This window comes from Mustela erminea, chromosome 14 (genome assembly GCF_009829155.1).
Source record: "Mustela erminea isolate mMusErm1 chromosome 14, mMusErm1.Pri, whole genome shotgun sequence".
In the NCBI taxonomy this organism is placed as follows: domain Eukaryota; kingdom Metazoa; phylum Chordata; class Mammalia; order Carnivora; family Mustelidae; genus Mustela; species Mustela erminea.
Genome location: NC_045627.1, coordinates 8,667,438 through 8,811,616, shown reverse-complemented (window position 1 = coordinate 8,811,616; position 144,179 = coordinate 8,667,438). Strand labels below are relative to the sequence as shown.

Below are 144,179 nucleotides of genomic sequence, written 5' to 3'. Positions count from 1 at the left end.
AACTCTTCAAGATGCCACAATGAAAGTCTGATTCTGATTTCTGCCACCCCTTCACTGCTCATGTAAGACTTAAGACTTCTCAATGGTTTGGACTGTTCTTACAAGAAAGTCAGACCTCTATAAAGTGTCCTCTAGAGCACTAAATGGCCTGGTCTCCACTGCCTTCTGCAGGCTAACACCCACCACCCTCCACCTCATTCTCTTGGACCGGCCCCACAGCCTTCTTTCAAAGCATCACATTGTGTCTGCAACACCGTTCTATGTGGTAAGAATCCTTCCCCCTCCTCTTGTCACCGCATTGCACATAACACTCTGTCCTCTGCGACTAGGTCAGACGCTGTCTTAGAGCTCCATGTACCTCTCCTTTGTGGAATTTATCACAGCTACAAATGTGTACTTATACTTACTGTCATGACTGTTTGATTAATGCTGATCTCTCCCACTAGCCTGTATGTTCCAGAGGGAGAGGCTATCTCTGTTTTTACTCAAGTGCTTGGCACCAAATAGCTGTTTAATAGGTGTTCGTTGAATGAATGAATGAAATGACATGCTCATTTCAATCTCCACATCTTTAAAGATTGTTCCCATTCCTGAAGATACTTCACCCATGCCCCACCCCATGTCCTGCCATGAACAGAAATCTAAATTTTCATCCATGCCCACCTCAAAAACCATTATTTAAGTCAACAAACAGTCATGAGCGAATTCTTATGTTCCAGGTCCTGGGTTATAAAGACATGAACTACACGGTTACATAAGATCCTCTCAACTCCCCTAGGAACACCTGGTCTACCCAGAAGGATACACCAGCAACTGCCATATTATGTGGAAGGAACACCAATATAGATAGGGCTGAAATCTATGGATGCCTCGTAGAGAAACAGGTTAACAGCATCTGGATATTCAATGCAGCTTCACAACGGAAGAGGCATTTGGCCTGAAGTTTTAAAGCTTTCTTCTTAAATGTTTTTCCATTTCTTAGAGGAGGAAAAAAAATCACAATAATATATGTGACTTTTAAACCTACTCTTCATTGGGCTTCTACACAGTACCAGTCATTCTGATCGAACCTTTTTATAAATTCTTCAATTTAATCCTACTTCATAAACTTTTCTGACTCTACACTTTTGTAACACAGTTTTATGATAACATCTCACTCAAGTATATACTGCTTAACTGTTAAATAATTTCACTGAGGGTCTTGGATTCCCAAGTACTGCTCCGATACTGCTATGATCCGAGATTGTCTTTCGTCTTCACTCCCCTCTCTATCCTCCTCCACGATGCTGCCCCCACACAGGCTAAGTGGTTAGTGCATACTTTTGGAGAAACGGAATCCAGGTGGTCTTTGAGCATACGTGGTAAGGAGCTTCTATTCCAGTCAAAATGTTCCATAAACAAGTTATCATCACCACGAGAGTTTTAACTTCTTGATTGCATAAGATTTTCTTTTAAATGCAAAAATATGAGGATCAACATCGCACACCTGCTGTACATGTATTTTTTTTTGACACATGTCCTAAAAAGATGAAGAAACACTGAGGAAGAAATAAGGTGGAATTTCAATCAATTTCCCAAGATTTCTGCAGGTATAGGTGTCCTGCAGGTGAGTCTAACACACTTTGGCCCATTTTACCCTGGCTCCAGACCTTCAAGATGGACAGGCTACCTCTGTTTCACAGCTAAGAAGACCAAGGACCAAACAAAATTTAGGCGACTGTGTGGAAATCAAACTGGTGGGGCACGCACAACTTCTGATCTTGAGAGCCATTCTCTTAGTTGCAAAACTCCCATAATGCCTTATTTTATGTGGTCACTGCCTTCATGTGTTACATGGTCTATATTCTTGTCAAAGGATTTCATCAACAACTTGTCATTACAAAACCTTTGCCTTCTCAATGCTGAGACTGTCTTCTGCTTTTTATTTATTTATTTATTTATTTGTTTGTTTGTTTATTTTTAGATTGTCCTTTAAAAATAAGTATGTGAAGCTTGGCATAACACAATTGTAATCCACACTCTTCCAATGATGGTTCTGAAGAAGCAAAGGAACACAGCAAACAGCAGCAATGATGAAATAAAGCAAAAGATGATTTACTGACTTCGCACAGTGCAAAGTCACTTTCTCAGGGTTTGGAGGGTCTAGAAGAATGAAGTTACTGAACACGGTAAAAAGTCTCAAACTTCAGTGGAAGTCCACTATAGGAAAAATGCAGTCTCTGTCCAAATTCTGAAATCCCAAAGCTTCCTTATGGACCTAGAGATGGTCCCTTATTTTTGCATCAAAGGAAAACATTTTGTAAAATATAAAAGAAAGGTAAACTCCCTCCTTTTGACCATGATTGGTAAGCAGCTTCTGGCTTTATTTATACCGTCTTGGCTAAGGTGTCACTGTACCTTCATCTCCCTGAATGTTATCTGTGTTATAATTTAACAATGGAGACAAGTTAGCTACAGAAGATAATTACATCTATGTGCCTTACAATTATTTATTATGCGCGTTCCACAGTGGAATATAAATTATAATGTTCATTCTTCACAAGATAAAAAAAAAAATTAAGCGCATTCGTTAGTCCAATAAAAAATCTGGCGTCAGTATGGTGTGGTGTGGCAACGAAAACCAGAGACTGAAAAACTAGCCTAATATAGAGAAATGGACAGAGGAAGACCACATTAGAGGTGACGCATTCCACAGGATAAATTTCACACGGATGATTGGAATTTCTCAATAAAAGGGTAAGAGAACTTCATATTTCCTGAACTATGTTTTGGAGGTCAAATCAAGAATGACCAGTTTATATATTTGGAGAGCAAAGAAATTCTCTTTATAAAGAGCAAGTCGTACATACGTGAATATATGGGAAAACAATACATAAATGGGATTTTTTTAAATTTGCTGAGCATCTTAAAGGGGAGTTTTGGATTTAACAAATACTTAAATGATAGATATTAATGAGCAAAACAGTAAGCTTATCTAATTAAATGCAGGTTGATAACACCTCAAGTCACTTTAATAAACATTCAGTACCCCCCAAATAAAAGGCTAAAAACAAGGTGGCATTTTATATAAAGAAATCAGAAAATAAGATGGGCATATGAGAATACTAATTGTCACTAATGGCACAATGTTTCCAAGAATTCTTCTTTTTTTCTTTCCTTTTTTTAAATTAACTAGGCTCCAGACCCAACATGGGGCTCGAACTCATGACCCAGCGATCAAGAGGCACATGCCCTGCTGACTGAGCCAGCCAGGCACCAAGGAGGAATTCTTCTTAACAAGCATTCTAAACATATAGCACAGTTTTGCTCTTTTATGATAACGAAACATACAGGATGTGTTATAGATACTTAATAAACATTTGTTGAATTATTATAGAAAGCTGGTGCATCTTTAAAAAAATCAATGAATTGGAATGCATTCTTATTCATTTCCTTTGAAAAGATCCAACTCTACCTAGCATATTTTACAGAGGTTTTATGCACTCTCTATTGACTCTTTTGCCATTTTCCCCATTAAAAACATGAATTCTTTTTAAAAAGCAGAAAAGCTTGTCATAAATTAAAGTTATTAAATGGCCACCAGACCTATAGGTCAACTAGGAGAAGTGAAAACAATCTACACGACAGAGCTCTGGTGCTTCAATGTTTTAACATCACAGGAGGCTTATAAAACAGTCATTTTTTTCTTTCTTAAAAAGTAATTTTCTTACATTTAAACTTTGACCATTTGCATGAAACTTACTAACTAAATAAAATAACTGGGAAAGCTAACAGAGTCGTCCCAGGAGATTTATACTGAAATCAATACCTATTTACCAGTCTCAAAAGATAGAGAGTGTTTTTAATAATTTTACTCAGAGCGAGGAAAAAACCTCATTAAGATTTCTTATTATGAAACTCATTTTTAGACTAAAATTTAAATGTTCCTTAATTAAAGTTTGTTGATGCTATTAAATTTACAAAAACTTAATAAATATCCAGCTCCATTGGCTTTCAACTCTGCTATAAATCAGAATCCCCTGTGAAACTTTAAGTATTCATGGAATCAAAATCTCCCAGGTAGATTCAGAACACCCCTACTTCTTTAAAGCTTCACAAGACCTTTAGGAACCCCAGTTAGGATTCTGATCCTATCCTTTGGCATGTGTCTCCTGATACCCAAGTGTATTCCTGATGGTGTCTACTCTACAAGGTGTAGGGAAAGCAAGGATGTTGGAAATATTATATCCCCATTAAGGAGGGGAAGCACTTAGTTACAATAAAGTGAGGTAAGTGTTAGACAGAGGTAAACACGCAGAGTGCTCTGGAGCAATGATGAAGAACCCCTGAACCAAGAGGCTATGTGAGAGCTCTCACGTCTCCAAAAATGAGAAGCCTTCATACTCCCTTATTTTGCCTACCAACCTTGCTCCTCAAGAAGCCTGAGCCAGCAAAGGAATGATTCACTCTTACCCCATGTTAGAATGTCGACCATTGGGTGGCATATACAGTCTAATTACTAAATCGAGTCTGGGGTATGACAGGAGGACCAGAAAGTCACAGGGCTGTTAACTTCCATACAGGGGCAGGGGATGCTCAGCCACACTGAGATGACAGGAAGAGGCAGTGGGAGAAAGACACAAATTCAGCTGCTTTACACTCAGCCCATACGAGCTGAACTTGTTCAAGGTCCCCTCGATCAAGTGCTGTACAGCAACACCATGACGAATGACGTAATCTAGAGTGAAAGGCTGAAGTTATCTTATTTCTGATCTTTTAATACAATAAATTGCTCCCCATTTGCATTCTGATGGTTATATGTGAACATTGTTAACATTTCCTTTTATTAAATTCTGGAATTTAATAAAAGGACTCCTCACATCCAAAAGCTTTCATCATATATGATCTGGTCCTTTTAACTATCGTCCTTCAAACATCCTTCAAGCAGAGAGATAAAACTTAACAGTCTTATAAAATTTTTCCCTTGTGATTTCCTAACATTAGATCCTAAATCCAATTGTACATGTTGTTATAACTTAAAGAACAATCCAAATGTCAAGGCACATTATATCTCCACATGGTCAAAGATACAAAAAGCATAATACTCCCATTCTAACTCTTCCAAAAAAAGTTAATCCATATGGAAAGGTTGGGTGGGAGCTCACAGGACTAAAATTTGTTTGACTCTAGTAAGTACTTACAAGAACTCTCTTGAGAGCTCGATATCTAAAGTCAGACCAAGTCAAATCCACAAATTCATTGAGGCAAGACAATGGATTAAAGAAAGAAAGAACAGATGTATGTGCCTTCAAAACCATGACGAGTCAGAGAGATGTATACCATATAGAGATCAGCAGTAATCAGGACCCTTAGACTAGAATATGGCTGTGTCTTGTCTTTCCCTTCCTCCCTTCCTGCTTTTATCCTAAGCTTCAGACAAAATGGGCCATGCAACCAGCCTCCACCCCAAATGTGGCTACCACACATCCCAGCATATGCTCTATAAACATCATTTCTGCTTCAGAAATCCTATAGATCCTTCAAGGTCTATTTCAAAGACATGTTCATGCTGAGCCCACACTGGATGTGTTCTTTCCCTCCAATGAGCTCCCATCTCATTAAAGAACAAAGTCACCAACCACATCCCATGAAATAGCAGTGAGGAAACCAACCATCAAATGACTGATTATCACGGATGTTACCTTCCCTCTCAAGCACTATACTTTGTCTTACTTCAATGCCAATATCAGCATAATTTCTCCCTAAGAGACATCCAGAGGAGGAGGAAAAATACATAGGAACTTCAGCTCCTTCATCAAAAGCAAATGGATTTTTGAAATATGTTATTTCTTTAAAAATATTTTATTTATTTATTTGACAGAGAACACAAGTAGGCAGAGAGGCAGGCAGAGAGAGAGAGAGAGAAGCAGGCTCTGCACTGAGCAGAGAGCCCGATGTGGGGCTTGATCCCAGGACCCTGGGATCACGACCTGAGCCAAAGGCAGAGGCTTTACCCCACTGAGCAACCCAGGCGCCCCTGAAATAAGTTATTTTTAATAATTAAAATCTTTCAAGGTTTTCAATAAACGAAAAACATAACCATTAAAAGAAAACCACATACACAAACATCGGGGCACCTGGGTGACTCAGTTAAGTGTCTGCCTTCAGCTCGGGTCACCATCCCAGGGTTCTGGGATCCAGCCTGGTTTCAGCAAGGAGTCCGCTTCTCCCTCCCACTCTGTTCCTTCCCACCCTCACCTCCCACCCCACGCTTGGTGCGCTCTCTCTCTCTCTCTCTCATGCTCTTTCTTTCTCAAACAAATAAAATCCTAAAAAACCTACAAATGTCTCCCTAATGCACGAATTAATGGACTCAAAATCACAAATGCTTCTAAGACGCAGGTTAAAATTCAAGTAACAGAACACTGGCATGTACTAGTATGGCCCCCACACAAATATTTGATATAAACATCACGAGATGTCTGCCCACTAGCTAGACCTGATCCACAAACATCTTTCATTGGCTCATGAAAAATTTTTAATAAAAAAATATATAAAGCCACATCTAAACATCAGTAAGAGTAATGTTAAGAAACTTCAAGCATCTCTTACACATGTAACAGATCTGGCAACAGTAGGTAAACATCGTCTTGTTGCAAAGACAGGTTCAGAGCCAGCAGTGTGTGGTCTGCAGAGGGGAGCGAGACATCTATTTGTCCAGAGTAGATTCCCTTCCGGGGGGGGGGTACGTTTGCAAATGCACTTGACCCACTACCTCCCTGACGTAAGCAATCAGAGTTTAGCACCACTGGTTCAATGCCTAAATGTCCATATGCTTCAGGAAACGTTTATGAAAACATTTTGTTAAAAGAGCAGGCGTTATAGTCTAAAAAATCTGCTACTTAGTCTGCTTTATTTATTAAGATGTACTAGCATCCTATCTTATATAAATTTTGAACTGAGAAGCAAATGTTTGATGATGGTAAATAAAAAAATGTCGAAAAAGAAAAACAAATCTGTTACAACTGGCTATCTGCTCTCAAATAGTTACAACAAAATTCATGACACAATTGTTTATTTTCTTCATTGCATTCATCTGTCTAGGGGTGAAAACTTGTGCTATTTCTTCAGATGGTCTTTAGTCGAAAGGGACATCTATAGAACTCAAAATTAGTATGTCCTGTCGACGTCAAAATATTAGGAATATCTAAAATAGCTGCCTTTAAGCTTAAAGAACTATGCATATATATGTGTAAAATTATGAAAAAGCAAAAAATAATTAAAACTTAATTTTATATTTCATATATTAGTTTAAAACATAATTTATGAGTATCAAGGATAATAGCCATACCACCATGAGATTTTTTTTTTAATTTATTTGACAGACAGAGATCACAAGTAGGCAGAGAGGCAGGCAGAGAGAGAGGAAGAAGCAGGCTCCCCACTGAGCAGAGAGCCTGATGCAGGGCTCAATCCCAGGACCCTGAGATCATGACCTGAGCCGAAGGCAGAGGCTTTAACCCACTGAGCCACCCAGGCACCCTACCACCATGAGCTTTTAATTTATTGTTCATTAAAAAGTTAACCTTTCATCAGCTTCTATAGCAATATTTTGAAAAACTGAGTTTGGAGCAGTCTTCTTTCTCTTTTCTTCAAAGAACCAAATGGAACAAACTTAAAGTTTACCCAGAAGCGCAGACCACTTGTTCTAAAATATACTAGACTAAATTCTTTATTCTATCATGAAGTCTATGAATTTCACATCTTAAAATTTTCTCCATTCACACATTTTTTCTTTTGAAAACAGCATGTGTGAGCAACACATATTCACAGCTGAAATTGTTTTCTTTGCATCTTAGAAAGATGATGAAAAGTTCACATACATCTTCTTTCCCCAAATTCAGAAACAGATGGTTGGGTGATTGCAAAATCACCTAGTCAGTCTGTTATTAGGCAGCCTCTGGTACCATAGGATTCTGTTCTCACAGATCTTTTTTTCATCCTACAAATGAACCCCCGAATTCCCATAAAATATAATAATGTTATAAGCTTATTCCCTTGTGCTTGCTCTTGCTCCATGAATTGCAAAACAATTTCAGCAACCACTTTCTTTCCTAATGGTTTCTCCCTCCTCCTTCTACATCAGCAGTGGTGTGACCCAGCCCCTCCTGTTCCCCAACTACACATCCTCCTATCTGATGAGAGAGTTAAAGCAGCTGATTAAATAGCAGTAAGCTGGGCTGCCAAAGCATATCCCTGGGAGAGGATGAAGAGTATATATAAACCCTTCCAGAAGGTCTCCTCACCTACCAACCTACAATGAGTCTGAAAGGTAAGGGCATAGTCCTTGTTAGATCTTACACTTCTTTATTTCAAACTCCCCCCACCACCACTGTCTTGACGTACAAACTAGAAATCCCTGAAATCATCTTCTGAAAAAAAGGAAAATATTAATTGGCAGCAAAAAGAACACATAGTTCACAACTGCTTCTGATGCCTCATAGTCATTAGTACAGATGGATGTATTTTATTAGAAAGAAGATACAAATACAATTCATTCTAGTTCCCATTCCTGACCATTTATTAAAACAATAAGATTCAAAGAAAGTGAATGAAATGCCCATCAGAGGTTCTACTCCCCACCCCAGACAACAACAATATTCTTCTACAGAGAACATTTCTATTTTGTGGAAGGGGAAATTCCTTTCCTTTCCTACACATGTCAGTGGTTATGTCCTACCCTGACAGCATATCGTCACTTGTTTGAACTTAAACTTCAGGGGAAAATGAGTGACAGGAACAGATAAATCTTAGTCTAAACTAAAACTTAGTCAGAACTAAACTATCATGTAACAAAAACCAACCTATGATCGGTGAAGACATAAAATCATATGAAGGATGATTTTATTTCCTCAAGGTGGGTAATCAGAGAGGATGCCTGCTCTGTAGTATGGTTTTAAGGATAAATGAGGTATTACAAAAGAAATACTTAACACTGTTCTAACACAGTACAAGCACATGCATTTTTTGGTAAACATTAATATAAATAAATATATATATATATATATATATATATATATATATATATATACACACATACATACATACATACATACATATTATTGCCAGTGAGTCATTCTGTAGTGGAAGGGTCATTCCTATATCTACTGACATTTCTACTACTAGCCCTTTGTTCCACAAAGGCAGAAGCTCCCAAGAAACTGATCATAAAATAAAATTTTCTATTCAATTCTACCCTATAGTCATATACAGCCTATTCAATTTCTACTCTATATATTGAAATAAGCCTCCTTGTTCTCAGCTGAACTGAATTTAAGAAAATACATGAAATTAGGCCTGCTATTTATGCTTGCCCATTTTCCTAAAAAATATGCTATGTGATCTAAATGAATTTGTCCTGTTCCAGGTTTTTTTTCCTACCTGCTTTGGAGCAAACTATAAGGTTGAGGCTGAGGTTTGCTGAATGTCCCATAACAGGGGCAACTTGGAAAGTGTATCCAAATAACATCAAACTATTGTAACAGTTGCCATTGGTAGATGCAACCCACGTGAATATGAAAAACTGCTTAGGTTTGTTACAATCTAAGTGAGGAAAGGGATGAATACCTTTTAAAAAAAAGTAAGCCACTTGTGTGACTCATTGTGGAATTCTTCTTTCGATGTATGTCGAAGACAAGGACTCAGCTGTCACCACAGCAAGTGTGCTCGATACAGAATTACTTGTGAGTCGCAAAGAAGCCAAGGATTAGATGGAACAAAGAGCAGAGCAGTGCTGAGGCAGGCTGGGCCCCAACACTCACTCAGACACATTTGGCTTGTCAGCTGCAGACACACACCTGTTTGCCAACGACTCACCCAACGACCCCAGGAAGTTTCACAAAGGACAAGGTCTTAGGCAAGTCTGAAACTCAAATTCCCTTTGTCAAGAACCCTCATTTCTTTTCAACAAACACTTCCCGGCCTTGGGTTTATATAATTCCGATATCGTTAATGTGATTTTAAAACCACCAAAGCAAATGTTTGCAATGGAAATCATCACGACAGAAAACAAGCTGGTGTTTACTTTTTAAAAGAAGCATGTGTGTGTCTGTGTGTATGTGTATGTGTGTGGGGGGGTACCCTCCACACCCCGAAAGCACCCTACCTGCAAAGCAACTTCTAAATCCACTTGATTTGGAGTCTCTCCATTGAACAAATTAATTAAACAGCCTGTACGAGTGAGTTCTCTATTTGACACGGCCATTTGTGCTTTTAGGTTGTACTGTTTCGTTCATCCTAATGTTAAAGCATGTGGACTGAAGTTCACAAAAATGTAGGAAACTATAAGAAGACAACACCATTTGATTTAAATTCAGATTATGGTTCAGTTCTAACCTTTACAGAAAATGGGCCTTTCTTAGGAAAGCCAGAGAACAGGGAGGTAAGACCAGCAATGGCCAACCAGCAACCCTCAGCCAGACTGAAAAGAAGCACCTCTCTCTCCTCCAGAGAGAATCTGGTCTGATTTACCCTTGGAAGACGTCTACAGGGTGACAGATCCTTAATAACTGTAATAATTATGATTATACAAGCACTCCGCAAGGCCCTTAACCTATTCCCCTGTCATCTCCTACTCTAATCATATCATCTCATAGAAACTAGGCGATGAGACAGGTATGATGATACTAGAAAAGTAACAATAAAACAATATATATAACAGCAAAAATAGCAGTTATTGTCTTTTGGGGGGTAATGACGTGAAAAGTCCACTAAATACTTACACATACAGTCATTCAATCTTCTTGATAACCAGAAGAAACGAGTACAGTAATTATCCTTCTCATGCTACAGCTGATAAAATGGTGGCATTCCGAGGACAAGGGACAGTGCAGGAAGGAGGACAGAGAGGGAATCCCGAAGAGTGCGGGTAAGTGGTAGGTCTAGAGAGCAACGGGTTCTGGAAGACTCCTGAGAAGATGGAAGAGGACAGGAAGGTACAACGGGGAGGGGAGGGGAGGGGAGGGGAGGGGGGGAGGGGAGGGGAGGGGGGAGGGGGAGGGGAGGGAAGGGGAGGGGGGGAGGGGAGGGAAGGGGAGAAAGGAAGGAAAGGGAAAGAAGGGAAAAGAAAGGAAAGGAGAACATGAGACAAGTATTAATTCTGAGAAAACAAAAGAAAATACAAAAATATTGTCATTCACTAAATGGTTTAGTCGTGAGTAAAATTTACAGTCAAAACACGTTAATATCGAGTACTAATAGGACCAAAATTTTAATGTGATTGTCTTGGGTGTATAAGGAAGGAGATTTTCTATAGTGGAAAGTAGATTCTAAAAGCCCAAAAGCAAGACACAGAAGTCTAAGCATGGTGTTTAGAAATAAATTGGAAGTAAATAACAGGGGGGGAGAAAAAACTGGCGTAAAGAGTGGAAAATGCTTGCCTCTCAAGAGTGGGACGCTGGGAGGCACAGGGTGCTGACGACTGCTCTGATTTAATCACAGTCTTGGGAGCCATGTGATTCTCTAAAGGACTGATGTATTACAAAAACTTCAAAACTCTTTGATGACACAGGAATGCAACAACTGTGTAAATCGTATAAAAAAACAAAACAGCGGCTCTATCTAGGCTGTCCTTTATCTCTACTGTACTTTGGTGTTGAGAACAGGCAGATTTGCCAGTCAGAACAAAGCCAGTTTAAGGACACCCACAGCCACGAGGCTGACAAACAAGACAGCAAGAAGCTGGAAGATCAAAGAAATTGTACTTGGATTTTCTTATTTTGCCTCAGAAAAACATATTGGACTTCTTGACTGCTTAGAAACCCAGTATTAAGGGGCAAGAGTGTGGGAGACGTTTTACTGGAAATCCTTCTTGACAGAAAGCAGATGAGACTAGTCTAGAGTAGAACCAGTCCTGGAGAATCAGAAGATTCCAACCAAGAGATCGTGGAGGAGGGATGCTGACTGCTTACACGAAGGAATCACATCAATGGTACTGAACTTTTGGGCAACGACAAAGGGGACTTAAGGCACAGTGAAGTGTGAGGGGACACAGAATCAATTCCACCTTCTAGAGACTGTCCTGGTAAATGATGAAGGTACACACTCTATGTGGGTGAGATTACCCCCTAGGGGGTAAAAATGGGTTCTTACAGGGCAAATAAAAGTCATGGAGATTGCATTGATTTCCAACTCGCCAAATGGCCACATTTTAAAAACAAATTAACAGCAAGTATATGCTATTAAATTTTCATGGATTAGATAGGATATTAGGACCAAAACAAACAAGCAAAAACCAAAAAACAAACACTGAAACGGCTCCTTAGGAGGGTGATAATGAGGAAAATCCAGATGAGAAACACTGAATTCAAAGAAAATTAACAGAAAAAGAAAGGCTGGAGAACTTTGGAATGGAAATTGGTGAAAATTGGGAAGGACCTTATAATTCTGGGAGCACAAGAGAATTTTGCGGTTAAAAAAACATAGACTAGGTTAATATCAGCCACCTAATAACACACACCAAAACAGTCTTTAAAGTATTAGAGCGGGGTGCCTGGGTGGCTCAGATGGTTAATCGGCTGCCTTCAGCCTAGGTCATGATCCCAGGGTCCTAGGATCGGGTCCTATTTCAGGCTACCTGATCAGTGGGGAGCCTGCTTCTCCCTCTGCCCCGCCTCTTTTTCTCATGAATAAATAAAATCTCCAAAAATAAATAAATGAATAAACAAATAAATAAATAAAATTAAACGTGAGAGCCGTAAATAACCTCAAGTCAGAACTACTCTAGTACCTAGACCAATAAGCCTGTTTTAACAAAAGATATTCTTTTGTTCTCCGTGAACTTCTTAATACCAATCCCATGCATCTCACTGCCTTTTAGAGATCAGTAAGTCAAGCTCGTGACAACTTAAAAATCTACCGGACAATGACTTCGATGTGATCCCAGTAAAATATCTTCCTAACATTCCAAACACCTGCTTCGAAGCCACACTTGTACAAACACTGTTTCCCACTTGGATTCAGAAGCTAGACAAAGTCTTTCTTCTACATGTCTGGTTTCAAGACCTGAGAAATGGGAAAAATTCAGGCCCCACCGAGTTCTTGGCACCGCTGAGACAGCTCCTACACTAGAATGTGTGCATGCATTTGGATCTGCAGTATCCAGAGAAACAGCGTCTCTAGCAAATGCCTTCTATCCAAACATCATCAGAGCAAAATGTACAGTATTAGGAACGTTGGTCTTCCCCTGACTATGCCCATGGGTCAGCACCCTTCAAACCAGATTACTTACTATAATATTTGTTAAAGCTACTTCTCAATAGAAGAAAAATTAGTTGATCCACTTAAGCCTCAAGCTCCACGAGGGCGAGACCCTGTCTTCTTTCTCTGACACTCTTTCCCCAGCCTGGATCAGCGCCGTGGCACGAGCGACTGCTGAAAACTAACTGAGGGATGAAAAAAATAGAATACATTCTCTTCAAGTATGTTTAGCAATGTTTTGAGACCTAGATTTTGTTGTGAGAAACCTAATAAAGTATAATACTTAATATATTTTCAAGAGCCTCCAAATAACCAAATCATTGGAAATCATATTAGCCAAGTAATGTAGAAAATTAAGGATCTTGTGACATTTCAAGAGCATCCCAGGCCAACATACACTTGATCATCTGTCACATTTTTGTATTGTGGACACATAATAGGTACTCACTCTCGATTCTTAGTGTAATGTACAAATTCAGAAAACTCCATTTTCATCATCCCCTTCCATTTTATAACCTAAGAAACTTCCTGACTTCCTTTTAAATGCATATGCTCATTTATCATTAAGTAAATGAGCATTTATGAAAACAGGATTTTTAAAAATTAGAAGGTAGCAAGTTACTTCCCTCACGGAGTTGTAATAGGAAAATAGAGGGAATATAGCATTACTGGAAAAGAGGCTAGGCAGACTCAAAGTAAATGTGAGTGAATGTGCTAGTTTGTTTCATTGTTTTTTCCAGTCTGGAATCCTGTAGTTCACTGTAAGTGATGCTACCAGTGATAATTTTAATATGAGTGTACAAAAGAGAAGGTCATGGTCCAAAGAACAACATGTGGTGGGTTTGTCGGGTTTTGCTTCTGTAACAAGAAACACAAAAGCGGCACTGAATTCATTTATTCAGTTAGTGTTTGTTGTGAGCCTACTGTGGGCCAGGTAGTGTTCTAGGAACCAGAGATTTAAAGATTAAAAAGAAAAAAAAAGATCTGGGCCACCTGGGTGCCTCAGTCAGTTAAGCATCTGCCTTCAGCCCAGGTCATGATCCTGGAATCCTGGGATCAAACCCCACGTCAAGCACCCTGCTCAGCAGGGAGTCTGCTTCTCCCTCTCCCTCTGCCCCTTCTCCCACTCATGCTCCCTTTCTTACTCACTCTGTCTCTCAAATAAATAAATAAAATCTTTTAAAAAAGGATCGACTTCTTGGTTTCAGAGAGCTCATGCTGCAGTGATTATAAGCCGACAATAAGTGAAAAGGTAATACACAAGATGTCAGGTGGTGATAAATGCTATGAAGAGAAAGACGGCAGATTGAGAGGGTGAATAATGGAAGAGAGTGCATGACATTTCAGATGAGGGTGTCAAGGCATGCCTGGTCAGGTGACCCGGGAGGAAGACCTAAAGTAAGTGAAGAAGCAAGCTGTACTGATTTCTAGGGAGTGTTCGAGACAGAAGAGTTCATGCAAAGACTCCAAGGTGGAATGTTCCTGTATAGACAAAAAACAGCAGAGTCTCCCCATGTCAGGTAAGTTTTGCCTGCCCAGCTTGCTTTGCATCTCCAGCTCTTTAAATCTTACTGGTCCTTTAAAGTATCTCTCCAGTGAAATGCCTGCAACTAAGAAGTTCCTGGAATCCCTCCAAAAAGATCTGGCTTCTCTACCCTTTGAATCCCAAGAACAACTTGGCTCCAATAACTCTATTTTACAAATTAACATTTTTGTACATTATAAACACTGTCTAGGGGCAAGACTTGCAACAATTTATATAGGCCCTTCTGGACCTAGCTGCCCTAAAACAAACATGTCCAAGCTGCTTAGAAAGTCGAAGACAGCATCTATAGTTGGTGTGAGATTTCTCAATTCTGAAGAGTCGGTGAGTACTCCTTCTTTACAGGTTGGTCTGGTTTGGACCTGGAAAACACACAAGATGCCACCCTCAGTCTTCTAAAAGACATGCTGAATTTCAGGCTCTGCCTGATTACTTCTGTGCTGAAAAGAGGATAGATAGGTGGGATCTTCATTAGCAGGATCTGAGCCAGCTTTCCACTCTGTAATGGTAATGTTAAACTTGGTTTACACATAAGAGTTGCCCAATATAACTTATGTTCATGTTTCATTTTCTTTGGATTCCTGCAACCAATAGTAGATGAAATGAAGTACAGGCTGGGTTTCTAGCATCTTTGTTTTTTCTGTCACCACAAAAACAAAAACAAAAACAAAACAAAACAAAAAACTTTGTTTTTCACACAAATAGTAGCACTTTCCCTAGATCCACCACGTGTGTTCATCGTGTGTTCATCTAGATCTCAACTCGCGAAGTTTATTTTAACTTCTTTTTAAAATTTATATAAAGAGAACACTGGTCAAAGTATGGCAGAGAATTTCTATTCTAGCTCTTATCATATCTCATATCTTATAATGTAGATATTATAAGGTATTATAAATAAGATACTGTAAGGCAATATCTTACATCATAACGTCAGCAATATATGTGACTTTCAAAAAGGGTCCCCAAAACAGGTTTTCCTATGTTTAAAAGGAAACAGAGCAGGGAGTCACATTAAAAACTAAATGCCAGGGCACCTGGGTGGCTCAGTGGGTTAAAGCCTCTGCCTTCGGCTCAGGTCACGATCTCAGGGTCCTAGGATCGAGCCCCACATCGGACTCTCTGCTCAGCAGAAATCCTGCTTCTCCCTCTCTCTCTGCTGCCTCTCTGCCTACTTGTGATCTCTCTCTGTCAAATAAATATCTTAAAAAAAAAAAAAAAACCAAAACTAAATGCCAAAACAAAAAACAAAAGACAAACTAAATGCCAGGGAGAAAAGAATGGTCATATTTAAAGCATGAAATCTATGGAATATAACAGCAACCCCTACCTCTCACTCATGTGGAACTAACAACCTTTTCTCATGACCAGTGGCTCATTTTGAACCTCATTTTAATTTTTCAAGGTTTGACCCATTCACTGGACACACAAATGCAGATGTCTGCCATCTAGTGGCCACAATCAGTATCAGCAGACTAATTTTTCTAGAAAACACTCAATATTTTTTTGAGAACAATTCAATCTTAGCCCTAAGTTTAAAAGGTAAGTGTCTGTTCTTGACACTAATTTAAGGGAGGCCTCATTAGAACCCCTTGGGATGGGGAATCTGGGTGGCTCAGTGGGTTAAGCCTCTGCCTTCGGCTCAGGTCATGATCTCAGGGTCCTGGGATTGAGCCCTGCATCTGGCTCTCTGCTCAGTGGGGAGCTTGCTTCCCACCCCCACTCTCTGCCCGCCTCTGTGCCTACTTGTGATCTTAGTCAAATAAATAAAATCTTACCAAAAAAACAAACAAAACAAAAAACAAAAAACAAAAAACAAAAACCCCTTGGAACTAGAGATCTTATGGATTTTCACAAAGATAGAAGTTCCATGAAGGCAGTATCTTGCCCTGTTTACTCATCCCTTTATCTCTAGCACCTAGAACAGTGCCTGAAACAATTAAGGCACTTAATAAATTTAATGAACTAGTGAATGACCAGCGAAGGAACTGGAGACAGACCAGACTGTGGGCTGCCTACCATAAAAATTTCTACAATTCTAAAGAACAGCACAGTTGATAATTTTATTTAATTCTCTTAAAAATTAATACTTTGAAATTGCAAAATGCTATCAATTGTATTATACATGCTTTTTAAAACTTACTTATTTCTAGATCTATATAGAATGTCTTCTAATAAATGAACAGAATGATTCTATGCCTATTTTTATGAATATCCATAACTGTATTATTAGGCACACATGCAGCAGTTCTAGACTACTTTGTCTCACTTTCTTGACATTGTGTTCTTCATATCAATAATATATGTGATATACTTGCTCAGAAAGGTAGTCCTTAAATATAGCAATACAAACATGCACAAAATATGGTCTGCTTATTATAGCTCCAATAATACAATATAGTCAAGAAACAAAAAAATTGTTGAGGACTGCTTATATTTGAGATAAGAACTTCAATTTTTTTTTCTTAAAGATTTTATTTATTTATTTGACAGATAGAGATCACAAGTAGACAGAAAGGCAGGCAGAGAGAGAGAGAGGAGGAAGCAGGCTCCCTGCTGAGCAGAGAGCCTAATGTGGGGCTCGATCCCAGGACCCTGGTATCATGACCTGAGCCAAAGTCAGAGACTTAACCCACTGAGCCACCCAGACACCCCAAGAACTTCTATTTTAATACCACCTATGAACACATATCCACATTTTTAAAAAACCACAACATATATTTAGATACAATGGAGTATATTTGATGAAAAGAGTTCCATCTTATTTCTACACCTGAGATCTCAGTCCTTGCTCGATTGTGTTTAAATTCCAGTGGAAAAGAGCACTCCACCCTTCCTCAAAGCCTGAGAAACACCCTAAATTGAATATGACTCATCTTACCAGGGTGAACAGCCTAAGATAATGTACCCTTTGCCAAACCAGCTACTCAGAATCTACTCAGGAAAAAAACAAAACAAAACAAAACAAACAACAACAGTAAATGTATCTCTCTCTCTCTCTCACTGTTAATCTTCAACTAGTGGGTCTTAAAATTTAGCAAGCAGAAATAACATTCGAGGTATTTATTTAAAATGCAGACTGACAGAACCTGACCCTATTCTGATTCAGCTGGTCTGGTTTTAATCCCCAAGGCTGCATTTTTAACAACCACCCCAGACGATTCTGGTGCACTGGATCTCAGGCTTTACGTGGCATTAGACACATCACTACTTAAAAAAATTTTTTTTTCTCTACCAATCATCTTTTATTGGGTATTAATTCCTTTTTTTTTAAAGATCCTATTTATTTATTTGAGGGAAGGGGGAGCACTGAGCTGTGTGACCTGGTGGGGGGAGGGGCTGGGGGACAAGCAGGTATTGGATCCCAGAACCCCAAGATTATGACCTGAACTGAAGGCAGATGCTCAACCAACTTAGCCACCCAGGTGTCCTGAAACATCACCATTTCTAAACCTTTCTGGCATTTACAAGAATCCTTCAGGATGATCAACCAGTAATGACTACTTCAAAAATATAATTAGTTGGTGAGAGGAGCCATATGTGGAGATTGTTACCTGATAGGACTGTGCCTCTTAAAATGTTAGGGTCACCAGTGTAACCATTATATCTACACAGACAACCCTCCAGGCAAGTGAAACTCTGAGCCTGACCTGGGATAATTATGTTCTGTAGGATACTCAACACGAACTGCTTTACTGTTTATTAATATAGAAAGCATTTTGTCATTTATCAAGATACACTGAAACCTGCCACACCTCGTATTTAATTTTCCTCTCCAAAAGGAGTAGTAAGAGAATTCACTCAACAACAAATACATAATGAAAGTCTATTATGTGCCAAGTCCTATTTTTGGCCCATGGGATCTATCAGTGAAAAAAAACAGAACATCAAACTCTCTGCCCATACAGGGGCAGATTTCATGAGCTTCTCATTCAGATTTTACACCATGATGTCCTAGGTCTAGAAAAATAAGTAATGGTGGCTCCTGATGAGACACTGAAAATCTAAAGGAAAAACCTGCTATTGACATAATTTGGTTCCAGTGCAAACAAGTCCAGCAAAATGTTAGAGCAGACACGGGAACAGTACAGTCGAGGGGTGTGAGGATTGAAAAGGTGAATTTTCTCTGGGAAGGTGGGCCCACAGCCCACTCACAGTCAGAGCAGGGCTGCCGCTCAGGAAGCATGGGTGTCTGGATGGACCCCTGGAGGCAGCCAGAGCCAGGCCCATGCAAGGACCCTCCAGCCGGCTGTCGGGGCCACAGTGCCACAGCAGAGGGAGACAAGCAAGACGGAACTGAAATTTGGGTCAAGTGAAACTGGAAATGACTGTGACCTCCTTACAGAACAGGGAAAGGGAAAAGCAGACAAAGCGGGAAGACAAGTTCAAGGCCACGGGGGACTGTGCGAGGGGGAGGCTGGAAACGCCTGCCTCAAGGAAGAGGCCATGGCAAGAGGAGGGAAGGAATGAATGGGACAGCTCAGGAAAATCCATCAGGATGAAGAGACTGGGCCAGAACAGTGAGGGCATGGAGGAAATACAAATTCAGAAGGTTCGAACCTGAAATCCCAGGGTGGTTGTGATGCAATCAATTAATACAGGAAGACAGGAGGCATAGCATATTTTGAGGACAGGTGAAGGGTTTCAATGTCCAAACAGAACATTAGAGGGGCCCAGGTGATATTCTCTGTGGAAATGTCCAACAGAGTGCCAGAAACAATGTCCCACACTCAAAGGAAGAGAATTGGGTCTGCCGTCACCAAAGCCCCAAGTACAGTTGAGATCTCCAGCTGGAGAAGGCAGACAGAGAGCAGGCAAGATGACTGCCTGGATGAACACAGAAACCCAGACGTGGAGTCCGAAGACCCAGGCTTACTAAGTTTGGGTGAATCACTTAATGTCCTGGGACCTTGGTTTCCTCAAATATAAGACATAAAATGTAGAAATGAATTTCATACAACTTCACTAACTCAGACCACAGCAGTCTCATTCATCTCCAAGAGTTGGCCACTTCTTGCCTGCCATGGGTCCTTCCAGGTTTTTTCTTCACGAGACATAACCACCTTCATGGACAACTGGAGGCTCCCCCAACAGACTCCACCCTCCCACTACCTAGGCAAATGAGCTTCTGCAATTATACCACAAAACTGATTTTTCAAAAATTGAGAAATATGGTAGCAGTGGCAAACAGTCATCTTTATTAAGAGTTGTCTCTCCAGGGGTACCTTGATGGCTCAGTAGGTTAAACCTCTGCCTTTGGCTCAAGTCATGATCTCAAGGTCCTGGAATCAAACCTCGCATCAGACTCTCTGCTCAGTGGGGAGCCTGCTTCCCCCTCTCACTCTGCCTGCATCTCTGCCTGCTTGTGATCTTTGTCTGTCAAATAAATGAATAACATCTTTAAAAAAAAAAAGAGAGAGAGAGAGAGAGAGTTTTCTCTCCAAAATTCTGTTTCTAGACAAATTTTGATTTTGACTTCTACAGAATTTTCTTCTGAACAAATGCCTTTTAGTGTGCATTCACTTATTGACATTCTAAGACATAGTACATACGACCTTTAGTTTTTCCTTGGTACTTCTCCCTAAGTTGCAGTTTTGTTAAATATACAAAATGATTTTGTTAGATCTTTGTTAAAGATTTTCTGGTTCTTTTTCCTCTAAGTTTAGATTCACTCATGAAACAAAAACTAATATATGTATATATACATGTATGTTAGATAAATAAATATCGTCCACATTGAGAATTCAAAATGAATCATCCACTCTTTACAGATCTAAATTATGTAAAAGTTTGAATTTCAACATAAAATTCAGCTATGTGAAAGTACAAGTCATCAAACATGATGACTGTAATCTAGCATTAAATACGAGTGACCATTATATTTCCACCAGTCCACCAGCCAACATTAGCCTGAAGGTATGAGAGTAGTTTGTGCCTACTGGGGAGTATTATGCCTTACTCTTACAAATCCTAGGTGTCTAATCTTGGGGGCAGAGAAAGTGCTGAATAAAAACATGCTGATCAGAATTTCAAAGCAAATGTATTTCTATACTGCTGGGCCATCTGAAGTGGATTGATTTTTATGCAATGAAATCAGTAGACTTCATGGACTTTGCTGCAGATTTAAAAAAAAATAATAAGGAGGTCGATTTACAGTTAAAGTTAGGTCACAAATCGATTATTATCTCAGTTTTGTATAAACTAGATGTGAGGGTGTATATAGAAAAATATGAGAGGGCTGGTGTGCCTGGCCGGCTCAGTCAGGAGAGCTTGTGACTCTTGATCTTGGGGTCATGAGTGCAAGCCCCACATTGGGTGTACAGCTTACTTTAAAAGAGTATCAGAAATCATGCATCAAATTGTTAACTATAGTTTTCTTATGGGGGCACTGGGTCATGACACACTTTTACTTTCAACATCATATATATTGTTGTAATGTTTGATTTTTAGTACAATCTCTATTTTACCTTCATAATGAGAAAACATCCAATATACTATATTTACATATTTTATATGTAATTGAGCATACTGAGCATTTACAGGAAGACTCTATATAGGGTCCTTTAGGGCAAACAAGGACAAATGAGACATGGCATTTTCAAGGACTTTGCACTCCAGTGTTTGAAATAATTTACACACACAAATGAGTAAATGTGGCCAGTGATGAAACTGAAAATCCCATAAAGTACTAAAAGATGAATTCATAGTAAGAAATGTCAGTTCAAGAATTCCTTGACAAATTGCTAAAATCTGGGCCCATGAGGATGTGGAAGAAAGGGCATTCTATGCAGCATAAGAACACATGAAAGTCATGAAAATGGCAGAGCATATACAGAACAGCAAGTGCTAAGGGTAAAGTGAAAGGCGACCTTGAGACTTGGAATTGAATTTAAAATGTAAATCCAAGCTACAGAACAAGTCAAATGCCAGCTGAATGCGGATGTAATAGATTTAATTGTCATTCAGTAATAATAGAAGGGGATGTCAAAGAAGTTTTTTGAGGATAGGAGGGAAAAAATAATCAGATTCTGTATTCAATAACAGTGATCTGCAGCAAATGGATTAGTAGAAGAGGGCACAGTCAGTGAAATCATCTGGAAAGCTCAGAGACTGTGTGAGAAAGGTGTACAGAAGGCAGGACTCGGGTCAGCTTCTCCATCACCTGCGCTTGTTAGAGATGTAGATTCTCGGGATCCAGTCCAGACCTCCTGATTCAACGTCTGCCTTTTACCAAGATCTCTATGTGATCTGAATGTACACTAAAGCTGGAAAAGCAATAAATCAAGGTGCTGGTAATAGGAAAAGAAAAGAAGCCAAGAGGTTTGAGCTATTACTTGGTTGAATTATTACAATTTGGCATCTGCCTAAATGTGGGAGGCCATGGAAGAGAATAAATCAAGATTACTCAGAAATGTTGAGCTGTAGGATGGTCGGTCATGCTATTCATAGAAATAGGAAACCCCAGGAGAGCAGGATGAGGAAGAAACAGACGAAGGCTCTGTGGTCCAGCCAGCTCATAGAAATGCTCCCTCCAGGAGCCAAGCCAGGCCTGGAGATCATGAAATGAGTGTGATCCACAGGGAGGACTCTTGGAAGCCATAAAAATAAACACAGTTACAAAAGGAGGAGGGGGTGAGAAAGGTGTGGGGGTCAACGGAGGAGAAATTCTTAGCCTTGAGCTGCTCAGGAGATGTGGTGGGGGGAAGCTGGGAGGAGGCAGAGGAGCCACGGGGAAGAGAGCCAGGAAGCATGCTGCTTTGAAAAATAAAGGGAGGGGTAAGGTTAGAGACTAAAGGGGACACCTGAGGAAGGACCACTCGTTTTGTGACTCAGAGGTCACAGGTGACATGGCAGAATGGTTTTTGTGAACCTGGTGAGGATGAAAGCCAGAGATCCAATGGTTAGGGTCTAAGGGTAGTGAAACTGTGTGTGTGTGCATGTGCGTGTGCATGACATATGGAGGTGGTGGGGGAGGTGGGCGGTGGGGGCAGGGAGGGCGTGGGAGGGGTGGGTTGGATCTTAGGCACTGTGTGCAAATGAATAGATTAAGAACAAAGGTGAAAATTTCAAAGGGGCATAAAAGACCAGGTTTCATTATCTTTAAGCTGTTGAACTTTAAGGATTTTCTTCTGGAAGAAAGATCAGAAGTATTTTCTTCATAATTCTCAGAATGATTAGGAGGGCAAACAAGCACAGTAGGAATTAGATTTTTGGCTCAAAATAAAGAGGATCTGCTCCTCACTGCTCTCTGAAAAGGGAATAGGCCGCCTTGTGAAGGTTAATTTCTCAAAGCCTCCAGACTACACGATGCTATAGGGGATCACAAAGTAGAATGTTGTTCATCAATGACATCTGCAGCTGGCTAACTGATGGCTTCTCAAACTACAAGTCCATATCCTAATTCCCCAAACTGGTAAATATTACCTTATATGGTAAAAGATGTGACAGTTAAGGCTTTTGGAAGGAGGAGCTTATCAGGGATTTTCTGGGTGGGTCCTAAAGACAATCACATGTATCCTTATAAGATGGGCGGGCACACAGAGAAAGAGACACACGGACAGAAAAAGAGGAGGCAATGTGACCACAGAGGCAGAGACTAGAGGCAGGCACAAGTGCAGGAATGTAGACAGCCATGGGAAGCTACAGGTGACAAGGAAGGATTTGCCCCAAGAGTCTTTGGAGGCATTGCGCACCTGCCCCCACCTTGATTTCAGACTTCTTATCTCCAGAATTATGAGAGAATATATTTCTTCTGTTTTAGGCCATGGGACATCAAAACAGCTCTTGACATCACCTTCCAACTCTTAGATTTCTGGAGCTGCTCTCAACTCAAGCAGATCGTAGGCTCCTGGTAGGCACAGTCTTGGTTCACTCTCGTGTGAATCCAAAAAAGGATGTCCGTGGCGCCTGACACATCAAGAAACAGTGAACAACGTCTGGGAGAGTTATCACAGAAATGTACACTTACGTGTGTAAGTGAAAAGGAGAGATGGAAACACACAGAGAGTCAATAGATAAATGTTAGGTCGACAGGTGGGCACATGGCCAGACAGACGTATTCTACTTAGGTAAGTACATTAAAATTTACTTATACTCTCATGAAGTTAATTTCATAAATACTACCTGGGCTATCCTTTATTGTCACATTTACTCATAAAGATGGTACAACCAGAATTCGGAGGAAGGACACATGGCTTGTAGTAACTTAAATGTTCAGTTTCTCACAATTAAACGAATTAAAGGTTTTAAAATGATTTATCCCAAGAAAAGCGAAAGGATAGTTGTACTCAAGGGAAGTTGGAAAAGTTTGGCTGGGGATTTGGGGGTAAGGAAGGAAGAAAGGAGGGCTCCCTATGAAGGACTACCATGGCAATTCTAGTTTTCCCCCATGTCTCCCTTCCCACAAGGTGATGTACTTGGAATGTGTTATTACCACGTGAGGACTCACAGGCAAACAAGGAGGAGAATCTCCTCATCCATTCTATAGATGAGAACTTCTTTTCAATGCAGGCAATTTGAGGGATCGCCACATGAGAGAAATTGTGCTTTCAGACTATTCTGAAGTTAAAAAAAAAAAAAAAGAAGAAGAAGAAAATCACCCAAAACTCGCTGTGTTCATTAACACCTCTCAATGAATAGACAAAGATACAGATAGATAGCTATATAGACGCACAGAACCCAGTAATATTCTAAATTTGTGTGGGTTCTTGGAATCTGTCAACTACAACTGGCTAGTTGAAACTCCTAATGGTTGTGGGTAAGAAGTTGTTCTTAGTTGAGTAGTAACTGCGTTTCTCTCCAGGCTGTGTCCCATGGGCAATTCCAGTGAGAAACCTCCTCCAAAGTGATAAGTTTAAAAAAAAAAAATGGACAAAGGCTGTCAATGGATCCCTTCTCCTAAAGCTCACTGGCAGGATATTCTGGGAATCCAGTTCTGGGGCCATAGCTACATGTCATAAATTAGAAGGCTTTAGCAGAAGAACACCTCACAACCATAAATGCATGTTCTGCAGTAGACATCAGGTAGCCCCATCCTCTCTGAAACAGGCTGGTAACATTTTACTTTGGCTTAATCTTACCTGAATTTTATCTGAACAGCAGTCGTTGGAGGATATCCTGCCTGACCCAGGATGTCTATTCTAGCACTACTTCCTGCAGTAGAGGTGACTGAAGGTAGAATATGTCATGGCTCAGCTGGTGTGCCAGATTTCAAGGGAACACTGGGGACAGGAAATAAGCTAGGGCTAGGCTAGAACAAAGGACCTAATGAAGAATTAATTCTGTAGTGGATAGTCGGCAACTCAAATTACAGTGGCCAGGAGGAGTGTGGAGAACTGAGATTTGATCCTGCCAACAATGACACACACAAGGAGATTTTATTTGTCAAGTGGAACTTGGCAGCACAGGTCTCCAGGCAAAAATTATACACTGTCAGGAGGGTGGCTATACCTTAGGCCTGGGGGGTTGTCCATGTTGGGGTTGCATCAGAGACTGAGAAGAGAAAGTATGCAGTCGTGCTCCTGGAGAGAAGTTCTTGGTGAGGGTGAGGCTCACGGGCAAGGTCATTGCTAAAGTCCTTCCAGGCAAAACTTTAGTACTAAATATGCAATAAAAGAAGTCTAGCCTAGGAGATGGCAAATAGGACAAGAGTTAAGAGAAACTGAGGCAATGGGTCATGGCAAACACTAGAGCTCACTAGGGTTAGGGCAGGTGCACCGACCTCACACTCCCTTCCATGGAGTTCACTGGTGGAAGACTCTGGAAGCCCAGCTTCCCAGTCTCTCGCAGCACAGGGCTGGGGCAGGCCAGAGTGCAAAGACCCCATGCATCTGCCCGCTACTGCTTGTCAAATTTTATTTTCCCACTTTTCCCCACCATTGTTTTTCCTCAAAGTGTTCATATTCTAGCTGGCTTCAGGATGAGCAGTCGGTGAGAAGAAGATGGCAGGAGCTCAAATTGGCTTGCCGTCACCACCAGTGGGTCCCACGTTTGTGTCAATGTGGGGAGCTGCGGCCTCGGCAGAGAAAAGTCTAAGAAGGGGCATGCCAGCCAGAGTACTTGGCCCTCAGGAATGGATGAGAAGGAAGTTTCAACAGGTGGGACAGCAGACCTGCCAGACTGCAAGGGAGAGCCTGCCAGAGGCTGGGGAGTCTACCAGCTGCCAAAACGTGTGGACAAAAAGGAACACAAGGCAGCCAACTACCGAGCCAGAGGGACACCTCCACTCTGGTTCTCTGTGCTCCACGTCAAATCATATTAAGGGTCTAAATCGTGCACCATATTTAATAGCGTTTTTGAGATAGTTCAAAAGTCACGTTCACATGCATCATGGCTTTGGACCCTCAAAAGCACTCTGCAATGTGCACAGGGAAGAAATGCTGGGAGAGGAAACATCACTTTCCTATAAGGCCCATTGTGAGTCAATATTTTCAAAAGTTTCATGGCAACAAAACTGTCTTTATTTCCTTGTTTGAAGGAAATGCTAGTGCAGATTTAGGCTGTCCAGGATATGCACTTTTTAGGGACTGGAGAAGTCTAAGGGAGCCCTCCGGATGCAAATGGAGGGTTACAATTGAATGGGGGTGTCTCTGGCTCCTGTACAGACTTTCTGTGGAGTGCTGGTAGAGGGAGAAGGGCCAAGAGTACTGATTTAGGATTCAGAGAGACTACTTTTGATCAATCTGAACAAGGACCACTTCCTTAATGGAAAAGATAAAGTCCATCAGACACGAGAAATTAACTTCCAACCTGACAGGCTTCATCTCTTGTCAAATTTATTAGATGATCTCTTCAGCTTTCTCCCCTAAAATCAAAACTTTCCACTGAGGCTGTAATTCTATCCCAAAGTTCTATTAAGACTGATAACTAGGGGGGGCGCCTGGGTGGCTCAGTGGGTTAAAGCCTCTGCCTTCGGCTCAGGTCATGACCCCAGGGTCCTGGGATCGAGCCCTGCATCAGGCTCTCTGCTCAGCAGGGAGCCTGCTTCCTCCCCTCCTCTCTCTACCTGCCTCTCTGCCTACTTGTGATCTCTGTCAAAATAAAATCTTTAAAAAAAAAAAAAAAGACTGATAACTAGGATAGGGATTCCACTGCACTAAATGAGGTGGATAGGTAAAAAGACCTATGGCATATTTCATGGCCATCACACACATCACATTCCAGGATTAAGCATAAGGCACAATTTATTAGCCAGTTAACTTTTTAAAATAACCATGGTTAGAGGCATTTGACTGATTTTTTTTTTTTTAAATTGGAGTCATGTATGTCTTTTTAAGAGTCTCCTGCAAGAAAACCATATTTTAAATTAACAAATGTGTTGTATAAAAGAAAACATTTCTGGTTATTCACTGAATACTTCAGAACCACAAGGTAAAGCTTATGCTACGGGTCACAATATATTATGACATAAAATTAAGTTCCACAAGTGAAGGACAGGTGCAACTTTCTGCATGCCCATCAGAGGCTCCATGTTCATACGACTCACAATTCATTCATCTCATATCTGAAGTCCCACTACATCACAGCTGTTCTCAATATAAACTTCCCTTCATTGCAAAGAAGACCCAGTTTCCTAGTAGTTGCACTGATGATGCCCAGGCCATTAAGGATTAGGCAGGTAATTCTTTCAATGTTAACAACTTTGTTAGGCAAGAACAGAATGTTGGCTCGGGAAGTAATGGAAGAAATCTTAGGTAAAAATATGAACAAAATTATTAGTTTATAATTTGCAATTACACAAGGAAATTTTGCTTTTTGTTACTTCATTTACTTTTCTTTCTATTAAATTTACTGGTGTGGATTCGAGAAATGCCAATTTTGTGAATTTTATGTTTTTTTTTTCCAGGTTCATTTTCAACAGGTTGCCTGTAATTAAAAGCTAAAATGCTGTTAAAAGAAAGTTCATACTTGTACACACCATAGCTTAAACAACACATTTTCTTTCAGTGAGAAAGTAAATCATTTGTCTTTATAAGGAAAAGAAAATGCGTGCATCCTCAAGAACTCCAGTATTCCTAAGTCATCTTCAGAAATAACTAGTACTTTTGAAGTGATATTTTCCCAAAAAAGAAAAATAATGTGCATTCTTATAATTCTCTAAAGTTTCCTAAAAAAAAAAAAAAGTTTAAATGTAGGTTTAATGCAGAACTACTCTTACAACACTGTTTTTTTCTATATGTTGACCAATTCCACACACATTTCCCCTTTTCCCAAATTAAACTTTTGTCTTACAATAATTTTCCATGCAAAAGATATCCATTGTCAAAGACTTTTTCAAAACCTTTTAATCTCTTTTTCTTTTAAAAATACATCTATTTTAAAAAAATATTTGCTGTGATTTAAATAAATGGCATTTTAATACGACTATTTTCATATTAAACTCAATCTTCTAGCACCTCCCCAGTTTATAAAAACAGTCTAAATCAGACCTGCAACTTAATTAACTTTAAGTTAGTCATTTAAGATAAAGTTATATTTCCATATGGAAACCCATTTTAAAATAACATGCTTTCTAACTCAACAATAGCTAATTATACATTAAGCTAATTAAGACAAACCATGTAAACAAAATCTCAAGATAGGCTATTCAGTGATAGGAGTGTATGATTGAAACCACAATTCTGTGTCATGTTGAATGCACATTGGAGAGGCAGGCATGTTCAATGTGTTCTTCGCAATACCAGCTTCCATAACAAGAGGGTGCAACCAACGCCATATCTATCCCACCACATTTGGAACAGAAAGACCTCAATTTTTTTAAGTTAATACATGACTACTACAGTCTTGTCTATATGCACATATTTGTTCTAGGTTCAGCTCTCCCCTTTCTTAAGTATATATTCTTAGGCAGGGTCTCTTTCAAATAAATACAGGAGCATTGTTTTAAACACAGGAAATAGTGATGAATGTTTCATGCAATTTAATGATCTCACAATATGAAATTACTTGGGACTACATCATCAACAAATACACTTAAAAAAAAAAAGATTATTTTTCACGTAGTAACCCGGAAAGACCTAAAATGGGGGATTAGGCTGTTCTGTTGTAACTCAGAGGTCAAGAGAGAAATGAAAGGTCTGTGCAAGGCATACAGTGACATAACCAGAGTCCTTAACAACATAAACGCTCGGATAAAATCCATTTACCTCCTAAGAAGTGCCATCCTTTTTACATCGCAACACAGCCGGAAGAAAGCATATCCTTACAGCCATCAGGCAGGTTCAAACAACACTTGCAGACCAACGAATGTTTGTATTAACATTCGTTGTAATCTGTCCATGCGGATGCAATTCCCAAACCCCTGCTTCCTCTACCACTTCCAACCTGCGTGCGAGGAGAGTTGCACACACGCACACCCAACAGGATCACAATTCCAACACGCACAGCGCGAAGAAGACAAGTGAATTTTGCTACTCAACTGCCCCCGCCCCTCACATCATTTAAAAACACGCAGAAATCAACCCAGCTGTCAGGAGTCTGTTCTGGAAGAGGGATCCAGAGAAGAGATCCGGTGCGGTCCAACGATCCCCGCTCCGCGAGTGTAGACTCTCTCCGGATCAGAGAAGATGCGCACCCAGGCTATCCACCTTGGCCCAGGTGTTACACTACGTGTCAAATTTACCTCTTCGCCCCCTGAAACGCAATCCGAACAAGTCACCCCATTTCGAGGTTGGCGGGTGCCGGCCTTAGCCTTCTTAAAAGCGGTAGGAAATCGTACGGGGGAAGCCACACACGCACATCGCACACGCGCGCGCATACAAGCACACACCAAGCCGAGTAGTTCCTCTGGTCCGGACACTCCGTGCCTCAGGTCCGGCATTCCGGAGACAGAATCCAAGCTGAGGAGAGCCGGGTGGGGCGTCCCCCGCTCCCTCCCGGCCGCCGCTCCTGTTACTGCCGTCCTTTTCCAGACCCTTGCTGTGACCCCGCATTCCCCACCCTCGGTCCCAGGCTCCAAGTCTGCACACGATCGCGCTCTGCGTTCAAGTCCCCCCCCCCCAAAAAATCGACAGACCAGCTCTCCCGACCCTCTCCAGTACCCTCTGTGCATTCCCCGAAGCAAAGACATTTCCTACCCGGGCCGAAAACTTTTTCCTCCCTTCGCAGCGCGATGAGGCAAGAAACCAGGTCAGCCGCCGCCACCACCCGCTTTGCCCAGCGCCCGGGTGGCAAGCGCCGTCTTTACCTGGCCGCTGCGCTCCAGGTGACTGTCCCACGGGCGGTCGCCCGCGCCTCCCCGACACGCGGGAGGCGCCCCGTCCGCTGTCCCTTGGTCGCCTGCTGCTCGGAGCTCACGGAGAGAGTGTCCTAGGACCACACGCCCATGCCCGGAGCCGCCCTTCGGTTCATCGCGCGTCTTTGCAGAAGCGAGGCTGCCGCCGGCGAACTCACAAGGAGCGTGGGGATCCGGATGGCACCGACTTGCCCCGCGGTGTGCGCTCCCGGGTCCGAGAGCGCTCCGCCCGCGGGCAGCTGCGGCCGCGTCACATGCCGCCTCCAGGCAGCGGCCGGGCCCCTGCCCAAGCGGCAGCGCTCTTGGCTCGGCACGGCACCCCGCGCCTCAGGCTCCCTGCACGCACCGGCCTTCACTGTTCTCGTCTTTTTCCCCCCCGCCCCGTCTCTCTCCCTCCTCACTTTCTTCCCCCTTCTTCTCTCCTTCTCCTCCTTTATCCTGTATTCTCTTTTTCTGAAAGCAGACACCAGGCGCTCCAAGTGGGAGGAGGGTCTTTCCCTCCTCAGGAACTCTTCCTCTGCCTGGTGGTGGCGATCGTGGCTACCGCTCGCCGCTCCTCCTCTCCTTCCTCCCGCGCTCCTCCTCCTCCTAGGACTGTGAGCACGGGTGTAATGCTCAAGCTGCCTGCTGGAGACCCAAACCTGCCGGCTTCTGAGCATGCCCAGTTGCCTGCTGGCGCCCTGCTCGGCTCCCGCGTGCGGGCTCGGCCGGCATTCTGCGCCTGGGGTGGGGGTGGAGGGAGTCGAAGGAACCTGGCTGCGGGAGAGGCCCGAGGCCTCCTGGATGCCTCGCTGAGGACCCACTTGCCCCCAGCTTGCGTGGTCCTGGCACTTCAAGGACAGATTTCTGTTGGTCAGTTAGTTTTGCTGTCCAAACTGCTTTGCTTGGACTCCTTAGAAGGATTGAAAGAAAGTGAATTCTTGGACACAACTTATGGCTGCAAGAACCCCGGCTCAGTTACAATAAATGACACCGTTGAGAATCTTTCCTTAGTGAGCAGCCTGATGCCTTTTTTTTTTCTCCTTTTCTTAATTTCTTCTTTCTTTCTTTCTTTCTTTCTTTTTCTTTTTTTTTTTTTTTTTCTTGAGAGTCTCTTCATGAAGAACAATGTTAATAGAGAGAAGACGACCTGGCTTTTCCTCCTTCAGAAGTTGACACCTCAGGAGTGAAAGAAAAACATGCATTTAAAAAGACGCACTCGTGTGTGTGTGTGTGTGTGTGTGTGCGCGCGCACAAACACTTTTTTTTTTTTAATCATAAGATAAAAGATACGATCTTCCTAGTCGGGCTTTTAAATTTTATATTTAACTCAAGAGGAATGAGAAGCTACAAAGAGAAAGAGGGAAAGAAAAACGGAGATGAAAGAGGTAGGCAGGGAAAAGTAATGTCTTACTATACTCTTTCAGCAAACCAAATAAGGATAAGGTGGAAAGATGACAGAGTAGCAGAGACACCAACAAGGCTGCTGCACAGCACTCTGAAGGTTTTTTAAAGATCATGTAAGGAACATTTACAGGAGAACCCCATAAGGAAGGACAGACAATAATGGTAACTCTTGCAGGGGGGGGGGGGAGAAAAGAAAAAAAAAAGAAGTAAGAGCATAGTATGAAATGAAAGTTTTAATAAAAAGGAAAGAGGCAAAATGATTTCATTAATCTATTTAGAGCAAGAAAATAAACAGGAAAAGAGCTCTTCTTTGGGAAAATAAGTCATGTTAAGAGAGAAATAGAAGTATACAATTTCCATTCTGAGTCTACATATTCTCTTCTAGGTAGAACAGTCTTTAGAAGAAAAGACACTAGACATTGCTTAGAGAAAATAAAGGTCACAATAGGAAAAATCTGGTGAGAAACCACGTGGCTACTTAAATCCAAATATCCAAGCTCAGGTGAATTACATGCTAATATAGTAGTAGCCATTTGTTTGGATATCTCTCAGATGGAAATGTAATAGTTGTCTTTATATATTTCCCTAATCTTCAAAGCAAACATTCAAAGAAGTATTTTACCCCCATTTAATAAAGGAGGACAGAAATTTAAAGGACTAGGTAAATCACTCATTGCATAGCTAGTATATTTTGCATCACATAGAGTTGCTATTTGCCAGTGGGAATGGGAGTACCTTTGATAATATTTGGTAAATCCATAAGCAGCATACAGGGGGCTTGAAGAATGGGCATATAGAAATATTCCAGTTTTTATTTTAAGGTAGATTCTCTTATCTATATGGTGATGAAGTGTCATATGGATTACTGGCAATATTCTAGAGAAGATCATGAAATGAATCATTTGCCAGTAATCTGAAAATAAAACAACTACAATTTAATGACAATATTTCACCAGACTTGCTTCATTTTACTTTCTTCATTAAACTCATACATGTAGCATTTCCCAATTTCATCTAACTTTCCCATTATTTTTATGGGCAAGGTAAATGTAAATTGCATATCAGCATTGAACAAACTGAAACTAACAGTTTGGACAGAGCTTCCCCAAGTGTCTTGATAAGTATGTTCATTCTGGATCAGAATAGTGTTTAATTTTGAGCTTGGTACCCTAATATATATATATATATATATATATATATATATATATATGGAAAATATAAAAGGGATACTTATTAGATCTGAGAATGAATCAAATCAGGGGCAGTGATAATTTATGATGCTAAGAGTCAAACCCAAAGAGTTCTTTATTTTATTTTTAAAGATTTTATTTATTTATTTGACAGATCACAAGTAGGCAGAGAGGCAGGCAGAGAGAGAGGAGGAAGCCGACTCCCTGCTGAGCAGAGATCCTGATGCTGGGCTCCATACCAGGACCCTGGGATCATGACCTGAGCCAAAGGCAGAGGCTTTCACCCACTGAGCCACCCAGGTGCCCCAAGAGTTCTTTATTTTAGATGTTGATCCTAAAAAGAAGAAGATAAACTAGAGATAAAAACATTTTGAAATCTTACTTTTTAGGTTTAAGAAAAAAAAGAAAAAGCAACATGGGCTGACTCAGTAGGTAGTGGATGAGACTCTTGATCTCAGGGTTGTGATTTCGAGTGCCACTTGGGTCTGGAGCCTGCTTAAAAATAAACAAACACACACATAGGATAAGCATAAGATTTATTCATGTATTCAATTATTAAGTAAGACTGGGGAGGGGGCTGGGTGGCTCAGTTGATTAAGGGTGTACCTTGGGCTCAGGTCATGATCTAGCCCCATGTCTGGCTCCCTGCTCAGCTTGGAGCCTGCTTCTCCCTCTCCCCACTCATTTTCTCTCTTCCAAATAAATAAAGTCTTAAAAAAAATCAATAAAACTTTGGTTATGGACAAGATAGCACACTTACCTTTCTACCATAAAGTAACTACAAAATATGGACAGACTATATAAAACGACATGTTCAGCTATTAACAGCAATCAACACAGGGCTGCACAGTCCAAGAGGAGGCTCTGGAGGAGTCATTCCCACAGATTATTTCCTCTGGGCCTTCTCCCCCACCCCACCCCCTACGATAAGGGCCACGTTGTCCGGTTCAAGATGACAACATACGGAGAGCTAAGCTAAGCTCCTGCAGAACCACCGAATTCAGTTATATATGCAACCATTTCCTCCCAGAAAAACCTTAAAACTGGCGGAGCTGCCCCTTCGCGTCAGCAAACCGGAGAGAAACCACGCGGTCACAGGTAAGAAAAGTCACAGTCTCACCTTAAGGGCCAGCCCTTGCACAGACCCAGAAGGGGGAGGTCATTCAAAACTTGAAGCTTCTCCCTGAGGCACTAAGGGTTCCTGTTTCTCTTGGACTACCCCAAGTTTAAGACCAGCACCTGAAGGACGAGGCCCCAAAACCCGTGACTTTGCAGACCAGTGGGGCTCCCAGGCAGGGGCCACAGGACGCTGTTGCAGACTGAGAAACTGCTCCGAAAGCCACCACATGCAGGAGCGCCCAGCCAGGGCCCAGCACAGAAGCTGCCCTTTTTCAAAGCGCCCAGACTTCTTGAGAAAGGGGCTCATTTGGTAATTTAGAGGCGAGCATTGGCCTGAGGGGCAGCGGGTGCTGGGAGACTCACCAAGACCGAGCTCACAGGAGTCACCTTTCCTGCTCACATCTTCCCTGCTTCCCTAAAGCCTCGCGCTTTTTTGGCGTGCCTTTTTTCTGTGTTGTTTTTCTTTTCTTTTCTTTTTTTCTTTACTTTTTTCATTTTACTTCTTTTCTTATTTTTTTCTTTTCCTTTTTTTTCCTTTTTTCTTTCTTCTTTCTTTTTTTTTTTATTTATTTTTTTTTTAGGAGGCACCATCTTTGTTTACACTCCCTTTCCAGCTGGTTCCGGTCAGTGGGAAGCTCGTGGGGCTCTTGCTCTCACACACTCCAGAGCACCAGCCTCATTTGAAAGAAAGTGTTTCCACCTGTCCCATACCCCAGTTTTTCTGTCTGGTGCCCCGGGGTTTTTGCCCATTTCGGCAAGCAGTATGACGACAGTGCACAGTGATGATTTCTGCCTACAAATAATAGTATTCTGGTGATGGGATAGTTGTGCTTAAGTAAACCAACAGGAAACAAATTTATGCTCCCATAGCTGGAGCCAATTTAAAGATGTAGTTTTAAGCGAATCAAGTATGGTTGGACCATGAGGACACTATATTTGTGATGGAATTCTGTGAAGGCCTCTATATAAACTTTTAAGATTCTGGCAGGTGGGTACAGAGATCTGGCTTGTGGCCAAGACAAGCCTCATAGGTAATTCCCCTTGCTCATTAAACCTACCACCTACCAATCTGGAGTCCTTTGTCTCTCTTCGGACTCTCCTTGTCCTCTGTGTATTGAGGCCATTTCAGAATTTCACCTGGGGACTCCCAAGTTTGTCCATCAACATCAGACCCTTGGCTCAGAATGAATGTCTCGAAAAGAAATGAATTCTGTCAGGCCCACCCAAATGTGCCTTTTTCTTCTCAAGATCTTTGTCCCTGAATCTAGATTGCACTGAGAGCTGTTTAATGTCTTTAATTATTATTTTTGAATCTATAATTTTTAGTTGTTCTCTGTGGAAGAGTTGTCTTGATTATTATGGATGTCAATAACGGAGAGTTGCATTTGGAGGCTACGTGTTAAACAAGTCTAAGGACATTTTAAATGAGTTATAATTGCAAAGGGAAGGCTGGAAATGGAGTTGTGTCAGTACTCGTCAGGGACAGTGTGTGTCTGACTCTCTAGTGGTCAGGTCAATTTTTTGACTCTTACCTGAACTTGTTATCCTCTTCCTATATGGGTACTTTTAGGATTAAATGTTATATATATGAAATAAAACCTCAAATTAACCTCAACATTAGACAAGATGGAGGCTTCTTTAGCTCAACCTAAAAATAATCTCAAACTATGGTAACACCGCAGCCCCCAGGGGAGGCATGTTCCTTTTAGCTTTTTGCTTCACCAGAAATTTGTAGAGATTTTCAAGCTCTCTTCATGGTCTGTGGTAGCTGCTGGGGTTCCTATAATAATGTCTGTGCTGAAAGCAAGTATAAGGAGGGCTTGGTAAGAAGGGAGGATGAAAGGGATAATCTCTAGCCTGGGAGAGCCCACTCTATGGTCAAAAAAGGATCCGTCTACCCTGTTATATCTCATTGGCAACTCCATTTGCAAAAGAGGCTTTGAAATGTGTTCCTTGGTCAGTATATAATTGTGGAGATTTGTAAATAAGAAAGACAGGGAAAGTGGATATCAGAAAAAAATGTTAACAATCTCTACTACATTTTCCCTTGGCTCTTAAGATTAATGTATAACATATTTTGAAGCCTTACCTCTTTCTAGCCATGACAGAGTCTCCAACTCAGATAATTTTATGCACCTTTTTATAATTCTACTCTAATCTACATCACTGCCTGTATCACTGTCTTCATAAAATATATTAATCTGTATAGCTGATTACATTGTTATTTATACCTATCTATACAATCCTAAACAAACCTGATCTAAGACTGAATTCAATTTAGCTGAGAACAAATGGAAATAAAGACACTACAGGCATTTACCTCTTCTAAACTGTAGGTTCCTTATGAGTAGAAAGTAAGTTTTATTAGTTTACATACTCTCAAAATTTGGTCAAAATTTAACAATAAAATAGGAAAACAGTGGAAGTAGTCAAAATGGATAAATGAGAACACAAGTTACTTGATAAAGGGCTGTCAGAAGCTATAGAGCAATCCCTGATACTGGCAACCTGCCTTATTTTATTTATTTTTTAATGTTTAATTTTTTAAAGTTTTTATTTTAATTCCAGTTAGTTAACATACAGTGTTACGTAAGTTTCAGGTGTATTAGCAAGCTGACTTAAAACCTAATTAGTTCATTGTTTTTTAGCTCCATCTTTGTACCTTTTGCAAAAGACTGGGTATGCTTTTAACAAGTGTATCTTTTAGTAAGTTTATATGGCTCCATATAGTTGTTTTGCTTTTTATGAGTGCCAGAATTAAACTTCCTTCAAACCAAAGATAACGCAAAGTACACAGACCCATGAAGTCAATTTCTTATCTCTAGACTCTCAGAGCTCAGGGAGGGCATTCAGCTTCAGGATTCTCAAATACTATTGGCATTAGAACTCACCCCACATCATTCCTTCACCTTAACTCAAGTTCTTTAACTTCCTTTAAGTTTGGTTGTATCTTTAAGTTGTTACTAAGTCCATTTAGATATTATGTCTTCACCAACATTTCAACTACATGACAATTTTCATTTGTCAGTCTTTTTTTCCTCCCCTCTACCAACTCCAAAACTCTATAGACGGCATAGTCTTCTGATATATAAGTCAGCAAATAAGTAAATAAGTAATGATTTCAGTAATTTAGAATGATCTGTTCTAAATCTTAGCAGGCAAGCAGCAGTTATCCAGAAAAATAGAATAAGAAAGAGAATTTGAGGCAGGAAGGATAATGGTAATAATAAAATGGTAGCCCACACTCTCCCTATTTCTAGGCTATTCCACCTACACTTCCACATCATGCGCTCCCCCAACAAAATCTTCTTTCTCTTATTTTAAAGAGAAAGGGGGAAAGAGGAGATGTGTCTGTGCTGCTTATGCGATACACTGGTCTTATTCACCTGCATTTAGTCCGGCCAGACCCGGGCCTCTCCCAGGCTGGAGGTGTACGCAGTGTTAGGGAGTCGGCAAGCGTTTAAGCCTCCCTGGGCATGAGAAGCCTCATCCCGGAACAAGGGAGGAAATGGGTGTGAATCACTACACACTGGGTCACCTCAAGACGTGGCTAGAGAAGCAGCGTGTTGGTTCTGTGTAACGGTTGATAACAGTATACAAGGCAGCTGTTATCTGCTTGATAATATGAAGTAGCTTTGCCAGAATATTCTGTACTTACCAAACCAAGTTTTGGATATTTCCAGTATTTGGACAGTTTCCCTTTGGCGATGAGAAAGTATTTTAGCACCCAAACACACACGTTTGTGTACAAAGGCTTGCAGAACTTCAGCTAGTTCCTTCAAACGCTTGTTAACCAAAATACATAAATAAGTGAGATGCTCCAGTGAGAACATCACCAGGAAGACCTCCAGGCTGTCTTGGACAGCTCTGGGTGGGACCCGCCTTCTCCCCTTAGATTGCTCACATCAGCAGCCACGGTGCACTTGACCCACAATCCTTCCTCAACAAGTGTCGTCCTGTGAATTCAGCATCGATAATCCTAGCACAATACTCTTGGGAGCACTTGTGTTGTGTTTAGGCTCTTAATCTAAACAGGGTTCAACTGTAAACTGTCACATACGAGCAGGTACACATATCCCCTGGCAAGAGCCCCACATCAAGTCTTTCCACAGAGAGCCATCAGATTCACACGCCACCTTCTGGAGTGGCCTCAGCGAGTGGCAGGAGAGCTTTGCAGTCCTAAAGGAAGGTCAGCCACTTCCTGGGGGTGACTTAACTATTTTGGTGAACCACGTGCCTCATAGACAAATAAGAATGAAACATTCTGCTTAGTGAAATAAACTGTTGAGAACTTTAACCTAGAATTCAATAGTAAGTGGTCAAACAGACTTTGTTTTTCACTGAAATGTTTTAATATATGTCCAGGGCTTAGTACAGAGCCTGACACAGAACAATGTGCGACAGAAGCATCACGTCTATTGTTATTTTACTCCTCTTCTTCTTGAACAATGAACTCACTTTGCTCTGGCTTTCAGGATGCCCAAAGCCCAACACAGTGCAATAATAAGTGATCCAAAGAGAATATAGATCGGACACTTCCTACGTGACAGACATTGTGCAAATCACCACATGCTTTATCTCATTGAATCCTTAAAATAATCACATTTTATGAGAAATGGAGACACGGAGAGTTAAGTAATGTGTCCAGAGATCAGGCCGATGCATGAGGGAGGAGTGGGGAGAGATTCTCACCCAGATCATCTCGAGCCCTCCCACTCTGAGTCGCACTGTGATGTTTCTCTAACTCTCCACCGGTCTATCCAGATGCCGCATACAACTAGCCTGTTCCAACTGGCTAAAATGTGTTATCTGCCTCCTTAAAGTAGAGTTAATGTGCATTAAAAATTAGATGAGATTCCATTTGTCACCTAAAAGATGAGCAAAATATAAATGATTGGAGGCAGGCAGTGTGGACAGGTGTGAAGGACAGAATTTCGTGGTCGTGGCTACAGTGTAAATTGGTCGACAATGTGACAGGTGATTTAGCAGCATCTGTCAGAATCATGCACAAATTCCCAGATCCCAGGAGCTGATGCATGTATGTGAGGTACTTATGTATTGTGGGTGTGTGTTTACCTACACATAAAATACCTAAGTGGTTGGACATACACAACATGCACATATAATTTTATATACACTTACATACATATATACACTTATATATATTTACTTCAGCACTATTTGAAAATAGCAAAAAAAAATAGTCTAAATATTCTAACATATTGTTCTGTTACAGAAAAGAACACCTGTATAATCCAGAGATGAAATTCCCCACAAGGCACCGATTTCCAATTATGGGTGATGGATGGGGTTTTCTTCCTTACTTCTTTTCACTCCTGAGGGTTTTGTTGGGGCAGTCAACTTGCCGTTACCTCTAGCTCACTCCCACCGAGGACTGTCTGTATTTGGGAAATGCTACATGCTGTTGGGGTACTGGATTGCATTGAGGGTTTCTTCCCAGATGCAAATGCAGGGTATCTATCTATCTCTGCCTCCACCTGCTTACCAGGTTCCCACAGTCCCTACAGGGTGTCTGCCCATCTTCCCCGTCACACCTACAGCCACACGGATAGAGGAGAACAGACCCGTCTGAAACCAGACACCTCAGCTTGAAGTCCTGTCCTTGAGTTTAACAGCCACTTCCTCCTGGGGAGGCGAGGTGTCCTCCCCAGCATGTGCCCACGAGTATTACCTTTCTCCTTCCTATGACCACCCTTAGTCCTGCATTTCTCTCTGATCTGCCCCTTAGCCCTGCTGATCTACACACTTCTGGACAGCTTTCTCTCCCCAGTGTCTTTCACTCCAAAGCTACAAAGCTTCCTAGACATAGTGGCTAAGTTTCTTGTCCATGCTTGGTTTGGACTGCGACCCATACTACATTCTTCCCTCCCTCCCTCCTGCTCCCTGCTCCGGCCCCTGGGGTGTGCTCTGAATCTCACATGACCTCCCACAGCACCTTTTAAAATTCTTTTTTTGTTTTAAATTTTAAATTTTTTAAAAAGATTTTATTTATTTATTTGACAGAGAGAGATCATAAGTAGGGAGAGAGGCAGGCAGAGAGAGAGGGGGAAGCAGGCTCCCTGCCAAGCAGGGTGCCTGATGTGGGGTTCGATCCCAGGACCCTGAGATCATGACCTGAGCCACAGGCAGAGGCTTAACCCACTGAGCCACCCAGGTGCCCTAAAATTCTTAAAACACCTTCTAAGTCTCTGCCATCCTGTCCTGTGATGCTGATCATGTTCTGCTGACTAACTTTCACAGCTCCTGCCTTGCCGATTTTCTTATAAATAACTGTAATGGCCAGTAATCCCAGTGCTTTATGTTTGTGTTGATGATACATCTCCTTTCCTCTTTGTTCTTCTTGTCAATGTCAGACAGTGGGTGTCTGCTCTGTGTCTTTCCTTCAGCCATCCTTTTGGAAATGCCCTGTCCTCCACAGTAAGTATTTCTGGAAGGGCATCCAGTACACGGTCCCTGACGCCTCTGCCTCAGCAGTGGGCCTGAAGAACATGCCAGCAGGAGCGGTAAGTTAAGGAGGGGAGCTGATACAGATTTGGGAAAGAGAGAGGGGAACTCTATGTTCTTGGGATTTTTAGGCACTGGTAACCCACTTATGTGCTCGTGGAAAATCTGAGAAGCAAGCAAATGTAGAGGAGAGAGACGGCAGGCAATGTGGAGCGTGGAGACAGCATGACCATGATGTCTTCTCAAAAAACCTGGACCTAGCAACTCCTGAAGTCGAGTTCCCCCTTGACTTTGCAGGTTGTGGGAGCCAACCATTTCCTCTGTTGCCTTCACTGCTGAGGCAGGTTATTGCCATCTGCCGCCCAAACGGTCCCAACTAACATAACCGCCACCCTCAACGTCAGCGCCTCTCACAGAACCACTGGTAACTTTAGGTCATTCGCACCGGTGCCACTGAATTCGGGAAGTCGGGACTCTCCCCTCCACAGACTTACCCCATAGATGAGATATGGCATCTGAATATAATAGTTTTTTTAAAGCACCACGTATTTTAGGCAATGTCAAATTGTTCCATGCAAATTACACACAACATGTCAAATCACATTATGTGTGTAAGAATTCAAGAGCCAAATAATTTGCTCAGCTGACCAATGTCAGTGGAGATTGTAAGTAGGGATTTTAGAAACATGCCTTAGAGCAATTCTTTTCTTTTGGTTCATTTCATGCTGTGATTCTGTAGAACACCACAAATTATGCAATATTCCATTCCAATTATCCCTTGTGAGAACACAGAATATAAAAGAAACCAGAGTTGAGTCCTACCCATGGGTGGGACCAGCTCTCTGTATTGGGTTCATTAGATACCCGCTCCGGGGCTCCTGGAAACTAGCGGCTTCTTGGCTAATCACTAGAAACTCTGTGAATCACACACTGTTAGGCAGGTGATCTTTGACCTAAATTCTTTGGCATGTCTACCAGTGGCCATTGTTCTCTTTATAATTCAAAACCAATTCAATATCAAATACCCCATAAAATTTCAGATAGGTGCTTTTTCTTATTTTAAAAATATTCCCGTTTCCTCCATCATACCACAGATATAGACTGTGAAATGAGCAGGATTTTTCCTGTTGCAAAAGGACCCTTCAAGGAGAGTGACCTGTCATCCCCCCATATGGTATAACATCCAAAGGACAATAATTAATAAGTTAATAGTTAATGATCATTTATTCACTCCAGATAACTATAACTGTCTCCTGATACCTTCATATGTGTGAAAGCAAAAAGGAGGATGTGAATCTGGCAGGTGAACATGTCATTGAAGAAAAAGCCTTCTGAGTAGGAAGTGGAAATTATGGGCAAAAGCACATTATTAAAACCTGTTATGACTTATAGCTACAAGGGGAGAAATGTCTAGGAAATCACGGGCACTCCTGTGATGCTATAAGACAATGAGATGCATGGAAATCACTTCTGTTAATAAATACGAGGCTATGGGTACCTGGGCGGCTCAGTCATTAGGCGCCTGCCTTTGGCTTAGGTCATGGTCTCAGGGTCCTGGGATCCAGTACCGCATCAGGCTCTTCACTCAGCAGGGAGTCTGCCTCTCCTTCTCTCCCTCCTCCTGCTTGTGTTCCCTCTCCCACTGTCTTTCTGTCAAATAATAAAATCTTTAAAAAAAAATGAAGCCGGTATTTTCATTAATAACTTTTTATTGGAAAGCAATGAAAGGTAGTTAAGAACCATGGTCTCAGAGCCTGTTTGTTTTGGGTCTGAGTTTGGGGTTGGCTGAGAAGGAGGGAAAATTTGGCCAAAGGCCTAACTTTCTGAGACCACACTTCTTACTCCATAAAAATGGATTACCTATATGGAACCACAAAGGACCCCGAAGAACCAAAACCATCAAGAAAGAAGAACAAAGCTAGAGAAAACACAATCCCTGATTTAAGTTTTTTTTTTTTTTTTTTTTTTTTTTTTTTTAAAGATTTATTTATTTATTTGACAGAGAGAGATTACAAGTAGGCAGAGAGGCAGGCAGAGAGAGAGAGGAGGAAGCAGGCTCCCTGCTGAGCAGAGAGCCCGATGTGGGACTCGATCCCAGGACCCTGAGATCATGACCTGAGCTGAAGGCAGCGGCTTAACCCACTGAGCCACCCAGGCGCCCCCTGATTTAAGTTTTTTAAAGTTGTTTTTTTTTTTAAGATTTTATTTATTTATTTGATAGAGATCACAAGTAAGCAGAGAGACAGGCAGAGAGAGAGGGAAGCAGGCTCCCCGCTGAGCAGAGAGCCCAATGCGGGGCTCGATCTCAGCACCCTGAGATCATGACCTGAGCCGAACGCAGAGGCTTAACTCACTGAGCCACCGGGGCGCCCCACAATCCCTGATTTAAAAAAAAAAAAGATCACAAAGCCATGGTAATTAAGAGTATGAAACCGGCCTAAAGAGACACACAGACCGGTGTCATCAGAAAGAGGGCTTACAAACATCCGTGTATATACGGTCAATTGATCTTTGACAGGGGAAGCCAAGAACACAACAAGAAAAGGACAGTCTCTTCCACAAAGGACCCTGGGAAGACCGGACAGCCGCAGGCGAAGGAACGAAACTGGACCCCAGTCTTATACCATACACAAAAGTCAACACAAAACCAACACAAATGGACACAAGACTTGCACATAAGACCTGCGACTATAAAGCTCTCCTGAGGAAACACGGAGGAGGAGCTTCATGAAAGTCCTTGGCCATGCTTCCACAGAACTGAAATGAGCATCTTCGAGTGCTCTCAGCCCTCCCCTGTCCATTGTAGCACTCTCAGACAGTAGCCGAGACAGAGAAACAAACTAGACATCGACGGACGGTCGAACAGGTGAAGGAAATGCAGTGCGTGCACACGTGGACTACTTCTCAGCCTTCGAAAAGGAAATGTGACAATATGGGGGAAGCCAAGGACGAGGTGTTTCGTGAGATAAACCAGTCCCATAAGGGCAAATACCGCATGAGTCACCTATGTGGGGCGTCGGAAACAGCAGAACGCAGAGAAGCGGAGAGTGGATGGGCCTAGCCAGGTGTGGGGGCAGCGAAGGACAAGAAACCCCGTACTCGGGATACACGTGATGCCAGGTGAGTCCGGGCCGCACACGCCAGCGCTGTCTGCAGCTAACAGACCTGCAGTGTGTGGTGAAATTCTTTTCAGGAGGTAGGTCTCATGTTAAATGCTCTTATCGCAAGAAAAACAAACGGGACCCTGGGAAGGCCACCCGCCCCTGTGGGTTATGAAGAGGGCAAGAAACATGTGGTGAGCTAATTCTTGGAAGTCTTCCTGATCGGCTGCCTGCCTTCCACCACGGCTAACCTCTCAGGTCCTCAGTGTAGGGTTGTAACTGCAGGAACTCAGGGAGACCGTGCTCAAAGTTTGCTTTTTATTGTATTTATTTGAGAGAGAGAGACAGAGACAGAGGGAGCAGGGGACAAGCAGATGTCCCACTGAGCAGGGAGCCGGGCGTGGGGCTTGATCTCATGACCCTGGGATCATGACCTGAGCCGAAGGCAGAGGCTTTAACCCACTGAGCCACCCAGGCCCCCATTAAAGTTGGCTTTTTAAAGTTGACTTGAAACACTCTGGTAGAGACAGAGCTTACAACACTAGAGTCTTTAAACACCAAGGAACGGTGTACTGGCCCAAACATTAGGTCAGTAAAACAGGTGCCTCCTCACCCGGTTAAGGAAAATGCACTGCTACGACTATGAAGGTGACTCAGCTATCAATCCCATAGAAAAAGTCTGTGCACCACAAGCTAGCAATTTAATCTCTAGGTGTCTGTCCTCTAGAAAATCTTGCATATAGTCATATACAAGGGGTGTTACGTAGGATGTTTGCTGAAGCATGTGTTGTCATGACAAAAATCAGGAAAAGAGCATCAGTTTGACAGTGGCTAAAAAAAATCTGGTAATAAAGGGAAATACAGCAGAAAAAAAACTAATTTACCGATCAATCATCTATGTATCTATCAATCATCTATTGACTTAAACATAAGCCAATATGTTTCTCATGAAGCTATAATTTCCAGAAGAAAACACAGGGGATAAGCTTCATGACTCTGGTCTTGGCAATGCTTTCATGGCTGGATACATACATATACAGAAAGTTACAGATGTACACATAAATAGGAAAGTTTCAAAAGCTCTAAAAATATGTTGTTGAATAAGAAAAAACAAGTTGTGGGGTGATGAATAAACATGATATGATTTAGGTAGCAACAAACACATACAAGAACAGTGTGTATCATATATAGATATTTGTGTGCTTGAAAGTCCCATAAAAAGACAAGGATGCCAATCACACCTTGGTGGTGACATCTTGGATGGGGAAGATGACAAGGGTGAGGAAGATGGACAAAGAGGGCTTCAGCTTGACCTGTAATGTCCCTGAGGAGAAAACTACACGTTTCCAAAGCCAGAGGGAGGCAGGGAAGAGAGCGGAGGGGAAGAGCCTGGAATCTTGCCCTCCACCCCGAGCCTGGTTCTCCAGGAGGACAGGCGATGGTAGATAGTAAATGGATGTTGTAAACCATTAAGTGTGTGCTGATTCCTGGTGTGATAGGGACAGGTGTACTTATCTCTCTCGAGAAGGTGAGCAAGGTGATGGGTAGGAGAACCTTAGGAGGAGCCTCACATTAGCAGTTTGCCACAAAGCCCCCTGGGGGCCAGAGCAAGCCATAGGTCTGTCACAGAGACCCACAAGCTCAGATGTCCAGGCTGATCCCAAGGTGCTGGGATCACAAGGGGTAGTGGGTTCTCCATGCACAGGGCTGACTTTTAGCCAGCAGATGCTGTTTCAGTCCTGGGATAGTTCTCGTAGCTTGCAAAATAGCATCAGTGCCGTCTGGTGCTCTATGATCGGGTGCTCATGTGGGTAAGCCCCCGGGAAGCCAGTTAGGACATCCGGGTGGAGCCTCAGCCCTGGTCTGCTGGACCCTGGGGTAGGAATATCTGGCATTTGGGTGGGCACCGCTGCTGCCCAGAGCATGTCCAAGGGGAGAAGGGCTGGGCTGCAGGGCGCGGCAGGCCGTCTAGAGAGCTCACCCTGGCTACCAGCTGGTGCCTTCATCCCTGGGGACACGAGGTCCACATGCCACCAGACTGCTAAGGGGATCTGAAACTTTAGGTTTGAAATAAGCACACAGAGAGGTCTAATTGGAGCCCTTCACTTTTAGTTCCTAACTTCAGACGGTTGAGCAGTTGTGGGCTTGGCGGCGGCTGCTGTTCCCACCACGTGCTTTCCTGGCCTCCCAGAACTGGTGCGTTTGCGGGGAAGGGCCCTAGTTCTGCTGCCAGACTTCTGGAAGATGCTCCCCAGTTCTTTCCCATGACTTTTGATACCTGTTGTCCTAGATAGGCCAGCTCAGAAGTTGGTCCATATGTCTGACACTTTAAAAATAAGCTAAGACCACCAGAAATATTTATTAAGTAAATAATTCACAATAAGGCAAAAGCCACTTTAATTAGCTTTTTCTTGGATCAGTATTTTGGTTAAATGAAATTGCCTCCATTCAGTATTTCCAGTAAATGAATTGACCACTTTGGTTAAATGAAATTACCTTTTCTTTCGTGTTCTTAAAAGTACATGTGAAGATTAAACAAAAACAAAATCACAGTTTTCAGGTCTCTGGCATAATTGGTACACAGATAATTTGTTGTTGCGCTAAATCGATTTAATCTTTTCAGAAAGAAAACTAGCTGAGTGTAAGCAAAGCTGTAAAATTATTCATAGCTTCCCTTACCCCTGGCTGGTCAGTTTTAGGACCATATCCTGAAGAAATCTCTTCTCCCTCAGAACAAACAGAAGAGGTAAAATCTGCTTTGCCCCATGTGTTTCTCCTTTTCCGAGACTGTGATAGTGGATGGATAGTCCTGTGACCTGTAGGCCTGGCTGAGGAGTGGTGCATGATTCGTGCCCTCCTGTTGCCTCATGGTACCCTGCAGAGAGAGGTGGTGCTGTGGAGAAGGGCCGCACCCCAGATGGGCACATAGTGATGTTCGCCTGCGGCCCAAGGTGGCCCGAGGTGCTGCACGAGCACCTTACTCCATCCCTTCAGATACAGGCTCTCCAGGGTCTCCTGACTTCCCCGCAACCAGCACCCGGGAGGACCGTGGGGGTTCCTGACCATTTTCAAACCTGGTCCTTGGGGCTGTCAGGTTGCGTCTTTATGAACTGAGAATTTGGAACAATATAAACATGGTATGTGCTCACTGGCTTGTTTTTTGTTTGCCTCTACAGTTGCTTGACATTTTATAAAAACAATTTTGAATATGATAGTGGTCCTTTTTTATTTTTTTTAAGATTTAATTTAACTTTTCTTTTTCTTTTTTCTTTCTTTCTTTCTTTTTTTTTTTTTTGAGAGAGAGCAGGAGCAGGGGTATGGCAGAGAAAGAAAGAGAATTGAAAGCAGACTTCCTGTTGCACACGGAAGTCTGACACAGGGCTCAGTCCCATAACACTGGACCCATGACCTGAGCGAAAGACAAGAGTTGAACACTCAACTGACTGAGCCACCCAGGCGCCCTGATACTGGCACTTGTATTTCACTCTTGTATGTATGGTCCTGAGTTATTTAGAAAAACCAGTCTTGACAGGCCTCTCAGTGGCTTAGCATCTGGTATCTGCCTCTTACTCGAGCACCAATAACAGATTTTTCATCAAAAACCCCAGGCTTATTTTTGAGATTCCTACAGTTTCTGGATGATAAAAGTCCCTACTTTTGGACAGAGAGGATTTTATATAAACTAATGTTTTAAAGTGAGCATTTCTAATTGGTAGAACAGAACGTATGCATGTGTGTCCATATATCTTTGTGCAGGTGCTTAATGTTGTGAGCGGTCATGGGTGAATGTTGCAGAGACTCCAAGGAAGGGTGGTTTTGGAGCCTCGTGCTTTATGTTTGTATCTACTCGTGTGTATTTACATACATGTCTGCGTTCACTACCTCCCCACATACATACACCCAAATACATACATATAGACAGGCAAACACACGTGATTTTTTTTTTAATTTTTATTTTTAAATTTTTATTTCTTCTCAATGTTCCAAGATTTTGTTCATGCACCACACCCAGTGCTGCATGCATTATGTGCCCTCCTTAATACCCACCAGGAGGTTCACCCAACTCCCCATCCCCCTCTCCTCCAAGACCCTCAGTTTGTTTCTCAGAGTCCACAGTCTCTCATGTTTCATCTCCCCCTCTGATTTCCCCCAGCTCACTTCTCTCCTTCTCCCTGTGTCCTCCCTGTTATTCCTTATGTTCCACAAGTAAGTGAAACCATATGATAATTGACTCTCTCTGCTTGACTTACTTCACTCAGCATAATCTCTTCCAGTCCCATCCATGTTGATAGAGAAGTTGGGTATTCATCCTTTCTGATGGAGGCATAATACTCCATAGTGTATATGAACCACATCTTCTTGATCCATTTGTCTGTTGAAGAGCATCTTGGCTCTTTCTGCAGTTTGGCGATTGTGGCCATTTCTGCTATAAACATTGGGGTACAGATGGTCCATCTTTTCACTACATCTGTATCTTTGTGGTAAATACCCAGTTGTGCAATTGCAAGGTCATAGGGTAGCTCTATTTTTAATTTCTTAAGGAATCTCCACATCGTTTTCCAAAGTGGTGGCACCAACTTGCATTCCCACCAACAGTGTAATAGGATTCCCCTTTCTCCACATATTCTCCAACACATGTTGTTTACGGTCTTGTTGATTTTGGCCATTCTAACTGGTGTACGGTGGTATCTCTGTGTGGTTTTGATTTGAATCTCCCTGATGGCTAGTGATGATGAACATTTTTTCATGTGTCTGATGGCCATTTGTATGTCTTCATTGGAGAAGTGTTCAGGTCTTCTGCCCATTTTTTGACATGATTATCTGTTTTGTGTGTGTTGAGTTTAAGGAGTTTTTTATAGATCCCTTTGTCTGTAGTGTCATTTGTGAATATCTTCTCCCATTCCGTGGGTTGCCTCTTTGTTTTGTTGACTGTTTCCTTTGCTGTGCAGAAGCTTTTGACCTTGACGAATTCCCAAAAGTTCATTTTCGCTTTTGTTTCCTTTGCTATTGGAGACATGTCTTGAAAGAAGTTGGTGTGGCCGATGTCAAAGAGGTTACTGCCTATGTTCTCCTCAAGGATTTTGATAGATTTCTGCCTCACATTGAGGCCTTTTATCCATTTTGAGTTTACTTTTGTATATGATGCAAGAGAATGGTCGAGTTTCATTCTTCTATATATAGCTGTCCATTTTTCCCAACACCACTTATTGAAGGGACTGTCTTTTTTCCACTGTTTATTTTTTCCTGCTTTGTTGAAGATTAGTTGACCGTAGAATTGTGGGTCCATATCTGGGCCCTCTATTCTGTTCCACTGGTCTATTTGTCTGTTTTTGTGCTAGTATCATACTGTCTTGGTGATCACAGCTTTGTAGTAAAGCTTGAAATCAGGCAACGTGATGCCCCCAGTTTTGTTTTTCCTTTTCAACATTTCCTTTACAATTCAGGATCTCTTCTATTTCCATACCAATTCTAGGATTGTTTGTTCCAGCTCTTTGAAAAATGCCGGTGGAATTTTGATGGTAGTGGCATTGAAAGTATAGATTGCTCTAGGCAGTATAGACATTTTAACAATGCTTATTCTTCCGATCCATGAGCATGGAATGGTCTTCCATCTTTTTGTGTCTTCTTCGATTTCTTTCATGAATGTTCTGTAGCTCCTTGAGTACAGATCCTTTACCTCTTTGGTTAGGTTTATTCCTAGGTATCTTATGGCTCTTTGTGCTATAGTAAACAATCAATTCTCTAATTTCCCTTTCTGTATTTTCATTGTTAGTGTATAAGAAAGCAGCTGATTTCTGTACATTGACTTCATATCCTGCCACTTTACTGAATTGCTGTATGAGTTCTAGTAGTTTGGGGGTGGAGTCTTTTGGGTTTTCCTCATAAATTATCATGTCATCTGCGAAGAGAGAGAGTTTGAGTTCTTCATTGCCAATTTGAATACCTTTTATTTCTCTTTGTTGTCTGATTGCTGTTGCTAGGACTTCTAGTACTATGTTGAACAAGAGTGGTGAGAGTGGGCATCCTTCCCGTATTCCTGATCTCAGTGGGAAGGCTGTCAGCTTTTCCCCTTGAGGATGATACTCGCTGTGGCTTTTTCATAGATAGATTTTATGAAGTTGAGGAATGTTCCCTCTATCCCTGTACTTTGAAGATTTTTAATCAGGAACGGATGCTGTATCTTGTAATGTTTTTTCTGTATCAATTGAGAGGACCATGTGGTTCTCTCTTCTCTTACTGATTTGTTCTATCACACTGATTGATTTGTGAATGTTGAACCACCCCTGCATCCCAGGGATAAATCCTACCTGGTCACGGTGGATAATCTATTTAGTGTGCTGTTGGATCCTATTAGATAGGATCTTGTTGAGAATTTTGGCATCCATATTCATCAGTGATTGGCCTGAAATTCTCCGTTTTGGTGGGGTCTTTGCCTGGTGTGGGGATCAGGGTAATGCAGGCTTCATAGAAAGTGTCTGGAAGTTTTCCTTCTGTTTCTATTTTTTGAAACAGCTTCAGGAGGATAGGTATTATTTCTTCTATAAATGTTTGGTAGAATTTCCCTGGGAATCCATCAGGTCCCAGACTCTTGTTTTTTGGGAGGTTTTTGATCACTGCTTCAATCTTGTTATCAGATATTGGTCTATTCAGGTTGTCAGTTTCTTCGAGTCACTTTTGGAAATTTATATGTTTCCAGGAATGCATCCATTTCATCTAGGTTGCTTGACTTATTGGCATATAACTGTTGAGAATAATTTCTGATGATTGTTCCTATTTCCTTGGTGTTAGTCTTGATCTCTCCCTTTTCATTCATAATTTTATCAATTTGGGTCCTCTCACTTTTCTTTTGCATTACTTTTGCAATTGGCTTATCGATCTTACTGATTCTTTCAAACAACCAGCTTCTAGTTTCGTTGATGTGTTCTGTATCTCTAGTTTCTATCTCATTGATCTCTGCTCTAACCTTGATTATTTCCCTTCTAGTGTGTGGGGTTAGCTTAACTTGTTGATTTTCCAGTTCTTTAAGGTATAAAGACAGCTGGTGTGTTCTGGATTTTTCAGTATCTTTGAGTGAGGCTTGGATGGCAATGTATTTCTCCCTTAGGACCACCTTTGTCAGATCCCATAGGTTTTGGACCAATCACACACATTCTTCATATGGTTTTTCTTTGTCTGAATTGACTGCTTTCAAACTATCATTTTCATGTGCCAGATAGAGTTCTGTTTGGCTTCTGGATGGTGCCCTGTGGGAAGATGACATCCACCATTAGTCCCAGTTTCTGGAGGCAGCAGAATGCCCCAAATACTCCTTGATCAGAGCTCACTGGAATGCCTTGCTCTTTTGGGATCATCTGTTTTTATGCTGATGAGCTGGTACCTGACCATTTTTTAAATTTCTCCCAATTTTGGCATTCATTTTCAAAGGAAAAATTTGGAAATGACAGTGACTGGTTCCATAGGTGCTCACCTCTCCTCCCTCACCCCATCAGTGGGGTGCGCTAGCTGCCTTGGCTCAGCTTTGCATCACTCAGTTCCATGGGAAAGAAAAAGATGAATATGACCTTGTCCCGCCCCTGAAGGGGAAACGTCGTAAGTGTGGGTGTGTGTGCATGCATGGGTACATGCCCGCGTGTATATGTGTGGGCGTGCATGTGTACCCCTCTCCACACACACAGGATACAATTTAAAGTTAAAAATGCAGTACATTAGAAACACGGAAGTTTGAGTAAGTATAGAGACCAGCTCTTGGATGACTACAGTGGGTCCCTTCCTGGCCTTTCTGCTAGTGAAGTGAGTGGGAAAATATGTGTGTTATACTAAGTCGGCAGATGAGAAGAGTGCCCCTTACATAAAAGTTTGACAACCACTGTTCTAATTCTTCCCTTCAGGAACTGCCTCAGACTGGACCCCATAGTCTCACATCGTCTGTTCCAAAAGATTCCCCGCTTGTCCCTGATGCCACACAGCTAGCAGCCTTTCAGGAAGAACCCGTGACCATCCCTGGCTTAGCATCCCTCGGCTGTTGGATAGAACCCACAGCCCTCTGTGTCCCTTACAGGCTTCAGGACCTGCCACTCAGCCCTGTCCCTCACCGGCTGCCATGTGTACCCCGCCAGCCACACCACACTCTAACTGCGGGATTCTCAGTTGGAGACAGATCTGGTTGAACTCAGCCACACATTCTGAGAATGAACTGATGTAATTATTTATGGAATCTAAGAACTGGAGTAAAAATCAGCTTTAGAGTTTTCAGAGTCATCATTTATACAAAGATCCATAAAATGTGTTGTCACTCAGCATTCACCAAAGAGTTACGTGTTCTTTTGTGTCCCCACTGCCGCAAGACCATTCAGAGTCCTGTCAGCTTTCTCTGGGAAGGCTTTCCAGGGAGGGCATGGATGTTAGTGGTCAGTGGTTATGGAGCAAATGGCCGCAGAACTGAGGAGTTTAGAACCATGGACTTTATCTTACATGGTTTTCCTGGGTCAGGAGTCCAGGAAGGGCTTAGCCGGGTGGTTCGGGCTCAGGCTCAGTCACGAGGTTACAGTCATCCCATGCTTGACTGAGACGTTCCGCCTCCCAGCTCACTCTCACGGTTGTCAGGAGGCCTCTGTTCCCTACTACGTGCTTTCTGAGCATGCTTACTTACACCATGGCGCTCACCTTCCCCAGAGGAAACGATCTGAGAGAGAGATTGAGACCAAGCTGGACGCAGAGGTCTTTTTTACCTAATTTCAGAGGGGGACATGCCATCTCTTCACCATGCTGCTGATCACAGAGACCAGCCCTGGAACTGTAGGAGGGGTCAGAGCAAGGGTGGGAGCCAAAGGAGCTGGGAGGCCCTGGGGCCCGTGGAGGCTGGCTGCCGCACCTGTTCCGAGAGCGGCTCGGAAGGAAGGAGAGGGAAGTCGTTAGAAAGGGAATCTGCAGTTCAAAGGGCATAGTCCTGCTCACTTGTTTTTCTTCTAAACAGGACCCCTTTCCTTTTACCATTCAGTTCTCTCCACCAGCCCTCGCAGTGCACACTGTGAACCACACAGGCATTTGCGTGCAGCGGTTACGTCCTCCAGACAGGGAGGCTCCCGAAACTCAGAACCACACACAAAAAGAGGTCAGTTTTACTAATAAGAGCTTCCAGGCTTGCTGTCTCATTTCTTTTAAACCTGAGGCATGCGGGTGCTGCTTATTTCCTGGGTGTATATAATTACAAAGCTTGGTTATTACTGGAACCATTCTAGAAGAGTGAAAATTGCCAGGAACCTGGGTTGCTTGGGGAACTGAATTTTCTGATTGCTGCGGTTTCCGAGGGAGTTCCCCCAGATCTGTTTGCCAGCGAGTCCCCTGTAGACTGAGAGGTCGTCTCCCGCCTCCCAAAGCTTAATTGGTGAGTGACTGGGGAATAGGACCCCGGGGCCCTTTGCTTATTAACATGACTTGGGTGTCTTTGTCATCTTCAGGCAGGTTCCAGCAGTGGCCCAGAGCACAGAGTGTGCATCATCGACGAGATGGGGAAGATGGAGCTCTCCAGTCAGCCTTTCATCCAGGCTGTTCGTCAGACACTGGCCACCCCAGGGACTGTCATCCTGGGCATGATCCCAATACTGAAAGGAAAACCGCTGGCCCTCGTGGAAGAAATCAGAAACAGAAACGACGTTCAAGTGTTCAGTGTGAGTACAGCTGGTTTCCTGTGCCTATAAAAACGGAGCAGGTGGGGCGCCTGGGTGGCTCAGTGGGTTAAGCTGCTGCCTTCAGCTCAGGTCATGATCTCAGGGTCCTGGGATCGAGCCCTACATCGGGCTTTCTGCTCAGCAGGGAGCCTGCTTCCCTTCCTTTCTTTCTCTGTCTGCCTCTCTGCCTACTTGTGATCTCTGTCTGTCAAAATCTTAAAAAAAAAAAAATGGGGCGGGTGACCTCAGACATGGGGGAGGCTTTGAAATGTACCTTTGCTTTGAATTACCATTTCCCCCCCTCAGAGGCTAGATCCAGGTGAGTCTGATTTTCTAGGAATTTATAGAACGTACATTTTGCCTGTCCTCAATGACAAAACCCACTTCCCTGTGGCCCCAGCGTGGAACACAGCCTCCAGCTGCTGGAGAGCAGCACTGCGCAGTAGAATGGCCAGTGAGGGTGGAAATGCCCCGTCCGCACTGGGTGGTAGCCATCAGCCACCTGTGACTCCCTACGCTTAAATGAAAAATGCATTTCTTCAGTCACTCTGCCTTCCTGGGCAGAGCCAGTGCAGAGTGCGTCAGGCCAGGTGATAGAGGCAGAGCAGCTGCCCAGGCCTCACCCGCAGGTCCAGCGGGCGCACGGAGCTGTAGGCCCACCCTGACCTCACGAGTGGGGCCCCAGGCCTGGGCCCAGCGGTGTGCTTTCACAAGCCTTCGTGCGGTTGCCGGGTGCCCGTTGGTGGGTGGGTGTGTGGTAGAGCATGTGTGAGTGAGGGCAGGCTCCGTCCTGCCAGCTGGTGGCCATGTCCTGAGCTAGCGCCTGGGCCTCTGATAGCACTGCTGGCACTTGGCCCACGTACATGATGTCCTTTCCCCTTTGTCTCTCCAGGTCCTTCTTAGCTCATTGTTTTGTCCTGAGCCCCTTCATCTGTGTCAGTGAGAGAGCCACATTCCCAGCTAAGCCCGGCCTGTCACCGAGCCCCACTACCAGTGTAACAGCTCACAGGCCCACAAGCGCCTTGAGAGCGGGTCGGGCTGGCTAGGCACCTCCACCTGGACATGGAGAGTGAGTGCCAGCCGCCCGGTACCACAAGCACCTTATGTCACTGGCTAAAATGCCACCACCGTGGCTCGCCCGCCCTGTGGGGCATCCACGTGTCATCACCAGCATATCCTGGGGTGCTCTTGCGGCAGTAAACCATGTTAGGGTTTGAGCAGCCAGACTCGGAAAACTTCGTGCCTGTCTGCCTTCATTTACTCAGTAGGAAGTGAGCAGCACTGTGTGCTAAGTGGTGATGCTGGCAGGGAGTGACCAGGTTGGTGCCCTCTGGAGTGCGCAGTCTAACAGGGGCTCGGCCCACTGGTGTCAGCTAATCACCACAGCATGTATCGACAAGGGCAAAGAAAACAACTATTGGGGTGATGTAGCCCTTGGGCTGGAGGCCTTTGGGAAGGGAGGTGCTGACCCCGGAGGGAGCTGCCCAAGGTGCTGAGAACCCTGAAAAGTCACGTGACATCTCCGAAGTCTGGGGGGCCCTTGTCTTCAGAGTTTCATGTTGCTCACGCCATCTCTTACTTTACACGGCCTCAAGGTTAGAGTTTTTGGTTGTGATTCTAGAGTTTCTGTGGAAGTAGAGGGAGAGAGGAGGAAAGACCATTCATCTTCAGGCCAGGCGGCTTCCAGGCTGGAAGGTGGGGGCGTTACTACCCTTCAACTCCGGAGACTGAGACTGGCAGTCCCTGCAAACCAGTGTCATTTCCAAGCCCTAGATGGGATTGAGGGGCTGCGGCTGCTATATCCAGGAAAAAACGGTGTATCTTAAGATAATAGCTCATTTTCTCTTAGGACTGGAAATTATTCCCCAGGCAAGGTAATCATTGTTCCTAATGATGTATAAATAAAGTGACTAGCTTTGGGTTAATTATGTAAGAGATAGGGGCTCACACGCCCATTGTTCTTATCTGTTTTATGTTCCTTTTAGGCTGGTGTGGGCTTTCTCTTCCCCTTCTTATTGCAAGTCCAGGGGTGGGATTATCTATTTTCTGGTCCTGTCCCTTTCTCCTATGCAGGGAAGTTCTCTGAACCCTGTCTGAGAGCAGCCCGTGCACCCAGCACTTGGTCCAAGGCACCGCAGAAGCATGTTCCCTTCCCTCGAGAGACGTAGGTGATGTGACATCAACATCCAGAAGCAGAGAAGAGAGAGAACTCTGTGGGGAGAGGTGGCCCCGGGGCACATGGTTCCTGGGTGGGTTTCGAAAGGAGAAGTGGAGAAAAGAAAGAAGAACATTGCAGGTGAGGAAGTAAGTTCTGTAGCATGGGGAGGGCCGCCTCCCTGTGCTGACAACCACGCATGTTAGGACGTTGTCGTGGGACTGAACTCAAGAGGGAAAGGATTCCACTGAGGTACTCCTGTTACCTAGACTTACTGATAGTATCGGTAAACAGCACTCCTTTTCAGAAAAAACCCTCTGAACGCTTCCTGTTCCACATAAGGTGGAATAGATACACTTTCCGTATCCTTCCTCTCAAGCGGAGCTGAAAACCTTGGACATTACATATAAACCAAACATCAGGAGACCTGGAGGGTGGAAAGAAGAAGGCACACTGCAGCCAGAGGACAGCACACCAGACACTACTGAACATGGCCTGTCCTACCAGGCACCAGGACAAGCAACTGGAACAGAACAAACATCAGCACATGCCGACAGCAAGGAGATGAGATGTTGGAATTATAGGACGGGGATCCTGAAACAGCCGTGACAAAATGCTTCAGTGATCAGTTACAAAGATGCTGGAAACAAGTGAAAATAGGAAGTCTCAGTTTTAGCAAAGCTATAGAAGACGTAAAAATCAAAGAAAAACTTTAGGACTGTAACATACAGTGACTGAATGAGAAAGTCTGTGGAAGACTCCTCAGGAGAATGGAGATAGACAAAGGGAATATTCGGTCAAGTTTGAAGGTAGAACAATAGAAACTGCCTGACAAAGAGCAGACTTGGGGGAACCCCCCCCAAAAAAGCCTCAGGGACTTGTGGTACTATAATAAAAGATCTAACATTCATGTCATCGGTGAATGGTTTTGGTAATTTAGGAGCTTCTATTATCATGGTGTGAGTATGGGTATTGACAGTACCCTTCCTGGAAATGTTTCTATTTCAGAAGTTTGGTTAATTTTGTTTCTAATGTCTCATAGAGTTTACCAGTCTCTAAGTGGGGCCACTGAAAAATGTTTTCAGTTTATTTCACATTTGTCTGAGCATAATTATGTAAATGCTATAGAGACAAGATAGAAAGCCCATCATGGGTCAAGATGACTAGAAAGAGCTGTGTGCACTGTTTCCCTGGTTCTGTAGCAACATGAAGAAAATACCCGTGCTGGCCCCTTCCTACCACGAGCACGCACAGACGTGTGAAAACGTGAACGCGCATATACAGACACGAGTTCTGTTGTCGTAGTGGCATTTAGAAAGCTTGTCTCATTTGATTTCCTTTGAAATACCTGCTTGCTGGAAATGCTGGCAAACATTATCTGCTGAGGGCCCAGAAGGGACAGCTAGAGCCTGGAGCCTTGACTTAGACGCCACTGTGGGCACCAGGCACTAAGCACCTGGACTGAGGTGCTGTGCTTGGTCCAGGAGATCACCGGGGCACATAGACCTCACAGTACCTGCTGAGGTAGAGCTGAAATCTAGTGTTTTATCAATGAGAAAACGCTGCACAGTGTGTCCAGGGTCTTCAGCTAGGAGGTGGCACAGCTGGGACTCAGACTTCTGTCTGTCTGTCTGCATGACCTATGCTCTGGCATAACCCTTTTGGTGATAGGGATGATTCAGATGATTTTGCTAAAAATATCTCATTGCTAGAAATTATTTGGATTTTCTACTTTATAAAATTTTACTGCGACTGCAATCTCTTCCACTGTGAATTCAGAGCCCTTTATACTTCTTTTTTTCCCATAAAGCAGTTTTTATGCTTTTACTTTTTATTTGTGGATTGCAAGATCACAAGAGTAACAGGAACTGGGTCCTGATTTCCTTCCATTTTGGGCATTCGTAGACCTCTGCTTTCTCATTCCTGCCATGGGTATTTTCATCAAGCCAGGCATAAAGCATTTTTATCTCACCGGGAATTCGGAATTCGATGCTGTCCTGGGGGTCTGTGGACTTCTGTGGATAACAGGAGTGAGGGAGGGTCTGTTAAGCTCTGCTTCGAAAGCCAGCAGGGTGTTTGTGGACGCTGACAAGCAAGCGAATCCTAAAATGCATGCGGACATGCAGAGGACCCCACTGAAACGGTCTTGGAAAAGAACACTGTTGGGAGACTCGTGCTTCTGACTTCAGAACTTCCCACAGAGCTACAGCAATTGTGATAGTATAGGACTGGCCAAAGTCTAGACACACAGATGCATGAAAGTCCAGAAATAAATCCTTATATCTAAGATCAGTTCATTTTCGGCAAGAGGGCCAGAACAACTTAATGAGGAAAGAATTGCTTTTTAATAAATGGTGCTGGGAGACTGGATATCCACATGAAAAGGAGGAAAGTTGGTTCCTTACATCATACACCAGAATTAACTCAAAGTAGATCCTAGGCCTAAACATAAGAACTAAACTCTACAGCTCCTTTTTTTTTTTCTTTAATTAATTTATTTATCTGAGAGAGCATGCATGCAGGGAGGGGCAGAGGGCGAGAAGCAGACTCTGCTAAACTCTGTGCCTTGTAGAAGAAAATACAGGAGTAAATCTTCGTAAACTTGGGGCAGACAAAGTCTTACTTGACACAACACAAAAGTAATTTTTGGTTTGGAAACTAACCTTTGTGGAAAAAAACAGAGCTAGAGGGACTGGATTCAGGAATCTGCTTATTTTTAGGTTCAATAAAATAAAGACAGCATGAAACAGGCTAGTAATAACTTTTGATATGTGTTAACTTACAATAAGCATTGTCAAATTTCTTTCTGTAATCCTGTGCTTATTAGGAATTTGTCAAGGTCCTTCCCGTAGTTTCAAGGAAAATAGGCGGTTTTGTTTTGCTTTCTTGCATGTCGTGTATAGGCACTTAGGGGCATTTTTTTTCTGCGTATGCCTGTGTCCAGAGAGTCACAGCTTCTCTGATGTCCTGGTGCCCAGGTTGTTGACTGGGATCTCTCAGGCCCTCCCGTGGCCCCTGCACACAGCACAGAGCAACTTGGATGCTTGAGATGGTCAGGGTCTTCATAATCTGTCTTTTACCACTCAGCTGTATTTCAGAGATAATATTCAGATATTTTCAGAGACCGGTTAAGCTTAGATTTTAATAAAAATTTCCTGAGCTACCACCCTCTTGCCCCCGTGTGCCAGACACAGGATGAATGAAATGCCCTGGTCAGGGCCTATGTGTCACCAAGTCACCGAGGGCCACCGCGCTGGGCAGGGGCTCAGCTTTCCCTGGGCTTCCAATCATTCTCTGGAGGCCACAGTGTGGAGGGGAGGGCAGATCAGCTTCCTTCCTTGTTCTCTTCCTCGCCCAGTGCCCTCTCCTGCCCAGTCTCTCGGGAAGGACTTTCTGCAGAACCAGATCCTTGGTGGTTGACTACAAGACGGGTTGTGCATGCAGAGAAGGGCCCCTGGCAGGCCAGGTGGTGCTCTGCTCGCTCTCGAGTTCGAGAACTTGGCTTTGGAGTACAAGCACGTCTGTAACTGAACACTGTTGACAGTTTCAAGTACACCTCTAACTGCTGTGATTCTCAGAAATCGTCTTAGGGAAATCAAAGGTGGTGGCGGCGGGGAGTTAGCCAAATATTAATGTTGTTTTGCATTCATTAATTTTTAACATGAAAACATTCCCAAAATGTATCTTTCTCGGTTGTTATTTTTTTCTGTGGAACCAAGGCTTGGAGAGCATCTGTGCGTACGGGATGCCCCGCCGTTGCCCAGAGCCCTCAGCTCCCAGTGGTGGGGCAGGGGCTCACTTCCCCCTGGTGAGATGGAGGTGGCGTGTCTCACCTCAGGCTGGGTCCTGAGACTAGTTGCCGCCTGATTGTCGTGGTGCTGATGGAGAGGACTGGGCATTTCCCGGGAGCACGGGATGGTGCCTGCGTGGCACGTGAGTGCTCCTTGGGGCTCCTCTTGATGACCTCTACAGCCCCACACCTGTGAAATCGCACCCCTCTGCCGGCTCCACGTCTCCTTCGTAAATGTTGAGTTTCTGGAGGCAGTGAGGAGCTGCTGAGAAGGAAAGTGACCTCAGATGCCCCTCACCTGGGAGGCCTCCTTCTGAGGCACACAGTGAACTCCCAGACCCTGTGGGTGGAGCCTGGTGTCCTGCTGAGGTCAGGGTTCAGGGAAGGGAACTAGTGGCCCATCTGCTCCCTGCTGCTGAAGCCACAAGCCCCACAACAACCCCGCTGAGCTCCCACCACCGATGCTTGCCTGTCTCCCCCTTTCCCCACTTCACATCCGCGCGCACGCGCTTCCTTGAATGCAAACAGCAGAAACAGACTTTGGATCATTTGAGCAAACACAGCAACAAAGAGCCTTGCCAGGCCGTGTGGTGTTTTCTCGTCAAGCTGGAGGCAAAGCTGATGGTCCTCATTTCAGTGGGACCAGAGCTGCCAGGGAGCGACAGGGTGAGGACAGGTGCACCCTGTCCTTGGACAGACGGCTGTGGGGGGGGGCAGCTGTTGGCTGCTGAGCTCGCTCCTTTCAGGAGTCAGGTGCTCTGATTCTCCAGGGCCCAGCCCACACATGGGGACCGCAAGCTAGTTTCCTAGACTGTGTGGTCTCCCTGGGAGAAGTCCCAGCGCTCTTAGAGGAGGGCGAGTGGATGTGGGGGAGCCATGGGGATAACGCCCCTGTGCCTCTACCCATGGGACGGTCATCCAGCACCTGCCCTGTGCCAGGTGGGCGGGCTCACAGTGGCGGCTATGCAGTCCGCAGCGGGCTGGCCCATCTCCCCTTTCAGGGTCCGCCAGCTCTGACCCGTGGCTTCACGGATGCGCTCATTCATCTTTGCATGGCTCTTTGCCTGGGTCCATCTCTGTCTGGGTGACCTTTGGGCACAGCCCGCATGGAAGCCTTTTGTCACCCCGCCCGCCCCGGCTCCCATGTGCCTCTCCAGACCTTCTGTCCTGGACCGTTGACCGTCGGTGTTCTCACTGGCCTTGTCTGTCCCACTCTTCTCTTCAGGCTCCTCATGGAGTCCTCCCTCTGTCCCTGGAATCTTGCTCAGTTTCTAGTTGATGCCCCGTCAGTGGTAAGTGGGTGAATGTTGGGGGCCTGCCCATCAGGAAGGCCATGGTGATAGCAGGAGTGTTGGCCCTACCCTTACTTGGGGAGCCACCCCCCATCCAAAGCTCCAGGTGGTGTCTGAGCACTTTCCTTGTGCTCCTTGGGACTGCACTAGTAAAGAAGAGTAAAAACGGATCACGGGGTAGAGCTCAAATAGGCCCTTGGTTACTTTGCGTAAGGGCGGGAACTACAGAGAGTGCTCCCGGAGTCCAGAGACCAGGTTCGAGTGTGTACTGCACCCCCAGCTGCCTCTGAGATCTCGGGATGTCCCCGCGCTTCCCGGGCCTAGCTTCCCCTTCCTGCACGTGTGGAGTTGACCCGTGCCAGCGGTGCCTCACCACACTCGGTTTTTCTGAGTTCGTGGAGAGATGAGAACACTGGCCTTTGGGCCTTCTCTGAATCCGGGGTGTGACTCATGGCCGCGCTGCGGCCGTTCTTGGTGGGCGCCTTGTAGGCGGCTCTCCTGGCTTCACTCAGGCACTTCCTTCTGTTCAGGTCTGAGCACGCAGGGGCCGCTTCCCCTCTGCATTTCCATCATCCTTCCCAGAGCCTCAGCAGGGACTTGTGGTGAAAAGCACCCAACCTGCTTCCGTGGTCCGAGCTGTCCCTTTGCAGAAGCTGGGGCTGGGGTTCTGGCAGGCCTGTCCTGTCAGCAGACCGCCCTCCAGCTGGGCCACCTCCCTCAGTCCCAAAACTCGCCGCACCCTCTCTGGGCTGTTCGGGCTCTTCCAGGAGAACACAGTCTAGCAGAGGAGTGAGGAAGAGAAAGGACTCTGAAGCCCGCTCTCCTGCTTCTTCCCACAGGTCACCAAGGAAAACAGAAACCATCTTTTGCCGGATATTGTGACGTGTGTGCAGAGCGGCAGGAAGTGAAGACGGTTCGCGTCCCTGCGCTGTGCGCTTGAAGGAATGTGCTGGTTCACACGGAGACTGGTGGGTGCTCCGCCTGTCAGAGATTTACGCCTTCGGGCTTACCAAACCTTGTGGGCTTTTCCAGAGAAAGCCTGGCAGCTGTTTTCCATAAAATGTGTAAAAGCTCACATTAGCCCGAGTGCTGGATTGGCCCAACGAGGTGAGCCGTCCGCTGTGGCTTGTTTTTGCTGAATGATTTCTGTTTATTTCCTCTTGCAGTTGTGCATACGACTTTGGCAAATTATGAAATGAGGAATGGTTTTCAGAGTATTAGATGGGACTTGCCCCCATTGAAGTTTGTAAGTGTGTTCCAGGGAAGGGGGAGAAGGGCGTTCGCTACCTAATCAGTTTTTCCCGTTGTGAAAATTAACCCCTCTCCAGGGGCAGCTTCGGCTCCCAGGCGTAGGAGTTAGTTTGTTTGTTTTTTTTTTAAGTGGTTACTTCAGAGAAAAGCCATTTGGGATCCTTCCCATGCATCTCATTGTTCATGTGATTGCTTATTGCTTAATAAAAAGAAACGAAACACGGTGGTTGCAAACATGGGAGTCCAGTGTGGGAGGGCACGGTGTCCTTGGAGATGCTGAGAGCTGCAGTGCCCCCGCGGGCTGGGGCCTGTGGGTTCCAGTCAGAGCCCCCACTTTGGACACATCAACTTCGATGTGGCCTTAAACTCTTCTGTGCCCCGTTTCCCTTCAGAAAAAGGAGGAGATGAGTGTCGTCAAAGGAAGGCAGGGCCACCGCATGGGAGGACCCGTCATCAGCCGCCTGTGGGATCCCCTGGAGAGGGCTCTGTACCTCTACACCAAGAGTCGTGGTGGGAAAAGCTCAGGCTGAGCCCACAGCAGGGCAGTTGCAGGAACGTCAGAGTCCCCGAGGGATAAGACTTGCCTTCCTGGTGGCTGGTGGTCACTGCAGTGATAAACCGCACATTCGTTTTAGGTCATTTCGGGTGAAGATCTATGAATTCCCAGTATATTTTAGCAACTAGCCTTAGCTCCAGTCCAGCTGGTGTTCATGCCAGGTGTGTCTCCATCTGTCACCGAGGCCCCATCTGGCCATGTGGAGCCTAGACTTGTGTGTCCTATGAGCCCCGCGCTGGGTGCACTGTGCCGGGAGCACTTGTGTCTCTGACCCAAGATGGTCAGGAGCCCATGACGGGCTCTTTGGTCAGGATTCCTTCCTCAACGCTTTCCACTAAGGGAGCCTCCTGAAGCTTGGTGTGGATTTGCTAAGCCTTTGAGGGCTCACATGTGAAGGGCCTCCTAGACTGCAAACTCATCTCATATGAAGCGTGCCTTGCCCAGTGTGGGGAAGGGGGCACCTCTGTCCCACTGTCCCCGCCCGGTTGGGTTGTTCAGGGAATCTGAGCTCGTGCTTACAGGCAGATGTGACTTCTGCCAGGCCCTTGGGGACTGAAGGAGCAAGCACTGCACGCAGGTGTGGTCTGGCAGTCCAGCCTCTGGATCAGACCTACTCTCATCCAGCCCCGATGGTGCCAAGAAGCCCTCCTTGGCCTCAGGTGACCTGAGAAAGGGGACAGGCTGGGGAAGCATCACCTGTGTACCCCTGAAGAAGGAGCCAGCAGGGAGCCCATCGGATGGAGGCTTTCTTGCCTCCAGGGGTGCGGGCTCCTCAGAGCTCTCCGCCGTGCGGAACAGACTCGGGGCGGCCCCCAGCATGTGTGTGGGACAAGGAGTTTCTGCACCCTCTCTTTAATGGTAGAGAAACATGCTTTTCGTGACAGATGGAGAGTTTGGGCCAAGTCCCTGTGGCTCCAAAGCCCATGCTTTTTTTTTTTTTTAAGATTTTATCTATTTATTTGACAGAGATCACAAGTAGGCAGAGAGAGGAGGAAGCAGGCTCCCCGCTGAGCAGAAAGCCTGACGTGTAACTCGGTCCCAGGACCCCGAGATCATAACCTGAGTGGAAGGCAGAGGCTTAACCCACTGAGCCATCCAGGCGCCCGCCCATGTTCTTTTTGTTCTTCCCACTGTGCTGGTGTTTTCTGTCCCTTTCTGTGCATCCTGTGCCCCCGATCTCGGCGTTGAGGTGTAGCTGTGATCAGCCGTAGCGGCCGTCAGCTAGAGGATCTCTGGGTGCTCACTGTGGCAGAGTCCCTGTATGCCTCTGACAGATGGAATGCTCAGGGGCATATGTGAAAGTACCCAGTGCTGTCCCTGTCTTCTAAGAAATGAAGCCTAAGAGAGGATACTGTTATGGTCTGAGTATTTGTGTCCTCCACAAATTCGTGTTGGGCTCTGATGCTCGGTGTGGTGGCATTAGGTGGGGCTTTGGGAGGGGCTGCGGTCATGAGGGAGCCCTCAGGAAGGGAATTAATGCCCTGATGAAAGACCCTGGATGACTTTCTCCCTTCCGCCCCTGGAGGTCATGGCGAGAAGTGGCCATCTGTGAACCTGGAAGCATGCCCTCACCAGACTAATCTGCTGGTGCGTTCACCTTAGACTTGCCAGCCTCCAGCACCGTGAGCAGTAAGTGCTGTTTAAGGCCCCGTCTGTGGGACGGAAGAGGATGGAGTCATGGATATGTCCGACTCAGCTGCACATGTGTAGCCGGTAGTAAAGGCTAAAGGGGGAAGAGGCGCCAAGGCGGAGCACCATCCCAGGCTGCTTGCCCGGCTGGCTCGGGCCCAGCGGAGGGGCTGATGCACAGACAGCCCTGTGGGTGCTGTTCCCTGAGAGCAGGTGCACTCGGTCAGAGACGGGTGTGGGGCCGGGACAGGCTGGCGTCAGGAGTTCACATGTATTCCTGAGCTTGAAACGCCTGCCCTCCAGCCAGGCCCAGACACCTCACAGACACTTGGTCTGAGGCAGGACTCGAAGGAAGAATTCATCTTGGAATGCATGCGATGGACGTCTGTGCTGCGGTGGACTGACGCTGGAGTAACATGGCTGGACGGGCCAGAGCAGAACCGATCGGGGAACGAGTTTACAAAATCCTCCTCCTCTCTTCCCCCAGAGCAGACCGTTGCACCAGCTACTTACCACATACATTTAAAAAATGATTTCTATTTACCTCTGAATAAGCACGCAGGCAGGGATGGACAAGTTTTCAAAGGCACAGACTGTCCCCTGACGGTCAGGCCTGAGGCACCTGGCTCACTCCATTCCCAGCCTTCTGGTCAAGTGCAGGCGGGAGGGCAATGGCGGCTCGGGAAACGTAGAACTGGCCAGACTCCTGTCTGTCTTTCTGGGAGTTTACGAGGGGGTGTCTGGGAAGGTCGCCCATGCACGCACACATGCGTGTGCAGGCGTGCTGGTGGCAGGTGCCACGTCCCTGGAGCATAATGATTTGGACAAAACCCTGAGGCCGCGGAGGGGCTGACGGGGCTCAGGAGATGGGGATCTGTGCATCGCCCACTTGATGGCCAAGGAGAAGCCGGAGCATCTTGTGATTTTAGAACAGTACTTGCCAGACAGATGGTCTCAGCGCACAGTGCAAAATTTAGAATCAATAATGCCCGATTAGCCCCATAATTTATATAAAACCAAGCACTACAGTTTTTAGATTATTTTTAAAGGAGAAACAATTTCGTTCAGTGTCCAAATGCAAAAAATAACCCCGTGGTTGTATGCCGACTGCACGTTGCAGGAGCCCCAGCCTGAGATGCCACCTTAGGATCATTTCCTTTAAGTGCTGGCGAGTCCAGTCTTTTGCAAGGAATACCCTGGACAAACACCAGACTGGCTGAAGATCAGCTTAAGGAGCGTGTGCGTGTGCATGTGCGTGCGTGTGTGTGGTGGGGGGGCACCTGCGTGTCTCAGTCGGTTAAATGTCCGACTCGGCCTCAAATGGGGTCAGGATTTTGTGGGTGTGGGAGGGAGCCCGGAGTTGGAGTTTGCGCTCAGCGTGAGTCTGCTTCCACACCACGTGCGCATGCGCCCCTCGTCCCAGTTTTCCAGCTGTCAGGAGATCCATATTCTGCAGCACAAGGTAGCTTTCTGGGGTTCTTACTGCCGGATGCCTACGGGGGTGGTCGGCCCACAAGAGGCCGACTTAATTTAAGGAGATGCCCGTTGTGGGAAGGCCATGCCCACAGCTCAGGGCCAGCCATTTAGTCCTTCGGGCTTGGCTATAAGGTTGCCCAGGAGGATTTCAGGGACTGCCCGCCAAGTTAGGTCTGGCTGACTTCGAGAAGTGCAGTGAGGTGCCAGCAGCCTCTCATTGGAGACACCTGCATTTCAGTCAGTTACCAACTTTGCATCTCTGGGGCTGGCTGGTTTGAGAATAATGCACTGTGTCTCTGATTACACAGACACCTGTTATTATTAATTGACGATTCTTTTCTTACTTTGGGGGAAAAAATTACCATCTGCTTCCAGGGGGAAAGAAATTCTCTTCCATGCCCTCCCCTAGTCCCCACACTTCAAATCATAGATACCTTGAAGAAATATCTCCAAAATGACATTTCTATGATCCTATTTCTATGTTTTCTATGAACCATCCCCAGAAGGGCTGGTTCAGTGATGCTATTCTTCACAGACTGTGTTTCAGGACCCCTTCACCCTCCCATACATCCACAAGGAGTCAAGTTTCTGCTTTTCCCAGGTTCCACTCGGGGAAGGTCCCACTCGGGGAAGGTCCCAGAATTTTCCCAAACACCGTTCTCCCAGTAGGGATGCAGCAGAGCTCATACAACCGGACACAGCAGTAACTGTAAACATTTTAATTCCAAAAACACAGGTGTGTGTGTGTTCTGTAACATGGGAAGGATGGCTTGGCTTGGAAAACAAGTGAACATTCCTGCGAGTGGACAGGTGCGCTGGGCAGCACAGGTCGGGCTCGTGGGATACCGCGTGAGTGCGGTCGAGCGTCCTGTGAATCTGAACGGCTTTCCGTGCTCTCGCAGGCCTCGATGTCTGCCCTCGGGTCACTAGTATCACTGGGTCTTGCGCGGGATACTTTTGACACGACTACATGCACTACCGCGCTTCAGGAAAGCTGGTTTGTACTTAACATCTGCGTAACATAGTGGAAAAGGTGAGGTTTTCTCTATGCAGAGATGGGTCCCTGCACCTGGCAGGACGCGTGCTGCTGTCCATTTCTCTAACATGTTTAATGGGAATGTATGAAACGCCCATCGGTTCACATGCAGCTGTCGTTATGTTCTGCAGGGCAGGAAAGGGACAGGCGCTCTACTTAGCCTAGCTGTTTTCAGAGATTACATGGCTGTGGTTAGAATGTTCAAAGTCTGGGAGTTGTGCATGCCCCGCCCAAGAGCTCCGCAGCTCGGAGCCGCGTCAGGGTGGGGGAGGGAGGTGTGCTTTCAAGTGCTTTATTGTTGCGGGAGATTTCCTGTGCGAACCTGAGGTACAGTCGCTCTGCTCTCTAGAGCGGCGCTCGTGGCTGCAGAGCCGGGCCCCCGGCCAGCCCCGTCCCTACTGCTCATCAGAAGCGCTGTGTTGTCCAGGCCCATGTCCTCCTGGCTGGCTCTCCTGCACAGCAGCTCCCCGTTCTCTGCCATGGCCCCAGCCAGATGGCAGTCATGACGCTACCCCTCCTCAGGCCTCACACGGCTCGGAGAAGTGCTGGAGAGAAAGGAGAGGCAGCAAACGTGTAAGGGCGGTTCTGACAACAGCCCACTGCTGCAGGGGCTGACCTACCCTGCCCACGGGGCAGGGGACTGAGGGCAGGGGTGGGGGCCCGAGGGGTTGGCCTCCACCGAAAGGAAGGAAGCCATGGGTCTGCCATGCCGGGGTGGGTTGGGGGCTCTGAACATGGGGACTTTCCCCCCGGTGATGTGGACGTGCTGGGCACACGGGCCCTCGGGTAAGAGGTCACTGTGTGTCTAGGCATCCTGGGTTCCAGCAGCTTGGTGCCCGAACATTGATGCCGGTACCCAGAGTGCCAGGGACCCTACTGTCCTGCAGGAAAGAGGGAGCGAGAACGTGCCAGAATCCCAGAAGCACACCCACAGATAGTATCTTAAACGGATTGGGCAGGTAGCAGGAAAGTACAATTTTTCTGAGGAAATGGAATCACAGAGGGAAGTTTGTTTACACGTGCCGTGACATAACTAAACCTAGTTAAAGCTCCGGAAGTCAGCAGCTTCCCTTGCTTGCCCTTGGCCCCTGCCTGTGGGCCTCCCCCGTGGGTGTGGCCCCATCATCCACGTCCATGTAACCAACCACGAACCGAAGCCAGGCAGGCGGTGACCCTCGTGCTCTGTAGAGAGCGTGAGTCTCTGGCCCGAGAAGGTGTGAGCACACAGAAGGGGCACACGAGACCTCCAGTGTGACACCGGGTCTGCCCGGGGCCTCCCGTTCTCCCTCCTGACCCCAGAATGGAAGGCAAGTGCTGGGGGTCTCTTTACTTCCTCCCCGCTCCCCGCCAACAAAGCTCCAGGGTGAGCTGACTTCAGCTGGCGTGGACTGTGCGCAAGTGCCCGTGTCGTTAGGGGAGTCCCTCAATCTCTCTTTTTCTGATGTTTGCATACATGGAAGTGGAAGCCCCCTCGGCAGCTGGGACGTGAGATCGGCATTCGGAATCAGTGGGGGTCTAACTGCAGTGCTGGCTTGCCCTCTCCTCTCCCTCAGGCCCGAGTGATGTGAAAAGAGGCTGAAGTAGGACACGCCACGCTGTGCATGCGGGAGCACATGCCCGCTCCCCTTGCTGGTTCAGGGCTCGGGATAGCTGGTCTGTGGAGCACAGGCTTCGGGCCCCCTTCAGTGCCACCCGCCATGACCTCATCACCTACAGGACGTGTGCTGTTGGTCTTGTCTGCCTCTGAGCACGGCCAGAACACCTCCCGTCTAGCACTGCCCGGCACCTGTCACTCTGGGAACCCCGTGGATGGGGTGATGGGAGTCTACAGGCACCTGGATGGGGGGCATCAGGCCAGGAACCCACACGCCTGCCCTGGCCAGTGGGCCGAACCCCTTACCCGTGTGGCCTGGCTGGTGGCCCTGGCCGAGGGGCCCATGACGATGTTGACGCTGCTGGACGACTGGGTGTTGCTGGTGTTGCCCCCTTCTGCAGCAGAGAGTCCAGAAATGACCAGGGCACTCGAGAAGCTCCTCTTGCCGAACAGGAAGCTCAGGGTAGAGCTGGTGGATGAGCCTAGGCTGGAACGGATCAGCGCCTTGGCCCGCTCTCAGATGCTCAGGTGGCCTATGGTGGTGACGGGTGGGGGCTGTGAGTGCAGGTACGCGGCCGAGGTGTGTAGGGAGAGCCGGCTGCCCAAGAGCCTCTGGGCCAACTCGTGGACTGACGTGGATGTCTGCAGGAAGGCCTGGTGGCTTTCTATGATCGGGCCGGACGAGCTCAGCGTGTCTGGCGTTTGGCTTAAGGCTGAATGGGCCTGGACAGACTGACTCCTGCCTTTCCACCTGCCTTTAAAAGAAAGCAGAACAGGTTGCCAGAGCATAGGGGCTTAACCTGCGTCAAGGTCCATGTGGCGAGGTGACAGCCTGGACCCCGGGCACCCAAGGTGGTCCACTATTGACAGGGCCAGGATGGCCCTATGGGGGCCCCTGAGAATGGAAGGACTTGATCCCAGGGCACCCGGCAGTCCAAGGGCGCATGGGAAGCGCTGCCACAGGGAGCCCAGACCTTGGACCCTGTATGCATGCGATCGGCAGTATAAAGGGAAAACACGCAGGCTCTTATCATTTTTAGTCGCCTTAAAAATGTAAAAGGGGATGGGCTGAGCCACATGCCGGTTGAACCTTTGTTTTCTGCCAAAGTTTTTCTTAAAATCAAGGTCTTAAAGTAAGAAGCCCTCACACAGGCCCTCACAGACGTGACTGGCCAAGCCCAGGCCTGTGCCGACACACGCCCCGGCCCCCTCTTGCCAGCCACCGCTCCCTGCAGGGCCCCTCCTGTCCCCAGCCCGTGTCCAGGCTTGTCAAGACAGAAGGGCTTGGGCTGCCCCAAGGACCCAGTCCTGCCCCTGTCTCAGGGAGAAGAAGCCTGCCCATGCAGCTTTACAAAGAAGTGGGGGAGGAAAGTGTGTGCTCCTGACTTAAGCCTCAGGAATCACTGGGCACTAATGTTCAGCTGTCACTTTGAAGGGAGCGGTCAGTGAGGTCACAGTTCTACCAGCTGCCTTATCCACGTGTCCCAAAGCTTCTATAGTTAGGCAGGCAATCGATAAGAACAGAAGTGAACAAGTGGGCCTCCCTGAGGTCCAGCCCATGCATTTTCTCACGTTAAGCCTCACCCTATAGGACTGATTGTGCACCTGGTGATTCCAATATACTTATGTGTGTCTAGAGGAGGTCCTGAAAAGTGACCTCCAAGCGGCTTCTTAGTGGGAAGGGCCCTCTGCCTCACATGGACATTAGTGCCGTGTGGACATTGGGATGGCGGGGTGCCCGTTCCCCACAGGGGTCCCACCCAGTCTCTCCTGCCTCCTGCCCACCGGCCATGACCATGGTGTGTGAGGGGGACACCCCCCATGGTGCATCTCGCAGCCCCGCATGATGAGTGTGGGCAGCAAGGGGCACGCGAGCTCTCCCAGGGAGCGGGGGCGCATCTGGCCAATCCCTGCTGCAGAGCTGAGTTACTCTTACAGAGGGAAAACAGGAGAAAAGGGACCCTGCCGGTCAGAACTAGCAGAGCCCGTGGTCTGTTAGTCTGTTCAGTCTGACAAGGCTGAGCATCTGTGCGTGATTTACCCAGTCCTGCTGACTGCTGTCCAGAAACACTCCACATCTACCCGCAAGTCCGTGGTTTCGATGCTGGATCACAGACCGCCCATACCTGGTCGGGGAGCTTCCCAGCTAATTCCAGGAACAAGGGGACAAAGACTCATCTACGTGTCAGAGGGGAATGGTCTATGCTCAAGGCAAGACAGGGGTACCTCTCCCCATTTCCTTGCTTCAGACTTTTTTGTTCTCTCTGTTGCTACTGTGGTTCTTGATGTTTTCTGAATTAATTTTGCAAGTGGAACAAGTAAGCAAACCATGCAGGGGCACGTGTGCTGCCCAGGATCGTCATCTGATCATCGAACTTCCTTTGACAATTATATCAGTATCAGATCATGAGTGTTTCCCCAGAAAATCCCCTCAGAACCTGGGCTTTGAAATAACCAGACAAATTCTCTCTCGTGGTTCATTAGCCAGTGCCATTCTCTCATCTCAGCTGGTTTACTGGAAGGTTGTGGTTCACGTCCTTGCCAGCTGAAGGCTAGTGTCTTCCTTGCCAGTCTGGGATTCAGACTAGCTGGGAATTCCTGACTGCCCTCCACGGGGACCAGTCCCCTCCCAGCTGGGATGTCTACTTCATAGTGAGGCAGGAAGACGGCAGGCTGTTGGGCCATAGTTGAGGCTGCATGGGGAGTGCTGGGCATGGCAGGGTCAGCAGATGCACAGGGTGGTGGGCTGGGGACAGGGCTCCTGCCTGAGCAGGACCCCAGGCCTCTGGGAGTTTGGCAAGGGCCCAGGATGGGGACGATCGGCTGGGAACTGACGGAAGGAGCAGTTGGGTCCCCAGGTACGGAGTTGAGCTTGGACACCATGAAACAAGATCCTTTCTTCGAATTTGGTTCACAGTCACGCTTCAGACTGTTGTGTCACTGCTACTCGGCTTGGCTTCTAGGTCGTGCCCTTTCAGAGAGTACGTAGGGCCCCCACCGAGACCCCGGGGCCTCCCTCCCGCATGGCGCTTAGCACGTGGTGGTCACTGTCTGCTTTGTGGCAGTGTGTGGTACAGGCCACCGCCCTCCCAGCCCCCTTGCAGTGATAATGACTGCATCATCCCCACAGGCTTGGCACACGGATTAGCAGTAAGGGACAGCAGGGACCAACTGCAAAACTGACTTATCCTTGGCCGTTAGAACTACTTGGGAAGCTTAGAAAATGCTGTGCCCGAGAGGCTGAGACCCCGGATGTGCAGCTGCAGGCTGCCGCAGACCCTCACTGCATGGGAGGGCATCCTCTGGGAGGGAAGCTGGGACAGGGATTTCCCTGTTGTTCCAGGGGCCAGAAAGATCCGGGCGCAGGAGTCACCAACTCTTGACTGGCAAACAGCCTAATGGCTGTCCTCGCGCTGGCTGGGCAGGCTCCTGACTCCTTTCTGGAGCTGCACTCTCCAATCCTATGGGTGCAGGAGGGTAAGGAAGCCAGAGCAGCCACAGCTCCACAGGAGGACCCTTGGGGACTGGGTATTGGGGAAATGCTGGCCTGCTGGGAACGGCGGCTGGGTGGCTTTCCACCACTGGCTACACCTCATGGAATGTTCGCAGCAGCAGGTCGGAGCCCGCCAGGGCAGGGCCAGCCAGCCAGGTGGGGCTTCCCCTCCCCAAGGGCGACTCCTTCTTGGGGCCGCCTGTCCCTGCGACCCTGGAGCTACTGCACACATGGCCTCAGAGTGGAAAATGTTGTGCCCTGAGCCAGAAACCTTCCTTGGGTGCCCATGCCATTAGCCAAGGAGAAGGTGGGTAGAAGGGGTCCTGGCCAGTTCTCGGAGGGCCAGCTGGGTGTGGCTTCCCCCCCACACCGTGGGCCCTTCCCGGTCCTTGCTGTTTACCAGGTGCTAAGGGTACATAGCATGGGAGCCTCAGGAAGCTCTCACCATCCTGTGCTTTGGTGCTCCAGGTCCTGGGGCTCCGACATGCTGCTTACAAGATAGCACGTGTTTCTAACTGCTGAGGGATGGGGAGAGAAGAGTCGAGGGTCCCATCCTTGTACTGCCCACAGGGAGCGAGCAGGTGCAAAGGACCTCACTGGAAGGTGGCAGATATCCCTGTATGGCTTCAACCATGGTGGTAGGAAAAAGAAATTGACATTGAACTTTTCCAGGGGGCAGGAGGCACAGAAAGGTGTCTGCATCTTTAGTGGGAGAAACAGGTTGTCCCCTCTTGTGTACCCATTTTGGGCCTTCCTGGATTTCTTTTGGGGGATCTGCTATGCCAGTATGTCTCCAGATTTCCCTGTACCAGCCAGAGCTCATCTGGGGAGCGGCTTAAGGGGTGATCCCTGCCATTTCTTGTCTGGAACCCAGGACCCCCAGCTTCCCTCAGTTCCCTGGGCCCCCTTGGGGGCACTACTCCAGATGGTTGGAAAGGGTGGCCCCTTGCATAACTTGGACCTTTCTGCAGACTAACTGGGGAACCAGGCTGCCTCCAGAACCACAGCCTGGATGCCCTGGGGGTGGCAGCAGCCTGTGGGAGACCAGGGATCTGGTCCTCAGCTGCCCTGTGGAGTCTGCCTTCCCAGGACTATGCCAGCCCTGTGCGGCCAGGGACATGCATCACCAGGAGTGTGTCCACAACTAGATTTCCTGGAGAACTTCCGAAAAATGTGAAGCTGGGCCCTGGTGGGATTCTGACGGGGCCTTGGGGCACCAAGGACGAGCCAACAGGATCAGCAGCTCCCAGTGCTGCTGCTCAGGGCTGTGAAGAGCAGATGCTGCCTACAGATGAGGTCCTGCTTGGGAAGAGGACTCAGGGTCCAGCCCTAAGGGAAGCCTCAGTGAGTGGCAGAACTCAGCTGTCAGAGTTTAGGGTGGGGGGAGGGAACCACCCTGCTGAGCGCGGGGCCACCGCAGACCTGAGCGGCCACCTAGCCACCACTTTAGAGGGCCCCCCTCAGGTCCTCCTCCCCCATGCCTCCCCCCACAGGACCAGAGAGCCATAGAAAAAACAGACAAGCTGACCCACTTCCACTGAGAGCCCTTGCCAGCCTGGGGACAGAACAAGCTCAGGCCTGGCGGGGACCCAGCCCATGGCACAGATGGAGAGCTGGGCCAGGTGCAGGATGGTGGCTCCATTGGCTGGATCCTGGGCTTGGGGACAAGGTGGTGCTCAGTGAGGGGACACAATGTCCCTGGGCTAGAGTGACGGGACCGTGCACAGTGGTTAGGATGGCAGGTTCTAGGCTCATTTCACCTGGGTCTGTCTGAATCGCTCTGCTGGGTGACTGCACAGTGACTCCTCTGTGCCCTTCTCCTCAGCAGCAAGATGAGGACAGGGAGGGCCTCTCTCTTTGGGTCATGTAGGACAGCACAGTACAGTTGTGAGGGTTGGGGCTGGGGGGCTGTTACTACTACGCTTTGTCACTGCGGCAGGGGTGGGCCTGTGGGCAGGTGCACAGCAGGAGGGGACAACAGTAAGCCAGGTGACTTCAAAGCCACTGGTGCTTGGCCGTGGGCTCTGTCAAGCCCCTGAACAGGACGACAGCAGGTCTCAGAGCCTGAAGCGGACTTGGGCTACAGGTAGGGACTGACGGTCACACGGGCTGGGAGCCCAAGGCCCGTGGGTGATGTCCCCGGCCTGCCTTGGTACCTTGTAGAGCAGAGAAAGCCAGGAGTGGCCTTGGTAGGAGCAGTTCTAAGAACCAGTGATGACAAACTAACAGCTGGCTGGGACTCTGGAGGATCCTACTCCCAACGTCTGCCACAAAAATCCTGTGTTCCCAGCTGCAGGCCTCTGGCTGCGAATGGGAAGCAGAGTCACTCTCCAGGGTGTCCGGGTCCTGGGCAGAGGGAGAGACACTAACGTCTGCCTGGCCAAGCAGCATTTCTACTCGTGGCGTCTCACGGAGTCCCAGGCTCGGCCAGCGCAGCCGCCTCCATCTCTTCGAGAGCTCGGGCGCCTCCGACCAATCCCACCCTCCACCCCTGACTCTAGACTTTCACTGGTGCAGACAAGTCACCCAGACAGATGTGCCGAGCACACAGGCCCGTCTCCACTTGGAAGCCACGTTGCATTTTTCCATCTGGAAAATTGCTTCAGTGATTCTGAAACCTAACATTGCTCATGCCGTAAAACACGTGCTAACAAAGCAGGTAGATCGTCCCCACGCGGGGGCCTCGGGCTGGTAGGGGCTCTGCTCCGCGCTCAGGGCAGGTGGTTCCGGCAGGAAGAGCTGACGGCAGGTGCTCTGCCCCGCCGCCCGTCTCCGTCTCCCTCTCTCCTTGCCTCCTTTCCTTCCTCTCTAGCTCCCGATGTTCCATCTCGGTCTCATCTCGCTGTTCGTCCATTAGTCACCTGTGTCTCTATCTCCCTGTGTATCTGCATTATTCTACCATCTGTCTGTCTGTCTTTATCTTTCTATCTATCTGCCCTTCTGTCTATCATCTATCTACTGTCTTGCCCGTGTTTTATGTAAATCCGGTTGCAGTGAAATCCTCACCCTTGTTGGGGCATTTCCAGGAGGCGGGGACTGTTCCCTGCTAACTCGCTGGGTGCAGAGTTGGCCTGTGGGACAGCCACACAGAGGCACTTAACGAAGGCTTCTGGATGGTGAGGAAGCACACAGGCCAAAAGACCAAATCCCTCCCAGGTTGTGAAGGAAAAAGCCCAGCGCCGAGATGCTGGCAGGAATCAGGACAGAGCACCTGCTTCTCCCGCATCCATCCACCTGGTATGTCCTCTGCGAGCCCTCAGTGCCCCCTTTCCAAACCCATCCCCCGCCCAGTGGCATGGGTTCTAGAACCTCATCCATCTGGTTGAGCCTAACTAGGTGGGCATGAGTTGAAAAGCGGTTTTAGACTTTAAACTCACCCCAGACGTGGACCAGTGTGCCGCCGCTATCCCGTGTGCTGGTGCCCCTCCCTGCTGTTGTTATGCTCTGAATGTCAGGTGCACAGGTGGAGGTGGGAGCCAGAGAGGAGCCGGAATGGGGGAGCAGGAGTCCTGTCTGCATCCCACAGGTTCAGAGAGGGACGAGCCACTCTGGGGGATGCGCACAGCAGGCTGGATCAGTAGTAACGGATTCACCAGACACAAGACGAGAGAGATGTAGGAGAGGAGGGTGATGCCAGTGGACAGATGGACAGATGGACAAATGGATGTCTAGGGTAACAGACAAGAGAAGTATAAAGGATAAAACCACAGTCTAGGGCACCTGGGTGGCTCAGCGGGTTAAAGCCTCTGCCTTTGGCTCAGCTCATGATCTCAGGGTCCTGGGATCGAGCCCCGCATCGGGCTCTCTGCTCAGTGGAGATCCTGCTCCCCCCTCTCTCTGCCTGCCTCTCTGCCTACGTGTGATCTCTCTCTCTCTGTCAAATAAATAAATAAAATCTTTAAAAATAAATAAATAAATAACACAGTCTAAAAGTTTTTTTTGCAAGTAGAGTCAGTAACTTTGGGGCATCCTTTGGCCCAATACTGATTTGTTTTCTTTTTGTAAGAAGGAGCCGTTACGCATTAGGAGGACATAATCACTAGGACCCAAGGAGGTTCGATGAGTACCTATGAGGCCCTGCTGCACCCACCTGTCTTCTGTGTCCCTTCGCGGGGCGACCAGTGGCGGGTCCCATCATTTCTGGTCTGTTCCGTGCTGCTCTCCTGGCTCTCACCGCTGGGAGCGTGGCTGCCGCCTGCAGAGGGGGCAGCCCTCCCGTCCGCGTCTTCAATGTTACCGGTACCTGGCTGGCCGGAATCACAGCCCTTCCACACCCTGTGAGGGTAGAGGGGCCTCAAGCACTCTCTGTGGACATTTCTGCCCCCTCCTGTGCCCCACTGCACCCATGTCGAGGTCAGGGTGGGAGACCATGCTCCACCGATGAGCAGTGCACCGGGAAGGCGGGCGGAGGGCGCTCCTGCTCCCAGACGCAAGTGTCCTGGGATGAGTGAGCTACAGCCCTGACCTTCCGGAAGCACCCCAGGCTCTGAGGCCTGAGCTAAGCCGCTCGGCCACCCTCCGGCCACTCTTCCTTCCCTTCTGGCTCACCGGAGACCTTCTTACGAGCAGGCAGAGGGCTCATGGGAGGAGAGCCCCATGCTGTGGGGGCGGGGCTCAGGACCGGTCTCCCTGACAGCTGTGCTCTGTGACCCCAGCGACCCACAGCCTCAGCTGCTCTGCAGGAACACGAGTGGACCCCAGCCCTGGCAAGCGTGAGGAACAGTCGCATCCATGTGAGTTTCCCGGGTGTGAGTTTCCCACCATCGGAAACCACTCGCGGAAACAAATGATCTGCTGGGCCACTGGGGGAGAGCAGTTTTCATCGAACGTGGAAATGCTGGTCAACAGTGAAACTCTAACCAGACGTCGGGGAGCTCTCCATACCACACTCCCCCCCCCCGGGGCCCCCTCCCCAGATGGATGAAGGTCTGGGTGGGAAAGACCTACCTTAGCCACTTGGTCAGGAACCACGTCCTGTTGCTGTCCAGAGGGACCGGGCCACTCCAGACACTCTGCAGCTGCCTGTGGGTCCCGAGGTAGGACACTTACATGGGGTACCCCAGAGGCTGGTCGCAGGAGGAATTGATCAAGTTTTGGAGGACCTGCTTGTTGTTCTGGATGCTTCCACGCTCCGGGTTGCGGTTCTGAAGGAATATGAGCTCTTGCTGCTGTCCGGCCCAGAAGCCGTGGACACATTCTTTGTTAACCTGCGGGTTGGGGAAGGAACAGGGAGGAGAGTGGATGACAGCGCGAGTTTTCAGTCCGCTGGTTTTACGCTCCAGACCGTGAGCAGGGCTGCGGGCCAGAACATCGGGGATCACACCGCTCGGGCCCGAAGCTATTTGCACGGTCAGGCCGGAGGAGCGGTCCTAGAAGATGCGGGTCCCCCCACTTCTGTAGGGAAATGGGGTGAAGAGAAAGCTGTTGTTTTGGTCCAGTAGTTGCAAGTGATACAAAGAGAAGAAATACTGGATAGAAAGCCTTTGGGTCCAGGACTAGGCTACTAGAGATCTGAAAGTTTGGAGAACTAGAAGGTGTTTACAAGTAAGCCAGATCCTGACCCTCATTTACATGGGCGTCTGCCAGGACTTCTGCCCAAACCCCATGAATGACCCTGGCCTCCCTGCCCACTGCTGCTCCTCTAAGACCATGTTCCTGCACGAGAGGCCGGTGCAGGGATGCGAGCACCAATGCCAACCGGCAGGTGGGGCCACTGTACCTTCTTGACCATGAAGCTCAGGAAGCCCCTGTGCAGCATGATGACCTTGTACTTGTCCGTGCCCTCGTCCACCACGTGCTGCAGGGTGAGCAGCTCCTCCTTGTTGGACAGCACGGTGCCCCTCCAGGCCGGGCCACCCTCGTGGCAGATCACGACTTTCTTCTCAAAGGATTGGATGGCCTCATAGAGGGCCCCTGGGTCTTCATACTCGTCAGGGCAGGTGAACTGGTCCTGGGGGAAAGAAGTCTGACTGCGGGCTCAGTGCGGACCAGAAAGCTGACTGTGGTGACGGCAGGGGGGGTGGGGGTTGCAGCGGAGGTGAGTGTCCAGACAGCGACCAGCTGATGACCCCAAGAGCCAAGCCCACATCTGTGTGGACTGTCTTCCCACTCTCCTCCCGCATCCCGGGCAGCAGGAGAATGTGCCCAGGGAAACAGCTTTGTGGCTTGGGCTCAGGCACCTGAGAGGTCATTTTCTCTGGCCAGTTCCTTTTCTGTCCTAGCAGAGTATCACCACCTCCTAGTCACTCTTGAGGACCAGTGGCCACTGGCTGATGTCAAGGATACCTGGGTGGCCTCGGTGTTTAGTTTCCAAGTGACACACCCACTCACATAGGTCATGCCGTGAAAAGGGACCTACCTGAAAGGTCTTGTTTGCCCCTTGAGAAAGGATTTTTCAAAACTTTTTTTTTTAAAAAATAGATTTATTTTTATCTTTTTATTTTTATTTATTTATTATTTTATTATTTTATTTATTTATTTTTTTACATGGTGAAGCTTCAGGGACATCCTGATGGCCCAAGCGATGACCTTATGCAGAAGGTCCATGTCGGCAAAGACCCACTCGTCTCGTGCTGTGATCCTGAAGTTACCTTTGAAGAGGGCATGAAGGCCATACAGGAAGGAATCCAGGCTGCAAAGTAAATTCGCTCACCCTGAACCGCGTTCGGAAGCCTGCCTTTCGGAGCCAGATCTGAGGCTCCCATTCGTGCTGTCAGGAATGACCTTCATACCTCTCAAAGGTGGATGGAGGCAGAGCCCACCCATGCCTGGCCACAGCCCGCATCCACACCCTCCCGACACCCGGCATCATGGCCAGCCTCAGTACCATGGGAGGCCCCGAGCCCCTCGTGCTGAGCTCCAAGAGTGACGGTGCAGGTCCTGGTCACCACGTCTCCGCGTGCAGGGGGTCTGTTCCAGGACCCCCAGCAGAGCCCTCCTTGATGGGGGGGCAAGGGGAGCTGACAGAGCCCCCTGGGGACAGCCCAGAGCTTGTGGTGTTCTCAGCATCCCTGGCAGGCTGCGTTACTCTGTAATGCAAACTGGATTCTACCACGGCATGGAAAGGAAACAAAACTCAGTGGGATCTCAGATGGGTCATCCGGACCCTCCGAGCACGTCCACTTCCCAGCCGCAGCATTTGGTGAACGGGTGTGTAAGAGGCATCATGGGGCGGTGGGTGGGGGTGTTTAAAATGAAAGACTGGGGGTGCCTGGGTGGCTCAGTGGGTTAAAGCCTCTGCCTTCAGCTCAGGTCATGATCTCAGGGTCCTGGGATCGAGCCCCGCATCGGGCTCCCTGCTCAGCGGGGAGCCTGCTTCCTCCTCTCTCTCTGCCTGCCTCTCTGCCTACTTGTGAACTCTGTCTGTCCAATAAATAAGAAAAATCTTTTAAAAATAAAATAAAATAAAATGAATGATGAATGGTTTTCTGGGTTTTCACGTTCCGAGGTCTTTCCTGCCCTGCCTCCATTCCCTGCACATAATTGAGCACCGCCAGGATCGAGAACACGAGCGTCCTCCCAAGGGAAATCCTCCATGGTCTGGACACTTTACAGTTGGGATGACGGTCAGGCAGCCGGGTTCGGGAAGACAACGTATCCTGTATAATGGGAACAGGAAGAGGGTTCTTCTTTATTTCTGCTGCTAGACTCCGTCCAACAGCCCTGGCCTCTCGGATCTCTGAGCGGCAGTTAGGAGGCGAGTACAAGCAGCAGCAGCCCTGATAGGGCTGAACCGGGACAGAATGAGCTGGAAAACGTGTGAGAAGCAGAGTGTCACAGGACGGCTACTCACGAGGACTTAACGAGCTGGCTCGTCGCACAGGACTTCCGATTCGGCGCAGCCTGTTAGACCTGCAGGACAGGGAAATCGCTCCACTGATTGCTATGTTAGCATTTTGTGGCAAAACGTACCACTATCATTAATTTCCTTCTGGAACTCTCTGGAAAGGAACGCCGAGGCTTTGAGACAGAGCAGACTGTGGGAAACAGAAGCAACTGAGGTCTAGGCAGGTGGGGCTCAGGGTGCTGCGGTCTGGCGGAGCCCAGAACTTTCCAGAAGGAGTTCCAGGAGGCAGCCTTCCCAAAGGGCTCTCCCCTCACAGAACAAAGACTTCCTGGGCTGTGAGCTTTAGTGACCACCTGGGAGGCACCTAGGAGAGAGCTACAGGACAGCAGGGCCGGGCTGTAAAGGGCGAATGCCAGTGGCGAAGCTGTCATCTGAAAACCTCCGAAAATGCCACTGTCATCGGATGGGGGCTGAGCACTGTGAAGGGACAGCTAAGTGGCAGAACATGGGTGAGCTGTTCTGGATAGGTTCAGAATGCCATCTTTCTTGCATACACAGGAAGACAAAACACTGCTCCAGACATAGGACGGGTTTGGTGGCAAAGGAACATTAAGGGACTTGACAGATACCCAGAGGGGCCTCTGCAGACCAGAGGGCAACCAAGGAGTTCCGGGTGCCAGGCTCTCGTGCTCAGCTCAGGTGTCCAAAGGCTGCTTACTCATCAGGAGGGAAAACTCTCCTTCCTCGGGAAGTCCCCCAGCAACAGACACTTTACTTGTCATTTTGGGGGGAGAAAGTGACACCGTCGCACTTAATGCTCTTCTTTTGAAATAATTATCGGTGTAGGAAACAAAGCCCGAATCAGAACTCCACTGGACTGGCGGTATCATCCCTACCGCTTTAAAGGTAACGGCATCCTGAAAGAAAGCTGTTTCCTCATCCTTAAGAGAATGAAGCCGAGGAAGGCAGAGGGGAGTGATGGGCTGGAGGAGACACTGAGCAGTAGAGAGCCGGGCTCTGGGACACCTGCGGCACGTTTCTGATTTGGTGCTTCATATTGCTCTGTCTTTTTAAGATTCCACTGAGAGAGGATGAGCTCCCACCCCCAGGCCAACAGCTGGAATAGGGAAAGATGACCATATCTGAGTCAATCAAGGTTGGCCTTCATGGGGACGAAACAGCCACCTGCCCCCCCACAGCCCTCCCTGACCTGACCTGGGATATTAGTGAAACAGGCTGTTAGCCAGGCAGTCCCCCAGTGCAGAGGCAACTGCATCCATATGTGCGGGATGAGGTAGGGGCCAAGGCAGACTGGGTTCCAGAAGGAACCTGACAGTAGGTATAATTGTGTGTTCAAGATGCATAACGAGGTGCCTGGGTGGCTCAGTGGGTTAATTAAGCCTCTGCCTTCAGCTCAGGTCATGATCTCAGGGTCCTGGGATCGAGCCCCACATCAGGCTCTCTGCTCAGTGGGGAGCCTTCTTCCTCCTCTCTCTCTGCCTGCCTCTCTGCCTACTTATGATCTCTGTCTGTCAGAGAAATAAATAAAATCTTAAAAAAAAAAAAAAAGATGCATATCCACATGTGAGAACCAGATACCACGGTGCTGAGACAAGCCTGAGCTTCCAGGCACTAAACACGGGCTCAGATGTCAACAAAAACAGCACTAGAAAAATATTACTTCTTAATACCACAATGAGCGGCTGGTGCTTGAGTGCACTTTTTAACGGAAAAGACCGGTATGTATTGTTCAGGCTGCAACAGCACGCCGCCGGACCCGAGGACACACCCAGCGTCCTGGCCCTCCAGCTGACTCCATTAGAGGTAGCGTGTCTGCACTGCTTCCCGCTTGGCCCTGGGCCCTGTCCTGCCAGCCTCCACCCACACTCCCCAGGCCAAGGACCAGAGCCACGATCTTGCCTTTTCCACGGCGCGTGCATTTGTGAGTGTGCGGGTTACAACAGACGTGTCGGCCACCACCTCGGCATGACTCTGCAGCCCCACAGACACCGGCAGCCACAGAGCTGGGCCTCCACGGATTCTCTGATTGCCCGAACTCCCCCATGCTTGTCTTTCTAGATCCTGACCCCGCTTCCTCTGAACGAAGACATAACTGCTGGTGATACATATAAATGAGAGACTGGGCTCGCTGGTTCTTAAGCACCCTTGCTCCCAGCCCCTCTAGAAAATGCTGTTTTCTGGCTTGAGGCTCTGGCTGTCCCTTGCAGAACCAGCCCCTGCCAGTTTGCTAGCATGCGCCTGGCCCGAAGTTTATGCTTTAACTAGTACTGCTCATTTCAGCGCCTCTGCCATCACCGTTCCTAGCAAGGACAGAATGAGGACAGCCAGTTGAAACAAAGGCTGTTTGTTTTCACCCTCTTGTAACTCCGCTTTCTTTATTTACAGAAGGGTCCTCCTGGCTCCCTTCTGGCCCGAGGCTGCTTATGCCATCCCCCTAAGCCCCACTTTTGCTTGACATCACTGATGGGTTCAGCCTGCCCCTCACCTGTACCCTCTTCTCACTGGTTCTCAACTGCTGGCAATTTGGGCCCCCAGGAGACGTTTGGAGACCTTTTCATATCTCACAAGCAGGGCAGGGGGTTGGGGGAAGAAAGGCAGTGTTGTGCTCTGGTACCTGGTGGGGTGAAGTCAGGCAGGTTAGAACATGGGCTGGCCCCCACAGCAGAGAGCCACGCAGCCTGAAGTTTTATCAGGCCTCTGCTGAGAAGCCTGCTCTTTTTGAGAAAAAGCTCCATGGGAGGTTACAGATTTCCAGTTTTGGACAGTGAAATCTTGGATCCAGGCTTAATGAATTTTAGGGTTCAGGGGGAAACAGCTTTATGGTGGGTAGTTTCTGTAGGAATCACAGTGGGCTCCCCAGAATAATGACTGATTTGTTCCTTTTTTGCTCCTTTCCAAACAGGCCATAGACTGTGTGTTTACAGCTCAGCCTCAGAAGAGCCTTCTGCCGCTGAGCATCGCATTAAAGGAGAGCTGGTAGACCATATACGAACAATTAAGTGTGATTTGCGGGCTGGGCTTCCCGTGCTTACTGATTAGTAACAAAGCTGCAGAGGGAGCTGTGCTTATCCTCCTCAGTCGGGACTCCAGGCTCCGAGAGCACTTTCACCTCGGGAGCCCAGCATGCCTTCGTGGGCTTTGCTCCCTCTGCGCAATTCAACAACTGCCCTGGTTAATTCCATCACTCTGGCCACACTCTCCTGCTAAAGAGTTCCTCCCCCAACACACACACTAACGAACAAGAATAGTCCAGGTGACGAGCATCACCTCTAAGCAAGTGAGCCAGAGGCAGATAATTTTCCATCTTCCTGGTGGCTTGTGGATTACTAAGCACTTTCCATCCCATTAGCTCAACTCATTTGCGTGGGTGCTTGCACGAGGTGTATTATTGTAGCCTTTCCTTTAAGAAGAAACAGGCCAGGGGCGCCTGGGTAGCTCAGTGGGTTAAAGCCTCTACCTTCGGCTCAGGTCATGATTCCAGGGTCCTAGGATTGAGCCCCGCATCGGGCTCTCTGCTCAGCAGGGAGCCTGCTTCCTCCTCTCTCTCTGCCTGCCTCTCTGCCTACTTATGATCACTGTCAAATAAATAAAATCTTGAAAAAAAAAAAAGAAAAAGGAAACCGGCAAGACAGGGATAAGAAAGAGGGTAAGCAAGGTGGGAACAAATACTCGTATCTCATCCCTCTGAAGACACATGGGAGCAAAGCCATGGCTGCGTTCTGGCTCCCCACCCGTCCAGGAAACCTTGCTCTGAGAGCATGCAGCTGGAGCCGTCTTCTTACCGACCAGCCCAGAGGCTGTGTTAGAAAGAACCGACTCTTGAAGTCAACCCCATCTCATCCTCCTGAGGTCAGCTACCAGTCACTTTTGAAAGTTCAGTTTGGTGTATATATACTCAGCACACACCCTGAATTGATATTGTATTAAGAATGCTTTCATGCACGCTTTACCTAGGAAGCTAGTCTATCGGCTCTAGGATCAAACCAGCCTGCGGTCTGGATCCCAGCGACCTGAACGGCATGCTGACAACAAGCAACGGAGTCCCTCGGGTAGGATCAAGGTGCTTCACTCGGTTTCAGAGTTCAGGAACCACAAGGCGAGGCAGCATATGGCCCAGAAGAACTGGAGGGATGGGAGCCAGAAACCTAAACCCAAGCTTCAATTTTGGCTCTGATACTTGTTGATATTGGCAAGTCCCTCAACCTCATTATCATCTCTTTCTTTCTGTGTTCATCCTTAAAATGGAGCCTGTCCAGGGAGATGTGAAGCCTGGGTGAGCGGCCAGCGAAGATCTCCTTATGCCAGGGACTGGGTGGACGCACACATGTGGTTTGAGGACAAAGGACACAGCTCGGTGCGGGGGAGGGAGCCAATCCACCCTGGTGTCCAGCATTCATCTGCTTCCTGGGACCCATGCCTGAATCCTGAAAAATGCAGAAGTCAAGTTCAAGAGAGCGGGAGACTTGAGAGCGCAGGCAGAAGCAGCTCCCACCGGAGAGGGCCCCAGCCAGCAGGACAGGGCAAGGTGCAGGCCAGACGGTGAGGCATCCCTGAACACAGAGGGCTGCGCGCTTCGGGAGCCGGGAGGCGCGTCCACAGGCACCTTCAGCAGCTCTCAGTGGTACACACCACTCACAAGCCGTCCACGAAGGAAGCCTGGGTGTGTGGAAGGTGGGAACACAGGCCACAGGGATGAGGGCGCTCTGAGGATTTCCTACAGGACAGATGGGGTTCAGAGGGCATAGAGGTCAGGAGCAGGATTCTGGAGGCTGGGCAGGACCCCACTGTGGTGAAACACTGAGCCGGCCACTCCTCCGCATCCTGGGCCTTCCAGCCGGTAACTACCTACCTCATCCTCTCTCAAGCCTCGACAGTGTATAAACTCGCGTCGAGCACGGAGCACTGCCCCTGTATGTGTGCAGGGAGCACATCGCAAATGTTCCCTGCTACCTTTCGTCTCCTTTCAGCGTAAGCTCCAGGTGTAAACAAAGGGATGTTTATGCTGCAGAATCCCGCCTCATGACCGGAGAGCAAGGGGGCGGCCTTCAGGGATGTCGTCTCAACTGAATCCCGAACAAATGATGAAACCGTGATTCCCAAGTAAGAAATCATTAAAAGGCAAGATTTGATGAAAAGCTTTTTAAAAATGCGTTTGACCTCATGTTTTTATACCAACGCTCTGTGCTCCTGAGCCTCCATATCGATGGGTCACTACCATTAGCCAGTGAAAGTGCTTCTTGAGGCAGCCCAGGGACCCCAGGGATCAGGCACACAGCAGCTGTTCAACGTCAAAAGTAGATTTTCTGACCCAGTTCCTGGAGCTCCTCTGCTGGTGGTTTGTGAGGGGGCCTGGGGTCTATATTCTGACCAAGCTGCCCGGGGAATCCTGAGATAAGGGACCAGAGAATCTGGGTGTCTCCTAAAGATGTCCAGCCATGTCAGAGAAGGAAGGGAGCCAGGACCATGGAGTTTAACCCCTACACCAGGCCAAGGAAGAAGACCGTCCCACGTAGTATCACAACCCAAGGTCCCAGAAATGCTTGCTCCTTTTTCTAACTTATAAATTGCAGATTTTCTATACATTCCAACCCTCTGAGCTGAGCTGGATGGTCCTGATTTTAGTCAGGATCTTGCATCGTATTTATTTTGTCTCTTTCTTTCCTAGATTCTGGCTTCTGAGTTTCCAACCACAGTTGAGCAAGGGGACCTCAGTCTTGTTTTGCAAGGTGATCCTGTAGGACGTCTGGCCCTCATTTGGGCATCATCTCTAGTGGAAGCTTGGGAGAAGAAACTGAGATCATGTCCTGGAATTCTGAAGAACAGTGTGTTTTCCTCTGTCCACTGAGGGTGAGAAGGGTGGGCAAATGGCATATGTGACCTCAGACCACAACAGCGACCTGCCATAGGCCACATGTCAGGGCTCCCTGTCTCCTGCATGGGGCTTGGCACAACACATCTATGGCTGGCTTGTTTGTCTGCCATTTTTCAAGACTGTTGACCTTGGGGTTCTCAATCCTCTTGGAACCCTAGTCTACTCCAAGAGCCAGTAATATTTCTCCTTCGAGCAAACATGTTGCTGCTATAAAATGCTGCCATCTTCTCACCTTTATCTATATAAATTGCACATTGGCCAGGATCTGCTCTCCAACTTTCATGTAATAGAAGATAACAATCAAGATATCTTTTAGCTTGGGGTCAGTGAAACTATTTTGACTTCCTGCTAAAGCATCTCTTTATGGATGTGTGCCTTTCTTCAGTGGCAGACACAGTTCTCCAGACCAAATGGGCCTTAAATTCCAAATCCAAAAAGATTATCGGTATTTGCTTGGGACATCCATATTAATCCATTCTGTCTCCAAAACATATCGATATTTTATGTTAAGACATTGTAATATGTTTGTGCTCCTGGCTCACTTGCATTCAGCATATCATTTTAATAGATTCTCAATTTACTCTTTCTAGTTTTGCATGTACATGTTTTTATTTCTTGAGGATTTCCATCGTGCTGTGTTCCTGGCCGTAAGGTCAAAAATACTTCGCCAACAAAGTACATCATCAAATACAGCAGAGTCTATGACTTATGTTAAGCTGCTGTGCAAGACCCCTCTGGGGAGTCAGAGTTTGAAAATCCTCTGTTAACTCGTTAACATTAAATATGTGAGAATGAGGGGCGCCTGGGTGGCTCAGTGGGTTAAGCCGCTGTCTTCGGCTCGGGTCATGATCGCAGGGTCCTAGGATCGAGCCCCACATCGGGCTCTCTGCTCAGCCGGGAGCCTGCATCCTTCTCTCTCTCTGCCTGCCTCTCTGCCTGCTTCCGATCTCTCTTCTGTCAAATAAATAAATAAATAATCTTTAAAAAAATATGTGAGAATGACCTGTGAGACATCATCAAGTACAGCTAAGGGCATATTCCTGATCTTAAAATGACATAATGGTAGATTGCCCACATGCACACACACAGAGGTCATGGGCCACACATCCTTTGAACACAGAAGTAACTACACTAATAAAATAGTAGCAAGTTGTGGGGCACCTGGGTGATTCAGTCAGTTAAGAATCTTGACTCTTGATTTCAGCTCACGTCATGATCTTGTGGTGGTGAGATCAAAACCCACAATGGGCTCTGTGCTGGGTGTGGGAGCCTGCTTAAGATTCTCTCTCTCCCTCTGCACTCCTCCCCCTCCCCCATTCAAAAAAATTGACAAGTTGAATTCATCACTGTATAAAAAGAATAATATAACATGACCAAATAGAGGTTATCTCAGAATTGTAAGGCTATTTCAGCAATGAAGAACCCTATTAATGTAAGTCATTACATTAGTAGATTTAAGGAGAAGAATATCATTTGAATTTATGCTCCCACATTTTAAAATAACTTAACATCCTTTCCTGATAAAAATTTCATCTAGCGAGCTAGGAAGGGGAGGAAACTCCCTGACTTGATAAGATGTCTATTACAAACCTAAAACAAATCTTACTTTGTAATGCTAAAGTGTAACTCTTATTCCCTGTAATACATCGATTAAGGCAAGGATGCTGTGGTAGCAGAATAGCAGAATAAGGGTCCCAAAGGTGTCCATATCCTAATTCCTGGAACCTGTGATCATGTTACCCTAAACAGCAGAAGGAATTTTGTAGATGTGATTAAGAATTTTGAGATGGGGAGATTGTCCAGGACTATCTGGGCAGACCCGATGTACTCATAAGGATCCTTGTGAGGGAAAGAAGGAAGCAGGAGAAGTCAAGTTTGAGTCAGACAGAAATCAGAAGATGTTGTCCTGCTGGCTGGAAAGATGGAATAAGAGGCAGGCTTTAGGACAGGGCATGGGCCCTTCCTCAGAGCCTCTAGAGGGAACGCCACCCAACAGATATCCTGATGTTAGCCTAGTGAACCCCACTTTGGACTTCCAACCTCCTAAACTCTAAGATAATTAATTTATGTTCCTTTAACCCACCAAGTCTGTGGTAATTAGTTCCCGAAGTAATAGGAAACAAACACAGATGCCCATTTCCAACACTGCCCTGGAGGTCATAGCCTAAGTAATAAGAAAAAGAACTGAAGATAAATATCGGGGAGAAAAAAAAAAAGCCATAACCATCATTATTTGCTGATATGTTTTCCAACCAGAAAATCAAAGAGAATTACTTATAATATCATGTTTATAACAGAGTTCATAGGTGTGCCCCAAATGAGAGCAAATATAAAAAGAAATCACCTTCCCATATGCCAACAGTAACCAATTAAAAATGTGACAGGAAAGAAAAATTCTATGCCCAATTAAAATAAACCTACAAAATATCTAGAAATAACGCATTCAGAGATAAAAAATCTCAAAAAAATGGTAAAAGTTTACTGAAAGACATTAAATAAATGAAATGATCTCAAAGATGCGCCGTGTCACTGAATGACATTTGTGTTTTTCTCAAGCAGCAAATTCAATGCAGTCGCAATCAAAAAGCCAACAGAGCTTTTTATAAAATGTGACTCTAAATTTCACCTGAGAACATGAGCAAGAAGGGGTCCCACCACAAAACAACAAGGAAAAAGCAAAAATAGAGGGACTAGACTTCTCAGATATCAAAACAATGTTATCACTCTAGGAAACCAAACAGTATGTTATTGTTATAAGACAGACAGATTGATCACTTTAACAGACCTGTAAATCCAGAAGTGTACCCCCTATGAATGGAATATAGACTATGGCAAACGTGGTATTTCAAATGAGTGGTGTTTTTAACTCACTGACTGTATCACTAATGAGCTACTTAGCAAACGGTATTGGACTATTAGCTATCCTCTTGGGGTGGGGAAATGGATCCCTATCTCCCATCATGTATGAAAATACATTCTACTTGATTTGTTAGGAGCTGGTAGTCTGGTGGGCTCCTTCTCCAACAGATCCTACTGCTTTGCCCAGAATGCAAGATCCAGGCCATTGCCCAGGGCCAGGTTTCCAGTGAGAATCCTCGAGGGATGAAATGGCATCTCTTTCTGCTGCAAAATGGCTGGTTCCTTGAGCTAAGTGCTCTTCTCCTGTCATGGAAAATGGTGCTCTCTGGGTCTTAGGGGCCAGGGGAAGAGAACCAAACACTCTGAATCTTATGCTGCCCCTGTTTATGAGAAATAAAGTCCTTTGTCTCTGATCAGCATGTCTCGGGTCCTCTGCTAGACTCCATGAAAATATAACAACGTAGGTAATTACCTAATAAGTAGATTATAATCAAAACCCAAGACCCGATAGGACTCAAAAACTAAATAGAAAGAAGTAAAAGTGTAGAATTATCAGAGGGAAATAGGGGCTATTATTTTTATGTCCTGGAGCTGAAAGAAAAACACTTCTAGAAAGACACAAAATTTAGAAATTATAATTTTTTAAAAGGGGTAGTAGATAGAAGACAAGTGTAACTTGATGGAAAATATTTTTAACATATATTAAGATCATAAGATGAGAATACCTCCTAAAAATCAGTAAGAGCCTAATAGAAATGGGTAATGCACATAAATAGGCAGGCAATTCACAGAAAAGATATGTCACCAATAAATATGTAAAATGATCTTTACCTTTGCTATTAATAATAGAAATGCAAATTCAAACGAGAAAGAGATAATCTTTCACCCATGAGACTAGAAAAATTAAAGACCGAATCTCCAGCATTAGTAAGGATATGGCAAAACACTCTTGGTTAGACTATAAATTCTGGCAGGTTTTTTGGAAAGCCATTTAACTATATCTATCAAAATTACATTAAAACGTTTTTTGAACTATGGAATTTTTTTTCTTTTTTTGCAAGCAAAACCATCTATTGAATTCTAGCATATAAAATGTAGAGCACAGCTGTTCAGCTAAAGTAGACCTGGGGGTGCCGTCGTGCTCCGTCCCACCTCCAGTCACACTGCGTCCCTCCCTTGCCCCATGACACAACCAAGTCAGAACTCTGTGGGCGCCAGGCCCTGGAACCACTGGGCCAGGCCGGTCTGTGAAATCTGTCACCTTTATTAGTCCACGGCTGACATGGAAGTGTACTGTCAGACTTTGCTGTGCTGTGGGACCGCTCAGTAAAGGGAATCAGTCCCAGATAATCAGAGCTTTCCCCAGAGCACCGAGAATATTATTCCCAGATTTATCTCATCACTGTGTTTGGAACGAGCAGAGGTGACATGGAGTATGAGAAACTGTTTGAGACAAAGAAAATCCCATCAATGTGAGGTTTATAAAAGCAGTTGGTGAGCCTGGTGCTTAATCAAGAAAAAAACAAATAAAGCTGACCTGGCAAGAAACCCCCCGATCAGGAATCATGGAACAAGTTCATCAAGGAGCAAGAGAGAAGAAATCTTCGCAAACAGTGCTCAAGTGGGAACTGAAAGAACAAATCCTCAAAGCATCTTATCTGCAATTTGTACAGAAAATTTGAAACTTTTTTTTTTTTAAACCAGCTTCAGATGGATCAAACAAAACACCACCTGCCTGGATGCTAGGACAATCTGAAGACTCCAGAAGTCTTCGGAAGATTCCAGAATCCTCCAAAACCCTTTCCCAACCGTGTTCCTTCCTTATAGTTCCTCCCTACAGTTTCATAAGGGGCTCCTGCTGCAACCACATGATCCTGTTTCTGCAAAGCCTGCCCCGGAGCCTCCTGCTGGGCTTCCCATCATCAAATGAGGCCCTGGACAATGGACCACAGAGGGCACCAGCGGGGCCTTGCTGGAGGCTGAGTACGGCGGGAGACGCCCGTGAGCTTCTCCCCAGTGTACTTCCTAGGACAGGGCTTCACTGAGCACTCACACGGGTAAGTCACTGAGCATTTCTCACCTTGAAGAAAATCAGAAAATTCAGACATGTGGGCAATGAGAGAGTCACACTTTCTGACGTCCTAGGTGCTGACCTTCTCCTCAGAGGCCCTCGAGGCCATGGCCTCGAGGGAGAAATGAGGAGATGTGCCAGCCATACCACTGCACCCCTGACAGACGCATGACCAGCAGCGGCCGAAGCCTGCCGCCCACCCTGGGGAAGGTTCAGCACGGCTGCCCAGGCTCACTGATCCGACGCCCAGGGCTTGCGAAGGCTGTTAAGCCAAAACGTGAGGGGGTTCTGCCCTTCAGAAGCTTATAATCCAGCCTAACAATGCGCACTTCAGTTGAGTCCCAAAGGGCCTGGTGTCAAGGACATGATACAGAAATCCTGAAGAACATGCAAAGCAGACGAGAAACCAGTGAAGGGAGCCTACGTGGAACTGATTTCGAGTTCCCCGGGTCTCTATGATGCTCAGCCTTGAACACACACTGACATCACTTGGGGGGGGGTAATCCTCATGCTTGTCCCACCCCTTCAGGGTTCTGATGTCACTGGTCTGGACTAGGGGAGGGCATGGGCTACTATTTAAATATTTAGAAGTCTCCCCAGGAGAGGTTAATGTGCAGCCATCCAGGTGATCCTGACAGACAAGAGGAATCTAGAACGCTTGGCCCCTGGTGCTAAGTGCCAAAGGAGAAGTCTGAAATGTCCAGTGATTGGGGGATGAGAACCTCATCTCACAATAGCCACTTCACGGGTGTAGCAGGAATGGAAGGTCAAGTGGCAGTGGGGTGGTGGGGGCCACAGAGCTCAGTGATGACAGAAAGTTCTGGAGCTTGTGCGTGAATGCAAGAGAAGACCGGGTGACAGAGGGTGAAGGGTGAAAAAGGCAGGAGAGAATTTAACCTTGTTTTTGTTCTTTAAGAAGAGAAACTTGAAAATATTATTCATCCATAAGAAGGAGGAAATCCTACCATTTGTGACAACATGGATGGACCTTGAGGGCATTATGCTAAGTGAAGTCAGTCAGAGGAAAGCAAATACCATATGATCTTACATACATAAAATCTGAAAAACCAAGCTCATAGATACAAAGAACAGACTGGTGGGTGCTGGGGTGGGGGTGGGGGACATACAAAATGGGTGAGGGGACAAAATTCACCAACTTCGTGCAGCCTCTTTGGAGAACAGTGTGGAGATTCCTCAAGAAATTAAAAATAGAACTTCCCTATGACCCTGCAATTGCACTACTGGGTATTTACCCCAAAGATACAGATGTAGTGAAAAGAAGGGCCATCTGTACCCCAATGTTTATAGCAGCAATGGCCATGGTCGCCAAACTATGGAAAGAACCAAGATGCCCTTCAACGGACGAATGGATAAGGAAGATGTGGTCCATATACACTATGGAGTATTATGCCTCCATCAGAAAGGATAAATACCCAACTTTTGTAGCAACATAGACGGGACTGGAAGAGATTATGCTGATTGAAATAAGTCAAGCAGAGAGAGTCAACTATCATATGGTTTCACTTATTTGTGGAGCATAACAAATAGCATGGAGGACAAGGGGTGTTAGAGAGGAAAAGGGAGTTTGGGGAAATTGGAAGGGAAGGTGAACCATGAGAGACTATGGACCCTGAAAAACAATCTGAGGGGATTTAAGTGGCGGGGGGGTGCGAGGTCAGGGTACCAGGTGGTGGGTATTATAGAGGGCACAGATTGCATAGAGCACTGGGTGTGGTGCAAAAATAAGGAATACTGTTATGCTGAAAATAAATAAAAAATAAAGTCAAATAAATAAATAAATAAATAAATCACCAACTTCGAGTCATAGATAAACAAGTCATGGGTTGTAACGTAAGACATGTGACTCTAGTTAACAATACTGTATTGCTTACTTGCAAGGTGCTAAGAGAGTAGATCCTAAAAATTCCACCACAAAATAAAAGGTTTGTAACATAATAAAAATACATATGGGGATGCACATTAACTAAACTTACAGAGGCGATCATTTTGTAATATATACAAATACTGAATCATTATAAAAGTAATACAAAGGTATAGGTCAGTTATAGCTGAACTGTTTGAAAAAGGAGAGAAACTTGAGCTATGTACATACAGGACAGGAAGATCTGGGTAGAAAGAGAGCTTGAAAAACCAGCCGAAGGGACATCCAATTAATCAGTGTCCCACAGAGACAGGGAAGGGTAGTCTAGACTAGAGTACAGATGTGCTGCTTTTCTTTTGTGTGGAAAAACACAAAAAGGGAACAAACCTTTATTTTTTAATATTTGTTTATTTGAGAGAGAGAGGGTGTGTGAGTGCAAGCTTGAGGGCGGGGGAGGCAGAGGGAGAGAGAGAGACCATCTCCAGCAGACTCCATGCTGGGTGTAGAGCCCAGTGCGGGGCTTGATCTCATGACCTTGAGATCACAACCTGAGCCAAAAGCAAGAGTTGGATGCTCAAACGACGGAGCCACCCAGGAGCCCTGGGAACAGACATTTATTAAGCATTCATTTTGCTAGAGACCAGGATAGGTAGTTCTAATAAATGGTTTCATTTCATCTTTCTAGCAAACCCACCAGGACCCTTGTGACACAGAAGTTCCTGTGTCTAGAATCCCGGAGATTTAGCTGTTCTGTATTCGTGCTATTTCCAAATGTAGAGCTCCCAATGGTCACAGTGACCCAAAGCCTCCTTATGGGCCCAGCACAATTTATTATGGCAAGAACTAGCTACATAAATAGTCCAACTTAAAAATAAAGAAAAACAACTGACAAAAATACAAAATCTTGGTTCCTGTACCAATGGTTTTCTCACATACCTGAGAGCCATGTTGTGGGCGGCCGTACCCAGAGCTCTCCACCCCAGGATGCACAGGGCAAAGGACAGGGTCACTAAAGCAGAGTCCTCATCGCTGTCCAGGTTCTTGGAGGGCTGGAAGAGCAAGGATGTTAATTCAACTTTCCCAGGGATCCCATCACACAGCGACACAGAGTCATATCTCAGGGGGCTTTGTAAGTCAGCCATTGGGGTCACTTGGTCCCGTAGCACGACCCAGGGATGGGGGAACTCTCCGATTCCTGAAACACTCTCTCCTGTGGTTGGAGAGGGAAAAAATTGAAATGAGGGAGCTACTTTTGAGAAGCTGTCATTGTCCTTGGTTTCATTCCTAAGAGGCTGTGTTCATCTCCAAGTGTCCTCAGCGCGGGAGCAATAATGCCATGAGACCCAACTGTGGGAGTGGGTTGAACCATCTTGATTGCTAAACAGATTGTTTCCCCAGTCCATGATTGAATACCCTGCATTTTGGCACAGAAAATCCTTTTTATATGGAAATCTCAAAAAGCAGCTCTACACAAAGAGGTTTCCAGAGCTTCAAAGCCATTCCAAAGGCTTAAAATTGCACTAACCCTGAGCACAGCATAGAGGGAAATATACCTTCCAAGTCTCCTTCGCTGGAGACAGGGTATATGGATTCTTCCTTTAAAATTCTGCTTACGTGTTAAACAAACACTTATCCAAACACCAATGTTCTTGCTGCTCTATTTGATCATTGTCTACCATACAACCTAAGCAGGAATGGACTTTATAAAATGCTCCTCATGTTTAACCCAATGCCTCCAGCCCCGCTTCCCTGACCCACCTCCTGTCTCTACCGTGCACAGTACTGAATCCATTCTAGATAAACATTGCAGAAGCTGGCGCAGGTTATCCCTGAAGACACGGGACATAGTCATCATCCACATTAATGTTGAACATGGCAAGGTCACACTCAATGTAATGCCACTTGGCAAAAGGCTGCAAGGACTTCAGAAGGGATTCGTTTTTGATCCAGGAGAGAAGTTTGGGGGACGTTAAAATATAATAGATTATGCTCTGCAGAGAGAACGCAAGATTATGAGCCCTTCTAGCCATTCTAAAGACAGAGTTTTTTATTTATTATATCTCATAAAGTCAGTCAGTGTCAGAGATTGACATGTGGTGTCACTGTGTTTCCTGCTAGGTTTTTTGTAAAGATTTTTTTATTCATTTATTTGAGAGAGAGAGAGCACGTGCGAGCAAGGATGAGTGGGGGGAGGGGCAGAAGGAGAGAGAGAAACAGACTTCCAGATGAGCAGGGAGCCAGGTGGGGCTCGATCCCAGGACCCTGGCATCACGACCTGAGCAGAAGGCAGAGGCTTAATCGACTGAGCCACATAGGCGCGCCTTTCCTGCTAGATGTAATGCATAGAACTCACCTGAGACATTCTAAAATGTCCTCTCTTACGGGTCACCACAGGGAAGAGGGAAGTGAGAACAGAACGTTAACGGAATGTGCCAGAACAGAAGTTCCGGGGTGAAGAAGAATGACAGCCAGCCTGATCCTTTCTGAGAGAGACACACAAAAGGGCCCTTGGATTACTGCAGGCTTCCTTGGATGCCCAGCATGTCTGATCCGGCTGAAAGAGACGGGGGCAAACCCTCGTCCAGGACCCCAGCCCAGGAGTGTTCAATGAACGAAAACACCAAAGTTCTTACGGAAAGTATTTATGACGAGGCACTGTCGAAACACACATGCGCATGTAATCCCAGGTGCCCAGAGAGTGGACATCTGCGATGCCTTCCAAAATAACCCGTGTTCTCCCTCCATCAGACACGCCACTTAGGAATCCGAACTGGTGAAAATGCCACCCTCAGGCCTTCTCCTTCTGAGTCAAAGCTTTATCGAAAGCCATCTTGTAACTCGTGAATGAACCCATCCTTCAGAAAGGCTAGCTCTGGGCCGGGAGAAGTCCAAGCACAGCAGAGAACGTGAAACTCCAGCTCAGGTACGGGTGCCTCCGCCTGGGTGGGAGCATACCCTCCCTGCAATCTTCTCTGTGCTCTATTACCACGGGCGGACAGACGTGGTTCTCACAGCACTGAGGCTGGCTCCCCTCCCCCAACAGCCCCCCCCCCTCCCCGAGCCTGGCTTGTATCTCACCTGGGAATCACCAGCATGGGGCAGGGCGCTTGGTGCCAGGAGGCAGTGCTGCACGCTCTCGTGGCCCCAAACCCTTAGCCAATGGCCTTCTCTGATTGTAGACATATGTTCCTCCAAAGGGAGATGACAGACAGGAATGCACACAGCCTGGGCCTGGCCAGGGCATGGGGACTGTCACCTGTGACCACAGTGGGCAGACACTTCCGGGCAGCCTCCTGCCCTCTCGCCTGCTCTTCCCTCCCCTGGGCTGGGATGTGGAATCTGGAGAACCAAGGTTGGAGGTTGCTAAGGAGGGTCTGGTCTCAGGGTCTGAGGAGTCTGAGCAGGTGACGGACAGACACGTGTGGTCCCCGGTTTAGGGCCAAATCACCGCAAAGGCCTGACTCAGCCGTTCTCGGCTGTTGGGACTGCTGGCAGCCTGGACCCTGGGAAGGTCAACCTGTGGCTCATGATGTGTGGCCTTCCTCTGTGGCATATTCCCTACTAGGCTTCACAGCCCACCCGACCCCAAATTGGGAGAGCAGGGGACCCCAAATGACATCTGAGGTTCTCACTATCCCATTTCTGCAGCACTGCACCCAGGACAGCCCTGCTGGCCTGGAGAAGTCCCTTCTGTGTAAGGAAAGAGGGACAAAGAGGGAGGGAAGGAGGCAGAGGCCCAGGAAGCTGAGAGTGGGAGGCGGGAAGGACAGAAGCTGTAGTGGAGCCCAAGTCTCTTCATTATTTTAAGGCTTAAAATGAGCGAGTGTGCACGAAGGACTCAGCGCAAGGCCTGGCGTCTCTGCCTTACCCCCCAGGAGCTGAGGCGTGGGGAGGCCACAGTGGTCTGGAGGAGCGCCGAGGCCATGGATGACATCAGGGGCCAGGAGACAGCTGAGTCTATGGTTCTCGAGTCAATCTACTTGCTGGCAGGATAATTTAGAGCTCGTAGGAGGCAGGCAGTGCAAGCAGTTGACCCAAAGCTACAAGCAGGAGGGGACCCGTGACCGTGGCCAGAGGCACGGTGTCTCTGTCAATGGTGACAAAGGCCACGAAGAAACTGGGTCTGCGTGAACATCTGGCTCTAGAAACATCTGGTCTAGTTTTTCCCAGTATGTCCTAACCCATGTACCAGACAGGAACAACAAACAAAACTCAAAGGACGTTTACCTTTTCATCCACTTCTAGGAAGGGAATGGAAATCACCCCTCAGCCGATGAAGTCAGAATAGTGAATGAGGACTTCGAATCCCAGAGGCTAAACCTTCCTCCCCCATGTCTGGCAAAATCTTGCAGTGTCGACTTCCCAGCACACCCCGCAGCTTGACTCCCCCTCCTCTGCCCCGGCCCCCCTCCCCTCCCTCCACCAGGGCATGAGGAGAATCGATTCCTCTCACCCAGAGAACACAGAACATGCCCAATCCTTGCAAACCATGCCCCGCTTCACTTGACGTAGGCAGAAATTCCGTGAGGGAGACAGAGTCAGTGAACAGTGTGAAATCCTTCAGAATCTGTCAGGATGGAATGGGTACAGCACTAAGTAAACCTGATAAGTGAGGATGGGGAAAATGAGTCGATGACAAGGAACCTGATCCATGTTGAAAGCGAGACCTCTTCTGAATGCGTTCACCATATCTGTCCTCCAGCAGGGATTCTCCCGGCTCCTCATTTTAATTGTAGATCGACCTGTTCTATCAGACCATTGCCCTGTGCACATTCTAGGAGAGGGGCCCTGGCAGGAAGCCCCACGTGTCTGGGTTTCACTCTCCCCATTCTGCAAGGTAAGCGATAAGCCCTTCTCCTTTCTGAAAGGCCTGGATGGGAACAATGGCAGCGGGAAAACCCAGCCCTCGTGGAAAGCTGATTTCTTGACTGGAAAGAGGGTTTTGAACACTAATAAACTGAGGGGAGGTGGAGGAGGCACCAGGGAAAACCTCCAGTCATCAGGAAGGAAATGATTTCAAATATATTCATAGAGGGTGGCAGAACTGACCCAGTTTATTAGGAGATTAGAAAAAATCCTTTTGTGTAATGGAATGATTCCAAGCTTTTCTTCCTTCTTGATTTGCCTGCCCAATAGAAGTAATAATAGTCATGACACAAAGAAAGAAACTGAGCTCTTGAAACTTGAAGCAGCCCAGCACGACAAAGGCCATTTTGTTCACCAAGTAACCAAGGCTATAGAAGAAAACACTCATTAGTTTTTACCCTAAAATGCTGCTTCTCCTGCCACTCAGCACTCTTGACACTTTCTTTAACTAACTCCACGGGGTGATAAGACCAGGTTCTGAGCTACCCCTCACCAAAGAGCGGGCAAGCCCTGAGTGCCGTATTTAGAGAAAGCCTCACTGGAACAGTCCCGTCGGTGGTGACATGAATTAACAGGACGTGTCAGGAGGCCCCATCTGCCTCCAAGTCTCAGCCCCTCCTGAGCACCGATTAAGAATTTAAGAGAAATCTGTTTCTATGGAGCACAAATATGTCTGTAGTTGCTCCAAAGCCTCATTGTGTATTAAATCACTTAGGAGAGTAATTTAAAAATACAGGTGCTAGGGCCCTTCCCCAGGCCCAGGGAATTGGAATTTCAGGGCAGGACGTGCAAATCCATAATTAGCAGCATATTCAGGGAGTGGGATGCCACGGGGCTGACCCCGGCTCGTGAGGAGACCCCACAAGGGAATGCACCATCGCTCTGTGTGCCTTTCCCACCCCACCTGAAACTCTCATGTTGGCATCAGCCCCTTTTTTTGGAAAACAGAGTTAAGGACATTGTTCTCCCACAAACTAAATACTACCTGGCAGATTCCAAGGGTGGTCGGTGCTCCTTCAGCCTCGCCGTTTGCATATTATCCTGGATTTGTTTCTCAGACTGCAAATTGCCATTTTAGAAAACATACAGGAGGGCGCCTGGGTGGCTCAGTGGGTTAAGCCACTGCCTCCAGCTCAGGTTATGATCTCAGGGTCCCGGGATCAAGTCCTGCATTGGGCTCTCTGCTCAGTGGGGAGCCTGCTTCCTCCCCACCCTGCCTGCCTCTCTGCCTACTTGTGATCTCTTTCTCTCTGTCAAGTAAATAAATAAAATCTTAAAATCTTAAAAAAAAATGCAAGGAATTGGGAGACATGTTTCTTGGAGTTAGGAGAGGAGGAAATTGTGTATCAATTCACTTACTAGTGCATGGGAGGGATTTATTAAGAAGCAGGCCCCAGGGCGTGCCCCCAAGGCCTCTGGAAAAGCCAAGAGGGTAAACCCAGAAAAAGTATATCCTTCCTTCTCCCTCACTCTTGGTGACTTGCTCTGTGGCCACCCACATGCCTGGCTCATGGGAAGGCCGTCCTGGGGGGGTCCCGGTTCACAGAGATGTGGCTCAGTAGTGAGCCCATTCTCAACATGAAGACCTACAGCGGGCCGCTCAGACTGTCACCAACATCTGAATCCCATCTGTGTAGACTGCTGTGGCCCAGACCCAGGACCCACGTTACCTTTTTTCATTTAGTCCAAAAAAATGCCCTGGACACCGCCCTATGCAAGTCATCACACTGAACCCTGGGGACCCAGAGAGGAGTCCGGCACATGCAGCTCCTGTGCTGAGGGAGCTGCTACAGGGTGAGTAGGAGAGATTTCAGAGCAAGGCGAGGTGAATGTCTGCACAGCCCCAGGGGAGCTTGTGTGCAGGGGGGTAGTGGGGGGAGCTGGAGGATACCTGGCGGCGTTGGGGGCAGGGACCACAGGGAATGTGTGTGCAAAGGCGGGGGTGGGGGGGATGGGGCAGAGTGGAAACCACTGCAAACAACACGGGGTCTCTGGGCAGTTTCTGTGTGGGTTCCAGGCTGCCCAGAATGCATATTCCCCACCCTGCTCAGCTGACATGGACAAGCTTCTAACCACCAGGATACAACAGGGACCTACTGTGGCAGCTGTCAGGAGCCTTTCTCGGGGACCACAGGTACATGCCTGTGGATTTCCTTTCCATCCTTTTAAGCTTCCATCTAGGAGCACGAAGTCTTCAAAGTGGTGCAGCGGGTGGCAGAAGGAACCCAGGTACCTAGGACTTCCCGGCACGGAGCTGCCACCCCCTTCCTCATTCACTTGTGAGACAGACAGACTTCTCACAGGAGCGTATCATGGCTCTTTCAGGACCCACTGACAAATCCAGGTTTGGCTCTGAAGAAAACGTCTTGCAGCCTAGTTCATAAAGCCGAGGGAGCAAACTGTGGGGTCAGAAGGCAGAAGCTCACAGCTCCCCGATCTGCTTTCCAAATCTCCCCCCGAGTATATAAGACTGGGTGAAACACCGATGGTTTGGGTGAGGTAGGATGGAAACTTGTGCATCAAGGTGGTGACCACGAGCCAAAGACCCTTTCTTACAGAGTCTGTGCAGGAGAGCATGTCACAAACATTTCTCATTGCAACTGCCTGGGGATGTGATAATTAACGAGTTACTTAACCTTCTGACTTTTTGCAACCTCTCTTCGATTTCCTGTAAACCTTAGCGGTACTGGTACACATGTGGGACCCTCCTCAGTAGCTATTCCAAGTCTCGAAATGTCTTCCTTTCCAGTTGGTGGAAACCCCCGAAGCTCCAGGCACCCGTGTTCTCTTTCTGTTTTGCATTTCCTCATCTCTGCCGGACCCCCTCTTTCAGCCTCAGCGGGCATCTGGGATCGCAGACGGATGAGCGTCCCCGTGGGAAAAGGCATTAAGATGTGGGCCCCTCCGAGGCCAGGCTCCAGGGATCCCGCAGGCAAAGTGCTCCCACAGAGCAGGAGCCAACACAAAGACCTCCTCAGCCTTGGCTGCTCCCACCTGTCCCTCCCCCTTTGGAAAACGCCGTCACCCCCCTGGCCCTTTGCACCCTCACTCAAAGCTCACACTCGTTCTCTGGGAGACTCAGCTGCAAACAGGGACATTTTCTGAGGTTGGAGTGGTGGTGCAGATGTGGATACTGAGCTACGGGCAAAGGATGCTCTTGTCTCCACCCAAGTGAGGAAGAAAGGCTTTCGAAACTAATCCTAACCAGGCCATTTCGCTCTACTTTTGGGGTTTTCCTATTAATAGGTTCCTATTATAAAACCATTCTGGTTCTAGGGTTTTCCTATTAATAGGTTCCTATTATAAAACCATTCTGGTTCTAGAGTGGAAATGGCTGAGCATCTAAATCAATACTTGGGACACATAACCACGGAGGCCTGGAGATGTCTGGACACTGCCATTTACAATTGCCCCCTCACCAGGACTCGGCTGGGTTAGAACAGACGAAACAGATCCGGGTAAGAAAAGGAACTCCCTGTGAGTGTCCAAACTTAGACAGTGACTCGGGCCATGAACCCCAAGCAAAACAAAAGCCCTAGAGGATTTTTCGCAAAACCAGTGGTTCCCAAACCTAGCGGAGGCTCTAATTCAGAAGATAAGGGGAAGCTTCAGAATCCAGCTTTTTGCAAAACATCTCAGGAGCCCCTTGACCCAGCCCAGAACTATTCCTCAGATAAGCGTCCAGGGCCCAGGGCAGCAATACCTTGATGTAGTAGCGAATGAGGATCCTCTGGAGGTCGAACACCTGCAGCATGATGGCTGCGCTGTTGTCTATGATGCTGCAGCCCTCCAGGATGTACTGAGTCCGTGTGATCTCCCAGGTGAGCCAGCGGAGGTGAAAGGCAGCGTTGCAGGACAGCAGGTGTGGCAGCAACAGCAGCCTCTGTCCTCCTCATCACCTTCCATGTTGGCCTCGACCTCCCTCTGCAGGCAGTAGGTTCCTAGCAGAGGACAGACAGGATGGAAGTTATACAAGGAGTCATTGGGTCACGTCGGTTCAGAATGGACTTTCCCCTTGGCCTCGTTAGAGGGGAAGATGCTGGAGAAAGTCTGGGAATCAGTGTTTAATTCTTTAATTCCCATGTGAGTTGCAAAGCTCATCGTCACTAATTCCTTTCTTCATTCATCTTCATTCTGATGGCCATCTCCTCCCCATTTTGTGTGTGTGTTAGAGGAGACAGGTTTCATGGTGCTCAAGACACCAATGGCTGAAATGTGGGATGGTTATGTCCTTGAATTCCCCTTTCCAGAAACACACAGGTTGCACCTGAGCGCGTAAGAGGTTACGTAAAGGTGGCAGGTGGAGATGTCGAGAGTGCGTAGGAGCCTGCTCAAGAATTTTCTGGAAGGTAGGCTTCCTCCTTGCTGCTTTCCCTGGAAGAACTCCATTGCCTAACTCTGCGGGCACACCACGCATGCTACCCAGCCTCGAAAGTCACCTCACTTCACATGTCTGAGGGTGGCATGTGGGGGCCCCCAGGTACACTACCAAAGGAGTTCACTCCAAAAACAGGAGACGATTATGGGTGTCAACCACGTCTGAAAAAGAGACAGCCTATCTTCCTCAAAATCTCTGTCAATGATTTGAAGGGAAGCACACAGAGTATGCCCATGACATGGTTCCTGGTACCACCTGCAAGGCAGAGCAGAAACCTAAAGTCATCTCTGCAGATGGGAGGGAAGACTGAAGGTGACCTCCTGAAAGTTAATAGAATACATGAAGTAGTGCATCTAGTTTCAAAAAACCAGCCACACGGTTTATGAATATCTAGTAGTGCATTTAACAAACACTTCAGTTGATCGTATGTATGAACCAGAAGTAGAAAAAGAGAAAGATCCTATGTGGAATGGGTTGAGAAGCCCTTGGATGTTTTTAGCTTAGGAGAAACGGAGTCTGATTTCTGTCGGAGGAGATCATGCTGGCTGCTGTTCAGAGAATGGGCTGGAGAGGGATGAGGGGTGGGAGCTGTGGCATTGGGGAGCTGCTAGCTAACACAGATGAGACAGCGGTGATTTGGACAAAGGCCATTGGGGGAGGCAGGGAGAAGTGATTGGGTTCTGGATCTCTCTGAAGGTAGCCTGATAGGATTTGTGAAACAATTTGGATATGAGATGTTGAAAAGATAGACAAAGAATGGTGTGAGGGGTTCTGACCTGAGCAACGTGAAAAGTGAAATTATGCTTCACAGAAGAGGTAAGATTGCAGGAGTGGGGCAGGGGGAGCGGCATCTGGATGGGCAGATGGAAAGACAGGGAATTTTCTTTTGTCTATGTGAAGTTTTAGCTGTTCACTATTAATCAAAACGGAGATGTGGGCAGACAGTCGGGTGAAGAAATCCGGAGTTCAAGGGAAAGGTTCTGGCGGAGATTCATAACATCTGAGAGAATTATCAGGAAAGAGGGGCTATTTAAATTAACCTGTGGAGAAGGGAGAGGTCCTAGAGCTGAGCCCTGAGCATTCCACTCAGAGGCTGGGAGCGTGAGGTGCTACCAACAAAACGACTGAATAGAAGTGGCCTGTGAGATCATAAGAAAACCAGAACATAGCAAAAGCAAGTTAACAAATAAAATAAAGAGTTTCAAGGAAGAGGGAACATCAGCTATGCTAAATGATGCTTAGAGGTCAAATTACAAGAGGAATTAACTGTTAGATTTGACAATACGGAGGCGAACGATAATCTTTGCAAGAGGTTTCGGTGTCATGATGGGTGGGGGAGGGGATGGCCACTTGAGCGAACTCAAAACAGTGGGAGAGAAAAAAGCAAGGGCAGTTAGTGCAGGCAACACTTCTGAGGCGTTTAAAAATATGACTTTATTATATTTTTTACACGTATGTCGGATCGCTTGCTATTGTCCCACAGATCACTGGTTTCTGTTCCTTTAAACTTTTTATTATTTGCATCAGTTTGAATAGTTTCTATTGCCTTGTCGTCAAGTCCACTGATCTTTTCTTTTATCCTCTAAATGTTTCACCTCAGACATTGCATTTTATTCACTTTTAGAATTTCTCTTTTTTCCTGCTGGTAGTCTCCATCGGATAATTCATTATGATCATTTTTCCTCTGACTTCCTAAGAATATTAATAACTCTTTGCAACTTGTTTTCCTTTCCCTTCAACCTCTTTGGCTGTGTTTCTATTTATTGTTTTCTTTTCCTGGGATCACTTTTTTCAGCTTTTTTTCATATCTAGAAACTTATATTACACGCTGGATACTGTTGATGCTCTAGTATTGACTGTCTGGACTTTTCTGTTATGTTCTGTTAAGTTGTTAGTTTGTTTGCACATCCGCTTGATTCTTCTGAAACTCCTACTTAATCTTGAGAGTGTCTAGAGTAGACCCCTAGCGCAATGATATCTCTACTCCTGCAGCTTGGTTTTTCCAAGGTCCCGGTTGAATTCCTGGGATGTTCGACAAGGTTTCTCCACTGCATGACTGGAAGTGCTACACCTCGGCTCTGTTCGACCTCTATATCCTCCAGTGAGCTCACACCTCCAGTGAGCTCACACCTCTCCAGTTACTATTCTCTGCCACGACTCGCCTCCAACTTCTAGCAGGTGAACATTTATCCAATCACTAACGAGGATCCCTGTACAGATCTCTGCAGGACCTTCTCTGTGAAATTTGCTCTTATCCATTCCTCTGACCCACAAAGTCCAGTTTTATTAGTGTCAGAACTCAGATTCTGCCTCGCTAGCTCAGTCCAAGAATTGTATTCTGTTTGGATCCTGCCTCCCCCTTCTACACATAAGAAAGGGCCTCCAGGAGGAGAGCAAGGATAATGTTAGGGAGATTTCTTTGTGTCTTCTTTCTCTCAGTTGACTGAATATATATATATATATATATATTTTTTTTTTCCCCCGTTTTATAATTGTTTATGGCAAGAAGGATAATCCAGGACCTGTTAGTCAGTCATGGCTGAAAGGGCAACTCTCTGGATCCTTCGACATGTCTTCTGAGACAATTCTAACATGAGAACTCTCCCTATATCCATTTCCATACCATTCAATTTTCCAAGACCCCACAGTGCCTGGTACTTAGTGGGTGCTAACATCCCCTCAGGTGAGATGCCTGAATGAATGAATGAATGAATAAATGAAAGAGAGATGTGAATCCCGATCACTGTATGCACAGTATTGAAAAAATGCTCAGCAGATGACATTACGCACGTGGCAGATAAAGCCAGTGTCAGTACTAAGCTTCTCTACAGTACGAATGAGATGGTCCTAATGGGTCAGAGATGGAAAACTACAACCTTCAAATAATAATGTACCCATGGAACTGTTAGGAAAATGGGCAATGAGATGGGAGTTGACCAGGAAGGGGGACGAAGCAGGTTGTGTAACGCAAAGTGTAACAGTGAAGAGCTGATCCCAGATCTTGTGACTCTGCTTGTCTTTCCCCAAGACTTAACTGCTTTTGGGTCTTGGCTGAAAACACTCTTTTTAAAAACATTTCCAGGATTTCTTCGTTCATCTGCAATATCAAACTGGTAGAGATGTATATAAATACATCCATGAACTATAAACAGTGAATAAGTCTGACTGCACGCTCTGGACCTTCCAGAGTGAGCAACGACCATGGTGTCCTAACCAATCGCCCACCGGGCCCCTAGGACTGTGGGCACTAGACTCTGGGGATGGGGGATGTCTGGTCCCACCAAATGGCACACTGACCACCCTGGAGTTCTCCCAGCAAATCATATAATTCAGCAAGAAACTCTTGTTCCATGAAGAAGTGAGACTGTTCTTAGGCTACACAAGGAGGAAGCAGAGAGGAGGATTTTCACCTCGAATAGGTTAGCAAAACTGGTTAAATGCCATGTCCCCCCAGATCTGCATTTCTTTACAATTTCTCTTTCTGTGAGAGGCTGGATGTCAGGGTTGTTTTTCTCTCCCCTTACATCAAACAAACTGGAATGGGTGTGTGTGTGTGTGTGTGTGTGTGTGTGTGTGTGTGTGTGTGTGTGTTACAGTGCAATGCAGGGTTTAGATTTCCACCACGTGAATGAGGTAAGTAAAACCACACACCATGAAGAATGACACCGATAAAAGGACAGGTGGGGACACAGTGTGCCATGAAGGACCACCATCTACAGAGACATCGTAACTGCTGCAGGCTTTTAATAAACACTCAGTTAAGGTAGGTCCCAGCACTTTCTCTTAGGAAACACCTTTTGTTCCTTTTACAGGATCATACTGTAAAAGAAGAGGAAACTAAAAGACCCAGTCTCTTTCAAACATGCACTAATTTGCTGCTCACGGGCAAGTCAGGACCCCAGTCTTCTCGGAGAGGTTCATGTGGTTCAGAGCGTGTCCCCTCCAAAGGGAGCACCGGAGGCCAACTGTCCCCACACTGTGACCTCTTGCACCATCCGTGTCAATGAATGACGAGTGGGCTGGCTGTTTCACTCTGCATTTCCACTGAAACCGACTCCTGGCATCTTTTCTATCACAGTGTTCTCATGATCTAAGTCAGCGGGCCACAGGAAGGCATTCAGTAAATAATTTTTGAATCATTTTGACAGTGTCCTAGGGTCTTAGTTCTGATAGACAAGAATGCCTACTTAAAGCAGCAGGAATTAATGTTTTGAACTGAAAATATATCTAGTAGATCCCAGATGTCTTGCCACACAGGCTATATATCCATTTCCTGAGTGTGGCCACAGTGTGGGGCAGCTGTTCCTGCCCAAAGACACTTTTTGCCTCTCTTTGCTGGTTCCCCAGACAGCAAGCTCTGCTCCCCTTTAAGTGCTGTCTGCCATATCTACCAGCAACAGGCTGGGTCTGACTTATTTATTCACACTTATTTCCCAAAAGGAATGAAGTCAATTTAAGAAGACATATACGGTACAATGGCAAATGATACAATTTAGGTAAAAAGGGGGATAAGAAAAAAATAGACAAAGCCAGAATGATGTCAAGGGACCCTAACTACATTCTTTGATACCCTATCTATTTACTAAAGGTGGGCCACAGACCACACCGGGGCTTTCTAGAAGCCAATGTACAAAGAGAACGTGCATAATTTCTTGTGTCTCTGAGACAACAACAAAATAATTCCTTGCAAGGGTCACAGCTATTTCTGGCAAAGACACCAGAAAGATAATATTCCCAGGACCCTAATAAAAGGAATATTTCAGAACACAGTGAACACTGTCCTTAACGGCATTGCCCAGAAAGTACAAACACCAGCTTCAGCGAGCTGTTCTAATACGGCCCAAGAGCCATAAAGAAAAATCATAAAATCACCTCTATGGGTGGCCAAAGAGTTCAGCCTTACGTATGTGGTTCTCGCGTCTTCCAAGGGCAGATGTCAGGGACTCTTAGGGACAGGAGAACTCCATCCTTTTGAGGAAATCCTTGCTATGGACTGTTTCTCTCCACCCAGTTCTGACAATTATTGTGTACTGAGAGGCAGTGGATTTTACTGTGTCCCCCTGACAAGCCCAGAAATGTAGATATTCTGTGTAGCTGGTGAGAGCAAGGACCCTGCCCTCATTGTCAGCCAGACCAGTGGTAGAGCCGACATTCTCTTAGGAAAGTCGGGAAGCCAAAGCAAACGGTTGCCTGAACAGAAGGTCCCATAACCAAAACTCAACCTGAAGCGTCCTCCATTCCATTCCAGACAGCCTCATGGGGGAAGAGCCATCCAGGCTGAGAAGGCGGACCCAAGGAGAGAGGACTCAAGGAGGGGAAGTCAGCCACTTCCCCTGAGGGGAAGCAATGGGAATGGGGATTAGGGAACGGGCTGTTCACCAAGAGGTCAGAAGACATTAAGGAGATGCCGGGCCATTATGTGATGGGGACTTCAAAGGGACACATTAAAAATGGTTCCCTGCAGCCAGAAGGCTTCCCTGATAGAAAATGTCAGCTTGCAGTATGATTTTCCGGTGAGAGCACGCAGGAAGAAGCCTAAATGCATGACATATTGTACAGATCGGGCCTCTCGACCCTACAACTTTCCTTACCCGACGCATGTACTTTGAGAAACACCACTCAGGTCTCCCGAAACGTCCAACGGGATTCCACAGAAAACCCCAGTGTTGTCCCTACTGCATGCAGCGCTCTCCAGGAACAGCGTTTCAAAATGACTTCACTGGACATTGATCTGAGCTGCGCTTCTGTACGGTCACTGCCTTCATGGGCCCAGCGTGCCAGACACCGGGCTAGAGTTTTACAGATGCCGAGCAACGAGGCCACCAGGAGGGGACTGATAGGAAAGAACCAGTCCCTGGCCGCAGTGCACCGTAATTAGGCAAAGATCTGATTTAGTCCGTGCGTTTCAAGCTGCCAGGGGGACTCAGAGACACACACTTGGGGATGTGTGTGGATTTTATAAATGGTATTCTCTCTTTGGGTCACAGTAAAGATTCTTTCTGAATTGCCATGGCCACTAAGGAGGAGGCCACCAAATTCGCTCAAAGCTAAGCTCAGAGCAGTTCACTTCCATGAACATTTGGACCTTACTCGTGCATGTTACATGTGTGTGACAGAGCTCGGGCCCAGCCAGCTGGAGAAATGCCACATGCCCCAACAGTGAGCTTCTCATGTGGTGCCAGACCCATGATGATAGGCATGCTAACGGGGGAAACCTAAACCAGGATTGTCTCCTGCTAGCAGGTGATATCAAGGGGCTGTTATGTGACTGGGCAAAATAATATCAGAGAAGACTTTTTAAAGTTTTTTAATTATGGTCAATTTCAGGAAAGTCACAGTGCGATTTGCCTACCCCACCCCACCCCTAGCCCCGCAAACCTCCTTTATAGTTTTAAAGTCACAGAGATGCCTTTCTCTGGCCCCCCTCAGCCCCACTGCTTCTCAGGGACAAAGCTGGTCATCTATCCCCAGCTTCCTGCCCTGGGAGGAGCTCTCTGTATCTGCTAGCCTTTACCAGATTTAATTTCTGGGAGAAATAATTATTCTAACAAAAATATATATTTATATGCAAAACTATCCTATTACACATCCCGTCTCTTACCGGCTACACTTCCATTGGATAAGCACCCCCTTGAAATTAATCTGAACTTAACGATGGAGAAAAAGATGGCCAGGAATGTGTGCAACACAATGGAGGTCAGGAGCCGAAGTGAGTCAAGGGGTAGGACTGGTCTCCTGAGACACTGAATGAGTTTAGTTCTTTATTATTTTACTGGATAGTTTCTCCTCTAGTCCCAGGTTCCAGGCCTTCAGCAGCATTGGACTTGGGCACGTTTTAAGTATCACGGGGAAAATCTGGAAGTGTATCAGGCCAGTGTGCAGTAGGGGGGAAATATGTTGGGATAATTTATACACATTTGATTCTATGGGCCCAGCAGGTATTTTTTTTTAATATTTTATTTATTTATTTGTCATAGAGAGAGAAGTGAGAGCAAGCACAGGCAGACAGAGTGGCAGGCAGAGGCAGAGGGAGAAACAGGCTCCCCGCCAAGCAAGGAGCCCGATGTGGGACTCGATCCCAGGACGCTGGGATCATGACCAGAGCCGAAGGCAGCCGCTTAACCAACTGAGCCACCCAGGCGTCCCCCAGCAGAGATTTTTATTGTAACTGTTTTATATTATGAGGAGACTCAATTTGTTATAAGACATACCCACATGAATAAAAATTCTCTTGTGCTCTGTTTGGCAAGCAGGATTTTAAATGTGGTGAAACGCTTTCCAGTGAAACAGCATTGTTTTTTCTCAGAGACTTTGTATTTCAAAACCTCACCTATTTGTGTAATATTTTTTAAAGATTTTATTTATTTATTTGACACAGAGAGAGATATCACAAGTAGGCAGAGAGGCAGGCGGGGGCGGGGGGAAGTAGGCTTCCTGCTCAGCAGAGAGCCCGATGCAGGCCTCGATCTCAGGACCCTGAGATCATGACCTGAGCCAAAGGCAGAGGCTTGACCCACTGTGCCACCCAGGTGCCCCTCTATTTGTGTAATATTAATCAGCTTGAAAACAGTGAGATAGCATCTCACTTCTCACACACATTAAGCTGCTTATGCTGGTGTAATTTCTCCTTTCATAAATGAGGACTCCGGGTCTCAAAAGTGACTTCTCTAGTAGAAGGGTCTGATCTTTTGGACTTAAAGTCAGTTTTTCCCCCTTATCATATATTGTCTAGTAAGACTTCACAAATTATAAGCAAAAGTTCTCTGAATCTACTTTCTTCTACCAGCTCATAGGCGAACATGAAATGAACCAAGTCACTTTGTATACAGAGTAATTTATATTGGGCAAGTTTGAAGCACAGGCATAAGAAACAATGAAATCTATAATAATCATATGTGAATATTTATATGTGAGTACTATGGTTTTTCTCCTCTTCCGGCCCCACTCACAGATGAGAAAACCAGCACACTCAACTTTATACGGAAGAGTCAGATTCTTTCTCATTCATATTTAATTCCAAGTTGTCTTATTTTACTTTTCTCCAACAAACTTATTCTTGAGTGTTGTTAAAATAGGCAGATTCTGTGAATGTTCAACAGGAAGGCCCCTTTCCTTCCCACACTGCCTATCTAGACAAGCGTGGCTTTGTCTCTCTCACTGACGTGTCACACAATTTGAAATGAAGAAGATTATGTGTGTAGGATTTCTGAATGGAGAACCTATTATTTTATGGGTGAACTTTGGACCCAAGGGATTTAACTGCTTACTCGAGCCATGTAGACATAGGAACTCGGGGCTCGCTAATGACCTGAATGTTGTCATAAGAAGAAAAAAATTCTAGATAGTTTCAAGATTAGTGGGAAGCTACGGCTCTCCATGGACTCGCCAGTTAGTCAAAAGGTTTGGGTTAGATTAACTTGAGATAAGATTAGTGACACAGATATATTAAAAATGTCCCCACAGGCTGGTGATTATGGGCTGTTAGCCAAACTCGGAGATAGCTGAGACCATTCCACACAAACAGGCACATAAATCCCATTTTTTGATGTTTTCCAGATCCACCGGTAATGTATGGCTACATCCAGATAACTGTGCTTAGCTTCCCACACTCATTCTGCAAGAGCCTTCCAGGTTTCACAGTTGCTCAGGCAGCTGATCATTCAAGAAACTGAGCTGCTATCAGTGGTGACTCCATCTTAAGATTTAAGAGTATGTCTGGTTAAATTTCTGAGGTTCAACAACCGGAGAGATTATTTTTAAAAATGGTTACTTATTCTTTCCTTCCCCTTCCTTTTTCCCTTCCTTCCTTCCTACTTTCCTTTCTTTCTTCCTTCCTTCCTCCCTCCCTCCCCCCCACTACAAGAAAGTGTGGCATACTGCAAAGGTCATGGACTTTGGGGACCTCCACATCCATATGCTTACTTCTCCTCCACTACTGGGGACTGTGAAGCCTGGAGCAACTTACTGAATCTCATTCCCCCAATTTCTTTATGTCTCAGATAGGAATAATAACATCTGCTCACTTATAATAACTCACAGTTATTATAGGGAATATTCTAGAATATTCTTAGAACTATAATTAAAGTGCTTAATATGGTACCTGGCAAAGAACTCATACTCAGGAAACCTTAGATAGGTTCTGTTTTTTTCCTCAACCAGTATTTATGGATCATCCTGCATGAGCCTGTCAACACACCAGGGAAGGGACACAAATAAGACAAAGGGTCTCGGCCTTTGAGAGCCTCCCTAGTCTAACAGCAAGGGTATTTCACAGCCTGCAGGAATAAAGAACTGCCTCTATAAGCTTTGAAAGAATACTGAAAATAAGCTTTGGTTTTAAAATTATGCATTGTGATTTTATTATCAAGAAACCTTTATTGACCACCTACCACATGTGGCCACATGACCAATACCATGGCCACATCCTGATCCCCAGGATTCATGATCTAGATACAACAAACAAAAGAAACCATAATTTTCATCATGACTTTGTTCTAAATAAGAAGACAAAGTAATCTCTATTGGTTGTGGTTTCTTGTTTGAACTACTGTTATGAGCAAACACTGGAGGTATTTGATCCCATGGGAATGTATATATAAAACATAAAATATATATACAAATACAGTATCATTCATCCTAAAGAAATACTGAGAAAAGAATAAATCGACAGGAAACAAGAGTTAGACAACTAATAGAAAAGATGAATGTCCACATAACATTGTGCATTTCTGACACGGGTTTCCAAAACGCCACATGATCAAATGACTCCTTAAGATTTCCTAAGCCCTCCCCTAGGAAGATTTCTGGAAAACTGATCTTGCTATGATAAAAACGTAGTGGTCCCATCTGTATTAATGAGGTTAATGGAAGCTGCATGCGTAACTAAAGCCCATCTCAGCAGCCCCAGAACTTCCCTGCATGTGGCCCTGCTGCTTGTGAACCTGCTGCGTGTGACCCAGCCTTAGATGATAGGATCCGCTTCATTACCCTGGAAAGAACACTGCTCTATGGCAGTTCACGTCATCTGCCAAGAGGAGCCCAGGACCCCCTATAGCGTAATTTCCATAACACTGGATAAACCATGTTTTCTAACCTGAATTTAACCCAACTTCCACCCAGGCCACAAACTCTTGAGATCCTTTCACCATGCCATCAGAGACTCATGATCCATTCCTCAACTTACTGGCATGTTCTCCTCCTCTCCTTGGTGCCCTTTTGGAAAGCTGTCTCTCCCTGTCCCTTCTGCAGCTCTCTGGAGTGGGGCTTATTGTTTTCCCACACTCCTCGGGTGCCCCAGACAGAGGAGGTTGGAATATGTCCTCTTGCTTCTCAGGGATGCTCTCAGGCCATTCTCTCTGTCTACTTATAATAACTCAGAGTTACCATACTCACTGCACCATTCTCCCTTGTTGCCTCCTTCCAGGGCCTTCTAGGTAATTCCAAGTCCATGGAGATTCTGGCCCAGGATCACTGGCACTCTCCAGCATACCCCTGGAGCAAATCTCTTGGAGATTTCAGGATCACAGAGAAGCTCCTTCCAGGATCCTGAGCCCCGACTCCCACTCATCTAATGATCTCATCTTCCACTCAACCTCAGTCATTCATCTCCATGGCCAAGACCCTAAGCTGTGATTACCAAAGACTGTGTCCCCCTGTGAGTGTTAGTTTCAAAGCTACTGCTCTCCAGCGACCACCTCCTGTCTTTCTAGCTCATTTCCTCTAACACTACAACTTCAACAATGCTGACGTACATTTCCTGGATCCAGAAAGTCCACCACCAGGTCCTGTTCCTCACCTCTCTCATACCCTTACTTCCCCCGACCCCAGGTGGCATTCCATGGCTGGCCATTGCTGTCATCATCACACCTTTGCACACGCTGTCAGTTTCCTTGTCCTTGGTTTACCTTATGGCACTCAGTCAACTCAGTCTCAATCCCGCTTAAGGCTAGCTCTGCCATTCTCTACCTGCACCCATGAGGCTGCATGTGGCTTAGGGAGAAACACGAGCAACCTTAACATGTCTTCCTTTAAAATCATGATACCTAATCTCTTGTGGCCTCTTCATACTGGCCGACTGGATTGCTGCCACTCCATCGATTCTTCTGTCCTCACACCCATCTCTTAACTGCATCTGGGCTATATGTTCCCCCTCCTCTCCTCTTACTGTCAATGAGCTACTATGGATTCCATTCTCCCAGCCCTTGGTATTCTATCACTCACCATCATAGCAAGCCTCCTCTTCCCTTTGCCTGAAATCCTTCCACTCTGCTTCACTGCCCAGGCCCATCATCATCTGGTGCACTGATGCTCCAGGGTGCTGACCTTCCCTGTGTGGCACCATATTAGCATGAAGTTCACAGCCATGGTCTCAAGACTGGGATGTCCACCAATAACACCTACTCCCTGTGAGAGAATTATACTTCAGGTCCGGCAGAGAGGACACATTTAACTTTCCTGAAAGTGTATCATATGGTGGAAGTATTTTATACCTCCTGACCTGATGGCTTGTTGAGCTGGAAATACACTAGGAACTTAGAGATCACACCGAGGTTCCAATGATGAATCCAGAATCTGAGAGGTCAAGTCACCTGTGATGCTCTGTTAAGTAGCTTGATATCTTAAATACCTTTTGGTTGCCTTTTTTTTGGGGGGAGGGGCTACTAGAAAAATAATGTGGAACTTCTGAAAGGATGTGCCAGTAACTGAAGGCATTTTACCCGGTTACTTAGTGTTTGCAAACTAAATAAGCATTACAATACAAATACAAACAAATATCCAAAAGCAGAAAGGAAGGAAGAAGGTAAAATGGTAATATGGAAAGAGAAATTCTGGTTAAGAGCTAGAGAGTCACGTGGGTTTGCCTAGTTCCAGCACTAAGTAGCTGTGAGCCTGCCTAGTTCCAGCACTAAGTAGCTGTGAGCCTGCCTAGTTCCAGCACTAAGTAGCTGTGAGCCGGCCTAGTTCCAGCACTAACTAGCTGTGAGCCTGCAGAACGTATTCACCTCCTGGCTCCTCGCTTTCCCATGTGTTAACTGGGAGGAAGTGATGGGACTGTGGCGGTTCTGACCATAGGTGTCATCTTCACAGGCTGGTGCTCTCTCCTTAGCTCAGAGTTCACATTCATGTCATAAGAGACTCCCTCCAGTGCCTCTTACTTTTGGCTCCTACTCTTGGTTCTCTCCCTCTTTATTTCAAGTATTTCCAGTAGCCTGGCTTCTCTTGTTCACAGCACCGTGAGTCCTCAGTCATCTCCCCTTCTAACAGGAATGGATGAACCCATCAGCCTGGGTCACCTGGTTGACTAAAGGAGAACAGAAATGTATTGAACAGATAATCAACTCTCGCTTTTCCATGTTTCTATATCCACCTACAGTGATGGTTAAATGGACCTAAAATCCAATATATTCCATTTCTTTTGAAAAACCTTGAACATGGTGCCCCTCATACTGTGGACCTTCTAAAGTGTGTTATCTGTTACCTTGACTTTGATTTAAAGCCAATGATTAATCTATCAAGTCTTGAATGGTTTCCTGAGAGACTCCTTGGTGAGGCAGATGCAAGTAATACTCATAAACCCAAGAGCAGCAAAGGTACCACAATACCTATATATTAACAAATATAGAATTTATTTCTATTCTAGGATGTGTGAGCCAAAAGGAGTAGGACAGAAAAATGCAGCTTCCTTATTTGTATTCTTGGTTTGAACTGGTTTCAATTGTTCCCTACAGTACCAGTCCAAAAATAAATAAATTAAAGATGTGTCATGGACCTTAATCATTTTCTGGGCTATCCAAGATCTAAATCTCTACTGCATATTTGGAAAATTACCCAGAAGCCAAGCCAGCCAATTGTTCTGAACTTTTTACTTTTACTCTTTCTCCTGGGTACTCAGCTAGACAACATCTCCTAGTTTCTCTTACAGCCAGCTATGTCGTTTCTAAACAATAGAATAGAAGAGTAGATGATGTATTACAGGTACAGGTCTGTCCCAAAGCAACCCTTTAGGCAAGTCTCCACTCCCTGCCACCTTGATGCTGAAGCACAGAGTGACCTCAAAAGCAATGTGTAGGGACTAAGCAAAGCTTCCATTGGCCAGGACCCTTGACGGTGTGGAAGGGAACCATCCCTGACCTCCACCACTCTTCTCACTGATCAGATTCTACGTGAGTACAAAAATAAGCCTCTGTTGTGTCAGTCATGGAGATTTGAGACTTAACCATGACAACAGCTAGGATGACTTCAACCAATGTACTCATATGGTGAGTCCTGGAAAGAGGCAGTGGTCATCTCCTGCTCTGGGAACTGAGAATTGTGTTTGAGAAAGACACCCTCTTTCCCAGCCTCCCTTGCATCTAGAGCATAGGCATGTGGTCTCTGTTTCATTCATGAGCTGCACCCGAGACTTTGACTAATGTGCTGGTGACAAAAAGAAGCAGGTGCTTGGGACGTATTCTGTAAGGGGGGGTGATGGCAGCAGAGGCTCTTCATCCAGATTCAGGGGGTAGCAGGGGCAGCAGCAGCGTCCAGGATCATGGTGTCAATAAAGTGAGGGCAGCGCCCATGTCCCCCCTCCTCCCTGCTGAGATGTGACCGCTTCATGGGATCAGTGCTACGGCGTGATTTTAGACATGGCTCTTGACTTAGAATCACTAAGCCTGCTTTTCCAGCCTTCTCAGAAAGTCTGTGCCCTGTGCAATGTCTTCCAATAAACCCTCCTCCTGGTTAAGTTCATTACAGTTGATTTCTGCTGCTTGCAATTAAAAACTACTATGGATACAGCTGCATCCCTTGCAGTGAGAAATGGACAGATGGGCTTCCTGCTCCCCAGTCATGGGAGGTTGTCTTCCCTCTTCCTCCAGCGTGTGCTGTTCATTTCCTAGACTCGGTCTGTGCCATGAGTGGTCCACACTTCCACTGACAGCTTCAGTGTGCTTCAGAAAGGGAGCACAGCTGGATTTGGACTGCCCCAGGTCATAATGAAGTAGGTCACATTTGACCGAAAAAAAGACAGCTATTTGGGAATATAGGAAACTGGAGAAAAAAGTGAAACACTGAAGGGATAGCTTGGAAAAATACTCCAGGAGGAGAAAGAAAACAAGATCTTCCCTGGGAATATTGTAATAAATATTGCAAAAAGATATAAAAAGGAAGAGTCCTTTTAGGTCCCCTGGATCCTGCCTGCAAATACAGCATAACTTGGGTTTTTGTCCTGCTCTGTTAAATAGCATCGTGTTCCAGTCTACAGTAGAACTAGGTCAAAGAAAACGTATTGTATAGGAGTGAGCGGTATTGGGCAGGTTAACTGATGTTTTGTTCCCAAGACATCATTAATAGGCTTAGGCCATTCTTTTTTTTTTTTTTTAATTTATTTTTATTTCCAGCATAACAGTATTCATTATTTTTGCACCACACCCCGTGCTCCATGCAATCCGTGCCCTCTATAATACCCACCACCTGGTACCCCAACCTCCCACCCCCCGTCCCTTCAAAACCCTCAGATTGTTTTTCAGAGTCCATAGTCTCTCATGGTTCACCTCCCCTTCCAATTTCCCCCAACTCCCTTCTCCACTCTAAGTCCCCATGTCCTCCATGCTATTTGTTATGCTCCACAAATAAGTGAAACCATATGATAGTTGACTCTCTCTGCTTGACTTATTTCACTCAGCATAATCTCTTCCAGTCCCGTCCATGTTGCTACAAAAGTTGGGTATTCATCCTTTCTGATGGAGGCATAATACTCTATCCCCAGGGGTACAGGTCTGTGAATCACCAGGTTTACACACTTCACAGCACTCACCAAAGCACATACCCTCCCCAATGTCCATAATCCCACCCCCTTCTCCCAAACCCCCTCCCCCCAGCAACCCTCAGTTTGTTTTGTGAGATTAAAAGTCACTTATGGTTTGTCTCCCTCCCAATCCCATCTTGTTTCATTGATTCTTCTCCTACCCACTTAAGCCCCCATGTTGCATCACCACTTCCTCATATCAGGGAGATCATATGATAGTTGTCTTTCTCTGCTTGACTTATTTCGCTAAGCATGATACGCTCTAGTTCCATCCATGTTGTCGCAAATGGCAAGATTTCATTTCTTTTGATGGCTGCATAGTATTCCATTGTGTATATATACCACATCTTCTTGATCCATTCATCTGTTGATGGACATCTAGGTTCTTTCCATAGTTTGGCTATTGTGGACATTGCTGCTATAAACATTCGGGTGCATGTGCCCCTTTGGATCACTACGTTTGTATCTTTAGGGTAAATACCCAATAGTGCAATTGCTGGGTCATAGGGCAGTTCTATTTTCAACATTTTGAGGAACCTCCATGCTGTTTTCCAGAGTGGCTGCACCAGCTTGCATTCCCACCAACAGTGTAGGAGGGTTCCCCTTTCTCCGCATCCTCGCCAGCATCTGTCATTTCCTGACTTGTTTATTTTAGCCATTCTGACTGGTGTGAGGTGATATCTCATTGTGGTTTTGATTTGTATTTCCCTGATGCCGAGTGATATGGAGCACTTTTTCATGTGTCTGTTGGCCATCTGGATGTCTTCTTTGCAGAAATGTCTGTTCATGTCCTCTGCCCATTTCTTGATTGGATTATTTGTTCTTTGGGTGTTGAGTTTGCTAAGTTCTTTATAGATTCTGGACACTAGTCCTTTATCTGATATGTCGTTTGCAAATATCTTCTCCCATTCTGTCAGTTGTCTTTTGATTTTGTTAACTGTTTCCTTTGCTGTGCAAAAGCTTTTGATCTTGATGAAATCCCAATAGTTCATTTTTGCCCTTGCTTCCCTTGCCTTTTGCGTTGTTCCTAGGAAGATGTTGCTGCGGTTGAGGTCAAAGAGGTTGCTGCCCGTGTTCTCCTCAAGGATTTTGATGGATTCCTTTCGCACATTGAGGTCCTTCATCCATTTTGAGTCTATTTTTGTGTGTGGTGTAAGGAAATGGTCCAATTTCATTTTTCTGCATGTGGCTGTCCAATTTTCCCAGCACCATTTATTGAAGAGGCTGTCTTTTTGCCATTGGACATTCTTTCCTGCTTTGTCGAAGATTAGTTGACCATAGTGTTGAGGGTCTATTTCCGGGCTCTCTATTCTGTTCCATTGATCTATGTGTCTGTTTTTGTGCCAGTACCATGCTGTCTTGATGACGACAGCTTTGTAATAGAGCTTGAAGTCCGGAATTGTGATGCCACCAACGTTGGCTTTCTTTTTCAATATCCCTTTGGCTATTCGAGGTCTTTTCTGGTTCCATATAAATTTTAGCATTATTTGTTCCATTTCTTTGAAAAAGATGGATGGTACTTTGATAGGAATTGCATTAAATGTGTAGATTGCTTTAGGTAGCATAGACATTTTCACAATATTTATTCTTCCAATCCAGGAGCATGGAACATTTTTCCATTTCTTTGTGTCTTCCTCAATTTCTTTCATGAGTACTTTATAGTTTTCTGAGTATAGATTCTGTGTCTCTTTGGTTAGGTTTATTCCTAGGTATCTTATGGTTTTGGGTGCAATTGTAAACGGGATTGACTCCTTAATTTCTCTTTCTTCTGTCTTGCTGTTGGTGTAGAGAAATGCAACTGATTTCTGTGCATTGATTTTATATCCTGACACTTTACTGAATTCCTGTATAAGTTCTAGCAGTTTTGGAGTGGAGTCTTTTGGGTTTTCCACATATAGTATCATATCATCTGCGAAGAGTGATAATTTGACTTCTTCTTTGCCGATTTGGATGCCTTTAATTTCCTTTTGTTGTCTGATTGCTGAGGCTAGGACCTCTAGTACTATGTTGAATAGCAGTGGTGATAATGGACATCCCTGCCGTGTTCCTGACCTTAGCGGAAAAGCTTTCAGGTTTTCTCCATTGAGAATGATATTTGCGGTGGGTTTTTCATAGATGGCTTTGATGATATTGAGGTATGTGCCCTCTATCCCTACACTTTGAAGAGTTTTGATCAGGAAGGGATGCTGTACTTTATCAAATGCTTTTTCAGCATCTATTGAGAGTATCATATGGTTCTTGTTCTTTCTTTTATTGATGTGTTGTATCACATTGACTGATTTGCGGATGTTGAACCAACCTTGCAGCCCTGGAATAAATCCCACTTGGTCGTGGTGAATAATCTTTTTAATGTACTGTTGAATCCTATTGGCTAGTATTTTGTTGAGTATTTTCGCATCTGTGTTCATCAAGGATATCGGTCTATAGCTCTCTTTTTTGGTGGGATCCTTGTCTGGTTTTAGGATCAAGGTGATGCTGGCCTCATAAAATGAGTTTGGAAGTTTTCCTTCCATTTCTATTTTTTGGAACAGTTTCAGGAGAATAGGAATTAGTTCTTCTTTAAATGTTTGGTAGAATTCCCCCGGGAAGCCGTCTGGCCCTGGGCTTTTGTTTGTTTGGAGATTTTTAATGACTGTTTCAATCTCCTTACTGGTTATGGGTCTGTTCAGGCTTTCTATTTCTTCCTGGTTCAGTTGTGGTAGTTTATATGTTTCTAGGAATGCATCCATTTCTTCCAGATTGTCAAATTTATTGGCGTAGAGTTGCTCATAGTATGTTCTTATAATAGTTTGTATTTCTTTGGTGTTAGTTGTGATCTCTCCTCTTTCATTCATGATTTTATTTATTTGGGTCCTTTCTCTTTTCTTTTTGATGAGTCGGGCCAGGGGTTTATCAATTTTATTAATTCTTTCAAAGAACCAGCTCCTAGTTTTGTTGATTTGTTCTATTGTTTTTTTGGTTTCTATTTCATTGATTTCTGCTCTGATCTTTATGATTTCTCTTCTCCTGCTGGGCTTAGGGTTTCTTTCTTGTTCTTTCTCCAGCTCCTTTAAGTGTAGGGTTAGGTTGTGTACCTGAGACCTTTCTTGTTTCTTGAGAAAGGCTTGTACCGCTATATATTTTCCTCTCAGGACTGCCTTTGTTGTGTCCCACAGATTTTGAACCGTTGTATTTTCATTATCATTTGTTTCCATGATTTTTTTCAATTCTTCTTTAATTTCCCGGTTGACCCATTCATTCTTTAGAAGGATGCTGTTTAGTCTCCATGTATTTGGGTTCTTTCCAAACTTCCTTTTGTGGTTGAGTTCTAGCTTTAGAGCATTGTGGTCTGAAAATATGCAGGGAATGATCCCAATCTTTTGATACCGGTTGAGTCCTGATTTAGGACCGAGGATGTGATCTATTCTGGAGAATGTTCCATGTGCACTAGAGAAGAATGTGTATTCTGTTGCTTTGGGATGAAATATTCTGAATATATCTGTGATGTCCATCTGGTCCAGTGTGTCGTTTAAGGCCTTTATTTCCTTGCTGATCTTTTGCTTGGATGATCTGTCCATTTCAGTGAGGGGAGTGTTAAAGTCCCCTACTATTATTGTATTATTGTTGATGTGTTTCTTTGATTTTGTTATTAATTGGTTTATATAGTTGGCTGCTCCCACATTGGGGGCATAGATAATTAAAATTGTTAAATCTTCTTGTTGGACAGACCCTTTGAGTATGATATAGTGTCCTTCCTCATCTCTTATTATAGTCTTTGGCTTAAAATCTCATTGATCTGATATAAGGATTGCCACTCCTGCTTTCTTCTGATGTCCATTAGCATGGTAAATTCTTTTCCACCCCCTCACTTTAAATCTGGAGGTGTCTTCGGGCTTAAAATGAGTTTCTTGGAGGCAACATATAGATGGGTTTTGTTTTTTTATCCATTCTGATACCCTGTGTCTTTTGACAGGGGCATTTAGCCCATTAACATTCAGGGTAACTATTGAGAGATATGAATTTAGTGCCATTGTATTGCCTGTAAGTTGACTGTTACTGTATATGGTCTCTGTTCCTTTCTGATCTACCACTTGTAGGCTCTCTCTTTGCTTAGAGGACCCCTTTCAATATTTCCTGTAGAGCTGGTTTGGTATTTGCAAATTCTTTCAGTTTTTGTTTGTCCTGGAAGCTTTTAATCTCTCCTTCTATTTTCAATGATAGCCTAGCTGGATATAGTATTCTTGGCTGCATGTTTTTCTCCTTTAGTGCTCTGAAAATATCATGCCAGCTCTTTCTGGCCTGCCAGGTCTCTGTGGGTAAGTCAGCTGCCAATCTAATATTTTTACCATTGTATGTTACAGACTTCTTTTCCCGGGCTGCTTTCAGGATTTTCTCTTTGTCACTGAGACTTGTAAATTTTACTATTAGGTGACGGGGTGTGGGCCTATTCCTATTGATTTTGAGGGGCGTTCTCTGAACCTCCTGAATTTTGATGCTCGTTCCCTTTGCCATATTGGGGAAATTCTCCCCAATAATTCTCTCCAGTATACCTTCTGCTCCCCTCTCTCTTTCTTCTTCTTCTGGAATCCCAATTATTCTAATGTTGTTTCGTCTTATGGTGTCACTTATCTCTCGAATTCTCCCCTCGTGGTCCAGTAGCTGTTTGTCCCTCTTTTGCTCAGCTTCTTTATTCTCTGTCATTTGGTCTTCTATATCACTAATTCTTTCTTCTGCCTCATTTATCCTAGCAGTGAGAGCCTCCATTTTTGATTGCACTTCATTAATAGCTTTTTTGATTTCAACTTGGTTAGATTTTAGTTCTTTTATTTCTCCAGAAAGGGCTTTTATATCTCTCGAGAGGGTTTCTCTAATATCTTCCATGCCTTTTTCAAGCCCGGCTAGAACCTTGAGAATTGTCATTCTGAACTCTAGATCTGACATATTACCAATGTCTGTATTGATTAGGTCCCTAGCCTTCGGTACTGCCTCTTGTTCTTTTTTTTGTGTTGAATTTTTCCGTCTTGTCATTTTGTACAGATAAGAGTATATGAAGGGGCAAGTAAAATACTAAAAGGGTGGCAACAACCCCAGGAAAAAATGCTTTAACCAAATTAGAAGAGATCCAAAATCGTGAGGGGGGAGAAAGGGGATAAAAAGAGGTTCAAAAAGGAAGAAAGAAAAAAAAAGAAAAAAGAAAGAAAAAAAAAAGAAAAAAGAAAAGAAAAGAATTTAAAAAAAAAAAAAAGGAAAACACCTGAGAAAAATGTAAACATGAAAAAATATATATATTAGATAAACTAGTAAAAAATCGTTAAAAAAGAAAAAGGTAACAGTTTAAAAAAAAAAATTTACCCGAAGGCGAGAAAAGAAAAAAACAAAAAAATGAAAAAGAAAAAAATTGAATTAACTGCAAGACTAAAAAAAAAATCACAGGGAAAAAGCCATGAGTTCCGTGCTTGGCTTTCTCCTCCTCTGGAATTCTGCTGCTCTCCTTGGTATTGAAACCGCACTCCTTGGTAGGTGAACTTGGTCTTGGCTGGATTTCTTGTTGATCTTCTGGGGGAGGGGCCTGGTGTAGTGATTCTCAAGTGTCTTTGCCCCAGGCGGAATTACACCGCCCTTTCCCGGGGCCGGGGTGAGTAATCCGCTCGGGTTTGCTTTCAGGAGCTTTTGTTCCCTGAGCGCTTTCCGTAGAGTTCCGGAGGATGGGAATACAAATGGCGGCCTCCTGGTCTCCGGCCCGGAGGAGCCGAGAGCCCAGGGCCGCACTCCTCAGTGCGCCCTCAGAGAACAGCGCCCAGTTACTCCCGTCTGCCTGACCTCCGGCCGCGCTCCGAGCTCTCCGAGCCTGCGACCAGTTCAAGGTAACACCGAGCTGTGAGCTTACTGTCGGCTCTGTCTCTGTAGCCGGCTTTCCCGTTCCAATACCCGCAAGGTCTGCGACACTCAGACACCCCTGATCCTTCTGTGACCCTGCGGGACCTGAGGCCACGCTGAACCCGCGTGGGCTTCGCTCCGGTTTAGCCTCTGGAGCGATGTCCCTCAGCGGAACAGACTTTTAAAAGTCCTGATTTTGTGCGCCGTTGCTCCGCCGCTTGCCGGGAGCCGGCCCCTCCCCCCGGGGTCTATCTTCCCGTCGCTTTGGATTCACTTCTCCGCCGGTCCTACCTTTCAGAAAGTGGTTGTTTTTCTGTTTCCAGAATTGCTGTTCTTCTTCTCTTCGATCTGCCGATGGATTTTCAGGTGTTTGCAATCTTTAGATAAGCTATCTAGCTGATCTCCGGCTAGCTGAAGCAGTCTCAGCCTGCTACTTCTCCACCATCTTGACTCCTCCTCTGGCTTAGGCCATTCTTATAGGTAGGTTCCATTTCTCCTGTGGTTGGCAGGAGGAAGAAAAACCACGTAGGAGATCCTCCTGGGCGGTCTCACCGAACACAACAGTTGGTGTGTTGGTTCTAAGCCATGTTCTGGGTTTCACCTGAGGCAGCTTCGGGAGCCTGGTGTGTAGTTCCAATACTGGCCCCAGTGACTCATGCTGTATGACAGGGCTCCTTTCCACCACACGAATTGGAGCCGTCCTTGGGGATGACTGGCCAACAGGACATGATGGGAGTGACACGGTGCCTGTCTCAGAGACTGGACATAAAGGGCCTCACGGTGGCCACATTCCCCTCTTTGGAACACCAAGACAACCCAGACCACACCTAGTCCAACCCTCTAGACACTGAGCAGCATGGGGAGGACAGCCACAGGCCCGAGTTGGCAGCCAGCTCCGGATGTGGCCCTCAGACCTTCCAGCCTGGTTTATCTCCCAGCTGAATGCAGCCGCCTGAGAAACCCAGGGTGAGCCCAGCAGAAGAACCACCAGTCACCCACAAGGCAGTGAAGAAGAAACATCCTTGTTGTGCTAAACCATTATGTTTTTGATGGTTGGTTACACCCTCCAAAATGGTATGAGGCAAAGCCATAACGCTCAGGGTGACGGGTTAAGAAGAACGCCTGTTCATGGTGTGCAGAGCTCACAGGTAAGGTTTTGCATGCTTCCAACATCCAGGTAACTTGGAAGTCTGGAAACTCAAGGGTCAGTTAGTTCACCAGCAGAATGGATGCCCCATGGCACTTGTGACAGAAGCTCTAACTCAGGGTCAATCAGGCTCACTTTAAAAATTCTCCTTTGAATTCCAGGAAAACTTAAAAGCTCTCAAAAAGGACAAGGCTGTTGCATTATTGCACCACCTCCTGTGGCATTTTCTGGCATTTGGGCATAATTTCAGGGAAACACAGCTTCTCTCTTCATTGTGAAGAGTTGGATCGCTACTCCCTTGGCCCAGTAACATTTTCCAAAGTAAATTCCCTGAATTCGATTCTTAAAATTTGTAAGGATGCATAGAATTACATGCTTAAACCAGAGAACCCACCATTCTAAAAAAATATATATCTGTGTGTGTGTGTGTGTGTGTGCGTGTATTTACACACACACACGTGTGCGTACACGTTCACACATATATATGGTACAAAGTTATTTAGGAATTCTAATAAAAGTCATGGATTGTCACAAGACTAAAGCTTAGAACCAAAATGCTTGGTTAAAATGTTAGGAAACTGTGTTAAAGATATAAAATGATGGCAATTTGTTCTTGGCTAAAAGGTATGTTTTCATCACTGTGAGGGTCTGGAGGGTGATGACCTGGTTCTTACTCATCTTTCCAGCATTTTCTGGGAGCCCTTTCTCCCAAGCCACCTGGAAACCCAAAATGGCTGTTTGGCCCTTTTATCATCACGTGCCCACTCTCCCCTCCAGCTGCAGCCTCTCCTCTGCCGAGCTGACCCAGAGCCTAGTCTGATGCCTCGTCTCTGGTCCCCATGGCCCCCCACGCATGGCACTGCTCATTGCTCAGTATGTATCTCTTGTCAGCAAGGCTCCAAGCTCCTTAAGCTGGGGCCCCTGCACGTCTGTACTCACAGCACCCAGCCCAGTGCTTGCTAAATGTCTTCTGAGTGAATATATGGCCCTTAAGTCCAATTAGCCACTTGACAGATCCACTTATACGAGTCGACAGCATTTATTTTTTTTAAGATTTTATTTATTTGTCAGAGAGAGAGAGAGCACAGGCAGGCAGAGTGGCAGCAGAGGCAGAGGGAGAAGCAGACTCCCTGCTGAGCAAGGAGCCGGATGTGGGACTCGATCCCAGGACACTGGGATCATGACCTGAGCCCAAGGCAGCTGATTAACCAACTGAGCCACCCAGGTGTCCCGCGAGTCGACAGCATTTAAAAGTCTATTTAAATAACCAACATGGAGCCCTTGGTTACATTCCCAAACCCAAAAGTGCTGTTCGCCTCCAGGCTTCCCAGTCTCAGTAAAGGCACCTCTGTCCAACCACGTGCCCAACCTGGAAACCGGGGGAGCATGCCGAGCCTCCTCTCTCCCGCACCCACCAACGCTGCTCAGCCCAGCCCTGTCCACGTCCAAATCTCCCTGAACTCCTCTGCCTCCCCCTTCCTCCCCTGTTTGGGTGACTCCGAGACCCCCCTAAACGGCTCCCCATTATGCAGAGAATGAATGCAGCCCCTCATCCTGGTTGGGAGGCCCCACGTGCCTGGGCTCCCACCCCCTACCGTGCCAGCCTGTGGCAGGCCTGCTGGTTTGCTCTGGTCACGTCAGGGTTCCCCGCTCATCCACAGAAGCCCCCAGCCTGCACCATCCTTCTCCGTGGCTGCCTTCCCTGGCCGCCCCGTCTAATGTAGCAGCCCCCAGCCCCGCCCTCTGTGGTGATCACGGTCACAGACACGTGATTTACTTCTTTCATATAACTTTCCACCATTGTGTTCGTTTTCTCATTTGTTTATTGTTTTCCACATGTCCCACTGAAGGTCAATGCCACAAGGGTAGGAGTCTATAGTCATGTGCCCATGGCACTGCCGCAATTAGAACTTGGCCAGACAAGAGGAGGTGTTGGAAAAACATGGACCGAATGAGGAAATAACCAAAGAACACAGGAGAAGGGCCCCTGAGAACATATGTTGTGCTAATCCCCGCCCACTCCCCACCCTGCCCCGGGGGCAGAATAAAGGGAAAACTGGGGTCACGCTTTCAAGATTCGGGTCAACTCCATAACCGCAAACCAATAAGCATCCCCACCGTGCCTGCAAACACATGATCTCATCTAAGTCACGCAACTTTAAGAGGCCGCCATTCTCCTCTTCTCATCGTACAGTTGAAGACAAAAGGCTCAGACACAGAACGATGACCCCATGCAGGCCTCAACACCTGAAATCCCAGAAGCAGCTTCTGTTTCAGGTATGGCTGACCCCAGGTGGAGCCCGTGCACACTCCATGTCCTCCTGGCACATCTGAGTTTTTTCTAGAAGGATTAAACCAAAGTTCTGACTTGCCATGCCAAAGGTTTTCACCAAACGGTACGGTTCACCTCATTACTCCCTCAGATGGCCGGGATGGATCTACACCAGAATACATAAATGAGGGTGGTTGTAAGCAGCTCCCCCTCACCCCACAATCTATTCTTCCCCTCACGGAGACTTCTCATGAAAGCTTTGCGCGATAACTAATTTAGGCAACTGGCCTCCAACAACTTCCACAATGAAGAGATTCTTACCTCAAAATTCCAGTCCTCGAAGCTGAAAGGTGACAAGACCATTTCCAATTTCAATCAGGTGAACGAAAGCATTGAGGTAGTCAGAGGCCAAAATAAAGCAATCGCCAGAGCTGTACTTACCCCATCAACCAAGAACTAAGTCTCCACATAGGGACTCCTGCAGGGCCCGCGTCAGGTGCACATAAAAGATGGAATTAAGATTGTTGTCATCACTCCCTAAAGACAGAACAAGAAATACAATCAGTGGGTACTTACCCCTATGCACTAAGATCTGGGAAATGAGGAGTTGTCATTTGATCAAGGGTAAAGCAGGATTTGTAGATACTTTGCCCATTTTTGTTGACTTTGTGAAACCCTCTTATTTTTTTTTTTACTTTTCTCTTTTTCCTGGGCTGTCTCGTCTACACAAATGGATTAAATTATTGTCTTAATGCAGATGACTTACAAATTCATACCTCTGAGGTCTCTTGTCTAAGCTCTAGACCTGTGCACCTACTTGTTTACTTAACATCTGCTCTGGTATGTCCCAAATGCTCCTCACCTCCAACGTGCCCGGGTCGGGCCCCCCTTCTGTTGCACATTTCAGGAAATGGTACCAGTACCCAGACAACCATAACCCAGGATCTCTGTTCCCACTCCTTCACATGCTGGCCTCTCAATTTTACTTTCTTCAATATCTTTTGCATCTTTCTACCCTTCCTCATTTGCATTACATCTACCTTATTGCAAGCTGAATTATTTCTCAAGTGGACAGCCACACTAGTCCTATGACTCCCTGGTGTATCTTTACTGGGACCCCTGTTGCCTCAACTACTTCCTACACCACAGCCGGAACGAGCTTTTTGACTTCAGAAGTTGAATACTCTCTCTAGGACCCCTCAGCCCCATTATTTCTGGTCGTTAGTGGTTTTTCAATGCTCTTAAAATAGAAACAAGGCCTCTTCACATCACCTATAAAAGGATCCCATATAATTTATTATTCCCGGGTATAAGCTGGGACAGTTGTAGGTATAAGCTAGGAGCAAACCTCGGATATATGGACACACAAGAGGCCGGTGGGATCTGCTCCCTATTCCAATCTCCATCCTCTCTTCACACAAGTATCCTCCTCCCTTCTCACTTAACGCTCAGCAGAGAACTTCTTCCAGTGGAGGGACTCATAAGCCCTTCTCACGCAGACCTTTGTAGACACCAATCTTTCTGCCCAGGTTGCTCTTCCACTCTTCTCTGGCTTTTGCACACTTTCTGTGCTTCGGATCTCATCTTAATGGCTACTTCAGGGAAGCCTCCACTGACCAGTTTGCTGGGCCAAATCCCCTATTACAGGTTCACAGCACCGTGATCCTCTACTCCGAAGCACCTGCTACAGTTAGAATCTGACTTTCGGTTTTTGTGTATATCTGGGTATTTGATTTGCATTTGATTTCTCCAATCCAGTGGAGAAAATGAAGTGCAGAAGACAAGACGTGAAGGAAGACAGATCTGCATCTGAATCTGCTTATTTCTCTGTCCCAACCCTGGTGGAAGTCCTAACGCACAAAAGGAACTAACTGAATGTCTGTTGAATCATGGATAACACCATAGGTCTTACAGCTTCTTTAAGAGAATTCTGTTTTTAAGGACACACCTGTCAAGTAACTCCCAGGGCTTTGTGAAATCAAAGTCATTGAGGCGTAGAGACAATAAACAGCATCAATTCGTAAGTGTGTGTGTGTGCACGCACATGCGTGTGCATACGTGTGGACACACACACACGTATGCTACATATAAATATAAATGATTACTGCTAGTATTATGTATTATAGACAAATTCAGGTTTTTATATATTATATACACATAGATATATAGATGTCATTTACTGCTTCTAAATTATATATATAATTCAGATTTATGGAGGGATAATTTATGTGGAGTAAACGTTATCTTTTTTAATGTGCAATCCTATGAATTTAATAAATGCAACTTCACATAACCACTGATTAGAAAGATGCATTTGAGATTCACGCATGTGGCTGTACCCAGCAGTCTGCTCCGTTTCAGTGCTGCGTAGTATTCCGTGGTATGCATGCACTAGACCCTGTTTATCCATTTATCCGCTGGAGGAAATTTGGGTTGGTTCCAGTTTTAGTCATTAGGAAGAAATCCGCCAAAAAATATTTATAAGCGGAAGTTTATAGAAACGTAAGTTTGGGTTTCTCTTGCATAAATACCTAGGAGTGGGGCTGCCATTCTCCAAAGTGGCTGTACCACGTTTGCTTCCCCTCCAGCTGCATGACTGAGAGTTCTAGCTCTTCCTCATCTTTACCAAGACTCGGCATTATCAGCAGCCGCCTGCTTGCTTGTTTAATTATAGCTGTTCTGACTGGGTGAATGGTAATACTGAGAGAGGAGTGAAGGAGGGGTACAGGAAAGGAGATGGAAGGGTGGGGGGCATGGGATTGGGGGTTATGGTATCTTTCCTTTAATCCCCCTTCCATTCCCTCTATCAGATCTGTCACAGTGAAGGACAAAACACACTTTAAAGAGAAGACTGGATAAACCTGGATGTCCTCCTGCTCGGTGGTCTCATGTGTGGAGGAAGTGTCAGGAGGGTCTGAGGGAAAAGTTTACATTCAGTACTCTTATTTTAGGGGCCTCTTATGTTTGGGAGTGAACTTCTGGCTCTGGAAAGTCGGAGAAGCAGAGCCGCCCCAAGGAAGAAATCCTTCTAGATGGGTCTATTGGAGTGGAGGCAACATCGGGGGAAGTCCAGGTAAGGGCTGCATGTCTGAGTAGAGCCTCCCCTGGTCCGAACCTTAGGGAAAGGGAGCATGGCTGGGGGTGCAGGAAGGTGAAAACTAGCCCCTTCTTATGTAAGGAAGAGCACTGGTCCACCTGTAAGAAATCTAAGATGACGCCATCAACTATGACTATGCTCGCTGAGCACCCACAGCATTTGAAGGCTGAATTGAAATTAGTGCACGTAGAGCCTAATTGTGATTAACGGGGAGAAACAGACGGTTCTGTGGGCTGAGTCATGTCACACAGTCTCCTGAAGTACCAGCATGCTCAGTCTTCTGTGCAGAAGAAGCCTGCCTGACCCGCCCTTCGATGCATGTCTGACAGTGAATCCACACGCATCCCGAGACCCTAATCAGAGATTACTTCAGAGTCTCTGCCACTTTTAAAGGGAAGGCCTGGATGAGAGAATTTTTGCTTAATTCTCCAAACTATTCGATATTTAACTAAAGCAATAATTTCAACCACCAAAGTGGAGTCTTTGTAGAAAGAACACCTTGACCATGGAGCCGCATAATTGCATTAAAATGAGACAAGGATCATGAATAACTGGAGGGAAGACGCACTCGTGACTCTGTCCATACGCCTCGTGTCGGCGGCCCTGCAATGTCACAGAGTCCCAGGGCTGCGCATCAGAGACACTCGTAACCTACCAGGCCCCCCGCGCCCCCACATTGTACTGATGAGTTGAACTTTAGGTCAACAAAAAATAAGCCTGTCTCTCCAGGTATTTTACCATTTCTAATGACGAGTTCAAAGTAATTGTGTACATGCAATCAGATGTAGATAGTGACATGATACCACTCCTCCTAGACAAAACCTTTGGCACAGCCGAGAGTGAGGTGGATAAAAATAGAGATGGGTTAACTCTGCATTCTGATATGAGGAAAAAAGGCAAAATGGTTAAAAATGTAACAGAATGGAGAAAGCAAAAAGTAAGATAATTTCCTAGCAGGTAAGTCCTTCCACAGCTTAATGTTGAACGAAGTTTCTGAAGACTACAGGACCCTACATGCAGGAATGGTTTGCTGTTGAGAACATTGTAAGACTGACGACAATTTTTTTTTTTTTTTTTGCTACAAGGCCAGTAACAAGGTCTTGCCTTTTGAGTCCATATTTGCCTTTTGCCACACACAAACTAAGATGTCCTCACTGACAGTCACTTTAGACTGAACAGGGACCATAGCAAGTCTAGGTAACAGAGAAGAGTATTTCCAAACCCAGTCAGGAGGCTTGCTCTGTCTATCTGTATCATTTCATTTTTCTGGTCAGCATATTCATTACCCAGACATATTTCCAGTGACTAAAAAGAGTGAGTACTCATTTCCCCCGTTTGGATTGAAGGAAGCCATCTATATAAGGGAATAAATAAGGAATTTAAAGAGTAAGAAGGAAGGTATTTGCTTACCTGGATCCTTTTCAATTTGACCACCAGTCTCGTGTTGGAATTATCCACACGCCATGTACTAGAAGGGGGCACAGAGGGTAGAAGTTCACAAGTAGAACACTACAGAGGAGAGAGAGTTGGTTTGCGGAACTGGCTGTGTAGTGGAGAAGGCAGGGGGCGTGGAGCTCACCAATGAGGGGGATCGCTCCTATAGGACATGCTGCAGGAAGGGAGAGGGGTCTCACGATAAGGAAGAGAGGGAAAATTACAAGAAACCCAGGGAGGGGAGAGATGATGACATCTCAGGATTGGGAGAATGGCCTTGTGCCTTATCAAGTTAGAGCACCAGGTCCATAAAATGAAAGCAAGCACTTGGATTGCCGATGGAATGTCACTCGCCTTCTGATTTTAAAAGTGGTACCCACACAGGCATCTTTCTGTTCCAACTGATCCCAGAAAACTGGTGAGCGATCAGCATCACCACCACTTGCTTTCGAGCGCTGGGCGCATTCTTCCAGGCCTCTCTTCCATTGAAGCACAAGAATGAAATTGGGTCTTACCAACTAGAAGATGACAGAATGTCTGCAGCCATGGTGACAAACAGCCATCAGAGCCAGTTTTAAATCTCTCCGGTTATGACAACTCACCTCCGTTCAGAGTCTCAAGTAAACCAGCCAACCCATGTGGCCCCTTGCTTCTGAAGACATCCAGTGCGGGTGGACTCACTCCGGAATTCTGAGGGGTGATTGATCAATGGTGTGTCCCCAAATTACTGTCTGTACCCATTCTATCCACCCGCTTCTGCCCTAATACTTCAGCCATCCTTGACCTTCATGTGTCCCAGAAACACTTTATAAGTGCAATAGCTCTGCTCAGAGACTGTGCCTGACCTGCTTTGTTTTTTATTTATATTTTTAATCCATTAAAGATTTTTTGAAAGATTTTATTTATTTATTAGACAGAGATCACAAGTAGGCAGACAGGCAGGCAGAGAGAGAGAGTGGAGGAAGCAGGATCCTCCCCGATGCAGGGCTCGATCCCAGGACCCCGAGATCTTGACCTGAGCCAAAGGCAGAGGCTTTAACCCACCGAGCCACCCAGGTGCCCCTAAAGATTTTTTTAATTCATTAATTTGAGAGAAGGAGCTATAGAGAGCACAAGCAGAGGGAGAGGAAGATGGAGAAGCAGAGGGAGAGGGAGAAGCACATTCCCCACTAAGCTGGGAGCCCAGCATGGGACTCAACCCCAAGACCCCAGGATCATGACCTGAGCTGAAGGCAGACACTTGACCACGGAGCTGCCCAGGCATTCTGTGTCTTTTTGTTTCAGATCTTCAGTGGTGGTCTCAACACCCTTAGAAGGATGAAATAGGAGATTGACTTTAACCACATGACCTTGAATATTTAACTGTTCATGATGTACAAAGATGGCAATTTCACACGGTTAAACTGAAGCCTTTAAGAAAGGGCTTTCACTAGAAATATACCATCGAATACAGGCTTACGTACAAGTTTGAACAATAATGAAGCTCCTCTTCACATTTGTGAAAAAACTGATCTTTCACATGTCTGGCCCCTGCCTTTCCTTTCTCTGCTCCAACCACGCTAGCCTTTTTCTACATCTGCAGCATGCCCTGACCTCCTATTCCTGTCACCCTGCCTTCCCTGGCATCCTTTGTGACTCTGGCGTCCTCCCTCTACTTGGAGTCCTTTCTACCCCATCTGCCTTCCTGACAGACTCCTCTACTGCTTCAAGTCTGGCCCCAGTATCGCTCTCAGGGAAGCCTTTCTGACCCCTGCTCTAGGTGAGACTCATGTCATATGCTCTTTCACATATCGCACCTCTCCTGTGGGGAGCCTGTCATAGTTAATATTACTAACAGTGATGACAGCTAATAGTCCTGTAACACGTCTCTATGTAAGTACTCCACGTGAGCTAACTCATCATATCCTTCATAGGTAGGTATTATTATTATACCCATTCCCTCCGAGTAGGAACTTGAACCACAGTGAAATTAACTACAGTCCCCAAACCACACATAAATGTAGAGTCAGGATTTGAACCTGGTGGGCTGACTCTACCATGTCGTATATTTCTTTTTGTGATTATTTGATTATATCGCCCTCTCACTGCAGACCCTGAGTAGCATGAAGAACCCCCTTTGCTCACAACTAGCATGAATAAATGAAGGATCCAAAATAATGCTGTTTCTAATGTTAATTCTTCTCTCATGACTAAGAAGAAAAGAGACTAGCCGCCACCAACTTCCAACTTAGAGTTAAAGGTGATCATTGACATCCTGAGTGTGATTTAATAAATGACAAGCACTCCTTATTAGATATGGTTCTTAAGAAAAAATCTCAGAATACAGGATTCTGTTGTGAACTTGTCTCTTGGGAATCAGAGAGATTAAAAAAAAAAAATAGGGGAGCCTGGGTGGCTCAGTAGGTTAAAGCCTCTGCCTTCAACTCAGGTCATGATCTCAGGGTCCTGGGATCGAGCCCTGCATCAGGCTCTCTGCTCAGTGGGGAGCCTGCTTCCTCCTCTCTCTCTGCCTGTCTCTCTGCCTACTTATGATCTCTGTCAAATAAATAAATAAAATATTTTAAAAAATATATTTATATGGAGCTAAGAAAAAAAGTATTCTTCTTTTCCATCTGTTTCAGATACTTGAGAAGCATCTAGGTGAGATCCTGTTTGAGCTTTGTGGGACTGGAGAGAAGAACTATTTGGCTGCATCTCAAAAACGCTGTTAGCCCCACCACTCTGTTCTACTATTGCTTCAGTTTTCCTTCCAAATACCCTCGGATCAGCTTTGAAAATAAGAGCCCAGGGTGGCAAAAAATACAGCAAACAACAAAATTCTTTCTAATGAAGGCCGAAATCCCATGTTGGCATAAGAAGTCCCTAAATGGAATTTTAATTTCACCTGAAGACCTAGGACAAATGGAATTTTTAGCAGCAGAATAAACAATTTTTAAAGTGGGGCTGAGCCAAAAGAAATTCATTTACTATATTCCTCGGGGAATTAAAACACCTTAAACTATGTTAACTGGAAAGCTATCTTTTCAAAAGGCTATTGGGTGCAGAGTGCTAAATTTGATCAGCAATAACTAAGCCAAGCTGCCTGGGTACCCCAGGGCCTCTGGCTCTCCACCAGACTCTCTAAGAAGGTGAACTGTCAGCTATACCGGGTCATTTGAGCTTTTCTCCAGTGCTTTCCTCCCCTACATTTGGTGCTTACCACTCAAAGGTGCTAATTAGCTCAGTAATTGGATTTCTGCCTTAATCGTCCAATTGCATAAACATCAATTCTGTTTGCTCAGAGAGAAAATGGGGGCTTGTATCTCACACCGCAGTCTCCAGGGGGGTACAGAATGCTGGTAAATGTTAGGTGCATGTCTCTCTGCACGTGCTCTTCCCAGCACCTGCCTGGCAAGTCCTTGTTCATTGCTAGGCAACAGTGTCCTGAGGGCCACAGACCAACACTCTAGCCATAGGCCTTTCTGGATAGATTGACTTACTCAAAAGTATCTTCCCTTATGTTAATGTGGAATGCAAATAACTACACTAGTTTCTGCCCTTCAAATTTTGCTTTCTCACCTCCTGATATGTCTCCCTAAGTCAAGCACCTTCTCTCTTACACTGTTTCACCGGAGACACTTAAATAATTTAACAAAAATTTAATTATACTGCTTCAAATTTCCATTTGTCAGCACACACAGACTATTTATGGGAGAATTATTCCTGTTTTTCTTTCGAGGGGGAAGTGTGACTGGCTGGAATCAGAAGTTTGATGGGTGTCTGTTCATACAGCAAACCCAGAATGGAGTTATGGATGGACTGTTGTTCGATTCATGCGACAGGATGGCCTTAGAAAAATCTAGACAAAAGAAGGTAGCCAGAGCTGAAATAAAAGGACACTGTCACCTCTTTAATTGGATACAGACACAAGGTTCCTTCGGGTTTGTTTCGCATCTTTAATTTTTGCTGCCACTGACATACTGGTTCTCTCTAACCAGCGCTACTCTTCTGGCAGCTGGGTCACCATGTGCATCACATGACTTGGCAGGAGGGAAACTTCCTGAGGGCATAGGGTTGTACAGCTTGCATCGTGGGCTCTGCCTGAGGACAGACATTCAGGAACTGCCAACCTTGCTACCATCTGGGAGGTATGGTCTAGTTCTGGTTCCCAGTACCTTAGGAATTAGCTGTTTTGGATCCCAAACTAAAGGTGGGAGGTCTTTAGGGTGGCTGGGTAGCACAGTCGGGTAAGCATCCAGCTCTTGCTTTTGGTGCAAGCCATGATCTCAGGGCTATGAGATGGAGCCCTGTGGGGCTGCTTGGGATTCTTTATCCCCCTGCCCCTCCCACTTGTGCACTCTCTCTCTCTCACATAAAAAAAAAGGTGGGAGGGTATTTGTCAATGCAGCCACCTTTGATGGCCTGGGCTTTGATTTCTAACCCCACCTGAAGGTAACAAAGCAATGCTGAGTAGTGTCAGTGAAAGCCAGTTAAGACAGAAGGCTGAAATAATATCCAGAGTCTCATAACATAGTACCCAGAATCTTGTCCAGATTTCAATAGAAAATTATTTGTAATAATGCAAAGCAAGAAGATCTCAGAGTAAAAAAATGACAATTAATAGATGCCACACTGAGATAACAGAAATGAGAGAATTATCTGACAAAGATTTGGAATTTGTGTTCATAAAATTCTTCAATAAGCAACTAAGAATACTTTTGGAACAAAGGAAAAAACAGAATCTCAACCAAAAAAATAGAAAGTCAGCAAGGAAATAGATACAAGAAGAACCAAATAGAAATTTTCTAAGTAAAAATATACCATAGAAGCAAATACAAAATAATGCAAAATATATGTGCAAAATAAAAAACTCAAAGGAAGGACTCAGTTCCAAAATGACAGAGATAGAGAAATGAATTAATGAACTGGAAGACAGAACAATAGATAAATAATATGAATAAAGGAGAGAAAATAGATTGAAATAGCATAAACAGTCTCAGACACTTGTGGGATTATGACAAAAGATTTAAGATTCTGGTCATCAGAGTTCCATAAGAAGAGGAGAAATTGGTGATAAACTCAAGGAAGTTCACACCAAGATACATCACAGTCAAGCATATATCAAGACAGAACATAACCAGGAACATAAAATTATCTCAACAAATTTTTAAAAACTGAAATAATACCAAGTGTATTTTCCAGCCATAATGAACTCAAACTAGAAGTCAATAACTGAAAGATAACAAGAAAATATTCAAATGGTTGCAAACTAAACAATACAATTATTTTTTTAAAAGATTAATTTGTTTATTTTAGAGAGAGACCACATGCAACCATGAAGTGGAAGGACAGAGGGAGAGGGAAGGAGAATCCAAGAGCACAAAGTCCGAGGTGAGGCTCAATCCCACGACCCTAGGATCATGACCTGAGCAGAAACCAAGGATTGGATGCTCAACTGACTTCACCATCAAGTGTCCCAAACAACACAATTCTAAATAACCAATTTCAATGATAAAGTTTCAGTGGCAATGAAAATGAATTAAATTGAAAGAAAATGAAAACAGAACATATCAATACTGGTGAGACACAGCTAAATCAGTAGCGAAAATTCACTAAGTACCTACATAACAGAAGAGGAAAAGTCTCAAATTAATCTAATTTTCCACCTCAAGAATCTAGAAAAAGAGTAGCAAAAGAAACCCAAAGAAAGCATAAGGAAAAAAATAAGGAATAAAAATCAGTGAAATTGAAAACAAAATAAAAAATTGAGAAAAACATAGAGAACCAGTTTTTTGAAAATGTCAATTAAGTTGACAAATCTCTAGCAAGCTTGACCTGCACACCACCCTCCAAAAAAGAGAGAAAGAGAGAGAGAGAGAGAACACAAGTTACCAATATATTGCCAACACTGCAGATATCAAAGGGATAAAGGAAACTACAAATAATTTTGTATGCATAAATTTTATAATGTAGATGAAATGGACCAATTCCTCAAAAATCACTAGCTGCTACAACTTATCTCTTAGGAAATAGATCATTTGAATAGCCCTCTACCTATTAAGGAAATTCAATTGGTAATCTAAAAACTCCTCAAGTAAAACAATAAAACAAAATAAACAAACAAATAAATAAATAAATAAACAAAATAAATGAATAAAAAATAAAACAAATACTCAAACACTGATGCTTTTACTAGAGAATTCTAACACATGTTTAAAAAAGAACAAAAACCTGTTATACACATTCATCTCCAGAAATTGCAAGAGGAAGAGAAAATTCCCAATTTATTTTATAAAACTAGTATTACCCTGATACCAAAGCCTGGCAAAGATAGAATAAAGAAACAGTAAAACTACAGACAAATTCCAGGAGTTTAAGTCTGGTTTAGCATATGAAAATCAGTCAATGTAATCCATCATACTGACAGGGTAAAGAAGAAAAAAAATCACATGATTATGTCAATTTGTGCAGAAAATGTAGTTGATTGATTCATAACTAATATATATATATATATATATATATATATATATTCAGAAAAATGGGAATAGAAAGGAACTTCTTCACTTGATAAAGACCATCGACTAAAGAGTTGTAGCTAACATCACACTTAATAGTGAAAGACTGAATGCTTCCCCCATATGACTGAGAAGAATACAAATATTTCCACTTTAATAACTCTTATTCAACACAGTGCTAAAGTTCTCCCCAGGGCACTGAGATAAGTAAAGCAAGTAAAAGGCACACGGTTTTGAAAGAAGAAATAAAACAAAACAGTACATATTTGCTGATGACATGATTATTGACAGAAATTCCAAAGAATCTACAAAAAGAACACAAAACAAAACAAAAAACTAGACCAGTAAGTGGGCTAAGTTTGGTTTCAGGGTACAAGATAAGTGTACAAAAATGAAATGTATTTCTATGTACTAACAATGGACACCAAAATTTTTAAAAAATATATTTATAATCACTCAAAAAAAAAGAGGAAATATTTAGGCTTTGTTAAATCTAACAAAACATATATGGGCTTGTATGCTGAGTACAAGTATGCTGATGAAAGTAATAAAAGGAGCTCTAATCAAATGGAGAGATGTACCATATTCATGGACTGGAAGACTCCGTATAGTAAAGATGCCAGTTCTTTCCAAACTGACATAAAGGTTTAGCACGATTTCTGTCAAAATTCCACAATATTTTCTTGTAGATATTTAAGGAAGAACACCAATGAAACAATATTTTCCAAAAAATAGAAAAGGAGGTTACTTCCCAGTTCATTTTATGAGGGTAGCATTATTCTGTTAACAAAACTAAGGACAGTACAAGAAAGAGAAGAGAAGAAAGAGAAGGAAAGAAGGAAGGAAGTTAGGGATGAAGGGAACAGGAGGGAGAGAGGAGAAAGCTTCAGAAAATTCCTCAAGAACTTAGATGCAAAAATATACATTTATAAATAGAAACTATTCTAAAATATATATGGAAGGACAGAAAAATAATTATAGCTAAAACAATCTTGAAACAAAAAGAAGTGGGAATTTACTCAATTTCAAGGCTTATTATGTAACTTCACTGATGAAGGTTGTATAGGATTGGTGGAGGGAATTACATATAGATCAATGAAACAGAACAGATAACCAAAAATAGACCCACACAAACTTATCCTACTTATTTCTTTTAAAAATATTTAGGTAAAATTTGTTTAACATAAAATTCATATTTTGACATTTCAAAGCAACAACGTATTGGCTTTTAATACTCTCACAATGTTGTGTGACCATCACCACTACCTAATTCTGGAATACTTTTATTACTCCCCAAAGAAACCTTATACCCATTAAGCATTCACTCCCTGTTTATCCCTTTCTCCAGCCCCTGAGAACCACCAATCTGTTTTTTGTTTGCATGGATTTGCCTATTTCAACCATTTCATATAAATGGAATCACACTATATGCAGCATTTCATGTCCGGTTTCTTTAGTTTTTCATAATGTTTTCAAAGTTCATCTATGTTGTAGCATGTAGCATGTATCAGAATCCCATTCTTTTTAATGGCTAAATAACATTCCATTGTATAATGTATGACATTTTGTCAATTCATCAGATAATGACATTTGGGTTGTTTCCACTTTTTGGCTAGTATGAATAATGATTCTAGGAACACGAACTCCATGCACAAATTTCTGTTTGAAAACCTTCTTTGAAATGTCCTGGGACATATACTTCAGAGTGGAATTGTCTCTTTTTGATCATGTTCTTCAGTGTAAAAAGGTTTTAATTTCAATGATCTAATTTTTCTTTTGTTGCTTGTGACTTTGGTGTTTAAGAATTCATTGCAAATCCAAGAGTTTCACAGTTTCAGCTTTATTTATTTTTTATGTATGGTGTGATGTAAGGGTTCAACTGCATTCTTTGGCAAGGGGATATCCAGTTGTCCCAGCATTATTTATTGAAAAGACTGTCCTTTCCCCCACTGAATGGTCTTGGCACTCTCGTGGAAAGTCAATTGACTACAGATGTACAAATTTATTCTTGGACTCTCAAGTCTACTCTATTAATCTATATGTCCACCATTGTACCTGTAACACATTGTTTTGTAGTAACATTGTAACCTTACAGTAAGTTTCGAAATTGGGAAGTGTGAGTCCTCCAACTTCTGTTTCTAAAAATTGTTCTGGCTATTTCAGGGTCCCTTGAAATTTCACAGGAATTTTAGGAAATTTGTCTTTTTACACAAAAAAGGCAGTTGTAATTTTTGACAGGAATTAATTGAATCTGTAGACCAATCAGAGGAATACCACATTCTTAAGTCTTTAAATTGCTGAACATGGGATGTCTTTCCATTTATTTGTCTTCTTTCAATGATGTTTCTCGTTTTTGGCGTTCATGTTTTCCACTTCTAGCTCATCGAGGCTAATCTGTTAGCATACAGTAGTTTATAGAATGCTCTTGTAATCCTTTTATTTATGTAAGGTTTATAGTAGTGTCCTCACTTTTATTTGTGATTATAGTAATTTGTCTTCTCTCATTTTTTTTTGGTCATTCAAGATAAAGATTTGTCAATGTTATTGATATTTTCAAAGAACCATTTTTTGTGTCACCTATTATCTCTATTGTTTATCTACTCTCCATTTCATTTGTTCCCATGGTAATCTTCATCATTTTCTGTTGTCTGTTTGCTTTGGGTTCACTTTGTTTTTCTTTTTCTACTCATTTAAGGTGGAAGGTTAGGTGAATGACTTGAGATTTTTCTAATTTTTTTAATGTAAATATTTATAGGTCTGAATTTCCCTCTGATCACTGCTTTTGCCACATCCCATAAATTTTCATATGTTATGTTTCCATTTTCTTCCATCAAAAAATAAATATTTTTTTTAAATTTTCTCTTGTCACTTCCTCCTTGACCCATTGGGCTCTCTGCTCAGCAGGGAGTCTTCTTCCCTCCACCCCCTACTCTGCCTGCTTCTCTGTCTACTTGTGATCTCTGTCTGTCAAATAAATAAATAAAATCTTTTAAAAAAATAGTTGATAGGAATTAAGAAGGTCGTAGCGGCAACAAGGATGAGCATGAGCGTATGAGAGGGACAACAGGAGAGATCTTTGTGGTGGTAGAAAAGCTCTGTATCTTGAGTTTATCAACACCAATATTCTGATTGTGACAGTTCTGCAAGATGTTAACATCTGTAAACTGGGTGAAGGTTATACAGGAGATCCCTCTGTATTATTTCTTTCAACTGTACATGAATCAATATAGAGAAAGAGCCTAAATTTTTTTAAATAAAAAAATGTCATAGCTAACAGCAAGCCTGAATTTTGTTACTGTAATAATAATCCACTCATATGCAATTTTCATTTCTGATCCAAACTTGCTTACATTTCCAATTAAGATCACTTCTCCCATTTCAGCCAGAAGAATTCAAGATTATCCAACATTTCAAATACAGGATATGAAATCCAACTACTCATTCACTGGAAGGTCATAAGTATTTAGGGGGTGAAAAAATGTTTCTTTTCTTTCTGCAAACGCAACTAATAAAAACAGTAATAAAAACATTCGTGTTGCATGCAGTTGGGCAAAGAGTAAGCCAAAGGGAGACTTGAATAAAGAAAAATGCAGAGGACTATAATGGATTCATAAAAATTAAATTATCAAGGAGGTGCTGGTTTTTCCCCAGGTTTAACATGATTGATGGAAGGTTTTAACTTCTGGGTGCTATATACTTCTGGTAGCAAGAAGTCTGATGTCATTTATGCAACAGTGTTTTAGAATTGTGGGCGAAATTTCTCCTGGGAATGAAGACACATGGAGTTCGTTTTGTTTTGTTTTGTTCTCATTAGTGACCAGTGGAATGCACAGGATTTGGATTAAGATGAGCCCCCTGCCCAGCAAAAAGGACACAGTCATCCTTGGCAAGGAGCAGTCCCATCTGTGCAGGGGCGCAGGCAGCCCTATGACTTCTCTGAGGTCCTCCCGCTGGCATGGCTGCTTGTGTCCGGAGAGGCAGCAACGTGAAGAAGACACCCTCTCTCGACACGCAGCCATGAGCACACGGAGTCCTTTTGTCACTGAGGGAGGTAGCACTGAATAAAAGCCTGCCCGCGCGCTCACCGTTGAGATGGACTTCGCTTTTCCTTTGCCGTTCTCGTCCCTTCCAGATCAAGGCGTGGTCCTCTGCTCACGTTCCATACCCCCAACACTGAAACTGGAATTTTAAGTCAATAAAACTGGATTTCTGTTTCTAACTTGGTTAATGACTTATTAACCTGTGTGAGGGGTGTAAAGGGGAGCATCGCTTGATTTTTCTGATCCCTTGGTGTCTCAGTGCATACAATGGCAACTAAACTGCACAGGACTTGAGGTAGGAAATTAAAATGCAGAGCTGCACTCGTGACCACCAACCTAGGCAAAATGAAACAAAGAATCCCTTTAACTTTGTGATGGGCCAGCCACCCCAGGGAACGATGAGAGAACAGAAAAAGCTCTTGATTTCCCTGCATCAGTATATTCGGGGATGGATTTTTCTGTAATGGGGAAAAAGGAATGGTCAAGTTTACCCTGAAAATGTTTTCCATATTGATTTTTCGAATACTGAAATAGTTTGTGTCCAGTCTTGACTCCAGGAGCTCAAGGACAACACGGAGCAGATAAAATCGGTTCATTCCTCACTCCCAGTTGTCCTGCATTTGCCCAGCCTTTCCCCAAGTTATTTTTAAAAATTTATTACTGAAGTACAGTTGACCCACAATGTTATTTTGGTTTTAGGTGGATGACACGGTGATTCGACAATGCTGTACATCACACAATGCTCCCCACACAGCATTATTACAATATTATTAACTTACTGACTATAGTCCTGTACTTATGACTAAATGCTGTACTTTAAATCCCTGCAGCTTATTTATTTTATCACTGGATTTTTGTACCTGTGAATTCCCTTCGCCTCTTTCACCCCTTTCCCCACATGTACCTCTTTTCTGGAAAAGATCAGTTTGTTTTCTGCGTTTATGAGACTCTATTATTTTTATTTTTATTTTTATTTGTATTTGCTCATTTGTTTTGCTGTTTAGAGTGCACATATACGTGAAATCATATGATAGTTCTCTTTCTCTGACTTATTTCACTTAACATAATACCCTCTAGGCCCATCCATGTCATTGCAAGCAGCAAGAGTCCATTCTTTTTTATGGTTGAGTAATATTCCATGATATGTATTTAGATCTAGATATATTAAGTAGAATATATATCTTCTTTATCCATTCATATATCAAAAGACACTTGGGTTGCTTCCATATCTATTATAATAACTATTATAAATAACACAGTAAACATAAGCATGCACAAATCTCTTCAATATAGTGCCAAAACAGGTCCTTTGGCAATGGTAAGAAAACCTTCTCCCTGCTGGCTGTACTTTACCCATGATAACTCTACATAGAATGCTAGTATTCTATCATTTTGGACTGCTCTTAAAAACTGCTTTTTAAAAACTTCATTTCTTATTCAATTTTCTTTAAAACCCACTACGAACTTTCTCTTCTTCCTCTTCCCCAAACTTCAAAGTATATCTCTCTCCAAAGCCTGCCCTGACACTAGGAAGTAAAATTTCTGCTCTATAACCTCTTAAACAAAGTCCTTTCTTCAATGTAACATAAGAAGGCATCACAAATGGAAAAGGAATGTGATACATTAAATTAGCCTTGTTTTTATCAGATAATAGTTTTTTTTTCCTAATTCTCCTGCATGTGATTATTTTTCCATCATTGGTCATTTTTCAACTAACTATCTTGAAGGCGAGCATCAATCTACTTAAATGTTTACAGAGAGAAGCAAACATAGCAAGCCAGACACGACAAAGTGTCATAAACCCTGTGAGCAGTGATGATGACAGAACGTTCCCAAAGGGACAAGAAAAAAGAAGAAAAGAGTATGGTTTCCATGTCTACGTAATGTACTAATTTCATTAATCAGTTGGTACCATTGTGTACCAGGAAGCAGCAGCCATATGTGAAGCCTGGGCCAGGTCTCTCGGCTCTCAGTAAAGTAGGATTAAAGTCAATCATGAAAATATGCTCTGGAAACAAGACTAAAGGAGTCCCGCCTGATCACTACGAGGCTAAGAAATGAGTTTCTGCCTAGAGCCTCAAATGCACACATTCCCCACGGCCCAAAGTGGCCTGCCCACAGCCAACTCCACTCATCACAGGGAGAAGAGAACCCACTGACCATGGCCGGCAACATCCATTTTGAGCATTGGCCTATCACAGGAAAGACCTAAAGTGCTCGAGGTTCTTGGGTTCTTGGGGATTAAACTTCCATTAGACAGAGGTCTTGATCTACACAATAAACCCCCTGCACTATTGTATATGCGATCCAATGCAATAAAATAGTCTGCAGATTTAATGTGGATTTAAGAGCTATTTTTTGCCTTCCCTTGTTTGAAAAAAATCAGCCCGATCTCCAACACTTCCCTAAAAGCTGGAGAAGGACACCCCCTGCCCTCACTTGCTGCAGTGAAAAGGGTTCTGCTGTTATTGACTTACACCCCCTGAAACTATCCATCAACCTGACTCGGTCACAAAGCCTTGCTCCTGCGTGACCTTGAAGTGTAGAGTCAGCAGCCCCAGATAGCTGGGAAGCAGGTGGGCATGTTGGACTCCTTCCTGCAGGCACATGGTCAACTTAACTACTCTGCACTTTTCAAATTCCTTAACCACTCAGCAAAATGTAACAGGACCCTGAGCAAAATCATGCAACACAGCATAATGAATAATAAGCTCGAACTGGGGCTATTTGAGAAATTCGCCTCCCTGGAGTTCCTCAAAAGCGTCATCCTCCTGGAATATATTTGCATAATAGCTCATCGCCACACCTGAAGTGTCAAACCTTACCTCTGGGTATGAGCGTGAGAGCTTTCTCAACCGTCAGCAAAACAGCACGATGGGGCCAAGTTCATCATTTAGTTTCTCAGACACAACAGCTTTCAGACACAGACCAGAAATTCTGGTTGAGAAAAATCTGAGGTAGAGAAGGGACATGGAAAACAAGCATCAGACACGGGGCATGTGAGCTGTGGAACCAGGAAAGGCTCAAAACTCCCCATCTACCCCTCAGTCCTGGAGGCACTCCAGGGGACGCCCAGAACCTTCTCTGGCTTCAAGCCTAGTTAGAACCACAGCGTGCTGGTGATAAAGGTCTGACCTTCATGCTGTCACTCCCCCAAAATAAAAGGTCGAGAGGAAGAATCCCTTTGATAAAAGCCTTCCCTTGCTTTTATGATTGATTTCAAGTGGCAGAATACCCAAGTGGAAATGACTTAAGCAAAATACAGAATTGGTTGGCTTACACAGCACAAAGCTCCACTAGGCCCAGCGGGACCCCAGGGTCGAGGGTACATCATCAGAAATCAGTTTCCGCGTCCCGTGCCCTGCATTCCTCTGTGTTTGCAGAATTCTCAGCCCAGTCTCGCTTTGTGGGGGTGAGAAGGCTGCCAAGGGGCCTTAGGCTTGCACCGCCCCACCACCACTGAGGCTGAGGGAAAGAAAGGGTCAGCATGACTGGCACAGCTCCCTGCCCCTGGGGCCCCAGAACTCACTGGGGCAGGCAGAAACAACAGATCTCTGGGACTCTGGAGTGAACTCTGTCTTTCCATTGCCCAGGGCCTTTGGCCACCATGTCACTTGCTTATCTGTTTCTTACCTGAGGCCTAAAGTCCGGAGACTTTATGCGGAGATTGTATGCAGAGCTAAGTTCAGAGGGAAGAGAAACCCGAGGTCGGCCCAGCACGGCTGCGCATGCTCAGTCAGCCCCAAGTCCCAGCCATTTGGCAGAGCTTCATGGACACTGGACTCTTGAGCAATTTGGCTTCTCAGTCAGCCTTGACACTTTCCTTTTACCATCCATGAATAAGAACGTTCCCTGCTTGTATCTCTTTACTTCTTTCCTTCTGGGAAGTTTAGGACATGCTCCATATTCCTACCCTGGCTTCCCCGGGAGTCCCGTACCCACTGTTTCCCCAGATGTGGCCCTGTGCTGGCTGAGCAGTGTTAGCCCCAAACACGTCTCTGTCATCAGTCTCACGGGGATTCCTAAGCATTTTTAAATCTCTTAAAATTCTCAAACTTATATGTGCATCCAGACAAGCTTGCATTGTCCTTTCTGTGGAGGGAGATT

At 45.6% G+C, this 144,179-nt stretch overlaps 1 protein-coding gene and 1 pseudogene across 1 annotated transcript; one reads left to right on the top strand and one right to left on the bottom strand.

The window, feature by feature from the left end:
- Window positions 1-52,698: 52,698 nt before the first annotated feature.
- On the top strand, window positions 52,699-61,543 carry LOC116573402 (cancer-related nucleoside-triphosphatase-like). The gene is made up of 2 exons (XM_032313515.1): window positions 52,699-52,937; window positions 61,014-61,543. The coding sequence occupies exons 1-2, from the start codon at window positions 52,776-52,778 to the stop codon at window positions 61,080-61,082; spliced, it is 231 nt and encodes a 76-aa protein (XP_032169406.1). The 5' UTR covers window positions 52,699-52,775; the 3' UTR covers window positions 61,083-61,543.
- Window positions 61,544-64,907: 3,364 nt separating this feature from the next.
- Window positions 64,908-130,085, bottom strand: LOC116573587 (annotated as a pseudogene).
- Between the last annotated feature and the right edge of the window lie 14,094 nt (window positions 130,086-144,179).

Excerpts from the sequence above, each read along its gene's own strand:
- LOC116573402 (XM_032313515.1), top strand. The coding sequence starts at position 52,776 with ATGGGGAAGATGGAGCTCTCCAGTCAGCCTTTCATCCAGGCTGTTCGT. Across the intron at positions 52,938-61,013 it reads ACGACGTTCAAGTGTTCAGT|GTCACCAAGGAAAACAGAAA; the intron begins GTGAGTACAGCT and ends TTCTTCCCACAG.